At 42.5% G+C, this 121,896-nt stretch overlaps 2 protein-coding genes across 2 annotated transcripts; one reads left to right on the plus strand and one right to left on the minus strand.

Annotated features, from left to right (window-relative positions):
• Positions 1 to 43,417: 43,417 nt before the first annotated feature.
• Positions 43,418 to 49,984, plus strand: MRPL33 (mitochondrial ribosomal protein L33; the record flags this gene model as incomplete). The annotated part of the gene is made up of 4 exons (XM_081997379.1): positions 43,418 to 43,439; positions 44,800 to 44,818; positions 47,569 to 47,675; positions 49,869 to 49,984. 4 exons carry the CDS (start codon positions 43,418 to 43,420, stop codon positions 49,916 to 49,918), a joined length of 198 nt encoding a protein of 65 aa, XP_081853505.1. The 3' UTR covers positions 49,919 to 49,984.
• Positions 49,985 to 50,509: 525 nt separating this feature from the next.
• Positions 50,510 to 120,635, minus strand: RBKS (ribokinase; the record flags this gene model as incomplete). The annotated part of the gene is made up of 8 exons (XM_081997506.1): positions 50,510 to 50,683; positions 71,345 to 71,533; positions 81,243 to 81,334; positions 86,336 to 86,500; positions 93,148 to 93,210; positions 95,977 to 96,040; positions 101,733 to 101,865; positions 120,586 to 120,635. 8 exons carry the CDS (start codon positions 120,633 to 120,635, stop codon positions 50,510 to 50,512), a joined length of 930 nt encoding a protein of 309 aa, XP_081853632.1.
• Positions 120,636 to 121,896: the final 1,261 nt, after the last annotated feature.

Here is a 121,896-nt window from a genome sequence, read left to right on the forward strand (position 1 = left end):
TGCACCTCTTTCCCCAGCTGCGATAGAAAGTGGGCAGCCCAGCAGTTAATGCTTGCAACTCAGAGTAATTGAAATTGCACAGGGCCCTACTCCAACCCCTCTATTGTGCAAGTCTGGGAAAGGCACCAATTCTCCCTGTGTTTTCCCCTCCCGCCCCCCCGAGTGAAACAAAACACCCATCAAGTAGCAGGCTGGCTTGTCTAAATGAATTAATAGCCATAAAACATAAAACAACCTGAGTTCCACACAGGTCTATCAAAGCCCTTATCAGGAGTCTGACACTGGCCATCACTTCAGCAACAAGGGGCAAAAAGAGGGTACATCAGACAACTGCAGAATGACCCAGCCTCAGAAAGAGATTTGACATCATTCAGATACCTAACAGTAACATCTGTCCATCAGGACTGACATAAACTAGACTTGAACCAGGCAATCTGGAGTTTCGTAGCCACTCTCTTAGCTCCTAAGGCTTAGAGCCTTAAAAGATTTAAGCATCTAAATAACATCAGCTGCCTGAAACCTAAATACCTTTGAAGAGCAGGGCCACAGGATTAGCCTGCTAACCAGAAAAGCCTAACTTCATGCCACTGGGAACACCAGCCCTGATGTCTCACCTGATACTTGCAAAGAGGCAATTGAGGATTGAGAACTCACCTAGTTAATTAAAGAAGCATAGTATCTTGCCTTTTAATAGGGAGATATAATCAATGTTAATCTTTTGGGCGTGCTACTAAATATCCAAAGGGGATGTTTGTTTTGCAATTTCCCTCTTTCTTCATGGCAGCTTTTCCCTACCCTGCACAATCAGTCACCCTGCAATTCACAGCTATAAATATTTTGGCTTGCTTGATAGCTGTAGCATTTCAGTGTCTTTCACCTCAAGCTTGACCTCATTCATTATTCACTGCTCCTTCGTGGCGGAGTTTCTGAGATGATCTCCTGTTAAGCTACACAGGCTGTAAGCTCTGCGCAGATTTTTCCTCAAGCTCTGGATGCCAAGCTGATCCATACCAGGTACCTAAAGGAGCAGTATCAAAGGAGAGCAAGCTCCTGCCTTGGGCAACTCAGAGAAGATGCAGGCCGTTTGCCTGACCCACCAGAGACAGCAGAGATGTCCATCTCTGACTGAAGAAGATGGATTAGACTGAGAGGCAGGGTAGACCGAAAAGGAGAATAGAGAAGGAAGGGCACAGGAGGGGTAGTCAGAAGAAAGGCAGGAGGAAGCATAAGGTGAAGCAACAGAGACAGTGCAGGGGAGGCAGGATGTCTAGGGAGAAGTAGGGTTTGAAATAAAGGAGTAGATGACTGACAGAGTGGACATGGCTTAGAGTAAGAGATTAAGTTTAGTTGAGGAGCCAATGTATGTGGAAGACTGGCGATCATGTGGAAGAAGATGAAGGCAGTTGTGGCTAAGGATGGAAAATCTAGTTACAGATATACTGGTATTCCTACCTGCCAAGTCCTAGCTATGGAAGCAGTTTTGGAGTTGCTGTACAGTGGGCTTAGCAAGGGCCAAAGCAAGCTCAACGGCTTTTTACAATGGGGTTTGAGAAATCTCTGATATGATGTCTGGAGAGGACGTGTCTAATGTGTGACTGGAGAGGATGAAACTTTGTAACCTGGAGACTCTTCCTAGGCAGAAGGTTTGGGAGGCTTGGGGATAGCTGGTGAGTAAACAGCAGAAGAAGGTGTCATTAGTGTCTGTGGATGAAGAAGAGCAGAAAGGGTGTGCAGAGAATATGAGTGGATTGAAGGGGAAGCAATGCTGGTACCACTGTTCCTAGCCTCTTGGGCAGCCATGTGTGAGTGCCCTAGATGAAGCTGGCATTGCTGCAGGCTTTACAGCTAATGCCATTTTAACTGCTGACATGTCACTAAAGGAGAAAAATTTAACATGTATTTATTCAATGTCACTAAAAATACTCCAGCAGTTGCGGGGGAAGGAGGATAGGGCTGACCGATGGTGGAGGGTGGGGAGGACCTGCACTTTGGTAAGGACTGAAATGTGATGTTTACAAGCGGGATTTGGAAAGCTGTCTCCCAGTAACTGCTGAGTATCCTCTGCCATGAAAACCTGCTGTCAAGTGTCATGTCAAATCATGGAGACTGTGGGCAGAGGCTGAAAGAGATCCCTCTCCTAAGTGCAGCCTGATGGACGGAAAGTAATTGCACTGCTGTGGCATTGCCTGAACCTGGCAGGTTCTCACTAGAAACAAATACTGTTTCCCTGGTAATGAAGGAAAGGTTTAATCTGATTTCACTCCAGGTGAGTATGTTCAGTACAGCGAGTCCCCTCATCAGTGTTAACACTCACTGTGTTAGCCATGAGCGGTAATCTGGCCGGCTTTAATCTGTTCCACAAAATCCACAGAAAGTGTGGGGCAGGCGGTCAGCTGAGAGGACATCTGGGTGCATCATCCTCTTCCCCCTTCTTGGGCATGGTGCAAAGCCAGGTCACTGGCTCCCATCTTCTACTTCTCCCTTGTCACTGCATGGGGAGGCTTGGACCTGCAGTGGAGGGTGGCAAAGGGCCTTCTCTCCTCTTGTCCCAGATCTGGATGCAGCCTGGATGCACAGATTGTGTGGGCTGTTCAGATCTGCAGCTACTTCTGCATTGCATGACCTGGAAGGTGGGCGACACACTGGGCAGGGGACCACAGCTCCCTGCCCGCCCTTGGCAAACCTGCCCCCGCCTTCCCTGGAGTTACAGAAAGAAGAGGATTTAATACTTCCTGGGACAGGAGTGACTGTGATGTCCTGACTCCTCCAACCCAGCTGGGCTTTTGGTCAATAAATCATAAAGTAACAGGAGGCTTCTCTGCCCACAGTATGCAGCTCTGTGCCTCTGCTTGCTAATTAGAGATAGGCTCACATAAAATGCTGAGATTCAAGCCTCCATGAGCACCAAGGGAACTCGGATCCAGATTAGACAGTGCTTGGATGCTTTGGTGATTGGCACCTTAAAAATTACATAGATAGACAGGGCACAGTGGAAATAGATGGGACTTTGCAGCTTTGGCTCTTCTCTGCTAGTTATAATTATTTAAGATGATGTTTCACATCACATTCAAGCTCTTGTGCAGATAGCAGAGGCAGAGAACAAGAGATCTCAGCCACCTAGGAGAGGATTATATGGATGTGACAATGTTCGAACCCACTGGGCTCTGCCACGCTGCATTATTTAAGCCCAGTAACCAAATTTAGTAACCAGCCCCTGAGGCGCTGAGAGAAAAACACAGCTTCCACAGCTCCTTCCCCGCAGTCCTGTCAGCTTCCTCCCTTAAAGGAGCCACCAGCTTTTCTCTTCCTCTTTCAGCTTCCCCCAGCCAGGCCTGACCTCCCACATTGTTCCCACAGGAGCGATGAAGACCTCTGCACAGGTACAAGCCATCATGCAGAGCGTGAAGCTGCGGGAGCCCAGTGCAGTTACCCAGGTGGGGAGAACAGGAGCCATTCCAGCTCCAAGCCTTCAGAGTGCAGGGCACAGAGGTTGCGTCTGCGCGGTGAGGCGTGAGCTCAGGTATAGACAAGCCAACCCTACAGCCAACGCACAGCCTGTCTGGACTACTGGCTATTTCCCAGCCGTAGCTTTGTACTAGATACCCACTCAGGCTGCTAATGCTCTCCGCTTTGCCCCGACCAAGCTCTCACCTTCCTGGGAGCTTTGCAGCTCCACCTAAATCTATCCATGAATGTGCCTGCTGGTGAAGTGTGTGGACAGAAGCAATTCTGGACATACAGACAGGCTCAGACTTGTGCTTGGATGAAGACCTCTCCTTGCCTCCCTTTCCCACCAAAGGCTGCAGCTGGTGGGAGGAGGTGGGCCCAGCTCTACCTCCCACTGGCTCTAGCCTTCCCTCAATGGCAGGGCTTTGTCACTGCTCCACAATGTCACAATGCCAAATGACAGCACTTGTTAACTAATTTTCAAAAGCATTAAGGCAAAGGGAGGTTTGGGCAGACCCTGCTTGCTAGCACCTCAGACTGCTGGCCATCTGGCTTGTGTTCAGTGAGCAGGTGCCACAGCAGACCCCTGTCTCCCCAGTAAGATAGGAGTGCCCAAGTCCATGGACATGGCCAAGCTCTCTGGAGCTATCTGTGGGAAGGAGAGGTGGAACAGAGCTAATATTTAACCAGCACTGTGTCAAATGCAAACACATGTCCACTGCAACGTTTGTCATCACAGGGCACTGATCTTGTACATACATTTGAGGAAACACAGCTTAACTCCCCGCTGATTCTGGCAAAGCTGGCTTGAGAGACCCAGAATGTACCTTGGCATGTGAAGGGGTCATTTCAGTAAAACCCAAGCTCAGCCTCAGGGAGCCATGAAATAGTGCTGAGACCTGCTGGTACTGTAGGTGACTCCTGCCACCACGGCTATTAACTTTAAGGCGTGTCGTCTCCTCAGTGGCAATCAGACACCACAGCCTCTTAAAACTGTCTGCTGTCTCTTAGATCCCTCCCTGGCCTTCCGCCCAGAGCCCCGTAGGCAGCGGGTCAGAGACTGCTGTTTACAAACACAGCCTTTTAAAACTTGTGTAGAATGAGAAGAAGGATCGAGCCCAGCTGAGGGGCCCTGGGAAAAGCAGATCTCATTGGAGATCAACATCTTCCTGAGCCACCTCTCTTGACCTAGATGAGCCACAGCTGAGCTTCCAGGACAAGGAACAAAGAGAGGCCAGCAGTGAAGGGCCTCTTGAGGCAGTCAGGGTTGCTGCCAGGTCTGCTTCACACAAGCTGGGCCTCTCTGGTGGCTTCTGTGCTGGGGAGCATAGAGCAACACTGATGATAAAGGCCAGCTCTGCAACGAAAGAAAGATGGGACTACACAGATGGTATCAGCCAGTCTACAGGCCATGAAGTCTCTACCATCTTGTGCCATTCCCAGATACCTAACTGTGGGTATTCAGGATTGATTGGGCTTTTTAACCTCTTTGTTGTTGTTGTCATTTTTGCAATACTCAGCCTGACCAAACTCGAAGATGTGTTATTTATCACATACCTTGAATGCCATGACACATATGGCCTGTTGCACCAGTGCCTCTAAGCTACCCCTACCCCACAGCCATTTTATCTGTAAACCACAGGCTCCTTCCCAGTAACTCCTATTGTTCCAGTGACCACCAGAGCCGATACCAGCATTGGCCTCTGGTGGATGGTCCTGGCAAGCTGGCAACACTCAGCATAAACTGAATTCTTCTCCCTCCCTGAGCCCCAGTGCCCAGTTAGCTCTTCCCTCCACTGCACAGACCCCACCAAGGTGTTGCGAGTCTGTGCCAGTGAGGACGGCAGTAGTGGCTGTCGTGTGGACACAGCTCTCCTCATCCGACATGTTTCCCCAGGACACCAAATGCCTGTCAGCTGCTGGCTGGCCCCTGCTGCGCAGCGCTGGGTGCGACACCTGAGAGTGAGGTGGTTTTCTCTGGAGCCAATTTACTGGAGTCCTTTCCGAGGTCTTGTCTCAAGGGGGGAGAAGTTATTCTGCAATAACTTTTAAAATAGCTGCCCATGGGGACACAGTATGCTGGAAAAACTGTCATTTCATTCTGGTGTGATCACTTTGTGAGCCTGGCTCTTTCCCCTCCCTCCCATTCACTGGAAATTAGCTTGCTCGGTTCAGCCGCAAGCTCTTTGCAGGCAAGGATTTGAGGGCCGCCATTTGGCCTCCACGGGCTGGTGTGCTCTCCTTGCTGCTTCAAAACGAATGGCAAAATGTGCAAATGTGCAAACCTAGCGTGTAGCCCGCTCTTAGGAAGGGATGTGACTCCTCAGCCTTCTCCAGGGACCCGTGTGGAAACTGAGCTGTGAAAATAAAAATAACGGTCCTGGTGAGAGCACAGCAAAGCCTTCCAGCAGCTGTGACTAACATTAAACCACTTGGCAAAGGGCTTCTTGCTCTCGCTCTCTCTGCCTCTCCCACTCTCCCGGAACCTCAGGAAGGGCATAACTGGAATCCCTGTCTGGGGAAGGGGAGGATGAAGAACAGGTAGACACCCAGCCTGGGATCTCCTACAGCTATGGCTTGTACCAGGCAGACAAGGGCCACGTCTAGCAGCTCTGAAAGTGACTCACAGGGACAGAAAGGCATGAGATTGATTGTGTGAAATATACACACCAGGGCTGGCCGAGGGAAGCCCAGGCCTCCGTTTCTTTGGATGTGGAAGCAGGGCCCGGGTGTTTGCCAGCAGCTTGCTCTCTTACGCTAGCGGGGACGTGTCTGCAGCAGCAACCATCTAGGCAGAGGAGATTTTCAGGATGGGTTGCTTGGCAGGGAGGGAAGGGGTGAGTGGGTGTGGAAGAGGATAAACCTGTAATGTTCCTCAACTGCGGTGCAGAAACAGGCCTCAGATTTCCTCCTAGGGCTCGAACTTACCCTGGCAGAGCGCTTATCAGTGCTCAGCCGTGTGCTCACGCAGGGGAAGAGCCACCCCTGCCTGGTGCACCGGGCCCTTCCTGGGACTGCAGGCTCCGTTCTTCTTCTGCCCTAGACTGACACAGCCACGGCCTTCCTCAGGGCTGACCCGGTTGCAGCTGAACGCCACAGGAGACATGGATGCAGCAGAACCAGACAGACATAAGCTGTGCTCTGACACAGGCAAAATGAGGCAGTTGCCTGTGGGGGAAAACTACCTAGGGGCTAGAAATCTGCTAACTGCCTCCAACACAGAAGCAGGCTCAAGAGAGAAACCCCTGGTAGAGTAGTTGAGCCCTGTCCTGTCTCCTCTACGCCGCACCGCACGTGCCACTGGTGTAATATCCTTCTCATCAGATCAGCACACCAGCCGTGGTCCACTCTGAGCTGCTGAGCAGCAGCCTTCCTTCCTTCCTTCCCAGCCAGACCATCCTCTCCACAGCACTACCCTCTCCAAGGAGGGGGGAGCAGGGGGACAGCACTTTTAAAGCAGTCTGCCCCACAAACCGGGGCCCCAATATTGTTTCCACTGAAGTCCAAAAGCAGGAAAAAGATCAGCCTTTTTGCTTTTTTTCCAGGCAGTCAACAAGTAACCTCTGGGACCCGGCTGCTTATGAGACACAGAGAGAAAATTTCTAAAAGACAGCGATAAAGAGGACGTGGGTGCAGGGGGAGGAGGAAGGCGAAGAGGGGGAGAGGAGGGATACGTATGTCACAGCTTACCTCAGAGCCAGAATTAGAAGCTGGGTAAAAAAAATAAAATCACAGCAGGAAATAATGTGTGGCTTAAAATAGCAACATCAAATTGGAGCGAGAATGGGGAGTGGGTGGCATTTGAGGTTGCTGCTCTGTTCCTCCCTCAATGGCAGGGTGATTAATATGTCTATGCTACTTGTGTTTATGTAACAAAGGGCACTAAAGGCCAGAGCTGCATTTTCACTAACACTGCAGGAGAGTCTGTGAATCTTTTCTTCCCCCCATAGCATTAAGTGGGAGGATCTGCACTTGTGCTTCCTGCCCCAGAAACAAAAAAAAAAAAAATCCATGCTTCAGCACTGCACATGCAGTTACATTTCCATGGCTTGGCAGGGCGGCGCAGAGACCTTTAAGGCTTTGAAGGCGTTCTTCTGTCTTTCATGGCTCCCCACAGAAAATGCCTGTTCCCAGAGCACACCTGTAAACGTGGTCGGGTTGTCTCTGGCTGGAGGCTGCGCTGTAATAGCAGGCAAAGTACCACTGCATGTTACTACACATTTTTGTGCTCATTCTCTGTATTTGCAGTGAATCATAGATCTCTGAGGCGGGTCATGCAGTCCATTTCCTTGCCAGCGCAGGACTGTTCCCAGCCATATACTTAATCCCTCACGTTTCTCTTGGGAGACAGTGATTCAGACTGATCAGTCTTTTCTCTACACACCTTGTATACTGAGAACTGCATTAAAGACTGGCAAGCACTCATGTATTTTAGTAAGGAAGGAATATTTCTCTTGGGTGCATCAAGAAATACTCAGCCCACTGCATCACTGTTCACTGATGACGCTGAAGTTACCTAGCAAAGTGGCCTAGGGAGGTACAGCACTTGTTTTTTAGACTGCTGTGATCTCTTCTGGACTAATAAGCAGAATAGGCTTGCTCTGAACCTGCAAAAAAGGTGGGAAAGCATCCTAAGCAAGCCCCAAGGGGTGCGGGAAGCTTGCGTCTCAGCTGGTCATGCTCAGTATCTCCCACTCATCTGAAAGGCGGTGTGCTGCTACAGCTCACCCCTCTCAGGGTTTGGTCCCCTCACAGAGCAAAGACAAGAGCAAAGACTTTCCTCCACCTGCACACACAGCATCAGCTTGCACTCCCTCACAATCACTCCTATCAAATTATCTGTTTGCAAATATCTGTACATGCAAATAACATAAGACCAAGTTTGTCATGTGATAAAAACCTGCTGCGTGGGCCTGATTCTGATACTCTTTGACATCAGCAAATATCTTTGACATAAGTTGGGCCATGCTGCTGTCAGAGGAAGGAGAATCTGGCCCAGATCTGAAGCAAATCTTCCCACAGGCAGGCAGAGCAGCACGATTTGTTTAAACATGGCATGCTGGTGGCTGCAGACAGAGATCACTCCCAGCAACTCCATCAACATGTATAATATCCTGCTAGTTAAATCCAGCCATGGTAAATATCTCCACCATGTTATCCCTCCAAGCAAATATAGTACCTGTATGGAAGAAATTCCTCAGAACATTTCCTGTCTAGAGCTGAAGCTTGCCAGGGACTGAATTTCCTGTGAGGCTACAGTTGGGAATGCAAAGCAAAGAAGCTAACAAGAAAATGAGATGATACATATTTGAACCTGCTCTACACAGAGCCTCCTCAGCAAGCACATTTCCTCCTTCCTCCCCCCCGTTTAAATAAAACTGAAGCACGCACTTAGTTAGATTTTCAAATATCGACTGGGTTATTTTTCATTAGTAATTCTTATTTTTACCCCACTGCCTCCCTTTCTGCCTATTTTTTCCAGCTGCAATTCTGTGACTTACACATCCTGAAAATGAAAGAGGTTGTTTTTGCCAATAGCAAAGTGCTATGCATCCTTTCAACCATCTGGAAATGGATTTTTTATTCTTCCCCTCTCCCAACCACACACGCACGTGCACACACACAACTAAGTCTTTGTCTCTTGGAACCATTTCCCGCACCAAAGCTGATGGCCATGAAAAGAATTCAATAAAAAAGTTCCACAGGCATTAAGAGGCTGAGACAGAATAAACAGGGCAACTTCCTGGGCACTTGTTCTCATCCAAACTGCCACCTCACGAGGAAGTGATGAATGCAATGGAGCATACGGTTCAGTGGTTAGGGATTAAGAGAGCTAGTTAAGGCTCCTGCATTTTTGTCCTGGATCTGCTACAAATCTCCTTTGTCACTAAAAGCAAGTTGCCTACCTGCTTAGTGCTTCAGCCCCCCCAGCTGTAAATAGGGACACGGACACTTTCTAACCCTGTGTGATGATCAGTGTGTTCGTGTTCATAACGTGAGCTGATCTCCAGAGATGAAAGGAGTGATCTGAAGTGAAAATTGCCATGACAGCTCTATGTTGAGACTAGTAAGAGTCAAGCAGGACAGTCTGGGAGCCAGAGACTAGGCTTGATCATCTCTTGCCCAGAGGCAAGTGTTAAGTGAGCTATGTCACCGTGCTACCCAGATGACTGCAGGTCTGCAAGTGGAGACAAAGAAGAGCCAGAGCCACACTGACTGGTACAAACATGCTTACGGTGTCCAGCTGAGAATGAGTAACAGCTGCTTGCTCATCATCCTGATTTCTGTCACTACTAGTGTTTCTGAATGCTGAAGTGTCCCAATGCTGTGACTCAGGGCTTTGAGTCATGGGCTGTATGTCTCTACAGCATGGAATCACTCACTTGCTCTCTCCGATGAGATTGCAGAAATTGCAGATCATCTTGGGTCCCCTACAGTGGTAAGTTTTAACAATAGAGACAGATATCTACAAACACATCTGGAACAAAGTCACTCTGTCTCCACTGACTCTCTATCAGGGATTCCTACTAGACAACAATTTCACATACAGCTTCCCTACCCCAAAAATCTAAAAAAAGTAGAAGTCTCTTTTTTTTCCTTCTGTGGACCCTTAATTTATATATCCCCAAAGCTCTAATAAATCTGGGCTGGACTAAACAGGCTCTAGTGTGGGTAGCATTCAACTTTTTGCCTCCCCTGCTTTTACCAGTCACATATTTAGACCTGAAATGCTGACAGCAGGGCGACACACTGGCTTTTGGCACCGGATCCACCTCACCCTTGTCCAGGCTCTCCAGCCTTCCTGGTGAGGAAGCTTTGATCTAGCAGCATTCTCCTAACCTCAGTGCTAGGCTGCAATTAGTAGCACACAGGGCTGCAGCGGGAGCCCTCTCTGAGCTGGCAAGACCTCTGAGAAGACACCAGATACTCCTGAAGTATCACCAAGTCCTGTGCTGACCACATACAACGCGGCGGACAATTTTCCCACCTACAGACTGCAACAGCAACTAGCTGCGTGTTCAGGAGCTCACCTCCAGTTTGTATAAATCCTCTGTCAATACAGGTGCAGCTGAAATGGCTGCCGCTTCCCTTTGAGATGAGGCAGCAGGGGCTCACCTCAGCACTGAGGTGCAAAGCCCTGAGTGATCTCACTGGCTGGGAACCTCCTGCGCTGCCTGCTTGTACAGCACCTAATCGGTGAAGCGGGAGGCCCCACGCTGACAAGAGTGGGATTGCCGATACTGCTCTAGTGGCAGCACAGTTTGCGTTGCCAAAAGAGTGTTTCTGTTGGCATATGCCTCTTCCCTGAATTGATTAAGTCATGCCTGTTTTTGCAAATATCTCTGCAGCAAGTTTTGTTGGTGTAAACTGTGGTAAAGAATCACTCCCCCTGCTCACAGCCAGTCTGAATCCTTCCCCACTAATGAGATAAAAGACTACGATGGCAACCTCTCTGAGCGAGCTTTCTGTGTGCCGAGACAGGGCGAGTGCGCTTATACGTCTGAACTAATGCGGACAACCCCCGAGACCCATACTAGGAGAGCAAACACAATGCTCTGAGCACAGGGACTCCCAAGCGATAGGAAGTGACTTCAGCACACCAATTCCTCTATTCCCGTAACTCTCTGTGGGTTTGCCAATAATCTTTATCGTCCTTGCTGAGAAAGGAGTGCCTTTGCTAACTGATTACATCCTCCTTTCCTTACTGTGGTCAGCCAGTTGCTGCATGCCAGAAACAGCTGGTATGATGGATAGATAGATAAGCACACGTCTCAATGTATTTTCCTCTGTCTGCTGTAACCACATCCATCCCTACAGCCACTAGAACAGCCGTTCTAGAAAGGAGTGAAACAAGGCAGAGCAGTTTTGTTACCAGTATTAGTTTTCTAAAACCAGGGAATCTCAACTTTTCCCATACTTCCATACAAAATACTGCAGATCTCCAGGAAGGAAGGCAGGATGGTCACAACCCTCCCTATAAGCCCCCCAACAGCAGCACATCCCACAGCCCAACAACCCCTGCAGACAAGGCAGTTCATCTGCCAGACCAAGAAGATGCACGGCTTGAGATCCCGAGATATCAGGACCCTGAGATACCACCTCTCAGCTAGCACCCGTGCCCTGCACTGAGGCAGGGCTGGGCCTAACAACGCAACCTGAGACTAACCAAGAAATGTGCAAGACCAGACTCTGAGGACAAGCATGACTGTATTTGGACCTTTACTCCATTTTGATTAAAGCTCTGTGCACCTTGAGTTCAACATTTTTGGATAGCCTGAAGGCATTCTTCGAATGCAACATCACACTTAAGTAATAAAATGCTTCAGGATCACCTCTACTCCAAGAACATCACCCTCTTTCAACCATCACACCATGACAGAAGGCATCTGGGGCCAAGTTTCTCTTCAATTTGAGTCACAGGAGTGACATCAGAGATGGAGTTAGACCAGCTCGTTAAGTGACTAGATGGTCAATTTTGGGGTTTTTTTCTGTACTAGTTCCTGGAATCTGGTTTGTAGACATGGCCCTTCCCTTGCTATTAGCTCACGCGCTGAGGTGGGCAGGGATGTTCAAATAGCATCTTCTTTGACCTTTCTGGTGCTGACATGATTGTTGTTGCTTTTTTGGAGGCTTCTGAGAAGCTCACAGAAGCGTCTGTCCCCCATCTCCTGAACTGCATCTGCAGTATCCAACCACAGTCCCTCCGGAGGGCAGCGTGGCTCTCACAGTGACGACACCACACTCTTTAATTTGTTCCAGCCTGTTTCTCACTGACATTTTAGCACTGACGTCATCAGCTGCTGAAATTTCATTGCTGCTGCTAAGAATAACAGCCCTTCTCATCCCCCACTTTACACCAGATAATTATTTATTAATACAGTAGGGATCTAGGCTTATCTTTTCTGACACAAATCAGGTTCTGGTGGTTAAAAGAAGAATGAACAAAACACTGACGATGTTTACACATTCTGTCAGCCTGGAACCAAAAAAAAAAAAAAAAAAAAAATCAAGAGTTCATTGTTAAGTGGTGAGAGTGCTATAAAAAATGAACAGGAAAAGTTCAGACTGATTTGTTTTAAGGCTTCCTTGCCGGACAGTCTTAGGCACTGCAAATAAATAGCCTAGGCTACAATCTGCCCCAGAAGTCACTTACAAAGCCCCTTCCAAATTCTCCAAGGCTTTGCACCTTGAATATTTGCTAATACTGGTGTAGTGTGGGTGTAAAATACTGCCAAATCAGAATTCCCCATTGACTTTGGGGCTTGAACCAAATCCCATTGATTTCCGTGGGAGGATTTCTATTCACTTGAATGGGCATTGAATCAAACCTAAATTGGCAGTGCTCTGCACCCATTTGGCATAGTGTAGTTGTCTGCATAAGGTGGAGAATCAGGTCCAAAGACACTGAGAAATGCTTTAATTAAGAGCATTACTGAGGAAAGTGAGCTTTTCCATCGTCAAGCTGATAAACTGAATTTGTTCTATACTTTTAACGGAAAAGGGTCAGGTTTTCAAAGACACTTGGTCTAAAGATGAAGCTCAGTGCTTAGAGGATTTCCAAGAAATGTTTAAAGGCAAATCAGGTCCTGAGGAGCCTTTCAAATCAACTGGTCCATTAGCTTATTTACATGCTTTTGAGAATCCTAGGAGGTACCTATTTGCATTTTTGTTAGCCTTATAAATCTAATCATAAGTCATTAGCCCCCAATAACAGTTTGGGGATTTAGTCATCATATGCATCAGCCAGGTTCCTCATACCCCAGTAGCACCCACAGCATTGTTCGTTAGGGCTGGAGCTAAGATGACCATTACTTGCAGCTGGCAGCCAGCTCAACCTACCGATTCCTCATCAGCACCTGGGCCCTTAAGAAGCACACTGAACAGCAGCTGAGAGAAAATGGCACCGGGATCAGCAATACTTTATGCAGTTACCTATAGGCACCTGCCTCCTATGGCCCCTCCTCACAGAAGGAGATTGGCTCCTGTGTCAGGGGCAGTAACTCATCCGCAGTCCCTCATGGTCAGTGGTGACAAAGGCCTTTGAACACCTGATACACAGAGGTCCTGGAAATATTATTTTCAACGACTGCTGGGGAGGCCAGTGGCTAGCACATCCTCCACTTCAGAAGCAGATCTGAAACTGGGCAAACTAGCATCTGGTCAAGGAGAAAACTCTCAAAACTTCTTTGTTACTGCTTCCTCATCAACTCCAAGATCTGGCATCATTTCCTGTGTTGCTGCTGACCCTCTCCGGTGTCTTTCTGCACTGCTTGATCTTTAGAAACTGCTGCATTCATTATCTCCACATGTCCCTTTACTGCAGAATAAGGGAAGTTTTAGGAACTGGCCTTTCCAATGGATCCTTTGGTTACTTGGCTGGAGTATTTTGCCTGGCTGTTATTTTTCATTTGGACTTGAGTGCTTGGCGTAGCCTTTTTCTGGGAAGCACAGGGAGACTGATCACAAGACATGAAAGACAGACATCTCTGCTTAAAAGTGCTAGAGGCTGCAAGAGAGAGAAGATGAGAGCAGCATTTTCACACTGAGATGCCTTCCCCTGAAGAGCCATAGGGGAAGAGATCCAGAAAAGGTAGATGCTAGAGAGGAAAGCAAAGAGAAAGTGAAAGTGTTGTTAAAGCCAGCTGAGCCTGGAAAATGAAGTACCGGAGCTAGGAATGTCTCCTCCAACCCCTGGCAGCCATTCTTGTTCAGCCTGAATCAGTCAGCAAGGTCACATGCCTCTGGGCCGACAGGAGCATATCTCTGAGCTGACGTGCTTCTCCCGGCAGACATCAGGACAGGCTCTGCTGGAAGCCTGAGGGATTGCTGTGGCCACCTGATTTCCTCAAACCCCTATGCTAACCTCTTCCTCCCCATGACTAATTTCCCTGCACCTCCTCCCACGCACGCCCCCAGTTCCTTACCCTGTGCATTTTTAAGCACAAAAGAAACTTGCTAGATTACGCCACCTGCTACTGGGATAAGTACCAGGTAAAGAGATAAGAGTGTACCAGGGGACACGACTCCTACAAACCAAGGAAGGGAAGAAAAAGTCCTGCCTGGTGCTGGCAGGCACAGGAGAAGCTCTCCAGCCAGCTCCTTCTGATAAAAACCCTGCTTCTGTGCTCTAAAAACCACATCTAAAAGGCCAAAAAAGCTGTTTGCTATGAACAATAAGGCCTCAGATACACTCATGCCCGTGTTGGGGAGTCAGCGGGCCAGATGATACCAGAGCTGGTCCCATTCCAATGGGGTAAGTCATGACTTGGAGCCACGCACTGAAAGCAAAGCTGTGCCCAGCAGCGTTCCTGGGTGTGAGCGGGAATGGTGCTGCCCCACCATGTATTTTTTGCTTTCTTTTGCTGACATCTACAAAATAGCTCCCAGCTTTGGGCTGCGGCCCTGGTTCTGTTCCCTACCAGTTTTACCCTGGTGCTGCTCCACTGAGGACCAGTTTTGAACCTCAGCTTCCCCGGGGTGAGCAAGAAGGGGAATGGGCCTATGGTTTTATTTGTTGCTTACACCAAAAAGAATAATCTAATTAAAAATCACTGGAAACCACATGCATTTGCAGAAATGGCTCCACTTCAGAGGAATCTCTCGAGGCAAATGAGTGAGTAATTTTTCAAAGGTTTAGACATTTATGAAAATAGCCTCTATAGTTACACTCGCTAGGATAAAATTACAAGTGTTTTCAATCCTCATACTTCGGGGCATAAGTTGATCCTCAGCTGGGGGCCAGGGAGGAATTTCCTCCCAGAGGATATTATTGTTCTGCGAGGTATCTCATGGGAGATTCACATCTTCCTCCAGAGTATCTGGCATTCACCACTGTGGAAAAAAAACCCAACAAAACAAGATACTGCAAAAAAAAGATACTTCTCAAAATGAGCCAGTGCTCTGGTCTCTGCTGAGCCCCGCATGTCCTATTTATATGCCCTTAACTAACTGGGCAGTCATATTAACACCCGCTTAAGGAACTGGGCAACCCCACTGATGGGGAGAGAAAAAATGGACCTGCACCCCAGCCAATGCCGCACGCGGGAAGGGAGCCCGAGTGGAAGAGGGGCACACGGGTGTCAGGACAGCACCAGGTGCTGAAGGCTGCACTAAGCGTGATCCCGCAGAGCCTACTGCTCTGCCAGCGCCGGGCCCAGTGACCGCGGAACAGGGGCGATCACATCCCCCCGGGGGCCAGGAGCGGGGCCGCGGCGGCCCCCGTTGCACAAGCTGCCCGGTCCAGTGTTGTAAGGGATGGGCGACGGGCAGGCCGCGCTTGCTGGCACAGCCCCACTCCTTCTGGGAAGCGCCATGACTCACTCACCCACCGCCGCCCCAGAGCGGGAGGCGCCGCCAGGGCCGCGGCCCCTTCTCGCGGCGCCTCCTGCCCCGCCCGCGAGAACAGCCAATCACCGTCCTCTATATTTGCATACAGCCCCGGGTACTTCTGGGTCGGCGCGAGGGCCGCAGCCATCCGCTTTCCACCGGCCGTCGCAGCATCTCGACCCGATGCCGGGCTGGTTCCACAACGAGAAGCAGCCGGGAACTCACCCCTCCGCTGAAACACTCCTCACCCTAGCCTCACGGAGGAGGGCAAACGGGGTTTTATATATTGGAGCAAGCGAAGCTGAGAAGTTGCCCGGATGACCCTCAGTGGTCTGGGGTGCAGGCTTCAAACCTGTAGCTGTCTAGCGACAGAGTGGTTCAATTCCACCTTTCGGGCGAGGCAGGATCGCAGATGGCAGCGGGTATCGCCGTCATCTTTTGCCCCGGGGGTGACCGGGGCTAGGCGCCGTTCTCGGCGCTAAAAGGTGATACCCCCATATTGTTATTCCGAGGTGTCACGATGCAGGGTGATTTTTTGTCATACCCTACTTCCACCTTACCCCACAGAGTGTCTTCTTGGGGCAACAACAGCGAGATCCCATTTATCCATATGTCTTCACCAAGTTTTTTGCCTTTTGTTGTTTTTGCCCTTCGTTGTTTTTGCCCGTCCCCTTGGAATGAGGGGAGCAGTGGATCAATGAAATGGCAGTGTGCTGGGTGAAGCCAAAGCAAGCAAAAATCTTCCCAAGGGTGCCTGGGTGACAATTCAGATTTTAATTGGCTTCTGCTCAGCAGATCTTTGTTAAATGGTGTCACGCATCCTACAAGAACAGAAAAGAAGTAAATAACAGAAGCCATTCTCTAGATCTGCTCCATATTGATGATAACCCATCTCCCACCCACGCTACAACAAAGATGCTTCACTTCGGCAGTAAGCACGGGTGCTAATAATGTCACCCAGCCCCCCGAAAAATAAAGGTTAGCATGAAGCTAAAAAACATGTTCTTCAAGCAGAAGGCATTTATTTCGTGATTGCAGCAACTCTGGCAGATGACTGGCAGAGCCCCTAGTTAGAACCAAACCCAAACTACCCCACGGCAGGGGAGCAAGAGGATTTGGAGGGCATTTTCCTCACTGCCTCCTGTTCCTGTGGGCAGGAAGGGCGATTCTGCCTGGAGGGAGAGAAGTAATACCGGCTTAATTATCAGGTCTCCGCTGTTCCTGGGTGCGTTTTGAGGAGGGGGTGCAGTGCCATCGGGAGTGAAGTAGGTAAGCACCCCTGGGGATCTAAGCCGGAATGACTTGTGCTTCCTTTACACCAAATGACTCACTCCAGCTGAAGGCTGGGAGGAGAAGAGAAGGGCATGGCGGTCCTGACACCGCTCCTGCTGGCTGCTACTGCTTCCAGCCTGCCGAGCGCCCGAGCCAGTTGGAGAGGAGCAGCCACAGTGCCAGCAAGACCCGCTGCTCCGGGAATACACTGGCCCGTTATGGGAAATCTGGCAGGGGCAGGGGGGGGAACCTCGGCGGCTCACACGGCACTTGGCAACTTTTTTATGGCCTTGCAGGAGATGTGCGTGCACTCTCCTCGGCACAGCTGGGAGTGCCCTGAGACCCAGATGGCTATCTATCTGCTCCGGGATGCTCCGTCTACCAGCCTGCCTCCTCTGCCTGTAATGAACTTTCTATGTGGAATTTCGCTGCGGCCTCAGAAATTGGTATCTGCGCCACAGTTTGGCTGGGGGCTTTTGTTTGCGTCGGGGTGGGGGGAGCGTTGGAAAGGCCTTTGCCCAGTAGTGGGCAGCTGAGAACGTTAACGTTCGATTTCAGTTACCAAGTAGAACATAATACGGCTCTTTCATGTGGTGTTTATAACTGAACATGCTGTTTTGTGTCGGTCTGTTTTGTTTTTTTTTTTTTTTTTTCCAAGAAGTAGTTTTGGATTAAATTATGACAATTACATTCTTATATTCACCCCCACCCCCTGCCAACCCCCACCCTTGCCCTGCGTGCACACAAACACAAATGGGAATTATGTGCTTGGAGCGCAATTTGAACTATACAGCCTGGGATCTGTGCCTGGCATTGAGTTCACTTTTTTCCTCCAGAACAAAAAAGGCCACATCCACTCCGCACTCTTTCATCGCCTTAGGATAAAGTAGGGTGGTCAGATTGGTGGTGTGGGTGATTCGTCCTCAGGGAGCTCGTGGGGAAAACGGACTTTCAAGCATATGAGAGCCCCAGCCAGGGAGGTTGTGCTAAGCAGCGCGGGGGCCTAGGTTTGTGAAATCCTGTGTTAATCCCTACTCCGAGCTGCTTACACCCCTGCCCCAGCTGGCTCGCGTACCTGGGCAATGCCTCATCTGGTGGGTAATGCAGGAACAGGGCAGGAAGCCACCCCATCTCTTGGGGCTGCGCCCTCCAGGGTTGTATCTCTAGCACATGGCTGAACCTAGGGAAACATGGGGTTTCATTAGGGCAGGAGGCACAACAGGGCTGCTCTTGTAGCCGTTAGCTGACACAGTACATGGGAAAAGGCCTTAGGAAACAGGGCACCCTATATTTTGGCGCTATTTTTTAAACACTGGTTGGAGGAGAACGCTAGTTTGGAGAGCCGTGTTGATGATCTGGCTGTAGGAGGGACATTTTGCACAATGCTATCCATGTCCTGCCTGAGTAAGCCTGTTTGGAGTCACTGATTAGTCAAGGCAAAGCTTTCAGTGTTTGAACCTGAATGTCACTTTCTTCCCTGTCAATGGGCCAAACTAAGAGGAGCCAAAGGCTTCACCACTGGTTAGAAGGCAATCCAGGGGTTACTCAGAGCCAAGACACACGAGAGCCTGTCTCCTCAGCCAAACGTAATCTGCCTCCTGTTGTTTTCCCCATGGAGTCACAGTGGGGTGAGGAGGATGTGCTGGTGACAGATGGCTGACGCGACTTGCTAAGCGTATGGGTGACTGGGCTGTGACTCAGCAAGTGTTTCGTTACAAGAGAGTGGCAGCACGTGCTTTTGCACTGGTAGCAGTGGCCCTAGCTGGGTCTCCTGGAGGACTAAGCACTGGCTGCCACCTGAAGCCTGTGACTGCTGTCCTCCATGGGAGGAAAGCAGGCACATGTGGCCTATTAAAGCAGAAAGGCAAGCTCCTAATTACTATTGACATTGGTAATGGATAATGTCTGAGTGTGTATAAATGTATGACCTGCTAGTGGTGCTTAGATGTCCTACTGGCCTTCAGAAAGGAAGCCATTCAATATCCTGGCCTAAAATAATGACCATCTTGCTTGGAGGGAGGAGGATTCAGAAAACTTCTTTTGCAGTCGAGTCACTAGAGGGGGACAAAGACCTAGTCTGGGTCCACATCCATCTACCAGCTCCCCCACTGCAGCTATGGGAGACACCTCGGAGAGGCAGAAGCAAAGATGGCCCTTGTCCTCCTCAGATTTGAAGGTGCCCAAGTGCTGGGACAGTTTTCCAGAGGCTAAGCAGGCAGCTGGGGATCAGCAACGCGTTGGTGAAATGGAGCCACTCCTTTTCCCCCAGAAGCAGGATGGCGCATGCATGTGCATGTGTAGTTTAGCACACGTTGGCTCTTCCAGCATTTCTCTCTACCTAGGGCCAGCCTGTCCATAGCTGTCTGGGACTTTCAAAGGCTAAATTCCAGCCATTGCACAGCACAAGACAGCATCACCTGGGCAGAGGACCCAGACAATCATGTGTTTTCACAGGCACATGCCATTCTCCTCCTTTCTCCTTTTTTATGAATGGGGGAGAGCTGAATTCTCAGGTCTGGATAGGTGCCAGGTGTTATTGTTGTCTCTGTGAGTTAAAGACATCATGGAAATATTGGAAGACTTGAACTCAAACAGAGTGTACCTGTGTGCATCCCACATGTGCACAGAAAGCTGAAGTGGCCATGGCAAGCAGAAAGGCAGTGTTTGCCATTAACATATTGACCTGAAGTGCTTAAAGCCACTACACACGCTCCCCTGGCGAAATGTCGACCAGAATGACTCATATGAATGGATCGTGATATGCAGCCCTCAGCCCAGCCAGGCTGTGCGTGGAACCAAGACACTCCCATTTTCTCCCCTCCAGCATACTTCCCTGACCAAATCCAGGACGGAGCCATTTGGCTCTGACTGGAGCTGGTCAGAACATGTTTTTCTTTTCTTCTCTTTTTCCCTCCTTCACCCTTTGGAAAATGTTGACATTTCAGCAATGGGCTGAAAACCCAAACCCTGAATATTTTCCATTGGAAAATGCTGGGGGAAAGGGAGGGGAATAATCCCCAAACTGCCAACAATCAAATCTCTTTTGCTTTTAAGGCTTTTGGGTTTATGAGAGGGGGGCATATTTGGAAGACAGCAAACACTTTCTATGAAAATATCTCTTCTCTCAAAACGCATTTTTTCACTAGAAAAGTGTTCCAACTTGGCATCATTTTCACTGGTGATAGTTTGGACATTCTCTACATCTAATTTTGGAGCTGACCTGAAGAAAACTTAATTAATTTTATTGGAATATAAGGCACAAATGACACTCCCACAGCACAACTGATACTCGCTTGGCATTCTCAGTATCATGAGAATATATCCTGATATTCTCTCTTTGTCAACAGTGCTATTTACACAAACATCTCAACCAAGTTTGGAACCCAGTCTCTGGAGATGCCATGCTCCCAGAGCTCCGGCTGACTTGCCTCAGACCACAGAGTACATTCCTGAAGGGAACCTACCTTTCAGAAGATCACATCAAAGGCAGTAAATGAAGCAATACGTCCTGAAAGGTGTATTACCTGTAACTATCCTTTGAGTAATTGATAGCACAGAAACACTTACAAAGCATTTGTTCTGATGTCTTCAGCTGATTTAAATTTCTGTCTGAATTGTAATGTAGACCTGAAACATCTGTTTCATCTTGTCTTTGCATATTATTCTGCTTTCCTGTAAGTTAACAATAAAAAAGGGACAATGTGAGCACGACAGAACACACATATTTGTAGGAGATTAATTATGCCCTAAAACTTTTACTAAATGTAGCTAATAGCAGGTTAGAGCTTAAAAAAGGAAAGATCTTGAAACGGGCATACACTGGTCATAAATAAATTCAGGCTGCAAACTAGCAGAAGCTTTCAAAACAACAGTAGAGTGAAGTTCAGAAAAACCTCCAAAGAGGAACAATGGGAATAAAAAACTTAACTGTTTGAAGACAGATCCTTATCAGTTCTGGGTTATCATGACAGCAGAGGAGTAGATTCAGTGACCCAGAGGTCTCTTCTAATTTGTTGAGCCCCTTTCCCCGTTTTTTTTCCACACTGAAGCTTTCCTGTTACTCTTTACATTCTCTCTGGTATGATTTAGCAATTGCACTGCTGGACTTCATTCTGATTTAATACATGTCTCTATCCCTTGTCACCTCCAGGTTTTTCTGAACTAGTCACCTGTGTTTGAATTAAGTCAGTGCCAAAGAAGGGGCACATTTGACTCCATCAAGTCCTTATTCTTTATTTTCTTTTCGGTTTAGGAACATCTCCCTGTCATTAAAGCTTATAAATCAGTGGGTTTAAAAAGATAATGATGCAAAATCTCAATTTTAGACCTCACCTTTGTCCATTGGGCACAACTCAATTGCATGTTGACAAAAGGAAGAGGCACTGAATGCGTCTCATAACTTAGTGGCAAGAAACATAGGGCTCCTAAGGACCTACGTTGGTACTGTGTGTCTTTGTCATAATTTTTCAAGATAAGTAAGCATTTTTTCACTTACAGAATTCTACTCTTGAGTTAATGAAGTCAAAGGATTAAGAGCTTTATTCCTTCACCTTGGAAACACAACTGCATGCAAGAAGCCACAGCAGAAACCTGAGAAATAGCCATCCGGAGATGCAGAGCTGTAACTAGCCAATGGAAACCCGTACACGCATAGCTGAGATGTAGCTGTGTGGTCTGCCAAAAGCTGAGCTGTCCTTACTCCCACCAGTACTAAAGGGGCAGCTGCAGAAACAAGGAGATCCCAAGTAAGAAGATAAAGGGTCAAATGAATCACCCACTCACTGTGTGAAAGGTAACAACTGGGAGACCAAATGCATTAAGCCAGGACTTGTGACTGTTACATTCACAGAAACATGTTCCACAAATCCTGCTTTCTGAGAAAAATCAGATTCTAGATTCCTTCTGGTAATTTAAAGAGGCAACAATCTGTTCATATGACCTTTAGATGAGGCTGGCACAGGGTCTGAATTCTACAGTAAAAACTGAAGAATGGCCTTTCTGGCCCAGAGCAGTGGTCCTCCCCACCCAGCACTCTGCTCCCAACTGAGGCAAGGTGAGAGACTATCCAGGGAGAGCACACAGGCCTGGACATTTCCCTCTCCCTTGTGTTTCCTCAGTATTCACCCTTGTTGGATCGAGGTGTTAGACTGTATACCTTGCCTGTTCCCTTTAGTGTCCATTTAAAGACCTGTTGCCTGCAAACTTGTCTAATCCTATTTTGAGCCTGCTGATGCTGCCTGCCTCTGCAGCCTGCTGGGCCAGCAGCTTCCAGAAGTTCTCTATCTAATGTGATGTAATTTCTTTAATCTGTTTTAAACTCGTCTCCTACTAGTTTCACTGAGAGCTCCCTGCTCTACTGTTGAGGGATTTGGCTACTAACGGCTCTGCATTCACTTCAGCCACCCTGATTTTGTCAACCCAGTCCTTAATCATCAGAAAAATAGCTAAGAATTGCAATATTGGGTTGCTCAGCTCACTTCCGTCGCTGTCGCTTGCTGACCTGCCCAGCATAGTTTTATGCCTGGAGCACTCTGGCTGTTACCAAACTCAGAAGGGAGAAAAACGACAGCAAAGCAAATGAAGTGCAACTTCCAGCGCTCTACTCCCCGCGCAGCTGTTCACCGGTGACGCAAGGGGACTGTTTTGCGGTGAAGAGCTGGACACTGATGGCCCAGTCCTTCCCCTGGGGAAGCCCAGCAGGGGGCTGCAAAGCAGCAAGCAGGATTTCGGGGAGGGTAGGCTGGCAGCCCTGGCGGGGGTGTCAGGGGCATCTTCCAAAGTGGCTTTAATTAATGAGCACATGTGCAGTGAGGAGAGTTACAGCATCCCACTCAAATTGTTGACTTGGAGCCGCTTCTGGAGACAGCCATATTCTGCTCATTAGGAAAGAGCTTTTTTGCAATGCCCTTGGATTGGACGGCTCTTGGATTGCACCACAAGATCAAGTCCACGTACGGGCTGCCTGCCTTTCGGCTGCCAGCTCCAAGAGGGTTGTTTTTCTTGTCTTCTCTTTCTCAAGGAGTGCTCAGCCAGATGGCCTGTTTTCGAATGCACTGTGCGTTGGTTGGATGTGTGTTTGGAGAGTCTGCCAGCTTCATGAGAAGGAAGAAAGAGCAAAAGAAAGGGAAAAAAGCGCCATTTGGTATCTATCTCTGGGACCCAGCCAGAGTTGAGGCTCTGTTTGAAGAAGGGGGGAGTCTTAAGAGAGAAACTCTAGACAAAAGTGAAAGCTGGAAAAACTTTCAAGCTTGACAGACTGGGAGACTGAAGCTCTGTACAACAGCCATCCACTACCTGGCTCCCTTGCAAACCTGTAACAGAGTCCCTCAAGAGCAATAGTAAGAGCAAGCACAAGCACCAAGTGTCTATCTCGCTGCCCTGCCAGCATAACCTCACCTATGGGCTGAGATGCGGAGAGGTGACCCAGCTGGCCTGCCCACTGAGGCTGGGTAATGCTGCCTGTGGCTTCTGGGATTCTTCAGTTCACCAAAAATTGAAATTACAGCATGCAGCCCAGACACATCAGCCCAGAAGTGGAGCTGCAATGGAGTAGTACGAAATAACCACCACCATGGCCCAGCTCTCAAAGAAGATAACTTTGATTTTACTACAGGCTAATGACATTTTCTTGCACACCCTGATGTTTGCTTCCCAGAAACACCTTCTGCTGATTTTGGGCAGCAAATAAACACAGGCCAAACCAGAGCAAAGGCGTTTTCCAGCACCCATTGGCAAATAAGTTGAACCTGACGAGAAAAATCTGCTGGTGAAGGGAAGGGGGAAGTTTTGAAGTTCGGTGGACCGTGCTTGGCTTTCTTCTCTTAACTAGATGTCGTGTTGTGGTAACAACACATTGTTCCAAGCAGCAGGAGGAGGTCTTGTAAAGCTGAGCTGGAGAAAACCACGTTTGTAACCATCCCAGTTGGCTGACACGCCACTGCGTCTTACAAGCAGACTTGTCTTCTCACTTACTGAAACCATGGCACAAAGAAGATGGTTGCAGGAGTGTGTGTATCTGTGTGGGTGGGTGTGGTAACTGCAAAGCCCACATCTCCACTGATTGCATCAAATTATTTTCACTGAAGCGATCAGAATTCGCGGGCCCAGGGTGGACAGTGTGTCCATGGCAACACCGGCTGGGCTGTGGGTTGCAGACACTCTGCAGACGGCCAGGGCAAAGGGGGCTCTTCTCAATCCTGCTGTGGGCCCCATACCTTGGGCAAAACCTGCCGGTATCTGCAGCATGTCATAAGTACCTGTGGCTTCCCAGGACTTTCTGACTGTCACTACACCAGGTCCAAGAGGCACACAATGTTCACTTCAGAGCAGTAGCAAGGACAGCATTTGTAGTCCCAGCTTGTAAAGAGCCCGACCCTTCCCTGAATGCAGGGAAACATCATTGGTTGTTGGCAAAACAGTGTCTTTGACACTGAAATCTAGCGGTGCAGATGCCACCCTTGAAGTGAAGGAGGATTAGCTGGTTCAAGACAGTGACGACATCACACAAATACATTCTTGCATGAGTAGGAAGGCTGCACAATGAGATCGCCTCCCTTCCCACTCTGACAGGACCCAATTTTAGTAAATAACCCTGTCATAAAAAAAAACAACAGGCTGCAGTACCTACATTCACAGCTAAGATCATTACCAGAGATTTGATTTTCTGTCTGCCAGAAAACAAGGTGGGAAAATCCAACAGTAAGTTCAACCATTCTCTCCAGGGCTTTAGAGGGCTCATTAAACCATTCAGGTGATTGCCTGATTGTCACCGAGTGATGCGTCATGGAACGGGTAAAGGAAGGATTTCTGTCTCTAATTGCACAGAAATTTCAGGGGTCCAAGAGTCACAAGACTGGGCTTTGCTGCAGCCCGATGAACTGCCTTAGGCTAGTTACTGTACCTCTTGGCAAATGGAAATAATGATTACGACGACATTCACGAGTGCTGTTGGGAGGAGGGTAGCGGCACGTTTACAAAGGTCCTCACTGCACTTTGGGTGGGAGATCAGCTTGAAACAACATTAAGCCATCCGCTCACCCAGGCTGCACTGGCTGTGTCAGACACCAACACCAACCTCTGCATTTTTCACATATGGTAACTTTCACATGCTTTATTTCATTGCAGTAGTGCTGCCTGACTCCTGGACAAGTGCACCTCCAGTGCATCACACTACCCAACATGGGGCTTCAGGCATGAGTTGACAGGCCAGTTTGAAAAAAACTATTTCCTCTAAGTAAGTTATCTGGCCAGATGTCATTACATACCTAATGTTGTCCAAGGAAGGGAAGCTAGAAGAATTGCCCAAACATGGGATTTTGGAAATTCGTGTACTGTAAAGAGGAAGAAGGCCTGCCTTCTAGCACCAGTCCTGGCTGCTCTGCCATCAGCCTTTGTGTATAACTTTTTGAGTCAGTCAGTACCTGGGTGGGAGATCTCCAACAGATGAGGGACTAGAGGTTCAGAAAGTCACCTCTCCAGCTAGGCAGAGGGCAGTACATACCTCAGCATGGCATGGGTGGTATCGTGTTGTCCATTATGAATGACAGTCTTAAGTGTGTGCACATGAGTTCAGTAGCACCCACTGAGGTACTGCTCCAATTTTGCAGCAGAGCAGCTCACTTAGGCACCATCCTCCTTGAGTGACTCAAGGCTTTGAAAGGGAGTGAGCTCCCCAACCCTGTTAAAAAATGGCCACACACCCCCTCTTCCTCCATGCGTGGCCTCACTCTGCACACAGAAGCTCTCAGATATAGCGTCATATTCTTGACTTCATTAGAAAAAATAATGTTGTTAGCAAGAAGGGATGATGAGGAGCACACCCAGCTTCTATTTTGCAATTGCAGGGGAAAACTTCTCTCTGTGATACGTCTCCAAACAACAGGAGATGAGACAACAGGCACAAGGCAGCGCTGAACATCAGTAGCAAGGACATGATTGAAGCTGGAGATCTGGTTTCAGTTTAAGGCCTAGATATACACAGAGTGGATGGTGCCTGAGATCCACACTGCTTATGTTGACAAGCCTACGCAGGCCAGGCATAGAGCCAGTCATGTTCTCCCGGAGTGTCTCACTTACATCTATTCTCTCAAGTCCATGAGTTTCCCATGATTTTGTTGGTGGTCCATATCTGCTGTAGACCATATGTTTGACATTACTGAGGAAAGCAGAGGTTAAAAAGATTACAACTCCTTTTGAAGTTAGGGGAAGGAAAAACTTCAGAAAATGACATGTCTAGAAGTAGCTCCATCAGTCAAATGCAGAGACCCATTTGACTCATGACTGGAGTTGGAAGTAAGGACAAAGATGGTTGCTTAAAAAAATCCTGGTCAAAGGTAAAGTGGAAAACCGTAAAGTGGAAAACAACAGAGCACATGTTCAAGAAATTGAACTCTAAGATACAAATTCACTTCACTACCACACTGACTGGCTTTTAGACTGTGACCGCATAGTAGTTCACAAGTCCGTTTTCAAAATGCGCATGCACATACAGACACACACACAGGTAAATATAATATATGTAGCCATTATTTATACGTGATTTCTTGGCAGGCATTTTACTGTGACTTTAGCAGGGCTTGATGCTGTCTACCACAATATTCTTGTTAGGATGTTATGGTCTGGATGGGTGGACTAGCAGAAGGTAAGAAATGGTTAAGGTGGTCAGGCTTGGAGAGGAGTGGATAGCATGTCATTCTCTGCTTGGAGGCTGGTAACAAGTGGGGAACTGCAGGGGTCTATCCTGGGGCCTGTCCTGTTTAAACATCTTTAACAGTTGTCTGGATGAGGCAATGGAGTGCTTGCTCATCAAGTTTGGAGATGACATCAAAGTGGCAGGGGGCAGTTGATATGCTTGAGTGCAGGGCTGCCATTCAGAGGGCTCTGGACAGGCTGGAGGAATGGGCTAACAGGAACCTTATGAAATTCAGCAAGGACAAATAAACTTGGGAAGGAAGAGCCCCTGCAGCAGTACAGGCTGGGGATTGATGGGCAGGGGAGCAGCTCTGCAGAAAGGGATCTGGGGATCCAGGCAGAAAGCAAGCTAGGCATGAGCCAGCAGTGTGCCTTTGCAGCAAAGGTGGCTGGAGGCATTCTGGGCTGTGTTAACAGAGTCACAGCCAGGAGGCTGACAGATGTCTTTATCACCCTTCCCTATGTACTCAGATGGCATTGAAGTACTGAACCCAGTTTTGTGATCCCCAGTGCAAGAAAAACGTTGACATATTGGAGCAAGTTCAGCAGAGACCACCAAGATGGTTGGGGGTTAGAGCCCTGTGAGAAGAGGCTGAGGGAACTGGGCTTGTCTGGCCTGGAGAAGAGATGGCTTTGTAGGGGACAAACAACAGCCTGACAGTTCCTACAAGGAGGTTATCTAGAAGATGGAGCCAAGCTCTTCACCATAGTGCCTGGTGGGAAGACAAGAGACAATGGACATAAATTAAAATGAAAAAGGTTTGGGCTGGCTATAAGGAAAGGCATTTTCACCATGAGGACAGTCAAGTATTGCCCAAAGAAACTGTGCAGTCACCATCCTTGAAGGTTTTCAGGACCCAACTGTTGAAAGCCCTGAGCAACCTGTTCTCACCTTATAGCTGACCTACTCCTTCTTTGAACAGGTTACACTAGAGACCTCCTGAAGTCCCTTCCAATATGAGCAATTCTGGGAGTGTATGGTTTTGAAAGGTATTTGGGAGCCTGAGTGTTATCCACTTAAGGAGCAGACACAGTATCATGTGAGTTGATTGGCCAATCACTCTGAATGGGTGGAAGCTACTCAAACAAAAGTCAAGGTGAATCATTTGCAAAAAGATTTGTTGCATAAAACAATTAATTGAAAATTTTAGACTAACAAGTAGTTGAGCAAAAGTCTGTCTGTCTGTTCTTCACAGCCTGAGAAGAAATGCAATTTCAGTGAATTTATTACCCAGTTCCACACCAGTTTTCCTTAATGCGCAGTCATCAGTTAGTAGACTGAAAGCTCTGTTCTGTCTCATTGAGGGCTGTCATCTATACATGAAAAAGAATGAGAATGCCAAATACCAAAGGCAGCTAGAAATATTTCTTTGATTATTACCATGGTGCCTTCCAACTGAAAACTCAGATTGCTTCACTGCTGTTAATTAAGCCTAGAAACACTTACCCCAGGAAGTTTGATATCATCACCCCTTTTTACAGGTGGGGGAAAACAAGATATAACATTCACTCAGGGCCATTCAATGAATGAGGGGCAGAACCAGAAATAAAACCTGGGAATCCTGGCTCAGAGTCTCTTATAATCTCTAGACAAAACTTCTTCCCTGTAGAATTCCATCTAAGCTCTTAATAAAATAATTAGAGCCAATTTATTTCTTCACTCGTTAACAATGAAATCTGACAGGCTTTGTACTCAGGATGCTGAAGCTCATTGAGGGGACCCAGGCTCTTCTCCATGAGGGGAGGCCTGGAATGTCAGTCTTTAGGTGGCTTAGTAGGGGCATGGTTCCAGCTGCCAGGTACTTGAACTCCTGCCCAAATACCCGTGGCAAAGCTTTAGGGAAGAACTGGAATGTAAATGACCACAGTGATCTATCACAAATGTTAGGGAAGGATTTAGACAAATAGCTGTTTTTGTAATGATAATGCTTTGCCCTCAGTGGCACTTAAAAAGTATGAAAGAACATCTACCTGCCTCAGTATTAGGTTGGTTTCTATTTTCCCTTGATTTTATTTGTCTATGAGCCACACAGGCAGTTTTTCAAGTGAGCGAGCTGACAAAGCTCTGAGACACAGGGAAGTTCATGGCAGTAATTCAGATGTGCCCCTCAATTCTGCCGCCTTCATTTTCATCAGATCCAGAGCACACAAAGTTCCTAAGGGCTTACAGCTCACTAGCAGTGACTTGCACTATCTTGGCATGTGTAGGAAGGTAATGAGTCATGGACATCTCTACCTCCCCTACCCAGGGCAAATGGCTTACCATCCCCTCTGTCATCACTTCCAAGGTTTCCTCAGAGGCCAAGAAACTGAGACATGAAGAGCTCCAGAAGTGCTGACCATCCAATATTTTGAAACTAATGACTCTGAAGGTTGTTCAGCACCTCTTAACCACAGGCCGCTATGTTTGAAGCTGGAGCGTCCCAAACTAGGGGATGCATTTAAAAATGTGCCCTTCTTGCTCAGCATCATATGAAGCAGGCTTTGGCAGAGGAGGTGCAGACTGAAGATTTCCACATTAAAAAGCCTGTACTTTTGCTGCTCTGATGTGTTTTCCTTCTGCAAAGCAATACAAGAAAGACTATTCCCACAGAGCTTCCAGAGAAATTCTGCATGTCCCCTGCCTTGCTCTCTTCAGCTTTTGCTATATGAAAGCTTTCTGCAGAGCAGAGTTGAGGACACTGATCATAAAGTCCAGAGAACAGAAGAGGTGAGGGAGGGACCATCTTTTACAAGAAATCCTTCGGGAGTGTAGAAGCTCATCTACTCTGGTTCTTCAGTGCCATCTGCCCCATCTCTACCAAATTTCCAAGCTGAGGTCCAGTAGGTGGCATGTTTGAATTGACTTTGAACATCTGGAAATAATTTGCTATTTGCAGTCCCCTCCCCCAAAGCTCCATTTGTGGCTACACGTTGTTAACAAATCACTGCTTCTTTGGCCCCAGATGTCTGCTATGGCCCTTCCCTTTCCCTCCTGGGCATTTTTAACCACCAGGACAGAGTGTGCATCGCCTCCTGCAGTGAGGCAGACTAACAGAAAACAATGGCAGGAAAGCCCATTGTCTTAACATTTGGGGCCAAATCACCTAGGCTCTGCCTGCCCACTTCCCTTGGTCCAGCATTGTCTTGGTGACCTATGAAGCAGAAGTTCATACACACCTTCTCCCAGAGGGATGATAAGGTTGCAGACTCCCAGCCAAGGTCTAGGGGGTAGGGGGTTAAAAGGGGGAACAGACAGAAGAGGGGAAGCACAGAAAAGAGCACTTGTGTCTGTCAAAGCAAAACTAAAAGGTCTAGGGAAGAAAGGAGGTTGGCTTTGGCTCAAGATCAAAGCCTGGGAGGTGGCTGTGGCTTTCTGAACTTCGGCCACAACAACGCCATGCAACGCTACAGGCTTGGGGAAGAGTGGCTGGAGAGCTGCCTGGCAGAAAGGGACCTGGAGGTGCTGGTTGACAGCCGGCTGAATATAAGCCAGCAGTGTGCCCAGGTGGCCAAGAAGGCCAACAGCACCCTGGCCTGTATCAGAAACAGTGTGGCCAGCAGGAGTGGGGACGTGATTGTGCCCCTGTACTCGGCACTGGTGAGGCCGCACCTCGGATCCTGTGTTCAGTTTTGGGCCCCTCACTACAAGAAGGATGCTGAGGTGCTTGAGCGTGTCCAAAGAAGGGCAACGAAGCTGGTGAGGGGTCTGGAGCACAAGTCTTATGGGGAGCAGCTGAGGGAACTGGGGCTGTTTAGTCTGGAGAAGAGGAGGCTGAGGGGAGACCTTATCACTCTCTACAACTACCTGAAAGGGGGTTGTGGCAACGAGGCTGTTGGTCTCTTCTCTCAACTAACTAATGATAGGACGAGAGGAAATGGCCTCAAGTTGCACCAGAGGAGGTTTAGATTGGATATTAGGAAAAATTTCTTCACCAAGAGGGTGGTCAAGCATTGGAACGGGCTGCCCAGGGAGGTGGTGGAGTCACCATCACTGGAAGTGTTCAAAAAATGTGTGGATGTGGTGCTTCAGAACATGGTTTAGGGGACATGGTGGCACTGGATTAATGGTTGGACTTGATGATCTTGAAGGTCCTTTCCAATCTTAGTGATTCTGTGATTCTAGCTGAAAGCAACCTGAAAGAGGCTCTTTTTTACCATACTGATGACACTGAGAGCAGCTTGCAAGTGTCCAAAACTCCAGAAGGAGAGAGAGACCCAAGGAGGCAAGCTGTCTTATCACCCTGATTTTCACTTGGATGGGGAGAGGTTGGTGGGATTTGAATGTCATGTACCAGGGAAGAGAGTTCAGGCTGTATCACTTCAATGGCTTCAGAGAGACCAAGAGCAAACACAACCACAACTGTCTATCTGGCTGAAGTAGGGTCAGGGAGGCTGCAGGATAGCAAAGGGGCTATTTCTTCACCAAGCTATGTGTTCAATGGAAACATGTGCTGGCAAAAAAGGAAAGTTCAGCTGAAGCCTAGAACATGAAACTGGGCAAGTGGCTTTCTAATGAAAAGATAAAGGGGAAGTTCCACAGCTTTTTTCACTGCAGCAAATGACAGCAAAACATTGCAGCCAAGGAGAAGAGAGTCAGGTTAATTTGTAATTAAGAATACTTGATACTATTCTGAGATAAAATTTGTGTAATTGTACAGACACAGTTTTCTTGTGGACAACTAGCTCTTTCAAATGTGGAAGAGAATGACTGAGGACATTCTGAAGAGAGGATAGCCTTCTATGGTGCTGAATTTTTGCCCAGAAGTCACACTAGCCTTCTGTTCGTTCACAAATACCCCAGTGTGTCAATCACTTATCACGGAGCCTGGTAATTAAGATAAAACTCTGGGTTTGATAGGTTTGGAAGGAGTAGATACAGTAAGTAGCATCAGTTGAAGCAGCCACTTAAGAAGCTTCCTGGGGTAATAAACATGCCCTTCTTTCAGGAGTTCCCCAGTTCAAGAGTACAGTTGACATATAATAATACCTGTCTCTCAGAATTTCTTGCACACCAAAGGATTGTCGCAATCCGCAGGAAACAAGCAGAAGGGCTGAGCTAATCCAAGAGCAGCTGGTTTTTATGTCCCTTTCCATCCTGAGACATGGGAACATTTTTACAGGCTAGCATGTTGGTGTCTCACTGTGGCTCAGCTGGGATCAATGGCAGATGGCATACTGGCTTGTCCAGAATAAGGACTAACAACACATGAAAATGTCTTCTATGGCCAGTGGAGCTGTAGGAGAAGAGACGTCTGCAGCTGTTCACGTTAACAACTCACAAACAATATAACCAACCAATCGGAGGATTACTGTAAATTCATCAGGCAAATATTATTCAACCATCTGAAGAACGTCTTGACTAATGAAAAGGTTATTTGTGAGTAATTCCAGAAGGATGATAACACATTGGAAAAAGTACAGAGAAAAGATACTGGGCTGATTAAAGGACTAGAAAGCATGCCTTACAGTAAAAAACTCCAGGAGCTCAATCTGCTTGAACAAAGATCAGGTGAAGGGTTGGCTTGATCACAATCTCTCAGCGCTGATAGAAAAACAGAGGTTTGATAATGGAGGGCTGTTCAAACTGGCAGACAAATAAATAAAACAATGATAGAAACTGAAATTGGACAAATCCTGATTAGAAAAAAAATATACGATTTTTTAGAAGTGAGAGTATTTAACCAGATTGAGTAAGGCTTTTGGTGGATTTCTCCATTCGCTAGCAATATGTAAAAAAAAAAAAAATTTCCCTGAAAGTTACTCTGTATTTCCAAGAAAAAGCAACTCAGTGTGATCCTGCAGCCTGTGGTATGCAGGAGCTCAGACTAACGATGCCACTGGCTCCTTCTCACTTTGTAATCTCTGAACCAAGGAGCAAGTTACTCCAAACTGCTAGCAGAAGGTAAGGTGCTGAACATACCTATACACCATTTGTGAATGTTATTCAGCAAGGTCTAATTATGATGTGTGTAAAGACTGAGGAGATCAATGGAAAGACTCCTAGTGACAACATCACCTTGAGTAAATCACCGTCTACAAGACACACCTTCACTCCCTTTGTTCTTCAAGGAGCAAAATGCTCTTTGCAGATGCCTTTTTCCCCCTTGCTGTGCCTGTTTCTCTTTGCCTTCCACCAGTGACAGGAACTAAGCACTAACTCAGGAAGGATTTGTGAGGTTTAACTCACTAATGATTGCACAGTGCTTTAGGAGCTTCATCTGGGAGATTCAGACTATGCCTGTGCAATCCCACTCACTTATTCCCTTAGACAAATGGGGGGAAGCACTTGCATCCTCATATCTGACAGCTACTGCAATAACAACTTTAAAAATAGATTCTGGCAGAGAATTAAAAACATTGAAAGTGTCCCAACTTTAAAGGCTAGAACAGGGATTAGACAAGGCTGCTTGACCTGGTAATTCACAGGGAAATGAAAAGTTCCTTCAGTCATGACTGTGCATCATTTGTTGAATAAAGAGAGTCACTGCCTGAAATATTCCCAGTTCCTTGTAGCTAAAGAAAAAATGCCACTCTTCTTGTGGCCAAATGCAAAGCCACTCTTTGGGTCATGGGATAATGTCATAAGGATTTGGTCTGATTCATTTTAAGAGAGGAGGTTTTCATGTCAGTGAACAGGGCAGTTCAGAAAATCAGTTCAGCCTCCACCCCATCAGCAGATTCCACATCTAAAATCCTAACAAAAGCTGCTAGAAGGGAAATAGCCCTGCTGCCCAGCCGCCTTTCTTTGCGTATCTACTTGAAACCAATCTTGCAGAAAGCTCTTAGCCTCTAGACTGAACACTAGCTGAGGCTGAAATAAATATGAATGGACAATGGTTAGGATGGTCAAGAACTGACAGTCAGTTGGTAATGTGGTAATGTGGTTGTACTGGAAAAGAAGAGAGGGACTGGTGAAGACAGAAGTCCATGTGTGTGGATTCCTTTGACAGTGGATTTTCTTTGCTGAATTATAATAATTCCTTGTACTTCTATAAAGCTTTCTTTTCAAAGACCTCTAACTTTTTTACACAAGGGGAGATAAAACTGTCCTTATCTTGGAGCTGCCAAGAGGTACAAACAGGGAAATGTAACTGTCCTTATCTCAGAGCTGTCAAGAGGTACAGAGAAAATGAACTGCTCGAGACCACACAGGAGGACTTGTAATGGCACTTCATGTAAGGCACTTAGCTAAAAGACCTAAACTGTAGTTCTCATGCCAACCTACAGCTAATGGAGACATATGATTTCATCTGTGCTCTGGAGTGGTGCATTCTCCTAGTTGACTATAGCAGTTGATGAGGCTTTAAGTATCTAAGAGTGGATGGGATGAGGTTAAGACCTCAGCCCAACCTCTTTTTATGCTTTGTTTTAGCTGAAACTCCCCCCATAAAACTCACTGAAATCAGTGGGGAACCTCTTGAGGATGCCAACGAGCTTAGAAGAAACCCATGCAGCTGAAGATCCGGGCCTTGGTGGTTACGACTTTGTTTTGGGAATTTTAGTCTTGATTTTCAAAACAGTTCAGCTGTTGGTACCAACTCATTGCCAGGACTGTTCCCTTCAGTCTGATTGTGAATGGGTGTCATTTCCTGGGGGAGAGTCAGAGGCTGGGGAGATGCAGCATTACCCCAGTGACAACTCTGAGCCATGCATATAGGACAATTGCACATGTTTCCAAAGTGGCTGGAGTCCTGGATGCAAATGCAGTGGAAAATGGTCTCTCTGTGTGTGCTGTTCTACTGCCCAGGATTTCTGGATAGCCACAGTCATACTGGAAAACTCATTCTTTTGCTCTAGAACCTCAGCCACTCCTACCTAATTTCTGTTGATCAGTCAGTGAGTTACAGGCTGCTTCTGGAGCAGAGACAACCTCACAGGAAGCAATGGCAATGAATATAGCAGAGCAGGCAGCTACTCCATTCTCTCTGTTCATGTGAGATTGCAGCAGAGTTATGGAAGATTACACACACCTCCCATCCTGGACTGCATCACCAATTGCAAGTTGTTCCCTTTCTCAAGCAAAAAGTCAGAATCAATCAAACAGCCTTTGCTCTTTGTTGTATTTCACACTGTTTGACCTTTCTGCTCAGCAGTTCTAAGAATAAGAAAATGAAGCCAAGATTGGCAGCTGTAGATTTGCTTAAAAAGGCTAAATGATAAATTGCATCTGACTGAATGAACCCGGGAGGCCTACAGCAATTCAGTCTCTCTAAATCTTGGGACTTTATTGAAAGGGGTATAGCTGCATGCGATATGAACATATGCAGTGGGGAGATACGAATGCCCTATTTCTAAGCTTACTCTTGTATTACCTCAGATACATAAGGACGTACTGTCGATACAGCCTGGCACTCAGGAAGGACCACTAACCAATCTGCTGTCGCTGTCACTTCCCCTCACAGCTGAGTGTGTTTGACCAAGGAATTGTACACCTCCTTGTAAGCTGAATTCATCACTGCTGTATCTGAGCATCAATATGCAGGGCCAAAATGAGGAGCTCTGAGAGCTTGCTGGCAGTAGGGCAGAATTCGGTCACAGCAGCATTTCAGGGGTGTGCACCCCGCAGGATCATCTGGGCTCTTACAGAGAGTCTGACAGTTTGTGATGTCAGTGATACCTAACACCAGGAGATTTAATGGGAAGAGGGAAGTAAACTGCAGAGAGACATGAGCGGGCAGTGATTTTTTTAACTCTCTCAATGAAGGAGACCTTTCAGCTGTTTGCTCTTGAAAGTCTGTTCTCATATCATTCCTGGGAGGGAACATGCAGAGCCCAGTCCTGGGGAAGAGCCACCCAAGCATTTACAGCAGCTGGAAATGTAAGATACTATTGTGGCTGAAGAATGGGCTAGGATTCTTGTCAAGGTACCAGTTAGTCACTGGTCTCAGTGTGCTGCTGTCTGAAGACAATGCAGTGCTGGGTCCTGACTTCACATAAAAAGAAGGAAAAAGAAACCACTAAAAAAACCCCAACAGAGGATATTTTCCATAGGCAGAACTAAAAAAAATGGAAATTGTCCTTTTTTGGATGCAAGTCTGAAACCCATAGACTTTTCTATGTAAATTACTTGCAATTTTTTTAATTCAAAAAAAGTAAAAAATGTTTACTCTTTTCTTCATCTTTCCTTTCTCCCCTTCCACTTTTGTCCTGTGCCATCACTGAAAAGGCGGCAAGAGGAAAACTGACAATAAAGCCTGGGTCCCTCAGGCTTCTGAAGAGAGTAAAGTGTTCTTTGTAGGAAAAGTTTTGTACAAAGATCTATAAGCAGCTCCATGTCTTGACATTTGACACATTGAGCTCCTCGCTCAATAGCTTCCGTGTTCTTCAGGGAAATCCATTTGCCCCTGGGGTTAAGTGTTTCAATTATTAATCCAGGGATATAATCAGGGCTGAGCACAGCCACCAGGTGAAGCGTGACTGCTCCCTCATCATATGGCTAGGAATATTCACAAAAAGTGTAGAGAAGGTGTGACCTCTTCATGTTCCTGTGTAACTCTGCTCCTAATTAAGTTTCCTAAAGGTGAGTTGATCAGCATGAGACCTCCCGTGGGACAGGTACAGAAGGGTTTTATTCTCCCTGCTTTCCAATTATTATTTCAGTGATAAAGTGTCTGGAATGGATCCTTAGCTACATATGGAAGTGGATTGTTTGCCAGTGCTGGATGCTACCGTAACATGTACGTCACCATGCCTTTCTCAGTTGGTGACTAGTAGTTTGCAAAGTCTGGGTGAGCATGGAGTGATTTTACCAGACATGAGTGAGATGCTATGTAAAAGCAGTCGTATGGTGTTTGAGGTTTGTCTTTGTAACTGGCTCCAGCATTCAAATACACCTCCTCCCAAGCTGTTGTTTCCCACTCTGTACATAAATCTTCCATTCACTTAGCCTGAATTTTGGTTTTTGCTGTTAAAGACCTTAGAGATATGAGACATGATTGCCTAGAGAGGGCGGGCAAATAATCTTGGTTGTAGAGTTATATTTTTCAGTGTTAGCTTTCTGGCTTTGCCCTTTAAAGATATGACAGTTGTATGTAAGTGGAAGTAATTTGGCCCTGGAGGGGTGAAATTCTTTTTTAAGCTCTTCATGTAATCTTAGTTTGTTATTGCAAAAAGATCTCTAACCAGGAGCAACTGGGTCCAATCTGATGCTGAATTATAAATAACTAGAAATCCTGGGGCAGTCCTCTGCAGTGCTGGAGTGGTTGCCAGATGCGGTTGGCATCAGATATACGTCCAACTTGAATGCATTTGCATTTCACCCACAGGTATCGCAGACAGAAGGGCAGCTGGGGAGGTGTCCTGCTGACTGTCCTGCAAGTGGAGGCTCACCAATACCATCATGCTGGTGCAGAGGATCAGATGGGGTGGCACCCTACAAAACTAGCAGTACAAATACAGAGTGGAAGACAGTCCCTGCCCAGGAAGAGGTAAAAGGCGGCAACTGGCAACAGAGAAATGCAATTATTGCCTCTGGTTGTTCAGCAGCTCAGAAAACCCCTGGAATTGTTTTGGCTCTGCAGACACTTTAAAAACAAATTTAATCCCTTCCAGTAAATCCTTCTGCTTTACTGCTAGCATGAAATGCCCTGACCACCATTTTGCATACAAGCATTAGGTCACTATGGACAGTATTGGATTATGTGCATTCTTCAACGGGAGCATCATGATTTCAAAATGATGCAAGAGTATTTTTGTACCGAGGAAGTGGTGAGATCTTCAGTTACCCAGAACTAGGTCATCAGAAGCTAGGGCAGGGCAGGGCTGGGAATACCAACCCACCAGACTTCTCTCACTCCACCTGGAGTATGGACAGGGTTGTGTGAGCAGGCAGAATGTTTGGACAGGAATTTATCTAAGGTCAGGTGCTATGGAGCAAGCCTTCATCATATTTACTTGTATGATTCTTAGGCAGCCATGCCCCTTGGACACTTACTGAGGTTCGAATAGATAGCAAGGCACCCTTAAAGAACTCGACTAGAGTTAGGGGATCAGTTACCTTTAGGGAGCAACACCTAGTCTCTGAGTGATCTTCACAGTTGGGAAGAACAGTTTTTCCTGTAATGGTGAGGTTAGAACTCATGTTGTAAGAGTTGGGGAAAAAAAGGAAGGTGAATGTTTTTTCTGGTTCCTTTGGGTATAACTTGGCAAAAACATGTGATTCAGTCTAGCTTTGTTTTGTGTGCAGTTCAAGAATATCTTGGTCTATCTAATGATGTGGGGAAATAGCTTGTTTTTTGTCAGACAAAGAACTGGGGATGTGACAGGGCAAGGCCAGATGGACAGTGCTTATGAAATAGAAAGAGGAAAGACAATCTTTTTGCAGAAGACTATACAAAGGTCACAGCATACACATTGTGCGTCATCAGGACTTTCAAATTGCTTGTATGTTTTTAAGTAAAATGGGTCTAGGGAGACTAGGGCAGATGAAAAAAAGTTTAGGGAACTAGCCAGAGACAGTTATGCAAGAGCCTAAGACTTCAAACAGATTTCTACATACACTCCTGCTGGACCTCATTTCTAGTACTTGTTCCTTTGTGATGATTCCTATTTTTTTTAAGTATTCATCCCAGGTCTAGCTCAAACCTGAGCTAAGCAGACAGAAAGAAATGGAACACTGCTCTGCTTAACTCTGTTTTTCTGCTATCCCGTCAGGTGTAAATGACTGACTGGCTTCAGAAGCACAAGCGCGTAGAAAAAGGAGCGATGATGCATTCAGTACTTGCAGCGATGAAGCCCTGGGGCCTTCTCAGCCCGGTGTTCTCAGATCAAGCAGCTACCAAACCACATGACACTGCAAATGTATGTCCCCCTCACCTCCTTCCCAGCGCTCCGCCCTTCATAAAATCCATTAATATTCCTATTCCAAATTCCCCAGAGACACACTATTACCAGACATAGACAGACAGACATCAGTTAGTGAGGTACAGCTCATAAGCAGCTCAATAAAGAGCCTGCTGGGATAAGGGAGGGAACTGTTGTGGGTGTATTGTTCCAGTCCCATCATTTCCCAAAACAAGGAATGAAATAATAACTTGTTTATAATGATGCATGACATCAAGGCAATACTACATAGCAGCACTTGAGAAACAGCTTTGAACCCTATGACCTTCCTCCAAGTGAGAAAGTCTTTAGGGAGGCCAAAGGATGAAGAAAGCCCTATCCTTCTGCTTCTCTAGAAGAATTTTTTTTTTTTTCAGAATTAAAAAATGGACAGGACCACATCCACTTGCCACACTTGAACCTGCCTATTTTCTTTTCCCTTATTGCTGATCACTCTGGCTTAAAGCTGAAGATACCTCCCTTGCCAGGAAGTGATGGAGGTGACACACCAATTCATTCCACGGTAGATTTTTGACATAAAATGAACCATGTCCAGGCACTAGAGCCATTATCCTCCAATAACTATAGAAGAAAAAATTCCATTCCCTGTCTGTGTCACACCATGTTCACGTTACCTAATTATCCTCTCCCTTTGCCTTTACCTACCCTGCTTAGAAGTAACTGGCCTTACAGATTCACAGCTTTGATTTTGATACACTCTTTCTTTGCCGCAATACCATAGCTAAATCCTTTTGTGCTACATGGCAACTAACCCCTCCTTCCTTTGACAGTGTACTAGGTATGCTGCCTGGTTGAATTCCATATCTAAGCAATAGATGTGTTTTCCTATTTTACAGTGTAGTAAAAATGAAAGCAATCCAAAGTTTAGAGAGGAAAAAAAAAAGCCAAAAAACAAACGAGAACTCATCCTGTTCTCCTGAGAGAAGACCTGCTTTAGAGATGTAATCTAATGCACCTTCTATTTCGTCCTTCCCCTAGGCAGCTTCTTCCAAAGAAAGGAATACTGTCTTCAGCATCAGTGCGGGTGACTTAGGTCTGGGGGACTGAAAAGCCTCAGGACTGAGCCATGCTGCTGACTGAAGTTGCTCTGTGTACAAAACTCTAGGCATGGAAGGCAAAAGGCTTGTTTTGTTGCCCCAAAAAGGGAAGAAGATTTAGAGGCTTGCTAAAAACAACCTTCGATCAGCTGTACGCCTCTAGACAATGTTGTCTTTAGTGTCCCAGATGGTCCCAGCTGTTGGCATAAGCAATGACAATGACATTCATTTCTTTGCACATATGTCCCATGTGAGTCCAATTTTTCAGCTGCCTGCTGATGGGAAGTGAAATTCACCCAGAGAAAAGCTGTCCTTGAGGCCCACAGAATCCCAAATCCTGTGGAAAATGTCTCAGTGGGGAGGATTAGTCGTACAATCACTTCCGGCTACTATCTAATTTTATCTGTGTATCACTGATACCGAACGTCATTCTTTTTATCATGAGAACCCCTCGACAAACAGGACTAAAAATAAAAAGCAAGAGCTTGGAGTTGGCACAAACTGTGCTACATGGACTCCAATTTGTATAGCAGGAACTATAATCACTCTGAGACGTGCCCAAGCCCTCGGGCATCCCACGGGATTTCAGTCACTTGTTTACAAGGTGTTTTGATTTGCAGCTGTTTGACTACTGTGGCATTTCAAGAGGGGGTGGTTTGAAAGGATGTTGTTACTTTGGACGTTGGGATTGGGAAATGGGTATTGAAAAATCACACAAGAAAACAGGCGAGTGCTGTCTTTGTTCTTCCCCCCCTTACATATGAATGACGTCAGTGCTGGGGAAAGGAGCTCCAGGAACAGATCCAGAGACCAGTGCTCTGGAGGGAATCAGCAGGGAACAGGTAAAGCCCTGAAAATGGAGCCATGCCCTAACCTACCACACCAGTGTGCCCCGAACTCTGATATGGGGGGACTAAGCTCCAGAGGTCAGAAGGGAACCATCCAAACCCATCGCTTTTCTGCCTTTTCTAACAAGGTTGCCAGCAAATAAATTGATACTGTGCCATGGACACCCCTAAGAAGTGGGCTAAAGGCCGTTACCCGCTCACTTCAAACAGGCCGGCAGCTGAAATGGATTTGGTCACTGGCTCAAAGTGATTTAGCAATTTAGATGGCTCTTTCCATCATTCCTGCTCTCCTGACCTGGATAGTTCCTCTTTCAGAGCTGCATTAAGCTAATGCCCACTTTCTTCTGGGCCCTCTTGGGATAATGGATTCAGATATGCAGAAAGAATGTAAAAATCCATCTGTTAGCTGGAATGAGTGATTTGCACAATAGTGCCCATGAGTGTTTGTTTAACACTGCGGACAGCAGAACCCTGCTAAGTTGTAACACGCTGAGAAAGGGAAAGCAAGAAGAGAGGAGAAAACAGCCTGGCTGTTTTAAAACTGTCCACCGAGCTGTGTGCATTTTTTGGCTTAGTTAGCTGTTTGTGTGTTTTTTGTGGGAAACCAGGAAGGACACGTGGAGCTTTTCCCAGGCTTTAGAGTGTTATTCTCTTGTTTCCAGCATTGGGGTTTTGTATGCGTTAATTGACAGCAACTCATGTAGAAAATATAGTGCCAAGAGGATATTTACCTTGCAAACATTTCATCTGCTGCCTCTCTCTCCTTTCCTGTGACTTTTTCAAGCGATGACTGACTTGAAGCGCCATGCACACTTGCAGAAGCATCACCCCTGCCAACCTTGGACACAAGCCCCTTGCCTGCCTGGTGTGTGCCAGCAACCTGACTGCACTTTCTTGGCAAGGAGTAGCCATCTCCTCACTTCCTGGAGGTAAAAGAGGGCTCAGCCTAGATGTAAAGCATAAAAATGGAAAGAATCAGTTAGATGCTAGCATGACAAATTGTTGTTTTTCTAGCTGAAGAAAAACCCACCCTGTGTTTGATTCTGAGTGACACTGATCAGTTTGGCGCCAGCAGCTTCTCTGCTGAAGACATGAGTGACTTCTCTTTAAGCAAGCATCAGAATTATCTAGGCTGGCATTACAGTTCATCACACTCCTTGCTTTCTCCAGGCGAAGTTGAAGGAAAAATCTGCATTTGGATTGCACATGCCATCAAAGATCTCAAAGTACATGATTTATCCTAGCCCACACAGCAAATCTGTATCGGAGTCAGGGTCAGAAATCCTGATTCTCCTTTCCTCCAGTCAGGACACCTTTTCCCCAAGGTTAGCTATGACTGCTGCCATCAGGGATGTGCTATACTGTCACCATCTTGCCATATATACCAGTTTTAGACTCCCTGTTTTTCACCCACAGCTATGGAAAACTGTCTGCAGAAGAGGCTGCTAGAAAGGAAGTCGAAGATTGCTGAAGTCTATTCTAATCCACGGTGTCTATATTTATGCAGCCCTTGTCACAGCAGAGCAGAGAAAATGTCACTGGAACAGTTTTATTTTTGCCAGCAGGCAAGAGGTTTTAAAAAGAGGCAGCATAACCTCTATTTGATTATGTGTTTCTACAAATGTTTAACTTGCTATTTCATTTTAAAATCATCTTTAATGTTGATTTATATCCCTGGCAGTAAAGTCAGGAGGTTGGCAATCCCATTCCATTTCAGTCTGTGCTCTGACTGAGGCAATAATGCAGATCAAAGGGAAGCAGCCTTACAGCACTCACATTTTATCATCCTGAATGTTTTCAACTTCTCACTCTGATATTCAGGGACAGATTATGTAACTACTAGATTTATACTTCTGAAGGCCAAGTAGTAAAGACTGAAATGCTGTATGATTAAGAGGAAGTATTTGGAAATAATTGAATTGAAACAAGGAACAACTTATCAAGAGAACACTCGACAGAAGCAACACTGCTTTCCTTGAGATGTCATCTTGCTCCAGTCTTTTATAGGGTCAGCCATTTGCTTTCATGCCATTGAATATCAAATTAACTCCATGTTATTACACATTCTAAGTCTTGCTTTCCATCTAAATATGTCAAGCTGACATTTTTATTGCCTTAGTAATTGCTAAATATTCAAAGACTTGAATTTCTTCATTAACACTTTATCTAACTGGTGGGAGAGGGAGGAAAAGTAAGCCAGAGACCTTCTGTGAATTCTTTAGGGGATAGTAACTTAGAGTTCATTATCTAACTGGTCAGAAGAACATGAAAACTCGCCTCGGTGCCCCCCTTGAGCCTCCCTGCCCATTGTTTTTGCACAGTATCTCACATAGGTTTAGTTGCCTAACACCTTGGGGACTGTGATGCCATAGGAGTACCCCGTTTTACACAAAAGGGAACAAAGGTGGAGGTTAGCACATGCGCTAAAGAATGAGACTGCTGCGGAGCAAGACCCAGATCTGCTGCCGGCTGGGGAGCGCAGGCTGTAAGGCTGTAAGGGCCGAACGCGGCGCCCTCCGCACAGGCCCTGCCTGCCGTGAGCCACCCCAGGGCAGGGACTTGACATGGCGAGCCCGTCTAGGCCTGTATGGGGAGATCCAGAACTACGCTCCGGATTTCACACGCTCGGCTTCCCGACACCCGAATGAACAAGTGCGGCTCTTCCTTTCGGCTGGCCGGAGCCACTACGTTCGCGCCGCTGACTCTCCCACCCCTCAGCCCGCCGCTGCCCGCAGCCGTTAACGGTCACTGCGCCCCGCCCACACAGTAGCCCCGCCCTGCGCCGGCCACGCCCCGCGCGCCCAGGGGGCGAGGCCGGAGCGCTCCCCGCCGGGCGCGAAGGCAATTGCCACGCCCCCGCCCCAACCCCTTCCCCGCGCCCCGGAAGTGCTTCTATGGAGAGGCTCGGAAGTGCTGGTGGCGGCGGCGGAGGGGGAGGGGGTTTGGTGGAGCGGCTCAGCGGGGAGTGGTGCTATGTTCCTAACGGTGGCGGCTTGTGAGTGGCGCAGGGAGTAACGAGGCTGGGGGGGGGAGCGGCGGCGGCAGGCGCGGGGGTGGCCGTGGAGACGGGCGAGGGCCCAGGTGGCGCCGCCGCCGCCGCGACCTGTCCTGACCTTCACCTCTTTTCGCCACGGGGCCTGTGCTTCCCAGCAGGCAGCTTGCCGGGCCGGGACTGCACCTCCCGACGTGCCCTCGGGGCGGGGAGGGCAACCGTTGGAGGGCGCGAGGCCGGGGCGGGAGGCGGCCGCTCCCCTGCCCGCGGGGCGGCGGGGCTGCCTGTCCGCTGCCTCCCTGGTTCCCCGGAAGACACGGGGCTAGCGACTCCCAGCCAGCTGGGCCTCCTTGTCGCCTGGAGAGGGATGAGGCTGTCGTCCGCGGGGGCGGGGGTGAAGAAGAGCAGGACCGGGGAGAGAGGCCGAGTTTGTGAGCCGCGCCGCGGGCAGAGTGCTAGGACCCGTGCCAGGGGCCGAGGTGGGGAACTCGAGGGAAGTGTAACTTGCGAGCCCTTAGAAGTGAAGTCAAGCGGCTTCAGCTCTTGAGGGGAGAAACAGGAAGCTGCTGGAGGGGGGGAGAGTGCGAGGTGAGAAACATGCCCTTCATGGTGTCTGGGTAAGTTTGGGGTGTGGTGAAGGAAAGGTGCAAGAGGAGGTTGGCTGGAAGCTCATGATGGCCTAAGCAAGACTTGCACAGACACAATGTAGATGAGCAATTTTTTTAAACGGTGGTGTTTTTTTTTTATTTATGCTGTAGATTTATGATCACTTTAAATTCATGGAGCTGACAGAAAAAATAATTCTGCCAGTTTCTTGCTATGTGGTGGGTTAAGCCTAAAACCAAACTTGTGAGAAGGTCAGTCTCGTCTGAGAACAGCTCCCTGGTCTGGTTTGCCATATGGCCATGGAGACTTTTGTGTTAATGCTAGGGCAGGAACTGCAGCAGGGGCGAGCTCCCCAGCAAGTAGGGGAGAGCAGGACTGCAGTTTTCATCAGCAGTGTTGGTTCATACCTGCATTAACTGTGTATTCATCTAGTGAATTCATATTCAGCACTGAAGCTTTATATTGAAAACTTCTCGAGGCTGCAACAAGTGCAATCCCTTGTGCTAGGCACTGCATTTGTACAGGCATTTATAAAGGTGGTATGATGGCTGGAAGAGCAGGCAACTGGGAGCACATAGATAGAAGGATGAGGAGCATTTTTTTTGTGATAGTAAATCTCTTTGCACAATCATAACTCGGGCTATTGCAAAGGCAGGCAGTGGAAAACTCTTAATCTTTGTATGTTGCATATAAAAGAAACAAGATAAAATTATAACTGTTTCTTCTTTTTTTTTCTCTTCGTGCTGCAAAAAAACAGTGGCCAAGAGCAAATCTAAGTAAGTGATGTTTTACTCACCAGTTTTTGATCTCTGCTACCACCCTGTATCTTCAAGTGACTTTACAAAATATTAGACTTCTCTAGAATTTTTTAATATACCTGAGGGAACTGCAGTCCTTGAGGCTAGCTGCATCCTCTTTGTCCTTCTGCATGTCTGTCTTCACGGGTAAGTACAGACTGGTGTGAAAACCCCCTGGGTTCTAAAATTGCAGAAGCAAGTTTTGTTCTACAGGCTGTCACATTATGCTGAGCTGTAATATCCAAAGCACCCTGTGCCGGGAAAACACACCTCTCTGCTTTATGATTAAAGAGAGGCTATAAATTAGCTACAAAATCTTCCACTTGTTTACCTTTCATACTTTTTAGCTGAGGAGGGCAAGCTGAAGTGCAGCGTGGGTCTTTGTGGGCTGGACTTTGGGCAGGTGCTGTGAACCTTTCCCATAGGTAGGGTGCAGAGTGCTTCCCAGTTTTGGCACGTTCATATGTTGGCGTGTGAGGAATGAAGTGTTCCAGTCAGTGCCCTGGGCATCTTGATTTTCTCTGTAGTTCAACTCAGGAGACAGGTTAGTGGGCTCTGGAAGAAAATTAGTCACAGTCCTTTAACCTGCAAAGAAAGCTGATGGGGTTTAAGGGTTGGAAAGGAGGGAGTAATTACTTCAAGGACACCACTAGTCTTATAGTGTGGATGCAAGGAGGCAAGATCATGTGGAGAGAATGACTTGCATCCAAAATGCTATTTCTAAGAAAATTAGCTAGACAAATCCAAGGGCCTAAACTTACACACTTTTGTGAATATATTCCTGTCTGATTCTCGGAAGTTACATTCTGTGTGAGTGTATTATATTTGGTACCACACAATCTTGGGAACTATGGTCCCATCGTTCTGTGGGAACTATACTGGGTTGATGGTTGGACTTGATGATCTTAAAGGTCTTTTCCAACCTTAATGATTCTGTGAGTCTGTCTTTGGTACGTTTTCTGATTTTTTTTTTTTTTTTTTTTGTATAAGAATCAGCCCCCAACAGAGCCAGTACCAACCACATGCTGAGTTTGAAGAGCTTCTTATGTTACAGGATTTATGCACAATTGTCGGGGTTTGAAATTAAGAAAACACTTTCCAAGTATGTGCCTGACAGGGAAGAGAGCAGTTTGATGTCTCAGTGTTCTACTGTTATCTGTTCACAGAAACAAACACAGCAAAGCAGGATGTTTCTGCGAAGTGAAAAAGGAGCTTTTAAAAATGGTGCTACTAGTGATAATGGAGTGATTCCCTCCCCCCCTCCCCGTTTTTTTTTCCTCCTGATGTTCCTTTCTCTGTTCTTTGTGTAGTCCCATATATACTTCAGGAATATGTTACCTCCTTATATTATTTATCCTTCTGTGCTCCCCTTTGGTTTTCTCCCTATGTCCCGACAGCTTTCCACTGTTGTGTTTTGTCCCTGCTCCTAGTTACATTTCTTCACTGGGCAGGAATTTTTTTGAACATGACGTACCGTTCAGAAAGGGCTTGGCCTCAAATATGTGGTGCATAAGAATTTAAAGGCCTGGTCATACTGATACCTCTGATTCCCCCAGAAAGGGGAAGCTGCACAGAGGCTTTGAGGAAGTGGGTGAGGTATAGGGGAAGGAGTCTGTGTGGTTACTGGTGCTACACATCACACCTGCAGCACTGTACAGGAGAGGACAGTAATTGGGGATAACCCCTAGAACTGTGCTTGGTCAGTTGGTCTGCAGGAATACAGTGGTTTTCTATTTATTTTGAACTCAACAGTAAATTAGATTGTAAAGCTGAAAAGGGAGAGCTCAAGGAAGTACACTGGTCAGAGCTGCACAAGTGAGGATGAACGGATGTCTCTTCAAGGTTAATTTTGATAGACCACGTTGTATTAGAAGCAGGAAAATCCAGGGAAATTAATTGAATGCCCATGTCCAGAGATGTATCCATCTCTCTATTGCAATGGAAGAGAAAGATGTAATTTACGGACTGGTTAAAGGGTTTCACCTTTCTTTTATAACTTCAGAAGATGCCCTGTGTCTGGGAGAGTATGCAGATCTCTGCATACTTGCAGGGTGATGTCAGCTTTCTCGGTCTCCTGGCTTTCCCTGCTCCCAGGGACACCACAGCTGCTGCCAGTCTACCCCATCCACCGAGAGCCCTCCAGCAGGGAAGGGGTTCCCATGGCTGGGCTAACATCAAGCCCTGTATCTCTGGCAGGATGGATGGTGCCAAGGGGCCCTGCTTCTCCTTTTGCACGCCTCCTGCTCCATCCTATCTGCTCGGGTTCCTCTCTGCCTGTGGAAGTGATAGTCTGCAATACAGCGTTATCTACAGCCCGAACATCTTTAACTACCATCATCCTTCCTCTCTTGCTGTTATCGTTTAAGCCATAGTGACTCAATTGTATGCTGATTTTTTAAATTTTGTTTTTCCTTTCCTGTTTTTCTTCCTCCCCCCCTAACTGTTTTGTGGAGGAGCTACTTCTCTCTGGGCTTGTATTCTATTCAGGAGTTATTTACTCAGACTTGATGCTGGAGCTTCTTATGGTTTATAGTGGGGTCTTTGTCTATGTTAGAAGTTTCGCGTACGCTCCCATCCAGAACATCCATGAAGGTGAAATGAAGTATCTTCTATCATTGTGCCAAACTGTTTATGCCAAAAGCTTGTCCATTTGATCACGCCCTGGCAGACGTGGTGGGCCATTGCTGTGTGCCTGTGCGCTGACACAGAGACATTCCTTGTGACTTTAGATACATTCTGGTGAGGATGAAAAGTGCGGCTGAGACGGGCTACTGCTTCAACATCAGGAGACTCCGACTGCAGGAAAAACTGGTCCTGCTGAGATACGATCCCATTGGTAAGAGCTTGGGGAGGAAGTCAGCCTGCTTTGTATGAGCTTCTCTGACAGTGTGGGGCAAAAGATTTGAATATAACAGGATTTTTCCCATCTAAGCAGAATATGTCATAACATGTTTCACACTCAGATGACTGTACAGTTGCTGTTCTTCCATTCTGACATTCCAGTGGGAAAGTAAATGTTACCCTCATTTTACAGATCGTGGCACTGAAACAAAGTAATGACTTGCCCGATACATCAGAATCTTTGATGACAGCCATGCCACATGTCAGTGGCAAAGCAAAGTGACACAGGAGTTTTTTCATTCTGTTTCTTTGTGTGGTTTGTTAGACTGTGCTACCTCCAACAAGCAGTCACGAAGTATGCATCAATGGAAGTGTTCTGCTAAGCTGCCACGGGTGCCCTAGACAACAAATTTTAACCATCACTTTTTCTTTTGAAGAAATAAACACAAGTTCTTTCTCCTCCACAAATGATACTGCTCTCCAGATGACAGTTTGTGGGTTCTTTTATGTTCCTCTGGTCCTTACAAATTTTCTCAAAAGTTTAAGGATCTGGTTTGTTGGAGGTTATAGCACTTGCCAAGCTGCCTTTTGCTTATCAAGCTTTTTGAAAGGTGACTTAAGAGCTCAAGTTTCTGGGGGAGGAACCAGGCTATAGTTAACATTTAAAAGCTTAATTTAACATTAAAAAGCTTAGTTTGGGAAAACTTAGAATTTATACCAGACCGTGCTCGAAATAGCATGGGAGGAGTTAATGCAAAAAAGGCTTATTTAAATCTATACAATAAAGAAATTTATTCAGCAGCTTTAAGTAGATAACACAGTGCATGGCCAGTAGTTATATGGCTCAAGCTTATTTTTTCTTACAATTTTGTGTTCTTGTTAGATGACTAACCTTTTCATACTCAGATCTAACAGCACAGGAGCTTTATGGCAGATGAAAGAAACCCCTAGAGAAGCAGTATGCTCTCATCAAAGCACTCATGCTGACAGAGGTGGTGGTTCTCCTGAATTCCATACAGAAAGGGAATCGGAGATCGCTGTGATGATTTTCTTGAATAAGAAAAGTTTAAATTACTGCATCAAAACGTTGTGCAAAGTGATCCTCCAGAAGCTTCGCAACTTGTAGGAAATGTGGAGAGTGGAGAGCTCAGGCTAAGTAGCGCTTCTGTTGCAGAACACGTAGGTTGTTGGAGTACAAAATTGGAAGTAATTAAGAAGAAAAGCTCTGATCTTTGTAGCCTGTAGTAGAACACAAGTGAGAAATTGATGTGAGAAAGTGCTGCATGTGTGAAAGGAAGTAACTTTGAGTCTAGATACCAACTCACATCAGGAATATGTTTGGAAGCATTTTCACTTGGCATGCATTTTCACCTTCTGTTTTGTACTTCTCAAAAACCTGGGACCTCCACAGAATGAAGCTTTTTAGTGAAGTCGTGGCAGCAGTGCCCAAGTTTCGCTACCTCCTAACTGAAGCAACAGAATGTGTTACTCAGTTGCAGTATTTCTTAAAGCGAAACTTTTATGTGGAAGAAGAGGTTTTGTTATTGTGTGGATTGCTCTTGCATAGCTTTCAAAGGAATTCATATAATGAAGTTCAATCGCAACAGTGGTGCTTTTCATATAGCATTGTAAAGCTTTGCTTTCATTTTTTTTTTAATTTTTTTTAGTAATGCATTGACTATTCACCTGTAGATGAACTGACTTTGCTAACGTTTGCATCAGGCATTGGAGGCAGGGTCAGTTTGTGCCTTCTTGAGAGATCCACAGGACACCTGGTTAACTTTTCAGTCAGCCTGTGAGACCAGCTAGATCCAGCTCATCATCCGTAGTTATTTGGGCTCTGAAGTTGAAGAGTAGTAGAAAGCAGTAAGAACCTATTTTTGTCCCTACATCAAGCAGCTGTGACTCAGAATAGACACACACAGCAGCTGTTGAATGTTTTCAGCCACCCAAATCCTGATACTTATTTTCACCGAGGTAAAACGGACTTCTTAGGAGCTAAAAATTACATGTGGTAAAGTGAAAGCACTACTAAGCTACTTCAAGAGTTGGTTGACAGCAGTGCTGTGCCAGTCAGTTGTTCCACGCTCTTTTAAGTAGCGAAGGCAGCCAGGAGAAGAGGATGTAGGCTCGTTGAATTGAATTTTAACACTAAGGGCTGCTTAACAGATTCTTTTTTTCTCTATAGCAAAACAACGTGTCCTCTTCACAGAGAAGAGAAAAATCCGCTCTATCTGAACAATGACTGGACTTGATTTATGCACAAGGAGAGGACAGTTTGCGGGGAGGATGGGGTGAATGCTGATTCAGAAATCCAACAACATGGGCTGAAAAGAGAGGAAATGAACTGGGATCACCGTCTCCTGTGATTTGAAGGCCATTGTGAATAAAACAATGTAGAGAGAGAAAATTCTTAATGTCTGGACGTAGATCATCACAGTAACATTTATTTATCTTTTGAGTTATTTTTACAGTACTCAATTAAAAAAAATTAAATAGCAAATCCCATTGTCTGTGTTTTCCATTGTGAAAGAGGCTGTAATCTTCAAAGGACCTATTGTTTTATAAGGCAATAAAAATTAACATTTTCCACAGCAGGAATTCAATGGCAGGACTGCAAGTTTTTCTAACCTACCAGCCACAGATTGAACAGTAGTGACCACGAATTGGTGTCATTCCTTGGAGGGCTAGTGTTGCACCAGCTCCTTCCTAGGAAAGGAAGAAGCAAGGGGAACCTGGTGAAATAAGATGAGCTTTTGGATAAGCTGTCAGGAGAATAATGCTGTCTGGGATAAGATAAAATCAGTACACTGAGCTAGACAATGTCAATTAGAAAAGGTCCCGAGGCAAGTCCTTCCTGTAAGGATATGAAGATTGTGTCCCCGATGCCTGGACGCTCACTGACGCGACGCAGTTAGACTTCCTGATCATTTCCTCCACGGGTAACTTGGGATAGTAAGCCAGGTAGAAGGCCAGTGCTCCCACAAAACTGTCTCCAGCTCCCTAGAATAAAATAACAAGTTTAAGCGTACTCGCCCAGGGAAACAATTTGGATGCGTTTACTGGAAAGACAGAAGTTGCAGCACTGATTGCTGGAGTGGAGTTCAATTCACTTTTCTATGCCTAGGAACTTCTGCCACATTAAAGTAGTGCCACGGTACCGTCTTTGTGCCCAGCTGTTGACTCAAGGTACAGACCATCATATGGCTCAAACTTAAGGAAACGCAAGTGTGCTGCAGTTCAGCCACACACTGTTACAAACACTGCTTTTGAAACTTCCTGTTGTTGGAGTGTCCGATTTTGATTTCTCAACTTAAATGTTTCATTAAAGCTATTTTTCTCTCATTTAACTTCTGTTTTTCATAAAGGGCAGTGGTAGAAGGGACAGAGAAAAGGGGGGAAAAAATAAGCCATGTGGCTTGTGGCATTCCTAGTTGCAGAGTGATACATTTTGATGCCTCCAGAACTTAGCTGTTGTTCATTAAAAAGGTCCCACTGATGAAGGCCTATGCTGCGTCTGTCACATAAACCACTCTTATTGCTGGGGCAAGCTTTCCCACCGGTGCCGGGCTTGATGATGGAGGTGGAGGACAGTGACACCGGGAGCTCTGACAGCTGCCAGTCTCTCCGGCTACCCATCCCCAGGCTGTGTCGCCCACAGGTACTGCTTGCCGCTCTGCCCGCCCCATGCAAGCCCTCCGCCAACGGTTCGCCTTCCCTGCGCGGTTGCCGGCCGTGCCTCGGCTTTGCTCTGACCCCTCTAGCCCAGATACCACTAGTTGTGCTCTGGTCAGCAGGGAATGACAACTGTTTGCCTCCTGAGCGCTTGTTAACAATGACTCTTGTTTTGTGATGTTAGGTGTTCTGTAGCGTCCCCAACAACTGGCAAAAAGAGTAATTTTTCACTTGATTTGCTTATTTCATTCCAGTGTCCCTTCCCCCTCCTCCCCTAAAACCGGCTTTATTTCTAAGGCAGCTGATGATAGCAATTCTTGTTGGTACTGTAAAACTGGTTCTAAGGTCCCCTTTTTAAAATCATACTTTTATACCAGTAAAAGTATTACACTGGACACACTGGTAATACCTTATGCCTATCTCCCCTGAGGGGCTTTGCCTCTGTAGTTGTAATAAATAGGCTCCAAGAGTCATGGGACAAGAGCAAAGGACTTAGAAAAAAGTTAGTTAAGATGGCTGAGCAAAATTTCTAACCAGAGTTAAGGCTAGGAAGTAATTTTCCACTTGTGAGTTCTAGAGGTTCTCAGTGTTAAACTCCTACTTGCCCTAAAATCAGCTGCATATAATAGCATTCCGACAAAAAATTACCATTTCCACAAAACTGTCAGTAAGGTTACAAGCAGCTGACAGGGCAGAGCAGCACGGCAATGGCAAGGGAACCCTAAAGGGGGTGAGCACGGGACAGGGATGCCCATGCCGTGCCTTGCCTCTCCTTGCCCAGCCCTTCCACAGCAGCTGTTTGCATTGGTGTTCCCAGTCAGGAAACTCCCTGCTTAAGTCCCACTTAGCCTGAAGTTTGGACGCCGTCTTCCATCACCTTCACAGCAGGGTACGATGGAGAGCGTCGCCTGGCAAATTACACGTTAATAAGCACGGTTGTACGCCGGCACGCAGCTGTAGCAGCACCTGTTTCAACAGTTACATATTCCTCAACATCTGCGGGGCAGGTGAAGGTTTTTATAAACTTCTGTTGGGCCTTTGTCTGGTTTCTGGCTTCCAGATTGCTCCCACGGTGGCAGGTGGAGCAGGAGCAGGTGACTGCTAGTTAAAGCATTGCCAATGGCTTTTGTCTGATGCATAATACGGAAATGTCCAGCCCATCTCAGAGGTTATAATCTAATCGGTGCATTATTAATTATTAAAGCTATTTTTGCGCTGCTGTTACAGACAGAAGTGGAATTTCAGCAAGCAGATCTGTTACGCTGTAGCTCTATCAGGAAGAACGTGTAGTTTTTACATCAAGTATTTCTCATACAGTGATCACTGGGTAATGGAAGTGGTCAAATATTATTTTAATGAGGAATACTCAGAATATCTGGTGTCAAATAGCATAAGCTATTACTTGGCGGCAGCATGGAGCAGAATACTGTCTTTTGGATCTTTTTTTTTTAATGGAGGTTACTAAATACTGGAGGTAAGTAAATGCTGCCCAAATAATTGCTGCACTGTTTGCTGTTGGAGCAAAAAGAGGCTAACCGCCCATCACCCAGGCCTTAGTTGGGATGACAGTGAGATGGCACCTAAGTTCTCCCTGCAACGTTACTGTGCCTCTCCACTTGTGGGTGACGTTCTGAGGTTGTGAGACGGCTGTAGATCTCCCTTTTGGTGAGGCTGAACAATGTCAAATGACTATAAAGGTAGAAAGGGGATGAAGAGCAGACTTCCATGCAGAATGGAAAAAGGCCCCGTAGAATTTTTTTGGCCAAAGGTTATGGGATGATTGGAGAATATAGAGAAGGATTTGATGCCAGTAAACTTTTGCTGAAATCCTTACTTCCCATACATAGTCCAAAGCCGTCAGTATCTCTAAGGCTCAGCTACTACAGATCCCAAGGGTATCATTAATGCAGTTGTTGGTAAGTAAACGTTTTGGGGGTGTGTGGTGTTTTCAGTATAGGATCTACTGCACGGCAAACAGCGGTGTGCATCAGACTGATTATGTAGATACCCTGTTCAACCTTCCTTCTGGTTTGTGCAGACATGACTGGTCAAACATGACTTAAAGAGCAATAGCAGAACTGACTCAGCTGCAAGGTTAACTGCAGTAAGAACTATTTTTGGCTTACAGAAACAGACCTTCCCTCTTTGGGATTGCAGACTAAACTACATTGGGTTTGGTAGATTCAGAAAAGGTCAGCACAGAGCAGAAGAAGGAACCGGCTGAGAGTAAAACCAAGATTATCCAAACTCTGGATTAGCAAATACTAGCTTTACATTTAGCTGTTGCAAAACCTGCTATAAGAAAAAAAAAATAACCTACATTGCAAAAATAATTAATTTTGAAAATGACCAGTAAGGTGCATTTATTCTGCCCACTGACAAAATATAAACACAAAATATGTAATATTTTACATTCTTCAGCAGTTTTCTTCCAGGAATCCTAATACAAGGCAGGCTTTGAGATAATCCTCATATCCTTGAGTGCCTGGAGACAATTCATTCCATAATTATAAAAATATAACTTGTTTAACCTTTCTCTAAAGTAGGAGATGCTGGTTTGTATGAAATAAAGAGTTGGATAGAAAAAATTGTCTGATATGGCATGGCTCGTTCTAAAATGCAAATGTTATGGTGTTGACTGAGTTTTATGGTTTTGAAGCAGTTTTGAAAACCTATTTATATTCTGTGCCACTAGTCTGGAAGGTCCTTGTTTTCCTGTGTGTCTGGAAAAGGGCATTTTTGTTTGGTACAGTCCAGCACTGATTGACATTCTATGCCCCTCTAGAGAAGAGAAAACCCATGAAAACACTTCTATTTATACCTTAGCTTTTGTTAGTCCTGATTTGTCAGAAGCTGGTTCACAACTTTAGTATAACGATTTTTATACGATGCTGCCCTGAGCAGCTTTTTAAGGAAAGTGCTTTGTAAGTGGAAACTCTATTATTCAACAGTCTTTCCAGCAAGGAAAGCATTTTTCAGTCAAGCATGCGTAGAATAATAGGATGCATTTTACATATACAATGACTTGTTCACCAAAAAAATTTGGAGGCCAAGAGGCCAAAAGCTACAGTTCACAGTTACGGTTCTTGCTCAGCCTTCGCCCTCCCAGCCTGTCCTCTTGGGCAAGAGTAATGGCAACCATGTAAGAACAGGAGGGGGCTCTGAAGCCTGACATTGCTACCAAACCTCAGGAAACCTTCCTTGGGTGATTTTTCAAGAAGTCACAGGCCATATGCACTCTGAGTATTATGTGGGTTCATTCTATTAAATACATTGTAAGAGCATGTTACCAAGTCCTAAAAGGAAAGATGTGTTGTATAGCAGTACAAGAGAAACATTAGGCATGCCTGTAATGATAAATTCTTCATTCAGTGAATAAATCAAAACATCAATACAAAAGCTGTCAAAAACTGCATTATAATGTAGAATGAACGATATTGCTTGCAATGAGTCGTAGTCTCCAAGAGCATTCACGGCAGTGCACAAATGAACGACGCCTGAGGACTGCACTGATTTAGTGCAGTCTAAATGCATGGCAATGCAGAGATGCCCGACTGTCGAAGGAATTGGGCCTTGGAGAATTCCTGTTGTATTTATAGCACTCGACAAGCATGTGATACTGGATTATGCTAAGGATGTTATTGCTCTGTGTCACATCTGCTCAACATTCCCTGCTGTACCCCTGCCTACTCTGTACCCGAACTACAAATTAGCCCTACCTAACACAAAAATATCCGTCAGCGAAGACGCTCACTATCCATTCCTCGTAAGTGGGGAAAGCCTATGTCTCCCTACAAGAATCCCTGGTCTGTGCTTTGATGAAAGGTTACTAGTGGAACTGGAAAAACATTTCCAGCCTTCGCAATATATTCAGACACTCTTGTGCCAAGAGAGTGTATGTCTCTGCTAAGAGATAATTTCAGCTGAAATGCTCAGGGAGTAAATATCCCTTGGTAACAGTGGTTGAATCAGTTATACAGCTTTTTTTTCTGGTCTTTATTTTACGATTTCCTTCTCCCTGAAAGCACCCATGTTTATCCTCTATGTGGAGAATGGTTTATTTCTAGAAATGCTACTGGTTCATTTTTTGACTTTTGCATTTATTTGCCTGTGCAATACTTTTCTATTTTGAGGGTTTAATATGCCCCCCCTCCCCTTTTCCTTATGTTTCACTGGAGAGGTATTTTGGCAGTTTGAATTAAGACAGTCTTTAAATTAAACTAACTCACTCCACTATCTTGAAACTCCTGTAATTAAACTAATTTTACGACCTTCAAACTATTTCCTAAGCTGAAGGCGGCTACTCCCATGGTGTCTGGGGTTGCTCATCCTGTGTGGAAGGACTGCTGTCTGTGTAGGGCACCCCACAGATAACAGTGGGGCTCTGCACAGCTGTGCTTACAGGAGCAGACCTTTGGTCACAAACTTCTAAAACCTGAAATACTTGAAAATCACAAAGAGATTTTCCACTAGCACAGTTATTCCTATATCTACGCATGGAGTTTTGAGCCAAAACAAAATGATAAAAAGTCCTTAACATGGAACTACCAAATTTTGCAATAAAAAACAAATGAACTTGAAACAAATAGCAGGGCTTGCCTTTTTAGGTCAAAGTTAGGCTTTTGATGCAGACTAGAGAGCACTGCAAAGCTACTTGGGTTGAAGATAAAGGAGAAGTACTAGGAGAAGCACACTGTGCCCCAGACCTTCAGTGTCTGGATCCACAGCTGCATTACTGTGCTTAATCTGTGCTCTGGTAACTGAGTGTTTCTGCAGTCTTGTCACAAGGACAAGCTGGAACATGTTACTCTAAGCCAAAGGAAAACATACAGAGAGAATCCATGGTAGCAGTGCTCGTCTGTTCCTTTCTTCTTCCCCTCTGCCTTCCCCAAACACACACCGACGCTGTCTGATGTGGTCTGCACACTCCAGACCAAGTCACAGGGAACTGTTAGGCTGCTGCCCCGCCATATGCTCCTTCCTCCCAGCCATGAGCAGAAGGGCTGTATTCTGCCACTCTTTAACAACGGCGGGAGGTGTACGCTAACACATTTTAATTTGCATTCCCTGTAGGTTCACAGTGCACTCTTCATTCCAGTGATTCAGACTGCAGTTTCATAATAGGCTTAAGCCAATCCATGGTTATGTTACTGCTGAAAGGCTCAGTCCCCACTCATGTTTTTATCCTTGTCTCATGTTCCCACACCCTCCTCTACATCAGATCTAGCACTTGTGCAGCCAAGCAGTGAGGCAGATCAGTTCTCTGATCCGTTTGAAGACTAAGTCAACCAACATCGACCAAGAAACATCAGTTTCCACCCAGATCAGCGATCTGCTGTATTACCACATGATAGCTAGCCCAATGCAAAGGAGAAAGAGGTTAGAAACACTCATTTCAGCAGAAGCATGATCTTGGATCAGCTTAAGCCAACTGTGAAACCTCACCCTCAGTCAACACCGTGCAATTCATTAACTCAGCTGCGTATCCAAGTCCTAATACTCTGGCTCCTTGTTCACACAGAGAAAGCTGCCTGTTCCACTCTTTCCCCTGTACTCTGTGGGCTTGGGCTGGAGGAATGACGGAACGATCACGCTTCCTTTCTGTATCTTTTCCAGACTCTGTTCTGGGAAGCCGTGGGAAGGAGCAATCCCTGACTTTCTTGCATTTATGTTGCGTTGTACTTGCATAGCCATGCACGGGGAAAATTTCTTGCTCGCTTACTCAAGCTGAACAAGGGCAGCATGTCATCTGGTCCTTCCCATGCCTTGAGAACTTAGAGGTAACTAAACTACACCCACTGTCCGACTATCAGTTGGGAAACATCAAAACCAAAGCACACCACACAATGCTTCACATCAGCCGTCAGGAATTTTTACCCACTTCCTGACAGATTTCCTGATGGTTCATTAACAGTGATTAATCAGCCTGACCGTTAACCCCCTGCATTCCTGAGAGATTAATCTCGATACAAAGTCTCCTGCATACATTTTTTTTCCTTTCTGAAACATCCTACTACATTAAGTTGTTCACTGTTTCTAAAAAGGTCAGCAACAAGCATTGCAGATGCATGAATTCCCCTGAAAAGTTATCTGGCTTGTGGTGAATGTTGGAAATAAAACATGCAAAATTCACAACTTTGCAATTTTTAATTTGTATGTTATCTAAAAACCACAGCTGAAAGTATCTAGAGATCTGGCAATATCACACAGTCCTGGTTTACATTTCAAAGTCCCTGTACAGCATCTGTTTTGATGGCAGGTAATAGTGCTCTCATTTCACATGATGGGAAATGAACCCAACTTACAATCAAGCATGTTAGCAACACCCACTTTGAAACATCTGTGGGCTGAATCCAGAGTTCCTGATCTTGCATGGACTTTAATGGGAGTCACATGAGCTACCAATCCTTCAAAAATGAGGCACAGTTCGGGATCCCCAAAACTGAAGTATCCAAAATGAGTAAGTGGACGTCCATGAGTTGCCCATAGCTCTGCTAGACTCTCAGTCAGGATCAGAACAGAGGAGCTCCCGCCTTGCTGTTTACAAGAAAAATACTGCAAGGTGTCTATGGGGTGATGGCTTTCTCTTAGTGCACACTGACGAAATCCAGGAGGGAGCACGGGAGAGCTTCATTCTGCCAGGTAATAATATTCCAGTATGCCACTCAGCACCGGGGAAGAAAGTTATTCTGTGTTCCAGACTAACCCCAGAAAGCCAACAAAATATTCACCCACAGGGAGCACTCCGTTTTCTGAATCATCGAAACAATTCAGTGTGGTGATGCTCATATAAACTCCTTTCAACTCCAGATAGCATTAATAAGAGGTGACGAATTTATTTCTTTCTTACACAATGGAGTATGAGCACTGAACAAGGAACTCCACACGCCGTTCTAAAAACAACGGATCCATGTTGCTGAACCTGTGAGATTCCCATCAACCAAACAATTCACCACTACTCTGATTTTGGCATGGAATATCTCAGTTTAGGATACACTTCTGCGTAAATTTTCAGTTTAAGTGTCAGTTAGCTTTTGCCTTGGGTACTTGCTTCTTCCCTGGTTTCACACTTGAGCTATGATCTGTGACCTTTCATTTGATCTGAAAGTTCTTACCTCACAGAAAAAATCAGAATCAGCAGAGGAAACCCTCCACATTTTTTTTTTCTGAAGTGCATACAGAAAACTTATGACATACAGTACTGGAAAACTTTCATTAGACTTCAGCTCAATACAAAACTCTCCAGTGGCACTCTTGCAAAGAACAGAATATAGACCAAGATGTGTCAACAACAGGGAAGCACACAGACATCGCCACTAACAGAAGTAAGACAGACTTTCAGTTGAACATGCTACAGGAGCTGTATCTACCTTTCTTGAAGTTTGAACTTGCATGGAATCAGTTGTGGTTGAAGCTCGGCGCTAAATATAGCAGCTCCTCAGAAGGTTGATTTGTACTTCTCAAACTGGTTTATCAAGCCCCAACAACACACAGCTACTCTCCTACTCTAATCAAAAGCTTCACTTATCTCACTTCCCTGAGAAGCACTTCGCTCCCTTCATTATTCATGTCACACTCATGCCAACTTGTAATTTCTTCGTAACGAAGCTTACGCTTATGCGTTAATTCACAAATTCCATTTAATGAACAAATGAAACTAGAGCCCAAGCCCTGTCCGGAATACTTCATGTTATTCTGATAGTACGCTGCAAATACTGGCAGTGGGTTTCCCTCCCAAACAATGAGCTCCCTAACCAGGAGAGAACTGGCCAAATTGTCACTGACTGTGTCACCTGGTATCATGTCAGGGGCTGACATGGCTTCAGGACCCCACAATCCAACAGCCAAGTCAGAAGGGGGAAATCTCCTTGCTGGGCAATTTCACTAGCCACATGTGGTTTTTCTTCTCTCAGACTGAAAATGCCAAAAGACTCTTAGTGATCCCAGCTAATCTGATGAGATGCACTCAGAATGACACAACTGCCATCTCGCCTGGAATTGATCAAAAAAACATTCTTTTTTTGCACGAAAGCTCCATATGCTCAAGTGCCTCTTTCAAAACCACAGTATCTAGCCTTTGTTGGCTGGCCACTGCTCCCGCCTACCTCTGAACTACATATCCTGGAAGGGAAAAAAACCCACCAAACTTCAGGAGGCTTTTTTGTCTGAGCTCACTCTAGCATTGTCCTCTTGCCAGCTCCCTGCATTCTTTTTCCTACTGAGTTTGTCTAATCTTTTTGATGAGTACTCGAGTTGTAGCTCCTCTCTCCAAGTTCAGCAAGATGTGACCTACAAGCCAGAACTGCTGCTCTGCTCTAGAATATTGTTCTCTGCTACCCACCCATTCTATTGTCCTTAACCTGTGGGGCAGCGTGCAGAAAATAGGGCTCCTGCGCCTCGCTCATGGTCTTCAGCAGTATGTGAGCACCAAGGCACTGCTTCTGACACAAAGGCTTTCTCTGTGGGATTCCCTGCAAAATGGATCTTACCAACGACTGTACTGCCTGCTTAATGATTTCAGTAACAAAATCACAAACACCAGTAATGAGGTTCAAACTTCCAGAGACTTTCGTTATCTTTTCCCTGTATTTCTGTGTCTATTTGTGCTTTGAAGTAAATAAAACCAATACTCCTTATAGCCATTTTGAGCAGTTGACAAACATTGCTGCCAGAATTCGGGAATCTGCTTTTCTGCAGCTGAGTTGTTCTAGAATAACTGGTTTTACATCTGTATGTGTAACTCTACACACAGAGACACAAAACAAAACCCCGAGAGAAGTGACAAAATCATTATGCTCAACTGCAAACTGGCCATTTAAGACATTCCTATAGGTTACTGCCATCAATCACCAGAACTTATGGCTTTAGCTTCCTCCCATTTGTCTAGTTGAAGCTGTAAAATATATTCTGTCCACGGGACAGGCTACTAAAGATTAACTCCTTTATTCTTGATAAGAAATAAAACTTCTGGCATTTTCTGTGGTTAGAATTTGCAAAAGCAAGAAGCTGATTTCCCCACTATTCTCATTTCTCTGTTCTTGTTCTTTTGAAAAGCTAATTATGCAATATCACCAATCCAACGCAAACCTTTCTGGTTTCTGTAGTGGCCAAAATTACTCGGCAATGAAAACTCTGTTGGGGGAAATCAGGTCTTAGTTCAATAGCGACATTGCTGCAATTGGCATTTCTGGGTAACGAAGTAGGCAAGGGCTTGGGAGCCAGGTTTGCCTTCTCTCTCACCATAGCCAGAATTGATGTGAACAAACTGAGAAGAATAGGTTATGTGCCCTAGTAGCCAGGGTGATGTCTGTTTCTGCAGAAAACTAGCTTTACAGATGAAAAGGAAGCACATGACATTTTTAAGCTAATCATAAATGCAAGAGGCAAAAAATTATGAGGAGTTTGGCCAAGAATATGCCGCACTATTACACAGTGGATCACATTTTCAACTTCCTACATCTCAGGCCAGAAAAAGATACTTGGGAAGGTGACGCTCTGGATGTGCCAGAAGTGCCAGCTTCCAGTAGCTATTTTTAACTGCAGGAATTTAATTAGAAAGGATGGCTGCTCACAGTTGGTCTTCCTTCCTCTCCATCCTTTGTGCAACTCAGATATCCCAGAGTCCTACGCACCATTTCAACTGACACTGTCTTGTGTGCATGCACTGGTGGCCCAATATCTGCTCCGAACATAGGGTGAGGTACATACCAGGACTGAACATCCTCTTGGAGGAGATTCTGTGCTGGCTTCATCATAAAGACAAGGGGAACAGAGCAAATCAAGAAAAGGGATGCGGCACATTCTGCTGCAATGATTTTGACATGCGCTGCTAGCCACACTTAGCGTAAAAGAAGCAATAAAAGGGTAATTTCCTACTCTGCTCTCAACCTTTACAAATTATACTGTTTCATTTACTAAAGCAGCCCAGAAGTGAGATGGCACAAAGACAGCTTCGAGACATTTCTAAACTCAGCTTCCCTAGACCTCATCAAAACGTAGTCTCAGGCCCAGATGTTGGATGCTGTGTCCTTCACATGTTCTGGCCGCCAAAGAAAACATTGGCATTGGTGCATAAATGCTGCCAGAATCCCTACTTTTTTCTGTCCAGATCAATCAAGAGGGTTAACTGGAATATTTCTCAGTGTGACAGTAGTGGAGCCAAAGCACCTGTTCTCGTAGCACATTCCCGCAATCCCCCTACAGCCTCTTCAAGAAGCATCCAACGCAAAGCAACTCTGCACTGCTACACACTTTCTCATTTATGTGGACATCTAAAATGATGTCCAGTTTTAAAAATGAGACAGCTGATATCCTGACAAAATTTTTCCTCCAGTCCTAATTCTCTTTGAAGAGAAGCACAGAGAAGAATTTATGGTTTTATCAAGGGAAGCAGGTTCACTTGCCACTGACAAGCCAGTCCCTGTGTGCTTTTGTTCCCCATCTAAAAAACAGTGGTAAGACTAGTACTTTACTTCGTGTTGTGAGTACAAAAGTAATAAGTAATGTCAGGTGCTTAGCAACTTTATTTATGTGCATACATGTATATGGAACAAAGCTGCAGGATGCAATGGGACAAAATGTCATGACCTGAAACCGATGGTGTGTAGCAAAACTGAACAATTCTTGGTATCACTAAAGTAACTGAGACAGAAATTCAGTTTTAATATGAGGTTTTTGTTGCCTGGCACTCTGCAGTCTTAGAAGGGGTTTAGAAAACTAAATATTGGTTTTAATCTTCTTTTTATTCTACATCTTCATTAAGTACCCCCCTTGTAAATTAATGCAATTTGTGGCAAATGCTAATACTGCTTTGGGCCCACTTCTCCCTGTCAGCTGTATCTCTGTTAAATTATGCATTTCCATCTGGAAAGAAATTGCACAGGACTGTAGGCTGTCTTCCACTTAGAGTCAGGAATGGAGAGGGATTTAATTAGATGCTCCGTGGTTGAGAAAAAGACTAGAGCAAAGCCTGGGTGGTCTGTGGAATCTTCCACTGGAAAACAAGGCTGCAAATTGTTCTGTACAAGCCTGCTTCTGTTTGCTCACTTTGTTTACATTGTTTGTTCTTACAGATTAAAATAGACAGTTACTAGGCAGATAAACAGTGTCTCCTTCCACGACAATGTTGTCTAGAAGTTAAGAGAGTAGCATGGGACAATATACGCCTGTGCTTCATTTTTGGCTACATCACCCCAACTCCCTGTGTAACTTGGAGCAGGACATTTTTAGCTGGTGCTTCAGAGCACCTGATCACTAACACTTTGGTTCCATTGTTCCTATCTGTAAAATGGGGATAATATAGCTTTCTGCTCTCAAAGGGGAAAGAGGGCACATCCAGTTTGCTCCACCTTTTCTCAGTTGACTGCCAATGCAGAGGGATGCAACTCTTGCAGTTCCTCTGTCACTGGATACCTGTACACCCTTAGGCCACTGACCAAGCCTTCAAACACTGAAGCGTCTTTAGAAGGCCTGAAATCAGAAGCAGAGACTTGTGATGAGCCAAGCAATTCCCATCTACACTTAACTGTGAGTCAACTCAAATGCAGTGATTTCAGTCATGTGCCCTTTCACAGTTCAGATGAACTTCAGAACATAATAGAGATGTAGCTTTAAATAGATTTACAGTGCAGATTGCTGATTGGAGTGTCTGGCAGATTAACTTATTCCTCATGGTTTTTCTGTTCCAAAATTCAATGGATTCCATATTTGTAAAAGAGGGAATGCAGAAGGCTAAGTCAGAAAGTGGGCTATGACTGGAACTAAACTTATTTATTAACCTATTTTGGTTGCATGTTAAAGAAAGGAAGCTATTATGCTGTCGGTTTGCAGCATGTTAATGGGAGCTCTGGGCATAATTACCCTGTGTTGGTGTGTGAATAAACTCCACTGATAGATAAGCTGTTTGCCTGATAGTATCTTTTTCTCTTTCGTTGAAAAAGAAAGGGGAGATGAGAGAAAAAGAAGAAGAAGAAGAAGAAGAAGAAGAAGAAGAAGAAGAAAAAGAAGAAGAAGAAGAAAAAGAAGAAGAAGAAGAAAAAGAAGAAAAAGAAGAAGAAGAAAAAGAAGAAAAAGAAGAAAAAGAAGAAAAAGAAGAAAAAAAAGAAGAAGAAAAAGAAGAAAAAGAAGAAGAAGAAAAAAGAAAAAGAAGAAAAAGAAGAAAAAGAAGAAGAAGAAGAAAAAGAAGAAAAAGAAGAAGAAGAAAAAGAAAAAGAAAAAGAAAAAGAAGAAAAAGAAGAAGAAGAAGAAGAAAAAGAAGAAGAAGAAAAAGAAAAAGAAAAAGAAAAAGAAGAAAAAGAAGAAGAAGAAGAAGAAAAAGAAGAAGAAAAAGAAAAAGAAAAAGAAAAAGAAAAAGAAGAAAAAGAAAAAGAAAAAGAAAAAGAAAAAGAAAAAGAAAAAGAAAAAGAAGAAGAAAAAGAAAAAGAAAAGAAAAAGAAAAAGAAAAAGAAGAAGAAAAAGAAGAAAAAGAAGAAAAAGAAGAAAAAGAAGAAAAAAAAGAAGAAGAAGAAAAAGAAGAAAAAGAAGAAGAAGAAAAAAGAAAAAGAAGAAAAAGAAGAAAAAGAAGAAGAAGAAGAAAAAGAAGAAAAAGAAGAAGAAGAAAAAGAAAAAGAAAAAGAAAAAGAAGAAAAAGAAGAAGAAGAAGAAGAAAAAGAAGAAGAAAAAGAAAAAGAAAAAGAAAAAGAAAAAGAAGAAAAAGAAAGAAAAAGAAAAAGAAAAAGAAGAAGAAAAAGAAAAAGAAAAAGAAAAAGAAAAAGAAAAAGAAAAAGAAAAAGAAAAAGAAAAAGAAAAAGAAAAAGAAAAAGAAAAAGAAAAAGAAGAAGAAAAAGAAAAAGAAAAGAAAAAGAAAAAGAAAAAGAAAAAGAAAAAGAAAAAGAAAAAGAAAAAGAAAAAGAAAAAGAAAAAGAAAAAGAAAAAGAAAAAGAAAAAGAAAAAGAAAAAGAAAAAGAAAAAGAAAAAGAAAAAAAAAAAGAAAAAAAAGGAGGGGGACCTTGCCCTTTGTGGTCACTTTACTCATTCTTGCTACATCCTTGGGTAGGAAAAGGTTAAACACTCAACAACATTTTTCTCTTCTTAGCAAGTTAGAGAACTGTACATCAGACACATTGTCTGCCAAATGCTTCATTTACTACCAGCTGCATTTTTACTTTGTTGAGAGATAGCTGAAATAAAATCACTGTTCTTTGTGCAAACGGCATGCTAAATAATGTACGGCTACAACATTATTAAATAGCAAAGGCATTTGATAATATTAGAGTCAACCACAAGTCCCACTTCTGCTGATGCACAGAATTTTGAGTAATTAGTCATTGCACAGAGTGTTGTATTTATATCCCCTTGAGCCTCAGACGTTAGGCCACAAAGTCAGGAGACAAAGAATTGCTGTTATTAGGAGGACTGTTTTGGATTTATTTATATTCTAAGGCTTTATTTCAGTGTCCACTTCACTCCTCTGTCTCAGGCTTCCTCCAAACCAGAAGATACAGCTAAGTCAGAGAATTTTAGTGTAAACCATATTTTTACAGACAAGACATCTCAACTTCAAGCAGAACTACTTCAATGAGTTTGCAAAGCCCCCAAAGAAGCACAACTGGCCTGAGGTTATATGACAAGCCTGGGAAAAAGGCCTCCCAGGTTCTGTTCTGATCTCTAACAGACTTCCCATGGTTTATATGCAATACATTAATAGCAGCTCCAATTTATGGATAGATAAATTGGGACACAAAGAAGACAAGTAACTCTCCCAAGGATTTACAGCAAGTCTTTTGCAGAGCCTTGGAACTCTTACTCAGTCCTTTGTTCAAATTGCTAAACCACACTGCCTTCTTTAGACCACAATTACTGCATGGGCCTGAATACTGTGACATATCTAAAATTATACAGCCATACACTTATATGAGGCTTTATTAAAATAAAGATTGTGTAACATCTTCAGAGTTCAATACAAAGCTGCTCAGTGAGCACTCCACTGCTTAAGACAGCCTTTTTAATTCTCTCCCATAGTAAAAGAGCCAGATCTAATATATCATAAGAAGAAATCACAGAGAAACTTAATATGATTTGAACATAAAACATCTGATGACAAATTCATATTGTAGCCATGAGCCTTCATTTTGCAGAACTGACATGAAAAAATAACGGTAACACTTATGATTCTGACAAACAGTATGTGTCATCTGAGAATGCTGTACAGAGAAGGACTATATAGAATAGATCATACACTCGCGTCAAATTTCAGGCATAACTGAGTAGATTAAATTTTGAATTTTATCATGTCTCGTAAATGAGTTTCCTGTTTGTAAGCATGGCACCTCAACCTGTGATCTCCTTAGCTTCCTTCATCAGGTTGTGCACTCTCTGTATCCAAAAAGCACAGCCAGACAGGGAAAATGCTGCTAATGTAAGAAACTATATGGGAAATTTAATGGTTGTGCTTAGAAATACTGTGAAATTAAACATTCTGGGTTCTCCATGAGATTTAAAAGGGAGACCATGGACTTGCTGTGATTACTAGGGGCACCACTGTGAAAAGCGATTCCAAATTTTCATCTGTGTGTCCGAGTGTCTCCGCTTGCCTTTACAAAGAATATATCCATGCCTAAGCCAGATATGCAGATGCCTGATCTGGTTGTGAGTGTGCTAACACAGGACTTTTGTGCACACAACATTGGCATGTGTAAACCTAGAGGTCGAGTAGAAGCTGATAAAGAGATCTTAAGAAGAGCAACTGTACTATGTATTTAAAAGACCAGATGGGATGGAAAATAGAAATTCACCCTATCTGATGCAAGCATGTGTGGGTATTCAGCATCTTCATCCAAACTGGGGTCTGGAGCAAACCAGAGGTTACAAAAACTAACCCTAGAGTACTTCCCTCCCCAGAGAGACCTCCAGGCTGCAGCCTGGAAATGGGGGGGTGGCAGTGGGGAAGCTCTGACTTGCTTGGTCAGAGCGCACCATATTTTCCACTAATGCCCCCACACAGGAGAGATTCTGCCTGTGCCAACCCTCTGATTCGAAGCATGGATCTTAGACATGACACCCCACCTTCAACTGCAAGGAGCAACCACAGGAAAAGACAAAGCCCCAGAGCCAGCAGACACGTTCCAGCCTGCCATAGTGACCGGCCACCAGATTGCCCACCTCCAGAGGAGGCCTGTCATGGACAACCCACTAAAGCCCAGAGCCCAAGTAGCCTGGAGCTCCAGACAGCCTGACTACCTCCGCAAAGCCCACCTGCATGTACCAAGCCCTCGGCAGTACCTCAGGGGCTCACCTTGGTCCCCAAGCTGTCACTTGAAGCGCTCAGCTCTGTGATCCCATAGTGCTTTTTTGCAAAATGGAAGGGAACTAATCTCACTGCTGGCCAAATTCCAGCTTTGAGTAATTACATTCTTCTGACAAATTTTCCTTGGCAGTTTCAATGGAATATAATTAGTAAATGTAAATAGATGTAAATAGTGCTGTAAATTACACTTTGCGTGATCGTCAGAGGCAGAGGGGGCGAGTAAGGGTGAAGGGGCAAAAAGAGCAGAGCTTTGTTCTCCAATATGGATGGTGGTGTGGCCTTCTCTGTCATCAGAGTCATCAGGGTCTAAAGCACATCTGTCATCAGGGTCTAGAGCACAAGTCTTATGAGGAGCGGCTGAGGGAACTGGGGTTTTTTTAGTCTGGAGAAGAGGAGGCTGAGGGGAGACCTTATCGCTCTACAACTACCTGAAAGGGGTTGTGGCGAGGTGGGTGTTGGTCTCTTCTCTCAAGTAACAAGCGATAGGACGAGAGGAAATGGCCTCAAGTTGTACCAGGGGAGGTTTAGACTTTAGATATTAGGAAAAATTTCTTAACTGAGAGAGTGGTCAAACGTTGGAACAGGTTGCCCAGGGAGGTGGTAGAGTCACCATCACTGGAGGTATTCAAAAAACATGTGGATGTGGTACTTCTGGACATGGTTTAGTGGGCAACAAACATGGTGGTGTTGGGTTGATGGTTGGTCTTGATGATCTTAAAGGTGTTTTCCAACCTTACTGATTCTGTGATTCTGTGATTCAGACTGCGCATGTCTCTGCCAGGACGGCATGTTCAGGGCTACTGCAGCAGCAGATGCCAGGATCCAGGATTATTGCGTGGTTCATCACACAGATCATCCGCTTCACCTCAAGTACAATTTTGACCTGACGGTATTCAGTCATGTCCCACAGCTGTGCTCACAAGCAGCTGCTGTGTTCCACCTCAGCTGTGCTTCTGCTTCAGCAGCAGGCAAACTGCTTCGCGCACACACACACGCAACTGCAAAATGTGTGTATATGATATTTTTGTTTTCTATGAAATGCTTATCAAATTTGTGAATGGTTTGCAAAACCTTCTGCTATCAGTTGAAGAAGTGTCATATAAATGGAATTATATAATTACCCTTCACAGCTATTTTAATGCAGCTTCATGTGCTAGTTCCACCTAAAGCAGAAATAGCTTCTTCCAAAAATAAAGTAAATGCATATATTTAACTTCATGTAGACAAGTAGATTTAAAAGCAACTATTCGAAGTAATGAAACTAGACTATAATGTACACTTTTCTTATATTATCCACATATTTGTAGGTTTTTACGTGTCAAATATCTCTTACGTACATCATCTGCTTCAAATACAAATTGATATGGCTAGTGGGCTTAATCAGATATTTCTTTCTTTCATACAGAAAACTTGAGGATGATTTTTCAAAAATTCACTTATTTTGATTTGCATATAGAAAATAGCTAGCAGAAACTAGTACAACAAAGGGAAAGTTTATTTTCTTAACAAAAGCTTGTTGCACTATTTAGCTATAACAGGAGAAACAGATGTTTCGGCTTTACAATACCACGTCTTGCAAAACTTCCTTCTAAACGACTATTCGTGCTCTACATGTTTTGGACTGTGTATGGAGAGCTCTGCTAACAGTCATGGGAAGCATTGCATACATTAGTAAAGCCCACATTAAGATAATTAGCGCTTAAAAAAAAAAATCAACAAGCCGTTTTTCTTCCCTTTATAGTATTGATTTAGTGTGGGTGAAAAATGCCAGATTTTCAATCTTGAAGATTCATGTTCCACCACAGAGCGGGAGATGGAGCCAGCTTTTCCCAGTGTTCTGGCAATAAATACTTAGATTAATCATCTCAAGGGCTAGGAGGAACAGCCACGCTCTATGGTCTACCAACCCTTTGTCTCTCTGATGAACCTATGAACATGGAGAATGGGGAGCATACTACCTGGGACAAGGAGCTCAAATTCTTAATCTTTGTGGATGTATCTACTCAAGTATTTTCTTGTCAAAAATTTTCAAAATTGCTCTGGACAACAGAAATGACCAGGAGGCAGTACTGAAGCTGCACTGCTGCAGAGAGGACTCTGGGCAGTGGTAGCACCTATGGGAAAATTTCTACAATGAGAGGCCTTTGAAACTCATTTTGTATCTTTTATCTCCTAAGTGTATCTGCTATCTTCTAAGTGGCAAACTCTGTTTTAATACAGACTGCTTTCATAAGGGCTCTGTAACCTTCTGCAAATCCTGTGATGGGTTATACACACCATTTAACTCTTTGTCTGCCAGTAACTTTACCCTCTGCAGATCCAAACAATCTTAATATGGATACAGGCACATAACCAGATGTGATTGGATTACGGCAGCTTAAAAAATTACTGCCTGGTCCCTCAAGATGCTGAAGTCAGGGCAGTTCAAGGTAGAAACTTTTGTTTAGTATTAAATGGCATGCTAAGAGCATGCACATGAACAGCTCTGAATACTCTGTGGATAGGTGGCTACCTGCTAAGCCACCTTACAGCTTGAGCTTACTCCCCTGGGGAAGGATCCACTGCAGACATGCATCTGAAGAGAATAACATGCCCTACTAGAACATTTAGTATTTATTTCAGTAATAGAGCTATCCAGGTTAGTTGAGGACAACATTATTTTGCTAAGTGTTTGGAAGGGTTGCTTTAAAACCACTTGCTTGCAGGCAAAGTGATAATCAGTCTAAGCACTGTAAGACTTTTATAATGGAAGGCCAACACATCTTTTTTCATTCAGTCTGCAAGAGTAAACCAAGCACAGCTGTTTTACTGAAAACAACCCACTGGTATTTAAGTAGATTAACAAAATTAACTGTGAAAATCCTCTGCTATGTGAAAACCAATAACCTGTTGGCCACAAGGAGGCAGGGCAAGGATTCAGTAAACTCAAAGAAATTCCTTTTATTAAAAAAAAAAAAAAAAAAAAAAGAGGAGCATTAAATTAGTTCAGTCATGAAACTCTGAACTGCTAGGCAAGATAAAAAGCACTTTTCGGCCACACTGTGTGGTTTCAGTATTGCTGTTTTTTTCCAAGATATCTTAAGATATCAAACAATAGCTGATCTGGCAGCAATTTTCTGCTTCTTTTGAAGCAGCACATCACACGTTTCTTCTTCATCACTTCTACGTAATACAGAGAAAATCTCTAACAAAAAGCTTTGGTAGCAATAATGGATTTACCAACTCAGAGCAAGAAGCTGTACCACCAGGTTCACAAGGTATTGCTCCCAAGCTAATAAATCCTGCTTCTGGGCAGCTTTGGGAGCTCTGCCTTCCATTCCCTCGGCACTTCTAATTCTGGGATAAAAGCAGGCAGAGGCAGTTAGGTGTCAGCAGTCCCCTACCAAGTACCTTATTACAGTACAGTGGTGCCTCCCTTAACCACAGGTTTAGGACATTCCAAAATCAGGACTAACTCAAACTTCTAAATGACAAAGGGGTAAAAGAGGAAAACAAAGCCCCAAGAATCTCTGTTTCAGAGTTAAATTGAAAAGGGTTAAATTTAACAGTGAAACAAAGCCTTCCACAGTATCAGCACATCACAGTCCAAATCTGTGAGTGATTTTCTGCCGTAGAAGTGACTTTACTCCTAGCTCTGCCACTGCATGCTAGGTAATTTCAGTCCCCTATGCCTCTGTTTCCTCATCTTTTAAGCAGTTGCTTTCCTTCTTTGTGAAGCCATATGAGGTCCGTGGAAAAAAAACATGCTACAAGAACTAGTTATTATTAATGCAATTCAGATATGGAATGCACCAGATGGCAAAATCTCCAGGATTTTAATGAACTATTGTAACAGAACATATGTAATATGACGTTATTATAACAGGCATTTAAATGTATAGTTAGTACATACAACGTGACCTGCTCTGCTCTCAGTAACTCCACTGGAATTATTTTGGATTTATGTCAGATAATACTAGGAACACAAAATAGCCCCATATGTGCAATGTGGTAAAGTTTTCATAGCAATGCTATCTTAACTATTGCCTGTCCTGTTTTTATTTTTTGCTGGGGGTATTGTATTTAGTTGTCTGTTAAGAGTATGCTTTCTGCATTTAGTTCAGAGCAGGAAGTAAAAGAAATACACTCATGTCAAAGACTAAAATGCTTCTGACCAAGCATCCCTTACCTGTCATCATAAAATAGTCATCATGAAGCAGCAAGAACTTTTTGGGTTTTTTCCACTATATTCTGTAAAAATAATGTTATTGATGCACCTTACGCTAGACTTGGTAAGCCATTCATGCTTGTGTCAGAAGAGCCAAACATCCAGTTTCAGACTGTGAGGGCAGTAGTGTCTCCCTTCTCCCACAGCATTTGAGCTCTGGACAAGATGAAGTATATGACTGGGCAAAGGTGAGAAAATAGGACTGCAGCTCAAGCCACTGGCATCACACATTACAGTCAGAGATAGGTACTGGCTTCAGTAAAGGAGGAACATGAAGACACTATCATTATGTATAATAATTCTAGCACATCTACAATACAGACTGTAAAACTCAAGTGAACTGACATTTAATAATGAGAGGCTGGAAGCAAGATATCAATTTCACATCATAAATTAGCCTTTGTGCTAGTGCCCAAAGATTTGCCTGATTACTCATTGCCTTCCCTTAGTGCTTAAGCAGTCTTTTCCAAAGCAAGACAGTTAAACCACAAAAACGTACCGTAGTGTCCACAGCCCTGACCTTCCCAGCAGGAACGTGCTTTGGAATGGGTTCTTCTACTGATATCATCATGCAGCCTTCTGCTCCAAGAGTGACAATTACGAGCTTACACCCTCTTTCTAACAGCATGTGTCCCACCTTTTCAGCATCTTCAAGGTTGCCAACTGGGATGCCCGTTAAAATTTCTGCCTGGAAAATAACCCATGCAAATGAAAATCATAATCTGACAGCATTCATTTTTGGACACCAGTTGCATTTGAAAACAGCATTTAATATCTTTTAAAAACATGTATTATAGGATGATCATGAAACCACTTCCTACGCTGATACTCAGCTATGTCTTGCTCCTTGTTTGAAACCAGCGTGCACTTCAGGCACACCAGACTAATGCAGAGCAGCCTAGGCAGAGATGCAGGAGGCATGGGTTCTGTTCCAGCTTCTACAACTTGCCTGGCATGCAACCCTTAGAAAAATCACATTTGTCTCATATGCCTCAGTTTCTTCATCTGTGAAATGGACAGAATGACACAGCCTTGGCAAAGCATTCTGTGGTCTGATGTGAAAAATGCTACATGGCAACTTGGTTGCTATTGTTGGGGATATTTATCACTAAGTGAGAAAATTTTAAAATTCTTTTTTAAATTCTCTGTGTTCAGCGAGAGTGAAATCACAAAGGAAAATCTCTCCAAGGGAAAAAAAAAAAATTTGCTCAACTTTGACTACTCTGTTTACTTCAATATATATAATATATATTTAGAAAAGAACACCTTTTTTTATCCGAAGCTTTTTTTTTTAATCCGAACATTTTTATCCGAAGCCCTCTTTGCACAAAGGCCCATTACAAGACTATTATGTATCTGTGTTACAGCAATGTCCATAGGCCTCTGTCAAGAATGAGACTCTTCTGTGTTGGCTCTATACAAACACAGATAAACTCTTTTTCTAACAGATGGTGACCTTAAGTCAACTTCTCCCAGTTGGCTCTTAAAATTAAACTCTTCTAGTTCCACCCAACTAAAAGTAAAATTTCCCAAAAACCTGCAATGAAGACTCCAGAATCAAGCATCCTTTTTGCCACTTCATACATTTACCTGATGGCATAGCATTGTCAAATGTCATGCACTTTTTCTTTTTCTTTTGGCAGGGAAGAAAGCAAGAATGAAACATGATGAAAGGGAAGAGAAAATACAGTGCATTTTATCTGAAACAGTCTAGCAGGCAGTACTCCTGCATAATACAGTATGTCTTCAATTGTAAGTAAACAGACATATTATGTTTTGCTGTCTTTACTAAATCTTGTCCTGCTTGCTTGAGAAGAGGAAGGTCCTACTTTATCTTGCACTACAAGGTTGCTGCGCAATGCAGTCTGAAGTATTTTCAGATAACCACCTAGTAACTGGGCATATCTTCCTCACTCTTAGGGCTTACTTTCAGTGGAAAACTTACTTTGGAACCTATTCACCAGCTACACTTCCTGACCTCTGCTGCACGGGCAGCTCGGCTTCCTCGGAAACAGCTGCCGAAATATTTCAAACAGCCTTCCTCTGCATTACTGAAACTTGAATTCAGTGCACATACTTCTTGGTATCAACAGACTGTAAACTATGGTGATTAAACAACTGCTCCATGAAGCACAGGCCATGCCTGTAGTAAAGAGAGGGAGAGCAGCCAGCTGGGGACAGGAACTACTACAGCCATCCCAAAGTAAACCGCCCCCAGCTGTGAGTCAGCACCCGCTGCTCGCCACTGCCATTTCCTGCGTTTCAGCCTGACCCAGGAGAGAGAAGCCACCCTTAGGCTCTGAAGGGCCAGATTATGCCAAGGCACTCGCTAGAACTTACAGTATCATCAGCAGAATACTTACTGGTTTTCATTTTCAAACTTACAGGACCAAATTCTGCAGTCCCTACTTAAGACAAATGCACAAATGATTTCAGGCGTTGTTATCTGATCACTACTGCCTGGTGTGGCAGGCCTTGGTGGGGAAACTTGTGCACTGCAGGGGCAAGGTGTGGTTAACATGTACACGCAATTTAAAAGTACCTTTTTTAACCACACTGATCCCAGACAACAATATAGTAAGCTTTAAATTATAAGAAGGCAACTAAACCTATCCAATTTTCTCTTTGGCATGTCAGCATGCTGCTCAAACTTCTCTTGCAGTACAAACTATTTAAGCAAATTAAACCTATTTCAGTTTTTAAAAAGTTATAGAAGTATTTTCAAACAAGAAATTTTTTTTCAAAAAGTATCTCACAAAACCTTTTGAATGTATCTACTTGCAAGGTTTGCAAGGAGTCAATACACCAATAATGGCTTTGGAGTAACTAAGGATAGATAATAAATAGTGTTAAAATATATAAATACTCTAGTCTAATATTCAAGCGTCTAAAGAGTCTGTGTCTCTTCATGAATTTTAAGATCTCTGGAGCAGGAATGATGCATTCCTGTATTCACAGCACCTAGCACATCATGTTACAAGAATAAAAATGGATTAACACAAATCCTTGAATGAAACCAGCTAACTGAATTTCCAATGTACATTATGAGGGGCAATGATTCCAAACATTCTACCAGTGTTGCTAAGTCTCCAGGATGAAAGTGGATTTGGTTTTGGTAGAGAAACAGTAAATCTGATCTGGGTTTATATACCTGTATTTACACTTCTGTAAGCTCATGAGCAAGGTAAATGAAGTCTTTAAATATAACACTCTTCCTAAAGAAATGCACATGCTATATGCTTAGCATTAGCGTTCTACCCCTCTTTGTGCTTTCTGTGTCCCAAGTCAACAAGATTTTTGCTTGGGTAGTGGAAGAATTGTTCTGGGACTGATATGGGAAAGGTTTTGCAGAAATCTTTCTTTTCATCTTTACACTGCTTATACCAATAAACAAAATTATTTTGAACAGACAGAGTCTGTATAAAAGTAGAACTTCAACTGCTTGAAACCACTATCATCTAACTCATCTACAGCAGGATGGTAAAACTAAAAAAGCACTGGAACAAGCTGGAAGAACCATAAAAGCAGCAGAAGCCAGACAGATTCTGTGCCAATAATTAGAGATTGCGGTAAATGTCAACTGATGTTAAATACTGTGGTGAGTTTTTAAGTTCCTCCCTTCAGTAGAATCTTATTTAAAAAACAAACTGTGGTACAATTGAAGGAAATAACTAATGGTTATGTAAAGAAAAAATTAAATAACAATACTAAAAGCCCAATGTGGACATTTGCCATAGTACTGTACAAAAGAGCAGCAAATTAAGAATTTTATTTTTCTGTAGCTAGTCTCATAAAACTCCTCAGTTAAATGGGCTTATTAAAGCAAGAGGACATTCCACAAAACTGCCGTCAAAATAAACCTATGACAGATACTATATAACTAATCTACACAGAATTTTCTTAATTTTGTTTACAAAAGTTGAAGAGAAATTTAACTGAAGCTTTTACTTTAACTGATATGAAGGTTCTTGGCCATAATCCTCACTAATCTTAGTTAACTCTTCATGTCTTTTTAGACTCTTTAGCCTAGTCACACTAAGTTGACACAAACCAGCACTACTCCTTCCACTCCTGTCCACATGGCCCATTCTCCTGTGCCAGCACAGCCATTTGTGTGGCCAGGAAACAAGTTGGATTGCAAGGCAGATCTGTGTTAAAATTAACACCACCCCCGATCCCACACCACCCCTAAAAGCCAACCCAAAAGAATTAACTTCTTTCAACAGCAGTACTAGTTTACGCTGGCTAAAAATGCGAATGAAACTATGATATGAACCTTTGCCAAGTGTTCCTAGCTGTGATGCATTTGGGGCAGCCTATGGCTTACACAGCCCACTTTCATGGAGATGTTCTGGATCCTCTGCTTGGCATTTGTGAGACCAAATCTGCAGCACGGTATCTAGTTTTAAGATCTCTGGCACAAGTAAGATGCTGACATACTACAGCATGCTACAATGGAAGGCCATCAAGACAGTCACGGGGTCAGAGACTAGGGCATATAAGAAGAGGCTGGGAAAAGCGGGTTTGTTCAGCCTTAAGAACACAAGGCTAAGAGCAGATCCAGTTGCTGTCTACAGCAATTTAATGGGGGGGTATAGAGAAGATGGAGCCAGACTCTTCTTGGAGGTGCCCAGGGATAGGGCTAGACACAACAGGCACAAGCTGGAACATGGGCAATTCCAGTATTAGGACTAGCTTTTGTGTGGCCAGGAAACAAGTTGGATCGCAAGGCAGATCTGTGTGAAGCAGTGGAACAGGTGCCCAGAGGTCATGCAATCTCCATCCTCACAGATTCAAAACTTGACTGGACCAAGCCCTGAGCAATCTGACCTAAGCTGGCCATGCTTCACCAGGTGTTGGACTAGAGACCTCCAGAGGTCTGTTCCCAACTTGTATGATCTATGATCCTCAGCAAATATAAACTGGTGAAGTAACAAGAAGTGTTAATTCTTTGGGGAGCAGTCCATCATTTGGACTGCTTTTTGTGCACCTAGCACAATAACAACTTTGCAAATGTTGCAAGGTACTGCTGGACCAGACATAAATAATAATAGGGAAACTGTGCAGTTTTAAGACTAACCCATCTAAAATGACATAGGATAATTTAAAATATTTTTAATTTTAAATATTTAAACATAGTAAGCCAGTTGGCTACAAACTTGGCTTATACTTCAGGAGATCTCTTTGAGAATGACAGAACAAGAACTCAATCTCATTAATTCTAACACATGTGAACAGTCCCAAAGTAGTGAGACAGATTTCATGTATAAGCAATTGCAAGATCAGGCCACAAGCCAAGCTAGTTCCAGTTGTTTCAAATTATAAAATTTTTACATACAGGCAGGCAGAAATACTTATCGTGCTAGAATAATTAAAAACTGATTGAAATGAATTGGCTTGAAGCTATTCCCTCCCCTCCCAAAAGTAACATCTTGCATTTTAGACTAAATATGGGAAGTTTCATGGTTTCCAGCAACTGATAAAATGGGGTTTAGAACAAAGTTGGAATTAAAATATACTGTGAACTGCTGGAAGCTTCTATGTAATGGTGCAATAGTAGCTTTCCATTACTTAAAACAGAAAAGGCAAATTCAAGAGAAGTTCTGAAACATTTTAATTCTAAAGGACCTATTTTTGTTCTCACTACTAGAGATCTTAATTATTCTTTCTTAAGAAAGACTATCTCTAGTGTTAATCTCTCTATATTAATAAGCAGTATCTTAAATGTCCTAATCCAAGACTCCAGACACAATGTTATAAAATTTATATTCTCTGAATCATGTAGAAGTCAATACTGTCTCTTGATTTTGGATGTACTAACAAGAATTTCCATTATTAATATTTCTTCCAAAAATGATCCAGTCTCTAGTAATAGACAATAACACTTAAAAGGAAGCAATAGGATAGTATCTATTTTTCTGTATTATTATTATACATCTTGCAGCTTTATTTAACAAAATTAGCAATTAGCTTATATTTAGTTGTACTGCTTTCTACCATTGAAGCCCCAAAGTATTCTGTTAGCGTTTAATTAAATCTTTGCTAGGCCTTTCTTATTTAGATCAGAAGTCTGATACCCATTTTACATTAGGGAGGAAGAAGTTCCCAGTTTTTCATTCAAAATAGCTTGACAAATGAAATCATTTGCTGTAACCATTTAGGAGTTTTCCTTCTCCTGAAGGGCTCCTCAGTATTCTTTGAACGGAGAAGCAGCTGTTCTTCAAAGTGTTTATGACAAAATCAAAATTGCTGATGTGCAATATATTTTGGTTCCTAACCTGCAGGGCTATGTAATTGCATGCGTACACTAAATAAGAAAAACAACACATGAACTGTATTGACATTGTGGTTGTGCCTAGAGCCACACTGCAGCAAGGAATCACACAAATACGTGGGAAAAAAATGGTAAGTATTCCAAAGAGCTCATCTTGTATAGGGTTGTCTCTTTCTCAACATTTATAGATGACTGAAAAGAACAACCATTGGTTTTCACTAAGATGACATTGGATACATTTATTTTTCATTAGAAGAATTAAGGGAATGGAGAACTAGCACATTCCTGCACAAACCTCAGGGATTAGGCAGTGCTACATCTGGGAATTAACAAACTAGTCTCAACAAGTTTGATGTTTCTGGGAAAAGATAAAACTGAACTACAGGCTAAGCAAAGAAAGAACTGATAACCTTGCAAGATTTGTTCTGAGTTTTTTTGTTCATGAACCACATAAAAAGAAAGTAATGTCAGACATAAAAAAAAATTATTATTGCAACAAGCAAGAGTGAAAAGAACAGCTTGTGAAGAGCCTTCTAGACAAACTAATGGTAGATAATTCACTGATAGTATAATTTTGTTTGCTTCTCTCTAGCACATAAATCCATAAGAACAAGCTGTGCTGTTATACCAGATACTGCATGTGATTTCATTAAATCCTAAAGCATTTAATGACGGATGGAGTATAAAGTGTGATGTTGCATTTGATACTCAGATGTTTGGGACCCGACATCTCGTGGCTGTCTGAAACTGTATCTAACATTTTTAAACTTTTATTCTGTGACAAAGGCATCATAGATCAAAACTGCTGAGTCAGAAGTTTCTGTTATTTGCTGTCATGAAGGTCAGCAGTTTTGATCTTTAGCAATACAAACCCTCCACATAGTGTATGAGGTGTCTTAACCTAAATGTCTAGCTTTCTGTTTTACAGCTAACATAATCTTCTGTTACAAACATATCATTCACATAATATCCACAAACCACAGGATTTTATCATTTAAAGGTATTTCTTGGTGAACAAGAAAGATAAGGACATTTTGGTAAAATTGTGTGATAAATACTAGTAAATTTAAATGAGTAAGAAATCCAAACCAAGCAACAAAAAAAAATCAGTGTAAATTTAATCTTGTCTTAGGATACATGTCTGTGTTAAAAAGAATGTTTTAGAAGCAGTTGAACTGGATAGCTCTAAAGCATTCATCTTTAAACCCAAGATGATTTATTAACTGTTTAAAAGACTTAGTAACAATAAAGTAGAAATACAGTATTTAGGTAGTACCTAAAAATCTAGCCCCCCCCCCCCCCAAAAAATAAGATCCCAAAAGGGGTAAGGCTGGAATATAAGCAGGATTTTGTCTAGAAGGAAGTTATTTAAGACTTAGAAATACCAAGTAGGAGGGGCAATGAGCTGGAACAGAACATCTCAGGAAGGGAGTTGTAAGCAGCACATTCAATAAATTTGGCTATAGAGAATAATAATAAAAAACACCCATAACATAAGAATGGCCATAATGGCTCAGAGCAAAGGTCCACCTTATCCAATTGCTCTTTCCTGACTGTGACTGCTAGCAGATCCTGAGCGAAAATTAAAAAAAGGTATAAAAAGATCTTTTCCCAGTATATAGTCTGGTACCTCCTGATTTAAGAAGATGAAGAAAATGCAGATGTAGTTGGTTGAATGGACAAAGTTTAAAAAAATTAGAATTATCTTTACGATTTGTAGAATTAACTTAGTGCTTTTAAGTGCCATACAGAGATGTGACTGGTAACCTTTCTTTGGGTATGTAAACATTCATCTCTATATCAAACTTCTCAAGTGCATACATTACAGGGATCGGAAACTAAAGAAAGTCATGAAAGAAAACAGATGGCATATGAATATATAACAATTACTAAAAAAACAACTTTCAAACTTGTGACATAAGAAAAACGAATGCTTCATTTTTCCCTTTTTCTCAGCAAAAAGAAAGGAACAATATCACTAGTTCATCCCTGAAAATCAATTCAATAACAAATCAGAGACACAGTGAGGATGAAATTGAACGTAATTGATTATTACACTCATACTAACGTAATTGATTTCATTGCAAAGTATGAAAAGGTTATTGTTAAAAGCAAAGGCATTTATGTGCCATTCTTGTTCTCAGAATATGCTGTAGGAGTCTCACACTTGGATCTGTGCTCCCATGATATGGCTGGCAGGAACTTCCATAGGTGTACCATTTCCATACATTCAGATGAGATAAGCCTCCCCAACAGTAGAGAGTGTAGTTCTGTGCGTGACTGTGCATATAGTGGTTCCAGCTATCTTCAAATCGTAATTACTTTTAAAAATAAAATAGCAGAAAAGAATGCAAACTGTACCCCCAGCACTGCAGGAAAGGTAGATGAGTGAGCAGGGATCTATTATAATTATACACCTGTATTTCTTGTTCTCCAAATAGAAGTAATTTTCTTTTCCCCATGTGGTGGTAATAATAATACATCCTTGTTCCAGCAAGCTAAACTTCTCAAAGAATGTCTCTTTCAAGACTGTCCTCTAGCAATAAAGTATAACAAAGGGAAAACTTTAACATGTGTGTTGCAAAGAGCAATGACAGAAAAGTCAGGAATACACAAGTAATGATAAACAAAGTTTTGTTTCTAGCATATGGGGGATAAGTTTTTGCAGGAAGGGGAAAAAAAAGTAACTAGTGACATTATAAAAAAAGCAAACAACAAATGACATTTACTAAATTGGTGGGAGACTATCAGTGTTCTCAGCCCAAAATGTGCGCCATTGCACCGTTTATCCAATCCAGGGGCACAGTTCAGGCATAAGTGCTTTCTGAAAGCATGAAGAAAACACCATATGGGTGTCCTGCAAGTCCCCCGAACAAGAATAATACTTCGCCTTAGCATTCTCTTCATCTCATATAATTGAGTTTGATAGCTGTTGGACAGTGTCTGAGCCACAAATGGTATCACTGACAGTTACACTGGAAACTTTGCCTTCCAGAGACCTGAGGAGCTGTGGCATCTCCCACCTTGCTGTTTCGCTAATTCCTGAATGCTCTAGAGTATCTGAGTTTGGCAGACACATACTGAAACATCCCAGAATGAAATTCAGATGTCCATTTGGGCTACTTAGACCAGCCCTTAAATGCTGGCAGACTCGTGAACCGAGAACTTCTGATATGGTTTGTGATGGGTTTTAACAGAAATTTCAAAAGAAGCTAATTGAGTCTTAAAGAACTTACTCTGACAGACATTGCCATCAGCCAAAAAATCCTACAAGTAAGCATGGCCATGCTTTTCTTTTAGCTCTTCCCCTTCCTCTCCACCCAAAGGTAGCATGTTCATTGCAGAAATCACGTTTGCTGGAGATGACTTTAACTATGAACAAGGCATAGCTTCTAGCCACTACATTGCTTCTCCCACATTCCTGTTTTATATAGAGGGTGAGGGGAAGGAATACAGATGCATAAAGCCAATAAATAGGAAATTTAAATGAAGGCCTTATGAGACAATCTTAATTTGTCTCTTGTGATAAAAATAATTTCCTTTGGGAGAAATAACACTTGAATTAGAAAAGAGAGGGAAAGAAAAAAAAAAAAAAAAGAAAAAAGTGTGTGTGGGAACATACAGCTGAAGGGCCAGAGAAACAGATTCACTGAAAACAGAGCTGACAGGAAGAGGCATATGAAGCTACTATTTACCATCAAGCGCAACATGCGTACATCACCTCCTGGCAAGTGAGTTTAAAACTGTCAGAACACTATGGTGAGCGCATTCCTGCTAATCATATCAAGGGACCGCAGAACAAGGACAAAGATCTATTTTAATATTTACCACTCAGTGATAACATTTTAAAAGTGTCCTTTTATGGATTTTTCTCATCTACTTGTAAGGAAGGCTGGATACAACTTTCCCACTGCAAACAATTACTTTGAGTGCAATCTAAAGGTATTCTAGAATAGTCCTCTTCGCTTGTTAGGTCAGGGATCAAACTTGTCACCTCCGAAAGTCCTATGTATGAGAAGCACGCCTCAGTTTTCCTGCTCACTATGCTGCATTTCTGAGAACAGAATCACTCTGAAATTTTACTGCTTAAGACTCCTTTTTTAACATGACATATGACCATTACCTCAGTTTCATTGCAGCAGAAGATGTCAGAATGGGTATAAAATTGTGGATCTAGGTCAGCAAGCGCTGGAGCTGGGTTAAATAAAGTCTTTACTGAAAAATAAAAAAAATAAAAAAAAAGTCTAAATCTCTAGTGTTTTAGATTCATAAACCATCACCTGGAACATGATTGTGGGTTAATTCATAGCCCTCAGTGTTTATTATTAACACACAAATGGCTCTCAGTTTCTGTGTCCTCATTTTATACAACTGCTAAAAGTTTGGTTTATTATATTGAAGTCCCCTTCTATTTCATGTGCAGACACCTGTCATGATGGGAACATGACAGAAGACTAACAGAAAAAATAACCAAGAAATTATTAAATAAATTTTTTAAAAGGGAAAAAAAGCCTCCAAAGAGTAATGCAATTAGTTTAACTGATGATGTTTCTTCCAGGATTTTAGTAAGTTTTACAAGAACTGACTTAGTTCTAGAATTTTTTCAGTGTTGTTATCTGTGCTCTGTACATGAAGAAACAGAGGTATGGAGTAATGAAGGGCATGTCCAGGCAAGGAGTTAAACGTGCTTCTGAATGTGTTACCTAACTTGTTCAAACTGCCACGTTATAAAACTGTAGTGTAGACAAGGCACCGTATATTTTTAATATGCTATCTGGCAGACCTAGTTCTAAACTTAACACGTGGTAGAATATGTTAGTTAACCTAACTTTAAACTGTAGCCTAAGGCCCTGTGTAACAGCAGAAAAGGTTTGTCATGAGGACAGTATAAGTGACTTACTCACTGCTAACACAGGAAGTCTGCAGACTTGGTTTCTCACTTTGCCAATTTTATGATTAATACTTCTGTGTCTTAACCACAAGGCCATAATTTTTATATAAAGCACACTCTCTTACTTTAGAAATATTCCTTATAGTAAGTGATCAAATCTTTTGACTTGGGTATCTCAATTTTCATTCCTAAATGTGTATTAAACTCTAAGCTATAGGACCTAATATTCAGACACTCTGAACATTTCTGAATCCCAGTTAATGCCCTGAAAGAGAAAGATGCAGAGTCTTCTGAAATCTGAGTACTGAGAAGTTTAGAAGATGACCTTTTTGATGAACACTCTGAAAGTTTTAGCCTTTGACTGTACATGCCTCTCTACCTGCCTCGTTAAAAAGAGTATTAAAGTGACAAAGACATTTACTCAGAAGTCAGAAAATGCCAGGATTAGGATTTCCAATGAAATCTTAATTTGGCTCCCTTATATTATTACAATACAGTATGTATTATAATAAACTCTTTAATTATATGATCACATAGCACTGAAAAACAGCATGTGATCACATAATTAAAGACTGCAACATAATACATATGCAGAAAGGAGACAAATTAAGGTTTCACAGGCAACCTTAACTCTTGCATTTCCTATTTTCTGAATTGCAACTCTAATAAAGTTTTTCTAAACACAAATCTTTAAGGTATACTTTCCTAGGTATAACAAACAAACACCACATATCGGAAAACAAACTCTGTCATGTGGTATTATACCAACATATACATGGGTCAGGAGCAGCACTGGAAGTGTTCCAACTTGGGTTTTAAGTAACACAGACCCATCATGAACAGGGTGTAATACATTACTATTAGTTTGCTCCCACATTTAGTATCTGCTGAGCAGGGAGGAGATAGAAGAACCCTAAGCTTCACAGTTTCCATGCTCTTCTTCACAGCTCTTTCAAGCTGTGAAGAGGAGTATGGCTTGTGAACAGGGTAATTTGTTTGGTCCCCCTGCGGAACACCAAACTATTTTTTGCCCAAATTCTTTCTCCCTCTTTGCCAAGATCCATTTTCCTCACTTAGTTTCCATTCTTTAGGCATTCTTTATACTTTAACAGTATAAAAGAAGTTGCCTAAAAGCAGATTCAGGAATTACACTGAAAGCCATGCTGACCAAATTGGCAACTGCCCGTGTGGACAGACTCTCAGGGGAAGCTAGCTGTGAAGCTCTAGCAATTTCTCAAGTCTATGTGAAAGGTAGTTATTTTCCAAAGGCAGATAATACAGTAAAAATCAGGCAGATTTCCATGCTGTTGTAGTGGTTTATCTTTAAAAGAAAGCTCCCTTGCTATCAAGTACTAAGTAAATTTTAAGGTAGCTAATATTCATACGTCAAAATGGGGCAGGGTGGGAGGCATTTTTCTGTTGCTTGGTTTCTGCAGCCACTATGCTTTGGCAGAAATTTTACAAAGAATTTAACCACAGACAAACAGCTGTTATGAAACACTGGAGCCCAAGATTACAAAGTTGAAACACCTGAAAAATGCACCCTTTACTTCCAAGTGACATGCAACCTTGATAACTGAGGCTGCTTCCAGCCTTGGTTATGATACATTTTCATTCTTCACTGCAATATTAATAGGCTGGACATTATTAGACATCTTTTATAGAATCTGTCATTACAGAAGCCCAAAAACTGCTTTACGGACTTTGATTTACAATAACATCTTGCCCATTAATGAAGAGGTCTCCCTCTTGGAAGCAGCAGCAGCTTCACAACATGTGGCCATTAAAAACCTAGAATTTTCCAGTCAGATTTCCAGTCAGATACCCACTTCAGATAATTATTCACAATATGCCCCCTTCCTTCCTTCCTTCCTTCCTTCCTTCCTTCCTTCCTTCCTTCCTTCCTTCCTTCCTTCCTTCCTTCCTTCCTTCCTTCCTCCCTTCCTCCCTTCCTCCCTTCCTCCCTTCCTCCCTTCCTCCCTTCCTCCCTTCCTTCCTCCTTTCCTTCCTCCCTCCCTTCCTCCCTTCCTTCCTCCCTCCCTTCCTTCCCTTCCTTCCTTCCCTTCCTTTCCTTCCTCCCTTCCTTCTTCCCTCCCTTCCCTTCCTTCCCTTCCTCCCTTCCTTCCCTTCCTTCCTCCCTCCCTTCCTCCCTCCCTTCCTCCCTTCCTTCCTCCCTTCCTTCCCAAGATTGTTACAAGATCTTTAATAATCAGTGCCACAGTGAGAGGATGTCAGAACATGAGATGTCCCTCTCTAGCTTACAGATCCAGGTGATGTTCATTGAACAGAAGCAAAGGGTTCTTGCCGTGTGTCCACATTCTTTCTCCATCTTATTGTTTATTTCTTTCATTAAGAATGAAGAAAAACAAGGAAAAAAAATGGAAACAGGTTTGAGGCAGCTGGGTATGCATCTGTTTTAAACAAAAATAGTATAGTGCACATCCTAACATGCAGTACTGCATTATACATGAGGGTATTGCAAGCTAAAAGAAGGGAAATTGCATTAACAATTTACAGTTGACTAAGGATAGATTTTTACAGTGCTACAAACTCAGATGTTTACTTAGATTTGACTGCACATGACATTTGAACATGTGTAGCCTATTGCCTTAAAGCAGAAGCAACCAAAGCTTTCCTGATATGAGAGCTTGCACAATGATAGCAGACTGACAGCACAGAACTATAGCTGGCCCACAGTTAACTGCTATCTTTTCTCGATATATTGTGCTGTCTACAGTTGCGGAATGCTTGCATGTCTGTTCCGTGTATCAGGTTTGGATTTTCTTTAATTGCCTTTAAAAAAATTCTCTCTTCTCTTCTGTCACAGGCTGGCATCTTGCCTGTGATGGCAAGGGGGTGACAGAAGTGTTAAACAACTTTACCAAAACTATGCATAGAGTTAGAAGTAGACAAAATAAGTCATGGTTATTGACTCATGACTCAACTATATTCCATTAAACACTAGATTAAGAATGCTTTTATCCATTTTCATAAAACATAATGAAAAAATATAGTAAGCTCTGTTTCTCCCACACACATACATTTTAAGCGTGCCAGGTGCTACTCAGTTTTCTAAAGTTTTTAATTCTTATTTAGATTTGCATGAACCCAGTTTTGACACTTCAAACAGAAGTCAAAATAATTTTTCCCCATGCACAGTTCTGTTTATAGAGTTTATGACTATTACCACCACAGTTTCAGAGCCATTCTCTCCCAGCCTCACATCTAACTTAGCTGCTTAATGCAGCACAAAATACATGAACACGATGCATAAAGTTCTGCTACATCTGATGTCTTCACTAGTGTATGAACCCTAGTGATCACCACAGGTGCACAACAGATCTCGGTGCAGAGCGAGGACAGAAAAGTCAACAATCCCAACATGCTATGATCTCCTGGAGCAAGCCTGGGCCCAGCTGCAAGGAACCAGTTAGTTCTGATCCCAGTTCCATTCCTGACTTGCTGCATGATTGACCATACTATGAGGTGTCCCCTCCCAGTCTTATCCTCCGGATAGACAAGAACATACTGTTATCTCCTGTGGATGCCTCACTTGCGTAATTATTTTCATAGCGTTCAAATACAGTGGTAATTGTGCTTGAACAACTGAAAGCATTGCAGGCACTTAACAAAAACATCATGTTGGTAGTGAAATCTCATCCTGTTCAAGAAAAACATCAGCTTTTATCTATGTATATGCTACACAGAAGGAAGAATGGCCTATATTTAAAACGTACAGCACAGTAACAATTTACTAATAATTTCACAGACCATGACTCTCTCTATTAACTAGCAGCATGCCATGTCACACACTAAGAATTTTGGTTAAGAAGAAAAAGCATTTTTTTTTACTTCTATATAGAAAATCACAGCCATACCTACTGCTATGCTGGGAGAACAAGGGCATAAGTCTGGTTTTGAGGGCATTTCATTCACTTTATTGTGTGTGGAACTTTACTGACTGGCATTCATTATGCTTATTCTGTTTTGGAGTAATAGCGGAGTCAGGCCCATAGTTCCTGACCTAAAAACATTATACTGCATTTAGTCACAGCATGTAAATAGGAGGAAAGGCAGCACCAGACATATACGGGGAGATTATAAGGGTATGGGTCGATTTGCCATTCAAGGTAAACACTGCAAAATTTAAAAACTGAATTCAGTTTTCAATAGCGTAGCATGAATTTGTTGGCTATTGTTTCATTTCTAAATAAAACTAGTATGACAGAAACCAGAATAGACCACATCTTTATTTAGAAAGCAAGATAAAGAATATTTTTCATGCAAGAGAAATGAGGCAGACAGAATGGCTTATGTTAAATTACCTCCACTGGCACGTGCCATTTTCAGAGCTTCAAGAGAAACAGCAGGGGTTATTTCTAGCTGGCAAACCACCACTTTGGCTTTACAGATGACATCAGAAGCCCTCTTCAGGTCTTCAAAATTTAAAAGCAGGTTGGCTCCTGGGACTATGACAATAACATTCTGTCCTAAAGAGAAGATATTGTGTTTTTTACATTAACTTTTGCAATAAAGTATGTAAAATAGTTCCTTGCTTTTCCACAATACATTTCAGATGAGGATTTCACTTTCCTTTCCAAAAAAATCCCACCAAAATTGTATGCATTGCTGGCATTTTCAAATATCCAAGGATTTCAGAAAATAATAAAAAAGATGGGTGGATGCTACACTGCACAAAAAATGCAGTACGTATTTCTTTGGAAGAGGACCTATATGGGCTTTCCTCAGTCTTATTTTGATGTTTTCTCTGAACTCCCCCAGAGATGGGGAACATGCACTAAGGCCGATATTTCCACTTTTCCTAAAATATTCCAATAGCACTTGAAGAGAAAAGCATCAATGTGATTACTGAGTTCATATGCCAAAAATGCCATAAAAATTTCAATTTCCCCATCAGCTGGAAACAGAGAATATTTCACACAGCTATGAAAATTGCGCATGTTCTTTAGATTTCAGAGAAACAGGTTTGCTCCATTTAACTATGTCACTTCAAGTTAGGGCCCCTAGCCATCATGAAAACCAGAATCAGCTTGCCACCAAAACCCAGAAAGGTAATGCCGGTGTCTAACGAAAGCTTTATCAGAACTGCGTAAAGAAGGTAGGTGACAGATTCTTCTGGACTTAAAGCTGGCTAGTAGAATGGCCTAAGCTAAGCTATATGTGAGGAAGCAGGGCAGTATCTCAAAGTACCTCTAAGATGCTTTTCATTCTTGTAGTTTGTTTTACAGTTAGGTGAGAATGTTCATTTACATAGTTTCCAAATACTCTTTTGTTTTCCTTCAGACACACAAGTTGCCTTCTTTTATTGTCATTTCTTTCTTTCATTCTTTCTTTTTTTACATCTCTCTTACAACACCTAGAAACCTTCAGGCATGGGTGCCTTGAAATTAAAATTTATTATTAATCACTCAGGTATTAAATTCAATAAGTAAGTTGTTCCTTGATTTACAGGCTCAGCCTGCCCCCGCTGAAGATTCCTTTAAGGACCGCCAATCATTAAAGGCTACCAATTCTGTAATGAACAGAATTACTCTGTAAATAAATATTTATGTTTTTAAATATATTATTTTTGCTGAATGCCACTTCAAAGTGCTTTGAATAAGAAACGTGCAAAGCTTGTCTCCCTAAATATGTTCTGAAAAGAAAGCAGGACAATGGAAAGAATAATATAGTGATCTCAGAGGGAGGGGCCCAAGCTTTCCAAAGCAATTCTGCTGTCAATGGTTTGGTACAGAACAGCTGCATATGAAAAGCAAAACCTCAGCATTTAAAGCCAACGCCCTGCTTTTCAACAGACAATGATGGGCATCTGGGATAAAAAAAAAAAAAGAAAAAACCTTCTGTAACAAGTAAATGCTATCAAAGATATCTGAATCCTGTTGAGGAAACATTCAAAGGCAAATTGCACCTATTTTGCCAAGCATGTATTTTGAAAGCTTATAGGGTGCAGCAGTGCAAACAGTAAAAGGCAGGGAATCAGTGGAACAGAAATATATTTCATTTCTGCCTGGACTCTGTGCTACCTAGAATCTCAGACTCTATCCACATGTCTCACTGCATTATCTTGCTAAACTATTTAGCTGTACTGACATGTATATTATTATTAGACATCAGAGCTAATGGCCCAAGGCGATAAGGAAGGCTGTTTTCTTAAACCTCTATGTGCAAATTCAAGGTAGACCATGTTGCACTGGATCACAGTCAGAAGCTTTTCTTTCTAACTACAAAAGGTCAGAGACTTAAAGTCTGCTTTCAAACCTGACAGGAAAATGCAGCACCTACTGCGGTGTAGCAGTCTGGGTGGGCTTAACACAAGCTTTAGAGAAAAAGCCACATTCTGTTCTTAGCTACATATACCACACTAACTATGAAGGACAGCAGTTACCACAAACTTACACCAGCATGCATGAAAGCAGAATCTGGACCCATGCACTCACAATTAATACCAGAATTTTGTATTACCAGCAACCATTTTGTCGAATGCAATTATTTCTTGCCAGGGAAATCAAATGGGAAATCAGCACGAGGGACAACAGAGTTAAAGGCAAATGGCAAAGATGGGTGGGATTCATCTTGTCCAATATTAACTAATTTTTTAAGTTTAAAAAAAAAATCTACATTCGAGATAATTTTTAGAAATTTTTAGAAATTAGTTTTCTTAGAATTTGTTTTCTAGGTTCCTTCAACAAGGAAGACAGACAAGTATTTTCGGAGTTTTTTAATCTTACGTATCTTAGATATCTCTTTGAGGAGGAGATAAAATGTTGTTTGGAAATGCCTACGAACCTCTGTTAACTCTAGGTGAAGCCTTAAGCCGTACACCTAACTTTGAAACAGTTCAAGTGAGGTAAAATGTTGACCATCCTAAGAATGAGAAAAATATACTTACTGCATTACAGTTAACTCTAACATATCATTGCTTAGACTAAAATTTCTCAGTTTTGATTGGAGCATCTATATAATTTTAAGTTTTGCAGACATCAGCTAAAATATTAAGGGCTACATTCACTGTTGCTATAAGCTAGAACAGCTAAATGAAGCTGATAAACTTGTGCAAGGTTATACCAGATGGGGATTGGGTCCAATCAATACTTAAACCAGTGTGAATGCTGCATATATAAATACTGTCCTCAGCTGAGCTGATAAACATGCTACTGTCACTTCGTAGAAATATGGGTAACTCAAGCTAGATTTTTTTACAAGTGTCATTTTACCAGATGAGAAGTGCCAGTGGAAAAATCAAAGGCAAACCAGTAAACACCACAGTGCAATAACCCTTGCTTTATAAAATGGTATGTCAAGTCTAAAAGCTATCAGTAGTGCTTAGAACTCACCAAAATCTCAAACAATGCAATTATAAGGATAGCTGCAGATCTTCTGCCTAATAATTCATAAGGAAAAAAGATTATATTTGTGATCAGAGAAGAATGTTGCAAGAAAAACATTTGCTGCCAAATCACACAGTTCATGAATATGAGGGCAGGTTTTGGGTGTGTCATGGTATCATAATTTCTATGCAATTACTTGGTTGGAGCATTGAATAGTCTTGTACACGAAACATTCAAGTTCATGATGAATGTCAATATAAAGAAAATCTGTAAAAATTCAGGTGACATTTCTTCATAACCCTAAAGATTCAAAACAGATTTTCTCTTTGGAAATTCAAAGAAGCTGGCATGTGTATTCTAAGTTTGCCTTGTTTATTTAGCCTTATCTAAATAAATATTTTGGATGTTTTTATACTAGTAGTGCTTTGGTATTGAAGGTACATTCACAAAATAGTATCTATTCACTGTTCATGAATGATTAATAACTTTATCGTAAAGTCAGCACAATGCTTATCTCAAGAGGGTGTTATCTCCCAGTGTTCTGTGTTAGGTGAGCTTAAGTCCTAACTTGCAATAATCAAGAGCACTTTAATCATGACCTGCCAACCTCTGTTGTCTGAATTTTTGCTATGAACACGGAAGCTGTGAGACTAGTTCAAACTACGGGTCCAGTTAGGCCAGCTTAATGGTGCCGTCAACAGTCAGTACCAGATATGGACAAAGCTGCATTAAACTTCACAGGGAATCATGTAAAAAATTATCCATAGAGATTTTTTCCTCCTTGTGTGTGCACGTAAAAATACAACACACATCATCACTTCATGGAGTTCTTACCATTCAGCAGCACACTGTTAGCACAAGGTGTGCTAAGTGACAGAACTACTGGAAAGAAGGCAGGTTGAAAGGGGAAACAAAAGCTGGGCTTCAAAGTGGTGTGATGCACCTCAAATAAAATGTGCTAAGAAAAGCAGCTGGATGTACCAGCTTTTCTACTTAACAGAGAAAGTACAGATTCGAAGTGTACAGGGTCCTGGTAAACTGAAGTCTGTGTTTAGTCAAGACCTATCTGAAGAGGTAGTCGCATAAAAGAGAACAACTGAAAGGAATACAAGGTTCCAGAAAAAGATTTCTGCACCGACTTCTGAGACCAGCCCAGAGGGGACCTTTGCAGCATCTCTGGGCTGCATGTTTTCTAGTGCAGCACTATATACTTGTTAAAAATCTCTCCACCATTTTGCACTAAAGCAGGGATTTAATCCCTCTATCTTTTATTGAAACTACCCTGTATTGTCCCAGAATATAATGTAACTTTGAGAATATCAAATGTGCCTGATAATTTTAAAATTTTTAGTACTATGCCAATTACAGTAATGGATAAGTTATAGCTGTGCAATTCAGTAACCTGTAAAAATCTTCCCAGAAATTCAGCAGCACTAGCTAGACAGACACAGGTAACATCAGAGAAAATTTACCTCAGAGCCTCCTCTGACTCTGCTCTCTACAGCTTGCTTTCCTCTGCCTTCACTCACCCATCATAGTCTGCTCCCTCTACTTGAGTCTCTCTCCTACTTGTGCCTATGATTTTACTCAGTTGATTGGAGTTGGTATTTTTCCCAAGTATCGGTACTTGTAAAGAACTGATAAGATGAAGTGCAGCTTAGGTGTGTAAAAATAGAGCAATTAAAACTTGATGATTTAAAGAGATGATACCTCTATTCTTCATTTGTCCCTTGTTGTGTTAACACAAAACACCATCACCACTCTCAACTTCAAATGCTTCCCTTTTAGGTATAATTTGAACTAGCAGAAACTACCTTACATCAGTGCATTGAATGCTGTGGTGTTTCAGCTATGCCAGCACAACTACTGCGGTAAAACATGCATGTGTAGACAAGCCCTTTGAAAAGTGCTGTAAAACCTGTTTAGGTCAAATCACCCAGGCTTCTACAGGAAAAAAAAATAGTGTCTCTTGCAACAGCAAAGCACATAAGTACTGCTATTTCATTGCAATTTACTCAATTCAGGCGCCAGATGGTTTTAGAGAGAAGTAACAACCAGAACCATTACCAATTCTGTGCATCTGTTTGTTTTATAGCTTAATCCTGACTAGGTTTGCTCTTCTACTAGATTTTAACTGAAATCTGAGGCCAACTTAATCTGAGGTATCTTAATTTAGGATTTTTTAGTTCCTGAAAGAAACAAACTTCATGACATTATCCATTATTCATCTTACTATGTGAAACACAGGACTATCAGAGACCCTTCACACTGACACCAACACTATGAACCTCATGGCACTGAACAATCAGTTTCCTTTTCCTGGTGCTTATAAAGATTTTAGATCCACAAGATGGTTTTGTTCCTTATCCTTCAGAAAAATTCGTGGTGTTATAATTTTAATAGGTCATCCTCTGTTCATTCATGTTTAGACCATGTTTATTTTAGTTGGCTATATATATGAATTGGGAAGTAATAAGACTGCTTCTTATTCAACTATTCTGCACAGCAAACCTAGTGCAAAACATGGTTACATGTATAAAACAGTGAGGCCTGGGAGCACACTGCTGGATTCTCACTGTCTCTTCCATTTACAATGGCCAAAGTAGTGACCGTATGTAGCATAAGAAAGTTCTTAAGAGTTGCTGTGGTAATTTACCTGCTGACCCAAACAAAGAGAAGGACGTGTAAGTAAGAGGCAGGTATCCAGTTTATTCAATGTACTAGAGCTACTTTACTTCTGAACTGGAGCTGTCATGCAAGATTTTGATTAATCTTACTTAGAGAAAATTAAACTCACATCTCCAACTAATTTGCCTAATTTTGCTGAATGTTCCTGTGTAGACTTGCCTTTAGTCACAGTTCCTTCCCAGGTTTGCTCCTGGAGTGAATAGTCATGTTTCCTTTCCCATTTTAAGCTGTAGCCCAATGTACTACCATCAGGTTACATAGGAGCTTGTTAAGTTGATGTGTCAGCTAAGCTGTGGTAACTGTTCAAATGAAGGCTCTTAGCTGCACCAAAAGTGAACTAATGCAATCACACTTCATTTGTAGTGTTTGCATAAACATTATCGGTCCTGAGCTCTAAATTTTGATCCAGACATACACATAGTTCTCCTAAGAGCTCTCAATAGCACAACTTGCTTGAGAAAAAGATAAATGGAAAGTTTTCAGAGGATGACTTAGCAATCTTGAAGAAGAATATGAAAACAAGCCAAATCTTTCCTTGTTCCACAGCAATATGAGAGCAAAGGCACAGGCTAAGGAAAATTAACACAGAAAAAACAAATATGCCGTTTCACTGTGTATTCATCCCTGCAGATACAACTTGGGATCAAGAATTGTAGTAATATTACAAGATCAACATAAATATTTCTACTTATACTAAGGACAATTCTTTTTCCTGATTTAGGGCATAATGACTCAGTGTGCTGAGGAGGCAAACCCCTCCCTCATAGTAAAAGTGCTAGTTATGTTGTGGTAGAAAAGGAGAGCTCTAACCTTCTGCTACACTATGTGTTCTGGCCAATGTAAAACTAGATAGATCTGCTGGCTGATTGAATTATGGCTATCAAACTGCTAATCTAAGCATCTGTTTCTGCTGGTTTTAGGCGCCTCATCCTACAACACTGCCTGTAATAAAAGGAAGTGCAACAAATTGTGAATAAGACCATGAAAGAACTGAAATACGTAGAAAAAAATAATTCCACAATTTACAGTGACAAGGCAAAGGTTTCTTTTATGGCTGTAGAGACTGAACAAAGAGGGCAATTCAGAGTAGAAATATGTACCTTCACTGTTGACAATTATTGAAGCAGTTCCAGTAGCAGCATCTGTAGTCTGACCTACAAATGCTAAGAAAGGGAAAAGTTACAGCATGCATTAGTTCAATACATTACTTTCAACCAATAGCATGTGATGCATTTTAATTGAATTAAATCTAAAATGAACCCATAACCTCCAGCAATTTAAAAATGCTAATTACTCTTTCATGTGCAACAATGCCAGAGAAGCTAACAACAACAAAAAGTGTTAATTTACACCCACAAAACAGAAATGTGAGTCCAACATTCTTTAATTTGGCTACATCTCTGCTTTAGAGAAAGCGTGTTATTTATACAGCCTTCTCAGGCACTCTGCTCCTACATGGAAGTATTTCTTTTATCCAATGAAACAATAGAGTCAAGGCTGGAGAAAACTAAAATATTAAAACAAGACAGCATTTAATTCTCTGTAGATTTGCATTTCAGCAGTAATATTAACATGTGCTATGAAGGCAGTGGTGAGGCTATATGTTTCCTCTTTTGATTATTATTCAGATAAATTAACTCCAAGTGAGGCTGGAAGCACTGCCTATTATAAAGATTGTTCCATATTTGCTATTATAAGAACCTGTTGTCAGCAAATTTGTCAAATATTAATCAGTGGTCTGAACTTTCTATGACAGCTAGTGATTTTTTAGGTAGAACTGTAGTGGAAAACTACCAAAAAGTTGAGGGATTTTTCCCCAAGAACTGTATTTGAGAAAAATCTACTATTTTTTTGAGGCAAAAGTGACCTTTTGTTTAAGAAGTTCTGGTATTCTAACATTTCAGAACATGGTCTTGATGCTGGGCAAAGGTTGGCTTCTTTCTCAAGATGTGCCTTTTGTGGCCAATTTAAAAATCTGCTCAGATTTGAACAAGGCTGAAGAAATACATAACATTGTGCTCATTCAGTTTTGCTAAAGTATTGCAGGTACTTTGCCTGGAGGTACCCTTATCTAGCTCAGTTACAAGGGTCAGAGCAGAACTTTCCTTGCAATTATAGCTTCTTTTCACCACCAGCTAGGTCTGCACACTGGAATTGAAAGCAGAGAATTTGTGTCTTCTGTGGTCTCAGTGGTCTTCCTGCAGAAATTAAGCAGCATGAGCAGCAAGCTGCCCAGTTCAAATATGGGAGAGGGAGTATCACATCAGTAAAGCTCTAAATGGTGTAAGCAGCACTGGTAGCTGATAGGTTGTGGAAGACAGGAAGACTGGGAAAGGGGAAAACTACAAAACAGATTGGAACTGGAAAGTAACAGGTTAAGGTGATATGTTAGGAAATAGAAGAGCAATGTAAAGAAAGAACACATGCGACAAGCATCCAGGATATGAAAGTTGGCAGAACTGGCATTATGGCAAGGATTTTCATTCCATACCCAGTATCCTTATGTATAACAACAGGGATAGGCTAGACAAAGATTAACTGAGAAGAAAAGCCAGGAACTGAAATAAGATGCTCCTAAGCAAAAAGGTCAGTGCACACTAAATTACCCTTGCCTCCAAATCTTGGAATGCAAGCTGGGATCCCGGACCAGCTTCACCAACAGTACATCCTGTCTTCCTCCAGGGCTGATCAACGTAGCGGGTGACAATCAGCAGAAATTGGTACCTTGGACCTAAATGTTCCAACCCTTCAACTGATCTATCTAGGTATCAATGAAGTGCAATATGATGGAATTTTTGATTTTTTTTCCTACACTTTTCTTTTGCTGCTATAAAGGCTACTTAAAAAATTATGTTAAGATTGCAAGATCAATCATTTAAATCAGAAAACATGAGATTTAAGGTTCCTTGTGGAATATACATTTTCATTAAGTGTTATGCATTATAATAGCTTTATTTACATGATCAAAGACTTTAGTGATGAGGTCAGCATGCTTTAGAGAGATTTAGAACTGTACACTAACAGACAATGGTTTTATGGTATCCTTGCCTGGTTTCTTGCTTAAGTTGGAAGATATGCAATGAATAAACCTGTATATACATTTGTGAAATATTTAGATGCTATACTGATAAGCACAATAAGAAAGCCCACAACATACTGATAGTTCTGTCTTTAAAGCAGGATTTGAATAATGGAGTAAATGAAGCTTGTGGCTGCACATTAAACAGAAAAGGTAAACAGAATATTGAATTGCCACTTAGTGATTGCATTTGTCCATCCTTGTCCACCCTGAAGGAGACAAGAGTCATGTAGACAAAAATGTTATGATGTAGTAACGCAGCACACAATAATACATTGAAACAAGAGACAGAATTAGGGTTACAAAAGTGCAAAGATAACAGAATATTGTGAATGCTTAATTTTCCCTTTTCCCAAAAGGCTTTTAACATTGATTTTTGTGTGTATGTGCGTTAACAAACATTGGCTGCAGTCTCTAAAATGACTGCAGGTGTTATTTCACAAAATAGAGGTGAAATGTACTGAGTTTACAAATGCATTTCCACTCTATTCCTCCCCTCCCAACATGAAATTGAGAATGAATAATCAGACTGGATTTTTCAATTTCTCACCCGGCATCACCATCATTAATGCCAGCCTAAACAATTGTGTAACAGCAAGTTATCTTCAGGTGACTTGCACTGATGTAATCCCCTGAGATTTAGAGGTAATAACATTACATTTTATTTTTAGTGGTACAGCTGATTCCCAAAGTCCCCATATTCTCACCCATATTCCTGCCAGTTGTGCCAAAACAATTATTCATAGACTTTAATGGTAAAACATATCCAATAAAGCAATAAAATAAGAAATCCTCCACTACCAATTTTTAAAACTTAAAAATAATAAAAAATGTTTAAGTAAAATTTTACCTGTGGAAATACCATTCTTCTTCAAATTTTCAACATAATCATTGCCAAAGGAATCCTTCCCAACCTATACAAAAGATAAATAGGTAGCTTTCCTTTACAGAAAGGTGAGAGGACAGATAGATAGATCATCTTTAGGCAACAGAATGGTCTAATGTAATTTGAATTCAACACTTTCTGTTTTGCAGCACTTTGCCTTATTAATAAACAAATAAAAAATAATAGTAAAATGTATTAGTAATCAATATGAATAGTGTTCTGCAGTTTTCTCCTCCTCTATTACAAAACTCCCACCTACACCCATGTCACAATATTCAAGTTTCATTTTCTTAAAACCACTGTGTTCCCTTGACACTGAAGCTTTCTGGGGACTGTAAAATCTGGAAGTCTACTGAATCTTGTATTCCTGGATCATTATACAGCCTCAAATTGAAAGCATTTATAGCAACTTTGGTGTCCTTCGTAATTGCAGTTCGTATTTTTAATTTTCTACCTCAAGTTTCCTTGGTGGAACAATATCAAACTGTGGTTATGGTCTAGAAAGTGACGATAAACATGGCATTGCTGATTTCTGTAATTCTCAGTACTAAATGTACTATTTACAAATTCAACATTTTTGTTTGTTTTATTCAGCCACAGCAAACCAAGTTGGGTTAGGGAGTCGAGATAAACTATTGTTTTTCTAACAGCAAGTTAAAGAGCTTGTAATTTCAGCTCCACTCATCCTTTTAGCTGAGCAGAATTCTGCTTGGTGTTTATTCAGACTAATAAACATTTATTTTTGTTACATCATACAAGCTGAACAAAGGAGATGAGGTATATGGAGAAAAAAAAATAGTATAACTTGCATGATGTCAAAAAAGCATTTAAAATATATTTATAAAGCCAACACAGCTTTTAGTTTACCAGTTTTAGCCTATGTCTTCAGCATGCATAGTGTATGCTCCTACTTCCAAGAGCAAGTTGTTTATCTGAGTGGTATCAAAGACTGACCAACACTAGAGCAAGTAGTTTTGGAAGAGAAAAAAAAGACATCTTTCAGATTAGAAACCAAATCAAGATCCTGGTCACAGTCCAGACAACACAGGAATTACATGAGGAGCCCTAACTAATGATCCATCTTCTCACAGAACAGCACTAAATAGCCAAAACTGTATTTGAGTTACTGGAAGCACAAAGCAGCTGCCTCTATTGTCTGCTGTTAGAAATTTGTCTAGTTATGAGCTCAGTCCTTTAGAAAGCTTGGAGATGGCCTGATTACTAGCTAGTGATCACAATAATCAAACTCTGTGATTCAGAATTCTAAAATTTAAAGTGTCACGGATGGATGAGCCTTCCCCCCACATATTGTATTGCACAACCATGTTTTGAAACATACTTTCATTTCTTACAACCTCTATGAGGGATTTTTCTAAAGCATTGTTGGGGATGGTCCCAGTCTTTTACCAAAGGAGGGCAGAAATTTAGGTCAAAACAGTCGACCCAGATGGAATATTCCTCTAGCAGATGGGAAAAAAACCCAACAACATTTACGTTGGTCACTGTGTTATTCATTGTTTGCATATTAGAATCTTTCTGTATCTCTTGACTACTCCCAGTTTGCCAGACAGGGCGGGTTGTCAGAAGCTTCATCTTCTGACTGCTTTAGGCTGGATGACTGCAGCCATCTGCAATTTCAACCTGAGTCGTCCTCACCTCTGCAGCCTAACAGTTGTACTACTGGAATGTGTTCCACCTGATGGTATCACCTTTTCCTTCCCTCACTGCTACAAAGCTTCTACAACAAATCTCAGGACTTGCTCAGTTATTTCGGCAACAAAACATTTCATAACCATTTTCCAAAATCTCAACTGAAACTTCCTTCCTTCAGCTCTGGGTCCTACATAACTGATAGACAGGCATCCCTTATTGTTCAACTGTCATAACAACTGAGATCAGCTGTGGTACTTTTGCTCACAGCAAGACATCTCAGTGCTGGAGGGAAGCCCTTGGAGGGGTCTCCACAGAGGTCCTTTTCCTCTGGAAACTTTTTTCCATGTTAGTTCATCAGCATCCAACCCAGTTAATCCTAGTGCATTTGGAAGGCTTATCTTTCCATTCAGGCTTTACCCCCAAGGAAGACGGAGTATTGGGCATCAGACTTGTTTTAGATTAAAGGCATATTTACTGACCATGTCAATTATATAACATGGTTTTAAATATTTTCTTCTTTTGCACAGACCCTTCTAGATGGACTATTGAGTAAACAGAAGAATAAATGTCTTAGTCTGCTGACCACAGAACATTGTATGTGCTGAAATAGCATTTCTTCTTTCTTGAGTTCTTAACAACAATAGCCGTTTGCACAAGCATTATGGTCACATACTTTGCATATTAGAATGAGTGGAATTATATCAGTATTTTTCAATCTGGGTTTTCCCTGCTTACTATCATGTTTTCTAGTGGAGCTAGAGGAGCTGGCTGGCATCATAGCAGCTAAAATTCTAGCAGCTTAGAGAATCAAACTCATCTGTATGTGAAAATTAATTACAACAAAAACATGCACCTCTTGACAATTGTTTTTTTAATCTATTCTATATGCTCTTTCTTTTTGAGAGAGTGTTTGCCCTTTTTCGTCATTAGGGAATTAAACAGGTACTAAAGACAAGTGTAAGACAGTAATACAAAAGGGGAAAAAATTGAAGATATCCATCATATTCTGGGCTGCATCTGAGATACAGCTATGTTCTTATAATGAAGTGAGGATTCAGGCTTACAGCACTTTAACTTAAATTTGGCTTAATTCTTAATTCATCTAAAGAGAAAAAACTACATAGCACGGTAATACAGCACTTTCTATTTCTAAGTAGGAATCAAATGCAGCTGGGCCTGAAGTAGAACTTAGTATATGCAGTATCAGGCTAGTAACATCAATGTCCAGTGACGATCATTCCAAATTGTTTGTCAGAAGTAAAACAGGGCTTTTTTCAGCACATACAATGTCTTTCAGACCAACATCCCTCCACCATCTTAATTGAGGATGTTTAACAGATTTTTTTTGTAATGGCCACTACCAAAAAAAAAAAAATAGTTTGGGGAGTTTGGAATCTCTCAAAACCACTGTGCATTTTTCAGTACTGCAACAGAGTTCTTGTATGAACACAAGCAATTACTTTATTGGCTTAGATCCTTTAGTTCCCTGAGAGTAATCCTTTACATTTCTTTGAACAATTGTCTGTCTTTGTCTTTTTGAAGTGGCAACTACTCCATCAATACATTGTTTTACTATACTGAGCAAACTGAGGAGCAGAGTTTAAGACTGATACTGTGATACATATTGATAACCTCAAATAACAGCCGCCACTTGCAGAGACATCCAGGCAGAAAGTAGAACACTGTCTGCATTTCCACTGCTCAAACTCAGTACTTGGATTTTTCATTAAAATCCACAGCATCCTGTGGCATCTCTAGTCATAACTGTAAGTCATTTGAAAACTCTTTCTCCTTCAAACCCTCACCAGTCACTGGCTCTCTTTTGTGTTTTAAAGCTCTGAGGTATGAAGAATGCCTTGTCTCTTAATCTGAGATGTCTACTTCTACTGTTTTTGAGGACATCCTCTGCCTAAATTACAGTCCTTCTAAGAGGATGCCACCCTTCAGCAAAATGTCCCTCTAGTATTAATACTGATTCCATTCCTTGAACTTCAGATTGTAGAAGCAAATGTTGCACCTGTACTGAATAAAAAATGTGGGGAATTATGACCAAAACTTAAGCATGTACCGAGCAGAGAGAGAGCAAGAAAGAGAGAGAGAGAGAGAGAGAGAGAGAGAGAGAGTGTGTCAATCTGGTTTTAAGAACTACTGAATACTTAAGATGACTGTTAAAGTAAAAATAATTGAATTGTAATGGTTCATTATTGCCTGACTCTTCTTAGTTTGTTCAGCAAGAAACTTTATACTACATCCCATTGACCTATGCAGATATAAGACTGTGCTGCTATGAGATGAGACTATTTTGTGAGGCTATAAAGTGCGTTTTTAATTTTAAAAGTAAATATTAACTTTTAAAATAAAAAAAAATTAAAAATGCTAACATTTATAGATATTTGAGTCATTCTCTGCTGTTTCTTTTCTCCAATAAATACACATCAGAAAGGAAGAAAGAAAAAAAGAAAGGAAGAAGGAAAGAAAGGAAGAAAGAAAGAAAGGAAGAAAGTAAGAAAGGAAGAAAGTAAGAAAGGAAGAAAGAAAGAAAGGAAGAAAGAAAGAAAGGAAGAAAGTAAGAAAGGAAGAAAGAAAGGAAGAAAGTAAGAAAGGAAGAAAGAAAGAAAGGAAGAAAGAAAGAAAGGAAGAAAGTAAGAAAGGAAGAAAGAAAGGAAGAAAGTAAGAAAGGAAGAAAGAAAGAAAGGAAGAAAGAAAGAAAGGAAGAAAGAAAGAAAGGAAGAAAGTAAGAAAGGAAGACAGACAGACTAGGTTTTACTGAAATAATATAAATATGATTTTGGAAAGTAATTAGAAATTATAGTAACTGCTAGATTTTATTAGGAATGCAAATGTTTCCAGAAACATGTATGCACTGAGCAAAGGCTAGACCATTAAAAAATAAAACAAAATTCACACTTTCAGTGGAAAAAAACCCTTTAACATTTAGCAGGAAATGTTAGCAGGGAATTGCCATTTCATCTTGTACTTGAATCTGATCGTTCTTGAATGCAAAGATGATCAAATATACACAATATTACAGAAGCACAAACGTTGCCAATATAAAAAAAAACCCACACTGTAGAACAACTAGTGATAACACCCCACAGAAATGCTTGCAGGTGTAATTTAGATTTATAGCTACCATTCTTTAGCCTAAATACTGGATTGGAAAACCAGTGAGAAAGGCTTCCTTGAGATTTTTCCAGTACTTCTCAAAAAATCCCTGCCAGACAATGGTCCAGCAAATCTAGCATCCTCCCCAGCTACGGCAGTAACAAAGTATGTCCAGTCAAGTTGAAGTTTCATCTACAGTTAGCACAGGATAGACAATAAAGCTAGACAGAGAAAATTTGATCTTAACCTTAATAATGATCACTCAAAACTTATAATGACAAAAATCAAAGAAAAGCATTGTAAGTAGCATCTGACAAGCCGAATCAGCCTGATGGTCTGTGAGCCAGTCTTCGGAATGTGTATCAAGATGTTTCAGAAAAGCGGGCAAAAAAATCCCAAAGCACGCAAAGGTTCTAGAATTTGGATGTGGACATCCCATCCTCATTTCAAGGAATGAGATAATGATTCAACCCTTGAAGCACAAAGTTTTGTATTCCTTCTTGAATTTGTTACTAGCTTGTTAGTGACTGATTTTTAATCACCTATAAAGTAACGTCCAGATTGCCTATAGTGCCTAGCACCTGAATGTCGTCAATGAAGCCCTGATCATTGTAACAATGGGGAACATAAAGGGGAGGGGCTAATCAAGATTACTTGAATTTTGAGCATCTCAAATTCTCTCCAATTCTCTTTCCATGGTACATCAATCTAAGTTTTGCAATCCTTCTTTATATGCAATTTCTGCCAGATCTCTAGCCAACTAGTCTTTGGTTCTGGCAGTGTTCTTAAAACAGCCTCCTCCATGCTTAAATTTATAGCTGAAATAACAAAAAGAAAAAGGGATTAGAGAGGGATTAAAAAAAACAAGCAGCCAACAACTTTTCTGTAAGTCACCTAAAGGTTTACTGGAATTTGCTTGAACATTTAGTTCAGCTGTAATCCATGAGCAAGTCAGTGCTTACCTTGCAGATCAGTGAGGTCTTGGCCCCAAGACGAGCAGACTGGACACACTGGTTGGCTCCTTTCCCACCAAAACCAATGAAAAACTTATGTCCAAGGATAGTTTCTCCAGCTCTTGGCAATCGCGTAGTAAGGCTATTCCAATTTAAAACAACATTTACATACATTAGTGACTGAAAATAACAGGCATCTTCAAAGTAAAAGCTACATTCTTACAATCCTAAATGGTCCAACAGCCACGCAGTAAGACCAAAAAAGACTCCAAAGACCTTTTAGGGTCTCTGCTCTACATCCCACTAGTTTAAGTTTATTCCTTACATGCCACCCAGCCAAGCTTCTCCTTTTATTACTCAGGAGAGGGATTGCATTTCTTTTGTTCATGTTTCATGTTTCTACAGGAAAAGAAGCACTTGATCCCTGACTGGGATTCCCCAGCACTAACTCAATACAGATAAATAATAAATCTATAGGTCTCACTGCTCACGTTGTTTTACTGTAACATTCAGCTCAAGTTTACATGTTGTTCATTTAATTTCATTACACCTAATTACATCTTCTTGAACCACCCTAAGTAATTTTTCACTTTGTTGGTGTTCACACCCCTCAAAACTGTAGATTGTTATCAAAACCTTCCTCCCCTCTGCTGTCACTCAGGCACACTATACATACTTCATCTTTTTCTTTTTCAAGTTTTTCTCTTACAAATCAAGCTTTACAACTTCTCAGCATTTTGTGTTTCTTGAACGCACATCCTTCTGGGTATGGGTGCCCAGAACCAGATGCACTAATACAAACAGAGACCCCTCAGGAGTGTATTCTGGTTTAATTTCCATTTTGGAAAAAAAAACCAAAACAAACCACAAAACAGTAATTTTGTTAACCCTACCAGCTATCTCCAGCAAAAGTTGAAAGGAAGAAAGATACAATTGACACTACTATGTGGAAGAATTTATCTGAATGCAAAAGACTAGCTTACTTTTGCCGCTTCTATTAAAATATCTAACTCAGAGCTGTGTTTACAACACTCAGATTACCAAAATTTCTGCCTCCTCAAGCCATACATTCCAGGCACAAGGTTTAAAAACGGAATTCCTTCTCTCTCTTAAGCTATAAACAAGTTCAGAACATGTGTGGAGGGAAGGCTGCCTACAAGATACTAGCAACCCGTTCAGACAATGACAGCTCAGCCAGGTTTCCAAAATTCTGCAAGAAAGAAAGGGAGAGTGGGGAAGGGGGGTCTGAAAGAATGCAAAGGAATCTGCCCTAATGAGGAAGACATTAACTTCAGCTCTGTTTGTCAATTTATAACATTATTTTACCAATAAATTCTTACAACAACTTCAAAATTGCCAGCCCTCCAATTCAGAAAAAAGGTGACATGCTTCTGCATTAGCAAATCACTACAGAGTGCTTTTTGAAAAGGATATATAGAATATATATATAAATTTTATATATCACTATTATTAAATATATTACTTTCTGAGTTTATGCTACAACTTCTGGGTCATATTGGTATTTGCAAAATCTTATGGACTTAATCACAGAGCACAGCCTGATTTACTGAAAATTCTCAGGAAAAAGCAGGCATTTTTTTCCTACTAATTTTCAATTCCAGAATCCATTAGTCCAAAGGTTTAGGATCATTCGGAAATCAAGAAAACCTAAAATTAAACCAGTGAAGCCAAACAAGTCCTGAACTCCCAGAAATTAAGATTTTTGCTTTGAAGGAGTTGTTACGGATCTGTACTTCATCAGTAGTTACAGTTTCTGGAGAGATGCAGGTTGCAATGCAGACTCTAGGTAGGGATGCTTGCTAATAGAGCACCCCAGATTTTAGTGTGAGGATACGGTACCCAGTCAGCAGGTTTATTTTGCGTAGGTGACCACAGAGAAACCCCAGAAGGCTCACATGTACAGCTAATGGCACTAATTTTGTTTCCAGAAAGGCAGAGCTGGGAATATTTTGTTGGGAAATGTTTAAGCCATTTTAAATAAAAATACAACAGCTTTTTAGAAGTATACTTATAGGTATCTCATACACATTTGGAAAAGGTTGCTAAGTTCAAACTGCCCACAGCAGCATCTGGCAGGTTGTTTACAACAATGAGTAACTGTAAGGTTTCAAGGAACAAGGTGTAATGACTGCAGATAAATAATGTTTATTAATGGTGACATCTATAATTTATCACTACTTTCACCACTGAAAGCCAAAGTAGTGATGGTTGTGGACCAGAGAATGAAGGCCACAAAACTCAGCTGAGGGAGCTCCTATTCAGCCAGTGCCAGATACTGCATGCACACTTCTGAAATTATGTGCCATTCAGTAAAGAATAGCTGTTTCACCCAGCCTTGCTAAGAAAGAATAATAGCAATAGCAGCTCTGGTATAATTCCCTTCATCCATAGATCTCACTACACTTTAAAAAGCAGAACAACATCGTTATTCCGGTTTTGTGGTTGTGAAACTTAGGCAAGTCGTTTTGCCTTTTCGTGCCTCGGGTCAGCCAAGAAGCCAGTGGCAAAACCAAAAATAGAGATCAGCTAAATCCACTAGCTCACACTGTCTTCTCATTTAAATTCTACAGTATGAAAATGGTATCAAGTCTCAATTCATTCTCCTTCCTTAGGGTATTTTTCAGAGATTATAGCTTATTCTAAATAGCATTTGTTTCCACGAAAAGCTAATATATTTTTAGACAAAGATTAACAATTGCAACATCCCAGCAGACATCTGCTAATAGCGCTGCTCTGAGTTCACATGCATTTTCAAGAAGTACGTTCAACCGTACATATTCTTGTTTTAACAGTGACCAGACCATGACTTGATTCTACTCTCAGTTATGTTGGCATCAACATGTGACTCTGACGGAAGCATCACAATTGCACTGGTGAAAAAACAGGCTTGGTGAGATGAGAATCTGGGCCTCCATGTTTCAAGCAGTATGGCATAACAACTGCCTGTGGGAATCAAACAGCTTGTTGAAGATGAAGACCTTTTTTATTGTTTGGAAGGAAAGGTACAAGGCAAAGGATCAAGTTGGAACAGTGATTTATAATTAGCCAGTTTTAAAAATAGTCTAACAGACTAGGCAGGAACACACAGCAAGTTCCTGTATTTCACTGTAAACAAAAAACCCACCTTATTACATTTCAGGCACGATCGCCAATCCTTTCAGACCAATCCCCACTCCAGAAGCCTATTTTTATTTTTCATACTAAACAAATTCAGAGTATTGATCTACATATAACCCTGGAGGTTTCACTTCCACTGAAACAGGTATTCAAGAATATTTTTTTTGTTAATATAATGTTATTTTCTTTTCATTTAATTCTGCAACTATACTAACTTCTGATTCACATCAGACAATTTTAATGAGCATTTCAGGCTTCTGTTATGAGCAGGCAATGATGAGTAATCTGTGTGATTAAGGAACCCTATAAATTCTTGGCTTATTGATGGTGCCACAAAGAATTCTCAAAATAGCCTAAAAGTGATGCAACAGCTAATGTAACTCCAAAACTAGGCTAAATAAGTTAATTAGAAAAACTGTCACATGGGCTTTCAGAATTGTTACATAAAACGTTTTGTAAAGCCATTTACAACTTTGACGTAATTTGAAAACACTGACCTGAAAAACCTAATTTAAGTTGCTATCCAACAGACTACTCTTTGCTTATGTGACAAATTCTGCTCAGCTTTGAGAGGATAAGTGGTACAAAGGATATTGAGCTCTCATGTCTTATGAACAACCAGAAACTAGATTAAAAAAACACTAACACTTATTAGATGGTAAATAAAATTACTATATAATATGTTTTGCAAGTGTGTACTGTACTACTGAATCGTATTTATAGAGGAAAGTTCGGACTGAAGAATCCTGAAATACTTCGGACATTACAAATAAAGGAATATAATCACTCAGAATTTCAACTGAGTTTTTACAAAACAATATTTAAATGTAAAGCACACAGCAATGCTGCCCACATTTGTTCATAGGAAATGGAGCCTCTTGCATCCACTCATGTTCCAGAGGTTTGGGATGAATAAAAGTACACAAATACGAATTTTACCATTCCAGTAACTTCAACCCTCTCTTCCAGTAAATGCGTGCCACGACCTCCCTTAAAGGCTAGAGCTGATTAGCATTTGTGTGTTCAGACAGACAACCCTTTGGAAGGATGGCATTAGAAACAGAACAGAACCTGTGTGTTGAAGTACTGAATCAGAGGTGAAAGCGCAACTTACTGAGTCATTAACGTCCCTTTCCCTGGCACTCTGGGTTTTCTTGAAAAGTTCCCATCTAAGCAGTGACTAGATCATATTCAGAGATAGAAAGTCTGAAGAAGGAAGGAGGGGAAAGGGAGAGATGTATATTAGCAGCATTTGCATAAATTAATCCTGAAATTAATCATGGTTTGCTTCCGATTCTTGACACCTAACCAGAGTCTGTTCACTGTTTTCAACACATGAAAGTACTATAAAGATATATTATTACTGTTAGCTTAACCTGATGTAAAACCATGCCCTTGCCTCAGCAGCATGTTCCCACTGTCTCTCTTAGACTGCTTTTATTGCTCCCTGAGCTTCCTAATTAAACCTTTTTTTTTCCCCCCAAAGGTCATTTTAATTTGGATCAGCAAATTGGTCCAACGTACTGTACAGCAGCCAGGGTGGGCCAGAACTTGCAGGACTGAGAAGGTGAGTGAGGGGAGGAGCAGGAGTGCCTTTGCTGGCAGCAGTACAGCCAGACTGCCCTAAGCCAATGTTGAAAGTTTGGCTTTATACTACTTTGTATGTTGAAAACACCGAATGCTATGTAACTAAGGTTTAATTAAGTAGTGCAGTATACTTAGAAATACTGAAGAAAATCATGAAGTATCAGTATGTTTCTGAGAAATGACATGTGCATGAGAAGGAAAATAGAAAAGTACATACACATTTTTCTCTAAAAAAAGGAAAAAGAAAACAATATTCTCATCAGGCAACTCAGAGGGAAAGAGAATTTGTACATCAGATTAGATATTACATTATCTAAGATGACTGTCATTTACATAGTACCAAAAATTCAGATGTTATTTTTTCTCCCGAAGAAAGATGGAGGCCATCAGGGGTACCAAAATGGTAGCAGAAATACCACATGTAAAAGTGTCTTAATAAAAAGGAATATAATGTAAATGCCTAGAATTTAGCTTTGATTCTTTTCTCTTTGAATCACTGAACAAAACTGGCTCTTTCTCCCCTCTTGGGAATTCCCTAGAATGGGGAAAATCCCTGTGAGGTTAGAGTAGGTGTAACTAGCCACTGTCTAGTACATACAATTCACTGGGCTTTCATAATTCTCAGAACTGAACAAATAGAAAGGAGAGAACAGTTCTTGCCTCTAACTAGGAATATTAGTACAACGTTGTGGTGAAAAAGTCTCAGACCTCTTTTGGATCTGGTTTGATGTTTTGGTTTAGCCTTGGTCTATTAAAGATTTGAACATGTGCTATGGGAAAGTATCCATAACATGGAGACAAAAAGACCACAATTCTTTACAAAATCTGATGCTTTTGACTAGTTTATGCTTTCTTCCCCTTTAATAAACCACTAAAACATCTTATTAGAAGGTAGAAAATGTTTAGTATCTATAAATTCCTGACTACCTCAGGAATTCAGTTAACTACAGCTTGATTTAAACATGGGGCTATCCACTTCTAGGTTTTTAGTTTCACTTCAGATCTTTAATGACTGAAAAAGTTGTTAAGAGACAAAGATCATAGAAAATCTTTGTTTTTTCTACCCCTATGTCCCTGAAAATGACAAGTTTTTTGTTAAAATTCAGACAATTCAAATAATTGGTTATTTATTCAATGTCTGATGGTCTGGGTTCTCTCTCTAGCCCACAGTAATGAATAGTGTAGAAATGCTACCAAAACTGGTACCAGGCAAAATAATTGATGCTTAAAGAGCAGTCCCTTCATAGGAAAGTGATGAAGTACAGTGGCAGAGCGAGATGTAAAAGCTTTGCCCCATCATCCATTCAGAGTATTTTTTAAACCTGTTTGATTTTACACAATATACAGTTTGTCACCACAACACAAATAAGTGAATGACAAATTGGTGCAAAGCAGCAGGAATCTTTTCAATCAGATTTACCACCACAGAAAATATGTATTTTATGAAACACAAATATATATATTTTTTTTTAAAAAGACACACTGTTTTGTAGAACTCATTACTGAATCAGTAAACAGCTCAACTAAAACAACTGGCAAAAATCTCTAGCAAGGCAGAAAATTAAATGAATGGCTGTGACTACAGGTAGGAGGGCCACAAGAGTGGTATCTTCTTATATGTGCAAACACAACCTCAATTTAAAAAGACCAAAATTCATAACATGTAGCATGAGAACACACATCCACAGCTCTTCAAGAGCTTCAATGAACATTTCTGTTGATGCTTTGCACAGAAGCAAATGTTACCCTTCTAGATATTAAAAGATGAAACAAATAAGAAGGCATCTAAAGGAATGTCCTGAAGCATTTATAGTAGTGCACTGTGCTGCACTTCAGTGAAATGACGGTATCACCAAGAGATCAAAATTCCTAAATTATGTTAGGAGTATGAAACGTTCAACACAAAGAAGTTATTTATTTGACTAATGGCCAAAACTAAAAAGCGTTCTCATGGAACAAGAAACCTGTAATGTTTCCTCACATTGCTAGCAGTTAAATTTTGGGAAAAGGTGGGCACATCATTGATGAATTCATAATTTGTGGAATGTATAATTCTGACCTTGAAGCTCTAAAGAGATTAAATAAACCCAAACAAATATGAATCTATCTTCAGATATTTAAGTCTCAGCAAACGTTCCATCATTCTTACCAAACATCTGTTTTGTATTTAAGAAAGATTGGGGAGATTTTCAAAATTGCTATTCTAACTTTATTTGCCTCCCACGTTGTTCTTCATTGATGTCTCTTGATTACATTATTTTTGGAATTGCAGTTACATAATTATTTTCAAGGCAAACTGATGGCGATGTTAGAATAGACTCTCTCTGAAACACTCTGTGCTCACTCAGGACTGAAGAAGGCTGCCTACAGTTGCTATGCCAAACAGAACATTATATCATGATGAAGTACCAGGGCTAAAGCAGAAAAACCAACACAAAACAAAACAACCTTTGCAACCCAAGGAAAGAATGATCTTTACATGCCCAAGGACAGATGGAGGTAAACAAGGTATATGTGAACATTAATCTTTTCTCTACCTCTTAAAGAAAGGATTTCTCAGACAACAATGAACGAAGGGGAAATAACATGGTTGACTGGATAGGCCACAGGGTCCTTGTTCTTGTCATCACAATTTTTTATATCCTGGTAAATCAACAAAGTAATCTGTGCTTCTGCTTTACCATCATGCAGAAAATAGGGCACTTACTGACCCCCCTACAAATCTTGTCATCAGTCTTTTCCAGTAAAAAAATAAAAAAGGAACCTCCTCCACACCATTAAGTATTGGCATTTCACACACAAGCACATTGTGCTTTATAAACTCTAATATTAAGAGCAACATCACAGATGTGTTCTCACTACAGAGCCATCAAGATGAAGTACAGTGCAGTCCAAATAGTAATAATTTTCTTCAATAAGATGTTGCTCTAAAAGCTTGTACCCAGGACAACAATTTTGACAAGCATGATATTTTTCATAAAGTTTGTAAATACAGTGTTTCCTACAGAATCCATATGGGTCAAAAATGAAAAGTATTACCAAAACAACACTTAGTTTATATATACTTACTCCATGTATCATAGATAACAAAGGTATATTTAAAATTAATATGAGAATGGAACAGAATAGAATAGAATCAGTTTAGTTCAGTTGGAAGGGACCTACAACCATTATCTAGTCCAACTTCCTGACTACTTCAGGGCTAAATTCACAGTGCCTTCATGTTTTTACTTTGAAACTTTCTTACCCTTGATTCACTTATTAAAAAAAAGCTATATCTGAAGTTCAATCTAATTATAAAGGCATCTACTAAAATCTTGGATTACAATAACATTAAGGCTTGTGGGGCAAAGATGAGAATGTTTAAGGTGCAGGGGGGTGCCTGGGCTTTGCTGGACATGCTTAACTCTCCTGTGAACTTATAGGAATCTCCTCTAGGTAAGTACCTTTGCCTTTTTCACCATTTAAGTTCTCTAGTTCTCTTGGGAAAGGCAGATCTGTAAAAATCAGAAAGGTGTAATTCTGTATAACCCTGGCTGATGGACAACTCCCATGTCTCCATTAATGCCCAGAATTTAATGAGAAAGAGGGAGTGAAAACTGAGGAAAAATCTGCTCATTTTTGCTGCCTCTATATCGAGTACTATGAGCTCCAGCACAACCACCAACTGCTTTTTCCTAACAGGTCATTTTTTACTTTGTTCTTTCTGGGGTAAAAGAAAAGAAAATAATAATAATAAAAAGAGACTGAGTGATACTAACAGGATATTCCCAATGAATAATATCAACAGAATCAGACATTTAGAAGAAGGAAGGCATACTCACTGTCATTGGAGCTGAGAACATGGAAAATGCCTGTCTTTCCACATGAGTACTGAACTTGATCTGCCTTTCCTATTCCTTCCCATCTTCTATTTTCAGCTCTGATCAACAGGTTTTTTTCTTTCTGCTGTTTACACTACCAAGGTTTATGCATTTTGTATAAACAGGGATCTGAGAGAGGATACGAAGTATAGCAAGGGATGGATAGAATAAATTAGCAAAAGGGAGTTATGATTCTTTGGAAGAAAAAGTTATTTTTTGAAAGATGAGAGGCAGGAAAAGACCGATACAGAAAAGAAGTGCACTGTAAGATCCTGACGTAGAGAGATAACAAGAAGAGGTCGAGGCAAATAAGGGGAAATCATAGATGGTTCAGCGATGACATACTATTTATCTAGTACAAGAAAAAAGGAGAAAAAATGAACTGAAGTCAGAGATGGAAAGAAGAAATAATAAAACCCAGAAGAGAGCACACAACCAATATACTTGGGAACATTACCATCTTCTGATTTTTTAATTAGTTGCCACAAAGACCAACATGTTCTATAAAGCTGCACCTACTTAGGCAACATACTAGTGAAAAATAATTTTGCATTTTCTTCAGGCTCCAAGTATATAATATCAGGCTTGAAAGGAACCAGGGATGTCAGCATCAGATAATTTACTGCAGCTTAATATAGGGGCTAACAACCGGAGCCATATAAAACAAGCAAACAAAACCTTACTGGTAAACTCCTATGGAAAGAACAGCTCAGACAGCTCCTAGAGGCAACATCATACATATGCCTGCCCAGAGTGTTTTTACACAAATTTGTTACCATCAACTCTGTACAATTTTTATTGCAGCTTTTGATTTGTGCCAGCAGCTCTTTACTGTCAGGAGTACTAAAATTCACCCAAAGATATGTATATCTAGAAATGCATCTAGGAAAATGGTTATTTCCATTAACAGTATAGTCAGCAAGCAATTCATTAACAAGACAGAGCAGAACTATTAATCACATCATTCTGTGGCTCATAAAGGGGGAGAAAATACAATATTCTCAGGGCTGGGTTAAAATATAGTGCCTAACAACTGTTTATTGTGACAAATATTTTCAAAGGACTTCCTTTAGGCAATGTCCCCTTTGACTGTAGTGAATCTTGTATGGCAAACACCTCCAGACTGAAAAGGCAAGAGACACTTTATTTTAAATAATCAAAAAGAATTTGCAATAATAACAGGGACAATAACTAAAACAATAAAAAAACTGTGGGAGTTATATGCTAAAAGAGTATTCATTGGGGCAAGAAATTATATTCATAACATAATATTCGATCTGTATCACTGGGATACAGCAGAAGCCCAAGGAACACCCTGAAGTACTGACAATGCCAATGCCCAGTGTATCACTGTTCTGTGTGCTATTTACTTGGAACTGCACAGATGTCTAAGAATTCTACAGAAAGCAAAAGGCAACAGTTGTGCTATCTGTGAAGTGGGATGTTATAACGTGAAGCAATGGCCATATGCTATAGTGCATTGCTGAGAAAAAATGACATTTTTCTGTAGTAGAAATGAACACAAACCCCTTGCTCCTGACGTTGATGTTGGATAATTGGTAAATAAGCTTTTATCCCAACAGCCTTTTCCCTGATCATAATATTATTACTTCCTGACTTTTCATTTTCTTCAGAAAATGAACCCAGGTATTACTCTCGGTTTTCCAGAGACAGCTGAAGCTTCAGCAGGAATGCAGAATGATGGGGAAGCTGCACACTCAGAAGGCTGCTATAACATCACCTGACTGTACGCTCAGTAAATATGGGCCAGGTCCTCTATGGCATTAGTAATCTCAGTCTCCAAAAACTACATACAATAATTCTGCCTATCTCTTGTTCCATTCCAGCCTGGCTCCACATCCATGAATGCCAATGGGAAAAGGAATTTCTTTGTACTGTAGTTGTAGTTACTAACTTGGTAATAATTTCAGGGAGAACCTTTTCAAATCCTAGACATTCTGTGAAACTGGACACATGCACATCTTGTATGTAATTAGGGCACACCATTTTGAGATTTTTTTCTAATGTTCTGACCCAGATTATTTAAAGAGATATTTTCTGAGAGTTCATTTTTTGTTATATGGGAAAACAGACAGGCTGAAATGTGCACAGGTATAGTGTATTTCTGTAATTAAACTACATTACCAAAAAATGGCTACAAATCTTGTCTCGTGTTGCAATACCTACACCAATGATGTTCTTCCTCTATAAACTCTTATGTAATGTCTTTTCCTTTTCTCTGTCTCTTCTTTAGAAAAGTCTACTTCCGTGGCTTAAAAATTCTTAAGTATTTAAAAGGATGAAATAAATTGTGTTGTGAATCCACCATTTTCATTTTGCAGCATCAGCAACCGTTCTAACACTGGACACTACATTTTAAATGAATGAATTTTCTTTTGCCGTCACAGTGTTGAAACTGGCCTCTGCTGTCACCAACCCATGAGAAAGCACGTGCATACTTAGGAAGGTTAACAAAGAGATTCAGATACCGATAGCTGGCAAATAGGGCACCCATTAAAAAGATGAAAAGACTGATAAGCACATTGTTTTACTTTAGTGGTAGTGTATAATAGCTTACTGACCTCCAAAGAGGAAAAATGCCAGTCTAATGAGACTAGAAAATTGCGATACTTTAAGTCAACCATTTAAGTAGCTCTGAGTAACAAAACAATGAGTACCATGGTGTTTTAGACAAGCGTTTTTTGCCAGGCGAGAGAACATAAGATGGAGTAGGTGATTTTATTCTCCCATTAGGAAAATATACCCCCAAAAACTTATCACCTGCTAGGATCAAAAGGTTTCTGGATTCATTTACTCCATTACCCAAGTGAACTCTCTAGAGAATTAAGCAATGGTTTCCCTGTCTCATATGGACTAAACCTAAAAGCTTGGTAAACACTAGTTTTATCTCACAAACCATAATTTTTAATTGCTAAGACACATAGGAAAGGCATAATCCTCCAGTGATGATATCATAGTCTACTGCCATGGAAATGACTGCAGTATCATAAACACAGGTTTAAGATGACCTCACTGTCGTAGGAAAGAGGGAAATTTCACTGGAATGTGAATGACATTGGGAATAAACATACACAGATACTACACCGTGAAAAAACTCTCTTACTAGTCAGTTAAAATATGGAAGATGAAGACTACAGATAGATGTGCAGCTGAACAGAAAAGGGGTTCTCCTGTCCAAACACTGTAGTGCAGCCTATGAATCTTTGAACAGAGCGAGCCCTCTGAATTCCTGTCAGGGTTCTACTCCATAAGTTCACTACACCAGACAGGAGTGAAATCCCTGCCCTGACAGGCTTACAGTTTAACCACAAGAACACGAACAAAGTATGGCTATACGAATATAGTGTAGGATCACAGAACAACATCGTAGCTGGAATGCTTCCTAGAATGAGTAAGTACTTCAGAAGTGGGAGGAAGAGAACTATACAGTCTCTTGTAGCACACAAAATAACATGAAGTCAGATGCAAATGCAGAAGTACGATCTCAGTGTGGCAAGTGCTAAGTATTTTGGCATCGTCTCAGGAAAATACATATATTTAACCTTCAGCTCTAAAGTACTCTGAGAGGCATCAAACAACTCAAGGATTGGAAGTTGAAATTCATGTGTAAGCTTTGTGTTGCCATGAGCTGGGAATGTTGTGTGGGACCCCAAGTTGAGATGAGACAAGAAAGCTTGACCAAGAACAGGGAGTGGAGAAATGTAGAAGGCGATAATGATCTCACTTAAGTAGAACCTTTCATCTTGAAGGATCACAAAGCAATTTACAAACTTAAACAGACCAGACACTGCAGCTGGTAGGAACAGAATCAGACAGTTGGGAACTCATTCATCGGAAGGAGGAGGTAACAGAGGACTTAGTGAGTGCCCTATCTTCCAAAATGCTGGTGCTGGGAGAAGATAGCAGGACTAAAAGAGAGCTTTTCCTTGAACCTTGCCATGCAGCCATGTGAGAAAACTGCAGAAAGCAAGCAGGCAGCCAGAACTGGCGAAAAGAGAAACAGAAAAATGGGGGGGGGGGGGGGGGGGGCGCTCTGGGTAGCTGGGGAGCTGTCACTGTTAGGATTGTAGTTTACCTTTTATCTCAACCTCAACTCCATAGCCTCTTCACACTTTCTGCAGTAAAACCTCATGTTTTCCTATTATTTTTGCCCTTTTGAAGACCTTCATCCAATTTCTCTTCACCTTCTTCCTGTCTTTATAAAGCGGATTACCCCGTCTTCCTTCCTTCAACTCCAAAATTTTTTCCAAATGCATAGCAGGACAAATAGTGCTACCTCTTCGTTACTGGGAAGCCAGAAAAATTACTTCAGCTATGGCATTCATGTAGCACAGTCCTGGCTGTAGTACCACAAGGGCTATTCTTTAGCTCAAAAGCACTACTAAATGCATACTATTAAAACTTAACTAAACAAACAAGTCTAAAAAACAAGAGGCATATTAGTTATTGCTGAAATAGAATTGCTTCTGGAAGGAAAGACTGCACCTAATTACAGTATACAGTAGCTTAGGACACAAAATAAAGACACCAAATGAAAGGGCAGGGAGGTTTCAATTAAACAGAATCCAGAAAGGAACACTTTGGTTACGCTCAAGTTAAAAGACATTGTGTGACCAGTTTCACATTCGTATTTCCCAAGACTTTTAAAACTTCCACATTTCCATTTAGGAAGGGGGAAAAAAAAGTTTTCATGGATAAGAGCCAAAGACAAGTGTTGAGCAGGTGTTCTAGCACCACCAGTCCTTCTCAGAGAGGACCCACAGCATCCTCTGTTGCACAAACAACAGTTTCTTTCAGAAAGTGCCAGCTGGGATCAATGGCGCACTGTCTTTTGCTTGGGGTTCATAACCTTGGTTGCAAATGCAGCTCTTGTAATGGGTTAAAAAAAGTCATCGGTGGCCTTGCCCTAGTTATTTTGTGTCAATTTAAGAAACACCCAAACAGACATTTTCCCTGCTTTTTCCCTCTGCAGTATTTTGTCATTTTTTGTTAGAGGAACTTTGTGGGAAGCTTTTCAGGTCTGGAGTATAACACCAAATACTTCTAACACACTACAACATTAAGCTGTGTCTCACCCTAAAATAAACTCAGATTTTGCGGGGGGGCGGCAATTTAATGACAGTTTACAGCAGTGGAAATCTTCTTTTGACATGAATGAGCTTGGATCAGGCCCCACATCAGATGAGCAGTGTCTGGGCCAATACACATATTCAAAAGCTGTATATGAACAGAACAAAATTAATTTTCTTACTAAATTCCATTACTGAGAATTTAATCAACTTGATTTTTTTCCTGTTTTTCTTTTTGGCCTCCCAAGATACAGCTTGCTTTCTGCCAGGCAAGAGAAGGCAAAGGGGAGTTTTTTCTAAACCACATTTAGGTCCTCGAAAATCAGGGCAGAACAACAAAACACTGAGCCTGCGCATCCTGCATTTACTATACACCCAAACTTTGCTAGGTCAGAGAAGAATACAAGGGAACAGTACAGGCTCTGAAATCAAGCCCAGATTTTTCATTATTACATAAACTAAACAATTCACAGATGACACATTCTCTCATGCCTTGATGCCTTTCTCTGGATCCAAAAGATTAATTTCCTCAACTGGACTAAGCTTGTATTCCTTCACAGTTGTGCTTTCCCATGCTGCTGGCAACGGCAGATTGACTAGAATGAGGAGTGGCTGCTGCAGGGGAAGCATTACAGATAAAAACAAAAACACAAATGAAATGGATTTGAAGGATTCTAGAACACTTTTCGCTGCTGCTAGGGGAAGCTGAAGAGCAGAAAAAAAAATTAAAGCAAGAAAAACCATTAAAACTTGGTGACTGTGCATGCATGAGAAATGGTGGAAATGAGAACACGTGAAAGACCTGGAAACAAAGCAGAGAAGAAAACAAAGTCATATGTGAGACCTTCTCTGCTCGCTCAAAAGCAACATAAGAAAATTCCTTTTCATATTCCCACCAAAAAAGCCTGAAATTATTGATCCAAATATTGCACTTCAATAAAGAAAGTACAGAGATAGCTTCATCAGGGACATCATGGACACTTCCAGTGAGACAATAAGCCATTTACATCAGCTGATGACAACCACCATTAGAGACTTAAGAGGGAGAGATTAAGAGAGAGAGACGTCTACATCTCTCTTAAGAGAGACATAGAATCTTACTAATGGAGATACCTTTGCCATTTTGCACAAGCAGAGATTGTGCTCAGTTATCGAAGATGATTCGATGCATCCGTCAGGCTACTCTGAGATGTTAAGTCCAGATGTGCAATTGTCACCCCTGTCCACTCCAGTCTGGCAACATACTACTTGGTAGCTCAATGCTTTCTCTGCTGTGTCTTTCTTCCCTTTCTGAATGCTTTCAGTCAATCAGTTTACTGATTATTACAAGTTTACTACTTGTAATAATTATTAATGACGGTTGTTACAACAGGGGACTGGAAGCAGAGCTTTTAGTTCTACTTCTACTCTCTAAGGGAATGAATTAACCTGAGGAAAGGAAAGAGATCCACAGAAAAATAAGAGTTCAAATTTTGAACATCCTAACAAATACAGTTTTCCAGTCTTTGGACTGTGGTCTCATTCTCTTGAGTTAAAGTGAAAAACTGTTGCTGTTATGACTATCCAAAGACTGTTTTTCCATCTTACATTTTGTTCTTTGCTTCTGCTGTTTTCAATTGCCATGCCAAAGTTTCTCCTGTTTATTCTAATTGTTTTAGTGTGTCTGACTCTCATTGGTTTATATGTTTAGTCTTGTCTTGATTTAATATGAATTAAAATGCCGATGCCACGACCAGTCTGCAAATATGAGTCAGAACAGAAACTATTTAAATAATACTATTGATGCTACCCATCTGGTCTGATATCTAGATCATACAGAATAATGCTGTTTTTGTTTTCTACTACTATTGCCTGCTATTGCCAATGAAGTGTTGATTGTGATTGTGACCACAAATATGTTTTGTTCCTGGTCCTATTAAGCCAAAAGAGTGTGGTTTACTGCATGTATGTACGTGAGGTTGTTTTGATTATACTAAATTCACTTTAGAAAACCCACATTCTGCCACTGCAGTGCTATAGGACAATGAGAAAAGAATTTCCAATGAGAACAGTGTTTTAAAAGCAATCCACTGTGCCCCTTCCCTTTAAAAGAATTTTAAAGCACACTAACCTTTCTTCTGACTTTGATTATTTCTCAACACTACATCTGAATACTGTCTTCAACAGAAGGTCCCCATCCTTCTCCTTCTCAGTCATTATGTAAGACATTGCAAATTTCTAATTCTACATTTCCATTTTACACAGAGGTTATGCTTCTTTAAATCGTTAGTTTACTGTATTGAGTAAAAACATTATGTGCTAACATTTTTTTTAGTGGTGAATCTGGCTACCATATGTCCCATGGTAGCTTGAAGCTTATCTTTCTGATTTTTGGTACCTTGCCTCTACAGACCTGGGAATGTTTACCATTAAATGTCTGCCACTCTGAGCAGCTTTCCAGACAGAGGGCCAAGATTGTATTCTAAAGGACCAACAAGGTATTTTACCAGTTTGAGTTATAACATAGCAGTGTCTAGCTCTGGCAGAGTCTCAATCAATATGATTATCTTCTAGGAAAGATAGGCATATTCACCACTCAAGACTAAAGCCTATCAGAAATGTGTCTGACCTCCTTTGTATGACTCTCCTAATTTAGCTTATTCAGTCTCCTCCAGATGGGTGACATACATGCATTTAACACGATCACTGGTGTCCATGTCTTTTACAAACTAAAACATCTGCATAAAAGACAAACTCACAAAAAAATGATGTTCTTTCATCCTTGCTGAAATGAACCCCAGCTTTAAACCTAGAATATACTGCCCCCTCTAAATCCCACATATACAGACAATCAAGAGATACTCTCCCGGCACCAACCCTAATCCTAACCTGGCAGTTTTTACCACAATAAAGCTTGCTTATTGTTCCCTGTTTCATAGCTTTGCTCTCCACTAGGCACATCCCAGCCTACAGTTTAGTACTTTCTACTAGTTTTACCAGGACTTTTGTAACACAGGATACATTTAAACTATGTCTACATGGATACTACATGGAGATTTCAGTCTGATTAAACTCTTGCCAGCTAAATTTAAACACACTCTTTTCTTAATTTATTAAGCCTGAAGTCATGCACTAGTAACAGAGAGAATGAGGCTGTCCTTTCTTTTTCAGTTGAAACAAATTAGTTTATATGAAAAGCCCTTCACTGCTCCTTACAGTAGAGGCTAATAACAGTGAGTCAGATACACTCTTGTGATAGCATTTGTACAATTTAAGAAATCCTCTCAGACGACTGAAAAGTGAAATGGGTTTTCTTCAACCACTTAATCTCAGTGAAACAGCATCCATGGCTACAACCCATGGTTTAACCTCTGCTTACAGTATGGCCAGTTAATATGGTTTCAAATAAATGGCTGTATTTCTATCGTATCAAACTTGCAGCTAAAAAAATGAGTTCTCTTTTTTGTTTGTGTAAGTGTCAAGAGAAAGCCCAAAGCTACGTCTGTCAGCAGTGCTTAAACTAGTAGACAATTTTTTGATGATTTTTTTCCTCACATTTTAGAGCGACAGGAAAAGGAAAGTCTTGAGGTTAGAGCACCATGTTTTGTATTTCAATATAACGTCACAAGCGTCTGATAGCTCATTCACACATAACGTCAAGATGACTTCTACAAGATCTTACTCTGACTTACAAGACAACTATTCTTCTTGGAAAGCTGCCAATGTGTTCTGCAGATTACATAAAGCATTAAATCCTTCTGACACCGGTTCTATGATTATCTAAGGGTTTTCATCATTTCTGCAATGCATGTCTATGCCTAAACTGTACTTACTCCTCAGCATATTCTTCTAATCATGTATTCTACACTTTCTTGACCCACAGCCTTTGCTATAACCATCTGCTGATTCAGATTGAGGAACTGTGTTTTTTTTATTGCAGAATTCCCAGAAGGACAAGCTTATGCTGTCCAGATACCTATACTTTCAAATCCTACTTTAACCAAGTCTGCATATGTAGTTTATAAACACATGTGTTTAAAATAGTGCAAATCAAAGACTGATTTACAAGTTTACTGGGGCTGACAAGGTCAGTCAGTTTAGGTTAGTATTTGCATCATTGCCAACTTTTGCAATTTTGCTTGAATTCTTCTGATATTTAGTATTCATTATAAAACCCAGGCTGCTGGAATGTAGGGCCTTCATGAAATTCTGTACTTTAATTTTTAAAAGAGGTTTCCAAATCTTACCTATGTACCAAAAAAAAAGACAGAGACCCAAGTACCTAATTCTAAAACCAAAATACCCATAAAATTATTAAAAAGGATTTCATAATTTAAAAACCAGCTTTGGGGTGCAGAGGTGCTAAATTTTTGAGGGCTTCCACTTCTTGATCTGTTTGGATATGAATAGCTTGGGAGGCCTTCTCTTGTTCTCTCCCCTCTTTCCAAGTGTCACATAAAAAGTTGTCTGCAATTAATCAACTTATAACCTACTTTTTCATGAATCTAACTTCAGTTTCTTTGCAATAGTTTCTTTGCTTTCTCTCTTGCTTTTCTAGTGGAGACAAGTGCTTTGAACTGAAAGCGTGTTACAGTTGACCAGCTTTATATACCTTCATAAAACCGTTTCAAACTCCTCTGCTGATAAAAGAGTATCAGAGTTCACGATTTCCTATGCGGGCTACTATGAAATGTTGCTTTTCTGGCAAGGCTAATGCCAAGCCACCTAGCACAGCTGAAAACACAAACCCAAGTCTCTCTTCTCCCTCAAGTTACAGACAGCTGATCAAAGCTCCAGCAGACAACACGTTCAAACTTCTCCCCGTTCCCACAGTCTTCTCTCAAAGTATTATTTGCAGGGCTGACATCACCCGGGCCCAGCCGCCCCCACCAGCGGCTCTGCTCCTTCCCCCTGCCCCTGCCCCGGCCGCAGCCAACTCCTCGCCTCGGTTCCCTCTATCCGGGGCAGAGAGCTCCACGCCGCCGCACCTGGCGCCGATCCCACTTCTCCTGACCCGGCCTGGAGAGGGACGTGACACCCGCTTTCCTCGGCTCAGGGCAAGAGGGGTGGCTACATCCCGGCTCTGCCGCAGGCACCGTGGCGACCTGCGCTCCCTTGACCTCGGGGCCTCTGCGTCCACTGCGGGCAGGAAACCGGCCCCGCACCGGGGCCTGCCGGCCTGCGGGAGCCCCCCTGGGTACTAACCTGACCAGGTCGGTCATACAGGATCCTACAACCACCACCTCAGCGGCCATAGCGCCAGGGGACGGCGCTGCTCCAGGCCCCGCAGCCCGGCCAAAGCGCTGCCTGGGCGTTGGACCCTGGACCTGGCCTTCGCACCAGGCCCCGCCACAGCAGCGGCGGCTTCGCCCGTTGCCACGGGCGACGGGCGGGGGAGGGGGCGGCGGCCGCCGGCCCGCCGGGGCCTTCGGCCGGGAGGGGTGCCCCTGGCGAACGCCTGCTGACAAGGCCGCCCCCTCCCCTACTCGCCCTCGCCCTCGCCCTCTCCCCCTCCCCGCTCCGGCCGGGAGGAAACCTCAGTCTCACGCCTGCGCGGGAGACCATCCGCCCAGGCACTGCGGCGGCCGCCAATATCGAGGCCCGCGAAGACCCCTCCGGCCGGGAAAGCGGCGGCAGCGGCGGGGGGCGGAGGCGCGCACGCCGCGCAGCGGGGCGAGAGCGGGGGCGCGCACGCCGGGCGCGGGTGGACGGGACGGGCGCGTGGCCGCGGCCGTTGCTAAGGGGCTGTGTTCCGGCCGCCGTAGGTATGGCGGGGCCCGGGACGGGCCGGGGAGGGGCGGGCGGGAGCAGCGCCCCCGCCGTCCCCGGGGGAGCGGCGCGGCGGGCGGGCGGGCTTCTGCCCCGGCCCCCGCCCCCTCCACTAGCCCCGGGGCGCTTGGGGCGAGGAGGGGAAGACTTGAGGCCGCGGGCCTAGCCCAGGAGTACCTGGCCAGGAGGCGGCGCGGGGGCCAGTGCGGCCCAGGGCGATGGCTGGCTTAAGCACCGCCCGGCGGCCGGCCGGCCCGCTCCCGGGCGCCGCCGCCGTGGCGGGGCGGGGCGGCACGCATCTGTTGGGGTGGCGGGCCCGCTGCCTTCGCAGGGGGCGCCCCCGCCTCGTCGCTGGGAAGCCTGGCCTCGGGGGGGCGGCGAGCCGACAGCCGGGGCCCGGCCGGGGAGGGAGCCGGGCTGGACAGGGAACAGTCCGATGTCCCGCCTCCCGGGTCAAGGCTGAGGGACCTTGCCGGGGGGTGTACCTGCGGCCCCGCAGATCCACGTTACCGATCGCATTCCGGTCTGGCAGGCGGGGATGTGTTCGGGGACGGAGACAGAAGGTGGAGGTGGTCGTGGGTCCCCCTCGTTTCCCCTATGCTCGGACTCTTGCTGCTGCCACCCTCAAAGTGGAAGCCACCACAACCAGGTTGCTGGCGGCCGAGCTGAGAAGGTTGGGCAGGAGAAGGCTGCCTCGCACTGCCAGGCCTCTACCACAGCGTTTATCTTTGCCGCCTTAGAGCTTCG

The sequence above is a fragment of the Phaethon aethereus genome, assembly GCF_964289735.1.
Source record: "Phaethon aethereus genome assembly, chromosome: 3".
NCBI classification, from domain to species: Eukaryota; Metazoa; Chordata; class Aves; order Phaethontiformes; family Phaethontidae; genus Phaethon; species Phaethon aethereus.